This window comes from Pituophis catenifer, unplaced genomic scaffold (assembly GCF_029215685.1).
Source record: "Pituophis catenifer annectens isolate HBS135680 unplaced genomic scaffold, rPitCat1.0.hap2 SCAF_2, whole genome shotgun sequence".
NCBI lineage: Eukaryota > Metazoa > Chordata > Lepidosauria > Squamata > Colubridae > Pituophis > Pituophis catenifer.
Genome location: NW_027256882.1, coordinates 7,962,328 through 8,106,506, shown reverse-complemented (window position 1 = coordinate 8,106,506; position 144,179 = coordinate 7,962,328). Strand labels below are relative to the sequence as shown.

General features: G+C 40.0%; 4 protein-coding genes across 4 annotated transcripts; 3 read left to right on the top strand and 1 right to left on the bottom strand.

The window, feature by feature from the left end:
- Positions 1 to 1,296: 1,296 nt before the first annotated feature.
- On the top strand, positions 1,297 to 8,853 carry LOC139309805 (vomeronasal type-2 receptor 26-like; the record flags this gene model as incomplete). Its single annotated transcript, XM_070934009.1, has 6 exons — positions 1,297 to 1,307; positions 2,825 to 3,116; positions 4,430 to 4,744; positions 5,729 to 5,956; positions 6,768 to 6,894; positions 8,165 to 8,853. Coding segments are annotated over exons 1-6 (1,662 nt in total), but the record flags the coding sequence as incomplete, so codon positions are not given.
- A 47,158-nt stretch (positions 8,854 to 56,011) lies between these two features.
- Positions 56,012 to 135,018, bottom strand: LOC139309804 (vomeronasal type-2 receptor 26-like). Its single transcript, XM_070934008.1, has 6 exons — positions 134,755 to 135,018; positions 129,767 to 130,439; positions 69,461 to 69,579; positions 66,272 to 66,484; positions 59,326 to 59,452; positions 56,012 to 56,916 (listed from the first exon to the last, which is right to left on the bottom strand). Exons 1-6 carry the CDS (start codon positions 135,016 to 135,018, stop codon positions 56,012 to 56,014), a joined length of 2,301 nt encoding a protein of 766 aa, XP_070790109.1.
- Positions 83,361 to 93,979, top strand: LOC139313431 (vomeronasal type-2 receptor 26-like). The gene is made up of 4 exons (XM_070939043.1): positions 83,361 to 84,095; positions 90,429 to 90,641; positions 92,148 to 92,274; positions 93,075 to 93,979. Exons 1-4 carry the CDS (start codon positions 83,361 to 83,363, stop codon positions 93,977 to 93,979), a joined length of 1,980 nt encoding a protein of 659 aa, XP_070795144.1.
- Positions 105,335 to 115,207, top strand: LOC139313430 (vomeronasal type-2 receptor 26-like). The gene is made up of 5 exons (XM_070939042.1): positions 105,335 to 105,537; positions 107,367 to 107,658; positions 110,961 to 111,188; positions 111,680 to 111,806; positions 114,312 to 115,207. Exons 1-5 carry the CDS (start codon positions 105,335 to 105,337, stop codon positions 115,205 to 115,207), a joined length of 1,746 nt encoding a protein of 581 aa, XP_070795143.1.
- Positions 135,019 to 144,179: the final 9,161 nt, after the last annotated feature.

Here is a 144,179-nt window from a genome sequence, read left to right as displayed (position 1 = left end):
GCTGACCAGCGGCCATGATGCTGTAATGCTGTAATGATGATGCAATGGTAGGAATGAGATGTTTGGGAGAAATGATGTTTGGGAGAAAGTTCTGTCTCACTTCTTGTCTCATTTTCAGAGTTTCATTTGTGACTCCTCCCATTGGGCATCTGCTTGTTGACTCACTCAGAGTTTAGAGAGATGATGTCTATTCTTGTTGCCATTATTCAAATCATAGTGATTTATTTATTCTCATGGTGCTAAGTCTCAAAAGACATTTTGGATTGCTTTCAGATATCACACAAACACAGCCATTACATGCTTCCACTTTGATATCATATCAACACCTTGTCGGCTAATCTCTTTGCACTGGAAAATCTTGGGGGCATAAAAGGCCCTGGAGAAATAGAGAACCTTGAAAGCATTTATGACAGGCATGGGATGCACTATGAAGGCTTATACAGACTGTATGGATTAGGAAATCTTTAGAGCTTCTGTCTTGGAAGAGGGCTTTGGTTTCTTCCACCTCTTCCTATCACTGTGTCTTCAAAGCAAGGCTGGGGACTCCATCAGGAACACAAGTCATGTTGCTGCTTCTCCTGCTTCTGCTGCCCCAGGAAGTTCTGGCAAATCTCAGAACCAAATGCATCCTGACTCTGAAGAGGGACAAGGTGCATCCAGAGAACTATTACAAGCCAGGAGAGTTTCTCATTGGTGGCATTGTCTCTGCAACAAGGATGATGCTTTCACCCTTAAGCTTCAACAAATCTCCTTTAACTCAAATTTCTCAGTACGTCAAATTTCATGCACAGACTTAGAGCCTCACTATTCCACCCTAAATTCTAATGTTTCAGCTACCTCTCTTACAAAGAATAATCTCTTTGATCTGCTAGCTCTTCTCTCTTTCTGTCTCATTTCATTCTTGGCTCATCCTTTTCAGCTGATGATCTTGATTTGAAATTCTGAAATAAGTAATGAGTAGAGATCTTCTGTGTTTCTTGTCTTTGAAAAAGAAGCATTTGCTTTTCTTGACATCCTCTTAGCAGAGTTGGACTGTGGATGGATGGAGAAGAGAGGATGGTTCTTCTCTTCTACCACTCTCATGTCCAATAAAATATTCAGAATGGGTAGAAAAATGCAGAAATGTTGACTTTTTCTCTGAAGTAAAAATGAGATAAGCTTGACAATTTCATTCTGTACCACCAATTAAATGAATGGATTGCAGTTTAGAATTGAGTTTTCTTAAATATGTGAATTTCATTTGAGGGGATGCCAGCATCCTAATCATACAATGAGTTATTTGTCAGCTAAGTCTCTATGGTAGACATGTGGGTCCTATAAACACCTCCAGAAATTTAGCACTTACTGCATTTGTTAATAGTCATACTTGCATATTTCATGTTTCATTGTGGGTGTCTAGCATGTTTTCCCCAAAATAAAACCCTGTCTTATATTTTTTGAACTCCGAAATAAACACTTGTCCTTATTTTCAGGTAGGTGTTATTATTTTGGGGCGCGTGAAGCAAGATGGGGCTCCTCTGGGTGTCTTACCTGATTTCCAGCTCTGTGTTTAAATATTTTCAGGGAGGGCTTATTTTTGGGGGAGGCTTATTTTAGCATATGTGCTCCAAAGCCTGATTGGACTTATTATCAGAGGATGTCTTATTTTTGGGGAAACAGGGTATGTCTGAATGTGTCCTTTAATGATTCTATATTACATATGGAATAATAGGTCACATTTCCAATTACTAATTATTGGGAAGATAAATAGGCAAAGATATAGAAAGAAATTGAACACCAGTCTGAAATCTTAATACAACAGCAAGAAAAAGGACAATGTGAAGAATAAGCTAAAACTGAATTAGAAACAGAATTACAGTATGTAGAAATGGTGAACATGTAATAACAAAAATGTATAAAGTTTTAACGATTTGAAACAGAGGGTGAACAAGTTCAATTTGTATGACTGAATTCACTATTAAATTCAGATATTAAATAAAGATGCAGATAATTTGGGTAACTGGTATTCGGTTTATACTCTGTCATAGGTTAAGAGAAATAAATAATTTTTTGAAATAAAATGATGTATTCTTGGAACAGGACATCAGATAAATTACAGTATCAAAGATGTGTAAACATATTTCAACCAACGCAGGAATTGTGAAAAGCGTGGGGAAACATTTTATCATGCAGGGAGGACTTGTGAGAAAACTCAGAAATTTTAGATACAAATTGACACAATGCAAAGAACTTGAAAGACTAAAAATTGCGAAGAAACTAATTTTTTTTTTTTACTGGGACTTCTGAGCAAAGAATTAGATAACGTTCATTGTGTTTATAAATGGTAACTGTGGCAAGATTATTGTATGCTCAATGATGGAAGTATCATGGAATTCTCACAGTGGAGGACTAGATTGTGAAAAATATAGAATTTGCAGAAATGAAAAAAGTATCTGTTGAAAAGAAGGTGGGGAATCAGGGTTTTTTTACAAAAAAATCTTGGACCTTTCCTTCCTTTCTCTATTTTTTCATTCCTTTTTTCTTTTGAGTAATATTTCATTTTCTTAAACAATTCTTTATAAATATCAATTTAAAAAAGAATTAGAGAAAGCTAACAATAACTAGACTAACTCAGAAATAATATGCATTCACTATCCAAAAATAAAAGAAAAATGGAAAGTATCCCAGAGTTCTATTCAATAAGTGAGATTTTTTGGGTGGGGGGGATTTAAAAATGCCTCCAAACCTCTCAGCCTTAGGTGGATTAAAAATACAATTGTTATATTTAACAATTAAATAAAATGTTGCTTCCATTGATTATGTCCTGATACATTCATACTTTCAGGAGACCAGACACAGAGTACTGGAAATTGCTATCCTTTCTTTTTGCAATCCAAGCAATCAACAAGAATCCCAACATTTTGTTCAATGTCACCCTGGGATACAACGTCTATGACAATTATTTCAGAGCACAAATTACCTCGGAGGGTTTGCTGGATCTGCTTTCGGAGGGGGAAGCCAACGTTCCCAACTACAGCTGTGGAAGGCAGAGAAACACAGTGGCTGTTCTCGAAGCAGCTGGTACTGACATCTCCATCCAGATTTCAACCATGTTGGAAACCTACAAAATCCCACAGGTTTGCCTTTCTTATGAAGACCATTTTTAAACATGCAACTTACAGACAGATATCCTCTGTTGTAAAGGAAGAGCAAAGTCATGCAATTGTGTGAATTACATGAAGTAAGGATGAAGGTTCTATCAAATGGAAGAGAAGGATCGAAGCAGAGAATAGCAATAGCACTTAGATTTATATACCGCTTCATAGTGCTTTTACAGTCCTCTCTAAGCAGTTTACCAAGCTACCATATTGCCCCCAACAATCTGGGTCCTCATTTTACCCACCCCAGAAGGCGGGAAGGCTGAGTCAACCTTGATCTGGTGAGATCTGTACTGCTGAACTGCAGCTAGCAGTCAGCTGAAGTAGCCTGCAGTACTGCACTTTAAGCACTGCTCCACCTTGGCTCTCCCTGGCACACTCCTAATGCAGACTGTACATCTCTGCTGGCTATTTGCAATTGACAAATGCTTCACTGAAGAGCTGTGGTGGCTCAGTGGTTAGAATGCAGCATTGCAGGCTATTTCTTCTGACTGCTGCTGACTGCAATTTGGCAGGTCCAATCTCACCAGGCTCAAGGTTGACTTAGCCTTCCATCCTTCCAAGGTGGGTAAAATGTGGACCCAGATTGTTGGGGGCAATAGGCTGACTCTGTAAACCACTTAGAGAGGTTGTGAAGAGGTATATAAGTCTAAGTGTTTTTGCTATTGCTATTGAAGTGAGAAGAGAGTAAACAGAATGACCAGGAGTAGAACAATTCCTCCATTTGGGCTGGATATTGTTTTTATGATCTCTCAAAATAAATAAATAAATAAAATAAAGTTAACTTTTTTTTTCAATTTCAGATCAGTCATGGTTTTGACTCCCAGGTTATGAGTGATGAAAATCCTTTCTTCTACCCAATGCTCTCAGCCGAAGGAGCCCAGTACCCAGGGATGGTTAAACTGGTCCTCCATTTCAGGTGGACCTTGGTGGGTCTCCTTGCTCCAGACACTGAGAACGGACAAAGGTTCATGAGGACGATGACTTCCATGCTGGTCAGGAATGGCATTTGCCCAGTTTTATCACAAACCTTTTCCCCAGCTTCACGGGAAGCGAAGATAGATTGGCATTTATTCCTCAGTTGGAGAAAGATCAATGTCTTTATTTTTGGTGCAGACTTGAATTCAGTCAATACAGGGGTTTTGCTTCTGGATCTAATATTCAAAAGGATTACAGAACCTCCTAGAGGAAAAGTCCTGCTCACCACAATCCGCTGGGACTTCACTGTTTATTTGTCAAAACGAGCTTTTCCTGTTGAATACTTCCACAGCATATTTTCTTTTCCTATGCAGAAAAATCAAATTGGAATGTATGGTAGGCATTTGAACCTTTATTCTTTTATGAGATACTATGTAGAGATCTCCTTCCTGTGTTTTTACACCAATGATGCCTTTTCGGTGAAAGTCTGGATACAGTGCAGGCAGAGAGAAGACCTGGAAGCTCTCAAGGAAGAGGAGATGGATCCAATCCTGACTCGGGACAACTATTTCATTTACAACACCATCTGGGCTGTGGCAAGGGCCTTAAATGCAGCTTATTTATCCAGATCCAGGAACACATTTAAAACTGGCAAAAACGTGAAAACTCCAAAGCTGAAGGCGTGGCAGGTACTTATTTTCTATAGCTCTCCATTGCAGTTGAGAATCTATGTTGCCATTGACAATAATTATAATGTATTCTGAATATAAAAATTACATTAAATTCCAATTTTCCATTGCTCTCTTTTCTGCAATTCATTTCACCCTGCTCATTTCTTTTCCAATTTCTGTTTCCATGCTTCTTTGTAAAAATATTATTCTTCCACCTCTTTCTTCTTTGACGTTTTTTTTTTTACAATCAGGACCATTACCATGTCACACAGAGTCTAAAAAATGCTGTGTATAATTAAGCTGTTTAACATCTCGGATCCTCTCACTTCCTAGGCTGTCTTTCTGCTCCAGGACGGAGCAGAAAGAGTGGGTCTCATTCTTTGGCTAAGAATCCCTTTGATTTTCCTTCTCCGGCTCAAGATGATGAAGGGTTGGGCTGGGAAAAGTCTGGAAGCAACAAGAGTGAAGAATATTCCACAAAATATTCCAAAGATGTTCCGTAAAATTGAAGGAGCTGACCTTAAGTTTTATAAGCACAATCTACTAGTAGAGCAAAGGTCCCACATTCATCCTCAAACTCAGCAAAAAATTTTCTCTTCCTAGCTTCCGATTGAACTGTAAACCAGTTTTTTTATAACATTGTTTCTGTGTAGGGCATCTGATTTCATTTTGGCTTTATTGGCAAAATTCCTTCTGTGTTGTTGAGCACAACTTCCATTTCCTTTAGGGTTTTAATTTTGGACCTCAATACTTCATACTGCATCTATCCTTTGCTTTGATTACTTTCCATTGGTTTTCCAAACTCTGCAGTGACAACTACAAATGGAAGCGATAAAGAACATCCTTCACTCTCCTTATTTTCCATGTCGTTCTTGGTCCTTCTAACAAGATTTTTATTCCATTTTCCTCATACAGATCCTTCAATGCAGCTCAAATGGAGGAGTCTTACCAAAGAGCTTTCTATGTCCTGTGTAACGTTGCTCATTTTCTTTTCCATTCCAGCTTCATTCTTTCCTTCGAACCTCTCAGTTTTATAATAATTCCATCAATGGGGTATATTTGGATGAGAATGGAGAGCTGGTAGCAGACCTGGACATTGGGAACACGGTGGTTTTCCCCAATAGGACTGTTATCATAGTGACACTTGGGAGTCTAGAAAGAGTGGGATCCTTGGATTTCAAGTTCATGATGAACCATGATGCTATTGCAGAGTTGGAGGAGCTAAACAAGGTGGGGAAAAGACTTTATTTGGCTCTTTCTAAAGGTCTTTCCAAGACAATTGCAGAATTGGAGCAGGGACAGACTTGGGATGTCATCTCAGTTCTCCCACAGTGGAAATATACCTTTTGTTCAGGAGTTTATGAGGAAAAAAAAAGTATTCCAGTTAACTGTTCATCAAACTACTACACGGAAGCTGGATTTTCATCATTGGACAAAGTGATTAATTTTGTCAAAGCAGAAATACATTCAACTTTCTTTTCTTTAGTTTAGTTTAGTTTAGTTTAATGCGATTTATATGCCGCCCTATCGCCAATGGGCTCAGGGCGGCTCACAACAATAAAATGCACAATTGCACATTAAAATAATATAAAATTAAAAGTCCAAATTAAAACAATTTAAAATCAATTTAAAATCTATTAAGGAACCCCCCCCTCCCCAATCAGTCCAGGCTGCGAAACAGCCAGGTCTTCAAATCACGGCGGAAGGAGCGAAGGTCAGGGGCCATCCAGAACTCCAAAGGAAGCTGGTTCCAAAGGGTGGGTGCGCCCACAGAGAAAGCTCTCCCCCCAGGGTTCGCCAGCCGACATGAGGTACATTGAGGATTTAATCTAAAATTGTAGTGGGAGAAAAATTAGAAGAGAAGGTAAATAGACAAACAGCAAGCAACCACATCAATTTGAGGACCTCTTAGTTTCTTGTAGTCTTCAAATTTAGCAAAGCTAAACCTTGAATTGGAGATCCCCAAATGTTTCCTTTCATGTATTTTAGGAAATAAAATAATTCATTTAATGGAGGTTATTTTCCCCCTCTTGCTGGCCAGCCCCAGCCTCCTTCCAGGTGTGTGGAAAGCTGTCCTCCTGGATTCATGAAGGTGGCTCAGGAAGGGAAGCCCATCTGCTGCTACAATTGTCGTCTTTGTGCAGAAGGAACCATCTCCACCATGGAAGGTGGGTGACAGCAGGAGAAAGGGAGAGACTTTGGGGAGGATCAGAGATCCTGAGATTTTCCATGAACATGCATTTTGAAATGCTTGGCCAGAGTGGATCCCACCTCTTTGAGTCTAGATCAAGATATACATTTATGTTACAGTGAATTATAAGAAATATCTTGGAGATTAATCTTATATATAGGTGAAGCCAGGAGGGATAGAGATCATGGATAAAGATGCAAGATAAGTGAGGGTTGAGTGTTGTGAAAGAGATGACATCTCTTGCTCTTTATCTTTTACCACACATATTTCATATTTCAAATTACTATTTACTTCATTGTTCTGACTAGTGAGAGTTTCCCAATTCCAGAATATAATGATGGAACTTTGATAGGATCTTTGGAAGAGGATTGACCAAATTCTGGGAAGGGTCCATGTCTGGTGGGCACTTTGGGCAGCCACAGTTTCAGGTGGTAGCTACTTGCCTTTAATAAAAGGATGTATTTCTTTGCTAAAGGATTCCCACAGAGTGTCTTCACTGTGCTCTTCATTCTACTTGCTGGGGAGGGAGGGAGTTGGTAGCCTTATGTCATAATCCTTTGACTGCTCCATCTGTTCAGGTAGTGCCTTTTTTGGTCTGCTTCAGGTGACTCCTGGGTTTATACTTCCTGAGTCTGATATTGCAGAGGTTGTGCTGGAGGCCCTTCTTAAAGTAATTTTCAGAATCATGGCCCATGGAGAAGAGGAGAGAGGAGGGGAGGGGAGGGGAGAGGAGAGGAATCATCAGTTGGGGTTGAGCGAAACTTCCTTCTTCATCTTATTGGAAAATGTTCATCTTTTTGATAATAAAAGAAATGAGGAATGCATTTTGATGTCCTCACTCCATATCCAACTCATCTTCAAGGGCCACTCCACCTAACATTTCATTCTCCATGGCAAAATCAGTGTTTATCCATTTCAGCTAGCTTAAACTACATTAAGCAATCCTTCACATGTACTTAATTCCACTATAAGCTGGATCTCATTGGTCCCTTAAACCATTGACAAAAGGCTGGGCTCCAATTTTCAATTGACTTAGCAGTGAAAAGATAAAATGGTGGAACTGCCTTTCTTCCTTGAATCCTTTCTTTTTCCCTTCTTAAATATTATGATGTTCTAGCTGGAGGGAAATGAAGAAATATATTGACTTCACCTACACACAATCATTCACACAAAAAACAAGTTTACCCAAACAATGCAGTTTATTAAATGATATGTTAAAGGGAGACCCTACTCTTGCTCTTTTTCAGATGCAGACAAATGCACCAAATGTCCAGATGATCAACATCCAAACATCAATCGAGTTCACTGTATCCCCAAGATTAAAAGTTATCTTTCTTATAAGGAAAATCTGGGGATTATCCTGACTTCCATTGTCTTGTTCCTCTCTTTAACCACAGGCTTTGGCTTATGGATCTTCATTAAATTCATGGAAACACCAATTGTCAAAGCCAACAACCGGGACCTCTCCTACATCCTCCTGGTCTCCCTCCTGCTTTCCATTTTGACTTCCTTCCTGTTCATTGGCCAGCCAAGGAAGGTGACCTGTCTTCTCAGACAAACAGCCTTCAGCATTGTCTTCTCAATTGCCATTTCTTCAATCTTGGCCAAAACGATCACAGTGGTGTTAGCCTTCTTGGCCACCAAACCAGGGAATAAAGTGCAGAGATGGTTGGGGAAGAGCTTGGCCAACTCCATTGTCCTTTCTTGCTCTGGCCTTCAAGTTGTCATCTGCAGCATCTGGTTGAGCACTTTACCCCCATTCCCTGACTCTGACATGAACTCCCAACTGAGAGAAATCATCCTACAATGCAATGAAGGCTCTGTCACCATGTTTTATATTGCCCTTGGGTACATGGGCTTCCTGTCTGCTGTCTGCTTCATGGTGGCTTTTCTGGCCAGGAATCTGCCTGGGGCCTTCAATGAAGCCAAGCTGATCTCCTTCAGCATGCTGGTCTATTGCAGTGTCTGGGTGTCCTTTGTGCCTGCCTACCTGAGCACCAAAGGGAAGAACACGGTGGCTGTTCAGGTCTTCTCCATCTTGGCCTCCAGTGCTGGCTTGCTGGGCTGCATCTTCATCCCCAAATGCTACATTATTATTTTTAGGCCAGATCTGAATACCAAAGAACATTTGATGGCAAAATAAAATAGAAAAAAAAAGAGTTTTACAAATCTATTATTTTTCAGAAATGTCAGATTTTGATTTTTTAATGTTTGTTTATTCATTTATTCAACTTAAATGCCACCCATCTTGGCTAGAGAAGAATCTAGGCAGCTTACAATCAAGAAAAGAAAAAAAAAGGAGAGAAGTTAAAGCAATAAATAGTACCTCTAACATAGGCTTAAAATTGACAAATATGGAAAGGAAAGGAGCAAGATGTTATTCCTGTTATTCCTAAACATGGTCCAATTTATATTCCTTTATATTTCTCAAGGAACCAATACTCCAAGTCTTAATTTTAGTCACAATAGTGTGGGTAAATTTAGTTTTTGGATGAATGGGACTTTTTATTAGGCAAATGGAGACATAAGGAATGTGGCCTTGCAGCTCAGGGTGACCTGTGGGAAATTTTATCAGAACATTCCGGTAGCAACCCCTGAATCTGAAGATGCAAATGTTTCTGCTAAGGCCATTTTTCTTTGCAGATAACAGAAAGGCTAATAATCTGAGAGTTTTTATGTAATTATTTGTGTTTGCATGCCCCCTTTTCTCCTCTTGTTTTGCATCATTTCGCTCTCCTTTCTGAAATGTATAAATATTTATATATTCCCATTAAATAAATAAAGTCATAAGGTTGCCATATTTACCCATAGGTGCCACTGGACAGCTTACAACTTTAAAGTTCACAACATAAAAACTCATTAAAATCCCATCCCAATAGAGAATTCTATTCTGTGAGTGGGATGGGAGTGTATCTCCTTGTTTGAAGGAGTTTCTCACTATTTTTTTGGACAAGATCCACTCCCAAGGTGTACTGTGTAAAAAACACTGCAGTGAGCCTTGATTGCTTTTCTTTGGATCTTGTGTTTTGATTCCACGGAAACTGGTGTCAGAAATGGATTCACATTTTTTGAGCTGGGACCATGGACAATAGCAGGGTGCCCTATATGCCCTAAACATATGAAGAACAGTTACAGGAACTGGGCATGGTTAGTCTAGTGAAGAGAAGGACCAGGGGAGACATGATAGCACTGTTCCAATATTTGAGGGGCTGCCAGAGAGCGGAGGGGGTGAAGCTGTTTCCCAAAGCACCTGAAGACCAGACAAGGAATAATGGATAGAAACTGGACAAGGAGAGATTCAACCTACAAATAAGGAGGAATTTTCTGACAGTGAGAAATCAACCAATGGAACAGAAGTTGCTTTTGGAAGTTGTGGGAGCTTCATCACTTGAGACTTTCAAGAAGAGATTGGACTGCCATTTGTCAGAGATGTTGTAGGGTCTCCTGCTTGGGTGGGAGGTTGGACTAGATGACCTACAAGGTCCCTTCCAACTCTGTTAATCTGTAAATATTGTTGGGGTGAATTTGATCCCATGTCCTTTCCTGCTTCCAATTAAGAGCATGATTTAGGAGTGTGTGCCAGGCAATAATATGTGTCTAAAAGGCTATTTTGGTCAGGGACAATTATTAAATATGTGTGGCGCCCTTTTTCATTCAATTGTCAGTTTTCCTGCAGAGAGCTCAATTGAGTAATGACTGGAAGTGTCTGACAGGGGGAATTTGACTTTGGGGGAGTGATTGTGTCCCTTCTGTGTTGAACAGAAATGGGTCCTGAGGCTCTGTTCAAACTCAAAATTTATCCTGCTGTCTCCTTGAATGAAGTTATCTTAGTTGCTACTTGGCAGGTAAGGCAATATAAAGCAAACTCCCTTTGAGGGAGAGAGCATATGAAAATATAAGTGTTCATAAAGAGGTAACCCTCCCAAGTTAAGAACAGTCTATCATGTGAATCCAAGGACCAAATAATACTGCAGAGAAAGAAAAGGAAAAGAAAAGAAAAGGAGGAAGCCGCCAATGAATATCTCCGGATCCTGCATGCAGGAAGCAACTAATAAAATAAAAGTATATTTATGGGAATTTAGAGACTCTGGGAGAAGCACCAGTTTTGACTGGAAATTGTTAAAGACATGGGACAATGGAAACTAATCAATTAATCAAACTAACCCAGGAATCATCTTATAACAACAATAATAACAACAACAAAAAAAAAACAACAACAAAAAAAAACAGAATATCCGAGTTGGAAAGGACCTTGGAAGTCTTCTAGTCCAACCCCCTGTTTAGGCAGGAAACTCTATACCATTTCAGACAAATAGTTGTCCAATCTCTTCTTAAAAACTCCCAGTGTTAGAGCACCCACAACTTCTGGAGGGAAGTTGTTCCACTGATTAATTTTTCTCACTGTCAGGAAATTTATCTTTAGTTCTAGGTTGCTTCTCTCCTTGATTAGCTTAAATTTTTATCTTTTCTCACCCAAATTCTAAAACCAGTTAAAAAGTAGCCAAGTGTTTTGCTAAGGAAGGAATTCCTGCAAGATGTGTGGGATTACTTGACAGTTATCATAACTCTTTAGTTGCACTTATTGCTGCCTAAGGAGATACACCAATTATTGAAGGAATTACTGAAGGTTCAGCTACTTTTGCTACACACAAATTTGTACCTTTGGATTATTTCCATCAATACATAAATGAATAAGTATAATGTTTTTGACTCATTGCTTAATTGTGTTCTCTTCATCTAGTTTTAGCATTTGTCTGGAGAACCAGTCATGTTTTAGGTTACATTTATGTAGAAACACTGAAAGTCCAAAGGATTCAGAAATTTTTAATCACCATATTAGAATAAATCAATCTGAGATGCTCAAACTATCCTATTTGGACACACTCTGTGAAGACGCAGCTTCATAATGTTGGGAAAGATTGAAAGAAAGAGAAGAGGATTACAAAATTCAGTTACAAAAGCATGAATACCCTCCTGAGGGAACAAAATGGCTACGATAAGACAGATGACACTGAAGAAAGTCTATATATTTAGTTGCTGATGGTCATGACACCTAATCAACCAACCAGCAAACATCTCAGGTGTATATTATGTCCTTGGCCTTTAGAATTTTTCTCAGTTCTGATTTAAAGAGTTACTTCCGGGGAGACTTTAATGCAAGGAAAGTGAACTGGTTCTTTGAACCACCACCTACACTTCACAATTTCTCTCCATTAAAACTCAAATCAGTTAAGTTTAAATGGAAGGTCTTTCCACATATCCACAGATGTATGTTGGAGAGATTGGGAGTCGGGATATTTTGGTATGTACCAGGGAGATGGGCATGGTTGGACCTTTCCCCATCTTTCATCCATGTCTTGGTATTATCCTCCATATCCCCTTTCTGTGTGCTGACTAATATTCCAATTCTTCCTAATCTCTGGATAGATTCTGTATTCCTCTCCATGGCTTCTTTATCTGAAAGGATCACCACCATGACCAAATGTCATTCCACATTTCATGTAGCTCACGTGGTTTCAACCTTTTGCAGATTCTCCTACATGGATTAGGAGATCCTCCTTCATAGAGTACAACAAGTGTATTGCAAGCAGAGTCTCAGTTGCCCCTTCCATGCCCATTTGTGTGCTGGATTTCTAATGGAAACAGAGGACAAACATGATAGAAGAACCCAAGGATGATTCTTCAGTTGGCCTCTAGATTGTGGGAATTTGGGGGAATGGGGGTCCATTCTGAGCAAACATTAAAGCATCTGATTTTATAACCATAATAGGAAATCAGCTGATTTAAAGGATATGTGTGAGAGCAATAGGCCAAGCCTTACATCTATATAATGATGACAGACACCATGGATTCTTTGGGTTAGTATGTGGAAAGATAGATTGAAGAGAGAGACATGAGATGAGATGTCTCTTTGACAAATAGTAGAAAAAGTGATAGACAAAGAGGAAATCTTTCACTCTCTCTTTCTCTTTCTATATAGGGCCCATTGCATTGATTCAAGGGCCCAATTGCATTGATGAGCTCCTGAGGTATTGAAAACTCCATGATAAAATATTTCTGATAACAGAAATGTGCATCAAATTATCTCTGATTTAGGCAATTTTGAAAGTATTTAGAGCAGTGGTGGAATTCAATTTTTTTTACTACTAGTTCTGTGGGTGGCACTTGGTGGGCATGGTGTGGCTTGGTGGGCATGGCAGGGGAAGGATACTGCAAAATCTCCATTCCCACCCCATTCCAGGGGAAGGATACTGCAAAATCCTAATTCCCTCCCCACTCCTGGGGGAAGGATATTGCAAAATCTCCATTCCCACCCCACTCTGGGGCCAGCCAGAAGTGGTATTTGCCGGTTCTCCAAATTACTCAAAATTTCCACTACCAGTTCTCCAGAACCTGTCAGAACCTGCTGGATTTCACCCCTGATTTAGAGAGAGAAAAAATGGATCAAACCTTAGAATCTTCTGAGCTGGCCCAAAAAGGAATGTCATCATGAACTCTCTTATCACTGACCTGACACCCCACCACAACAGGGATCAGAATGTTAATCTCCAACCCTTTCCCTTTGATCATATGTGGCAAGGACCATTGGCCTCTAGCCAGCTTCTGGAGAAGATGGTCTCTACTTGCAGCTCCCTAGTTAACTCTCCATAGTTAACTCTGGATAGAGAAGCCTCAGGGATGCCCTCCTGCTATTTTCATCCACATATTATTTTCCCATTTGCATGGCACAATGCTAAAAGCTTCCCTTTTGGGGACCAGAGAACCATGTGGATAAGAGACAAATCTGGTCTCAGGATGTTTTCTTCTTTCTTTCCTAGATCAAGACTGCATAGAAGGTGTTGAACCTCACCGATACTTTTTGGAGTGGGGTGTCTCCTTTTGGGACATGTCCAGAAAGGATGTTGGGAGAGTGATGACTCAACATTGAGGTCATGGAATTCTGGAAGTCCCAACAAGGACTTATGATGTTACCTAACACCAGCAGATAAACTAGAAAATGTCATACAGAGTCCTGTAACTGGGGGTCATCTGAATGTCCTTGAAACCCATATAGCTGAGGACAACATAAAACATTGTGACAGAGCCTGCATTGCACTGAGGGATGATCTCACCAGCTCTATTTCCATCCCTTACTTTAGAGAGTAACTCATAGAGAGAAAGAGGGCATATTTACACAGACTGAGATTTCCATATTCATCCTACCCAAGGCAAAAGACTCCTTCCCCTTCTCTTTAGGGAATCTTGTCTCTTCTCTTCAGCCATCTTATCTTAATACAACTGTCTTATTTCTTATCCTGTCCTTCCCTGGCTACATAACAATTTTAATGATTAATTAATTTACTGTTTGATGATTATGTTGGGTTTTAATTTCATTAATCTTACACTCATATGTTTTCTTTTGTTTGTTTTTAAATTACCTTTATTCTGCAAAAGATGCAAAAGAAACATACAATCCAATAATAACCGCAATGAAAAATGACATGTTATGAGTCTGAGAAACAATTTTATTATCAGCTCCCTATTTTTATCATTAGATGCTCCTTTGTGTTTAGATCTGGCCTCAGAATGATAATGTAGCACTTGGGGAAGAAGATGCAGACCAGCAGACCAGCACTGGAGGCCAAGATGGAGAAGACCTGCACGGCCACCATGAACTTTCCTTTGGTGCTCAAGTAGGTGGGCAGGAAAGAGACCCAGACGCTGCAGAAGACCAACATACTGAAAGTGATCAGCTTGGCTTCGTTGAAGGCCCCAGGCAGGTTCCTGGCCAGGAAAGCCACTATGAAGCAAATAGCAGCAAGGAAGCCCATGTAGCTGAGGACAACATAAAACATGGTGACCAAGCCTTCATTGCACTGAAGGATGATCTCTCCAGGCTGAGAGTGCATGTCAGAGTCAGGGAATGGGGGAGAAACTCCCAGCCACATGGCACAGATGAACATCTGGACACTAGAACAAAAAAGAATGATGGAGTTGGCCAAGCTCTTCCCCAACCATCTCCTCACTCTGTTCCCTGGTTTTGTGGCCAAGAATGCCAATACCACTGTGATTGTTTTGGCCAACACAGAAGACACAGCTACTGAGAAGACTGTGCTAAACATGGTTTGTCGGAGAAGGCAGGTGGCTTTCCTTGGTTGGCCAATAAAGAGAAAAGAAGACAGGAAGCAAAACAGCAGGGAGACCAAGAGGATGTAGGAGAGGTTGCGGTTGTTTGCTTTGACAATAGGAGTCTCTATGTATTTAAGAAATTTGATTAAAATGAGGCCTGTGGTTAGGAACAAAAGCAGGGCAAAGGAGACCAGGATGATGCCCAGATGTTCTTCATACAACAGGAAGGTTATAACTTTGGGGATACATTGGACTTTTTTCTCATTTGGATATTTATCATCTGGACACTTGGTGCATTTTTCCACATCTGAGGAAAATAAATACCAATATTTCTTTAATAATATGTCAATTTAGTTTCCATGGAATACAACTAGGAAATATTTCATAAAACTATAAAAAAAAGTTTGTGAAACCTCAGCATTTGGGCTTGGTCAGAGCATCCATCCTTATTGCAGAACGTGCAGAAATAAAGTCCTGAACTCCAGTTTCCCCTCAGTGGGATTTTTGGTTCAAATTGTGCTAGGCCAAACAGTCCCAGTGTTGGGCTGGACCCACAAACTAACTCCTCTCCCCCTCTATGGTCCTCCCATTTTCTGCTTATCTGGCTCTATGATCTTCAAAAAAACAAAAAACAATGACTGATTGGTTGGTTGATTATTGTACCTTTTGGCCTATAGGGTAACATTTCTTTTGGTGAGGAGGAACCACTGATCTGAAACCATTCTTCAAGGTTCCATGAATTCAGTTGTTCCCAACAAAGGTAATATTTGAAGGACATTCCCAAAGTGACAAGTAAAAGAGAGATTTACTCTGGCAGAAGTAATCTTGATCAATCTACCATGTCTTTCTATCTCTTCCTATCTCACCCTTCAAGATCTTGTTCTTATTCCTCCCATTCTGGAACAAATTGTTGAGAAACAAAGAACAACAATAAAATAGTCAAGTTTAGATCTGTTTCTATTAAAAGCATATTGATTGAAATGCTCTGTCTATATCCGATATCATTTCTTCTGGTGTCACCCACCTTCCTGAGTGGAGATGGTCCCCTCTGGACAAGGAACACAGTCATAGCAGCAAACAGGCTCTCCTTCCCGAGCCCGTTTCACAAATCCAGGATAACAATTTTCCACACATTTGGACTCAGGCAGAGACTAAGAAGATAAACAAGGAATGCCAAAGAAAATGGGTTAGGATGCACCATCCATGGAAAATTGTGGTCAACCTGAATATTAGACAAGGAGTCTCTGAGCTTCACATAGGAAACTATGAAATCTCTAAAAAGTTTTAAACAGTTGCAGGAAATACAACTATTCACCGATTCTTCATTTAGTTCTTCCCTTTTGTTTCTGGCACAATATTTTAAGAAAGGACTTTTCTATTTAATAAATCTTGAAATTGACCTTACAAACTAACTACTTCCTGCAAAGGCTCACGCCCATTTGCTCCTCTTTATGTCTTGTGGGAGGGGCCAATTATCTCCAAGCCTTACTCCCGAGTCGCCCTTTTTTTCTTAATTGTTCTTGCCTTCTGGCAGCTCTGCGCATGCACATACTGGGAACAGGCTCACACTGTTCTTCTGCCTCACTGATATCAGATTCCGGAGGCTCTGGGGGCAGCACATAACTCCCAGATGGCCCTGGCCCCCTCTCTGCCTCTGATGCAGAGCCCTCGTCTGAGCCTTCCCCAGATTCCAGGACTGGCCCACATTCCTCCCCAACCTCCTCACTGTCTGAATCTGCCACCAGCTTCACTGGCCACTGGCAGGCCACAACAATAGGAAGCAATCCATAAGATAAGCAGATTTATGAGAATTTGGAGTTCCTTGGAGAAGCACCAATTTTGACTGGGAATGGTTAAACACATGGAGCACTGGAAACAGTGAAATTCAGTGGTCATCCTATATACAGGGAAGTGGACAAAGTGAAGACTTCTCCTTCAGGCCTGGTGAGAGCGAATGTGGTAGAGTCTGAAGAAGGGAAGCTTTGAGTCTGGGCAACACTAGGACAGGTAGAGGAAGAGAAAAAATCCACCCAGGTGCCTTTCCAGGTGATGCAAAGAGACTTTGCTGAGATGCCCTCATATAAAAAGAAGAAGCATTTATTAGTTTTTTTTTTAAATTTGATTTATATGCCACCCTTCTCCAGAGACTCAGGGCGGCTTACAGTGCATTAAGCAATAGCCTTCATACTTTTGTATATTTTATACAAAGTCAGCTTATTGCCCCCACAAACTGGGTCCTCAATTTACCTACCTTAGAAAGGATGGAAGGCTGAGTCAACCTTGAGCCTGGCAAGATTCGAATTTACTTTAATTGTAGACAGCTGGTGTTAAATTACAGTGCTTAGTCTGCAGAGCTATCCATAAGCACCTCTTTTAATTCAGTGGAGGCAATTTTCTTTCCCAGTTCTCCTCTTTTCTATGTAGGGTTCCTGCTACTTAGTCTGGAGTTTGCCCTTCTGTTTTTCCCCCGGCTTTTACAGTATTTGGACATATAGCCATTTCCCACACAATTGTAACAACTACGGGTCCCTCTGACCTCCCATTGTCTTCCTTTAGTTGGGGAAGCAGGTAAAGTCTTCTTGACTCCTTTGATCTTTCTCACTTCTAACTCCTTAGTTAGTTCTTACATTCTGGGATAGTTCTTATTCTCCACTCTCCTTCTGCATCTTCCTCTCCCACTTTTGTGCTGCTATGAAGTTCTCAGCAATTCAACTTGCACCCCAAACCTCAGTTTGGTAGGGAGTATTTAGAAACTATACCAAAATTACCTAAAACTTCCTATAAGGAGTGACATCCTATTAATATAGGATTAATCTCTTTGACATGAGAGTAATCCACTACTTCTCTGGCTGGAAGAACTACTATAACTTCTCAAGGCCTTTAGCATTAAACATGGGGCAACCCATTCACTCTCAGGTTTTTACAAGAAGTGGAAACTTTTTTGAACATGGTAAAATGAGCTTCTGAGTCTTCTATGCTGAGTGGGAAATTCCAAGCTCAGAACAGGACTCAACAAAGAAAAAGAAAAAAAAACCAGAGGAAATCATCTTTGCAATCTTCTCATTCTTCCATTTCACATTCTCCATTGTTCAGAACTATCCTGACACCATGTAGTGCAAGCTCAGCCTGAGCTGCCTTACAAAGCTGCCTTCAGATGTACTTATTATTTTATTGGACTGCCCAGAACCACTTTCTGTGAGATGTCTGGGCATATAAATTTGATTCCGCCGCTGAATTACTTCTATATTAAATCCTAGTTGCATTTGCTCTTCAGGGTGTTTTTAAAATCAAATTAGAAAAAACTCTCACCAGATTGTAACACTTTCACTCATTCTCTTCTGTTCGGGGCTGTCCTATCTTCAGCAGCTTAATGGCTGCCTCTTCAGTGCTGGAAAAAAGAGCTTCTCCTGGATCAACCAGGGACTTTGTGGTGTCCCTGGGATCAACAGAATGTGCCCTCCTCTATCACTGTCTCAACAGGACAGTGAGATCCAATTTGGATCGTCCCGCGGTGGAGATATCGGCGGTAGTTCCGGAGCCCCAAAAACTTCCCGCCATCTTGTTGCAACGCCAGCCATATTGAATGCAAAAAAATTAATAACTTGCCCCTCTCCATTTTCTGACTGATTCTTTACCTGGACCTAACCAAGGACTGCAGAGTGTCAAATAAAGTAGACAAGTTTTATAGAAGGTAGATTTTATTAAGTTTAGTTGCCAAGAGCAACTCCACAGGTTTCATAGGTTTTACATCTGAAAATAGTACGCTATCTCAAGTTTACCTATTTATTAATTTATCTCTAAAAATGTACATATTTTGCTAGGTACTTTCTATCTCTCTTTTTGTACTGGTCCCTGACCATAATCATCTTCTTATTTCTTTTGTGATTTAGTTCCACCTTTACAAACAATGAACAGCTTTTTTTAAATAAAAAATGGCTACTTTTTTCAAAACTGAAATGCCGCAATAGCAGAATCTGAAGTCAAACCTTTGATGTCTACATTGAATAAAAAATAATTTTGGGGGATTTTGTTCTGGTTTGATACATTATAAGAGAGAAGAAGTAGTCATGTGAACAAGAGCAGCCTCCCATCTTTTAACAAAGGCAACCAAAGTCCACCACAAACAGGATCAACTATGTCCATATTGAGGATTGACATTTCAGATTCATCCCAAAATTCTCTTCGGAGAGTTGAATGAATCAGGAGATTTTCTAAGGGATGTTTGGGAGAAAGTTCTCCCTTCTTGTTCCTTGTCTTATTTTCACATATTCACTCTATTTCTGACTCTACTCATTGGGCACCTGCTTGTTGACTCACTCAGAGTTTAGAGAAATGATGTATTTTCTTGTTGCCATTATCAAAATCATAGATATTTATTTATTCTCTTGGTGTTAAATCTCAAAAGACATTTTGGATTGCTTTCAGATATCACACAGCAATAACAATCATCCACTTTGATATGTCATATCAAAGCCTTGTTGACTGATCTCTTTCCACTGGAAAATCTTGGGGGCATAAATGGCCCTGTAGAAAGAGAGAACCTTGAATGATTTTAAGACATGCAGGGCTGCAGATGTGAAGGCTTGTCTGGACTCTGTCTGGAATAGGAAATCCCTGGAGCTTCTGTCTTGGAAGTGGGCTTTGGTTTCTTCCAACTCTTCATTTAATTGTTTCTTCAAAGCAAGGCTGGAGACCCCATCAGGAACACAAGTCATGTTGCTGCTTCTGCTGCTTCTGCTGTCCCAGGAAGTTCTGGGACGTCTCAGAGCCAAATGTCTCCTGACTCTGAAGAGGGATGAGGTGCATCCACAAAACTATTACAAGCCAGGAGAATTTCTCATTTGTGGCATTGTCTCTGCAACAAGGAAGTTGCTCCTACCAATAAGCTTCAACAAATCTCCTTTGATTCAAATTTATCAGTACGTCAAAGTTCCTGCACAGAATTAGAGCCTCTCCATTCCACCCTATGTTCTAAAGTTCCAGCTGCCTCTCTTCCAATGAATGATCTCTTTGAGCTGCTAGTTTTTCTCTCTTTCTGTCTCATTTCATCCTTGGCTCATCCTTTTCAGCTGATGAGCCTCATTTGAAATTCTGAAATAAGTAATCAGTAAAGATCTTCTGTGTTTCTTGGCTTTGAAGAAGAAGCATCTGCTTTTCTTGAGATCCTCTTAGCAGAGCTGGACTGTGGATGGAGAAGGGAAGATGGTTCTTCTCTTCTACCACTCTCATGTCCAATAAGGTCATCAGCCTCAGTAGAAAAATGCAGAAATGTTGACTTTTCCTCTGAAGTAAAAATGAGATAATTTTATCCTGTAACACCAATTAAATGAATGGATCCCAGATCAGAATTGAATTTCTTAAATGTGTGAATCTCATTTGAGTGGATGGCAACATCCTAATCATACAAAGAATTAAAAGTTAGTTAGGTCTCTATTGTGGATATAAACACCTCCAGAAATTAAGCATTTACTCCATTTGTTAACAGTCATAGTTGCTTATTTTATGTGTCAAAGTGGGTGTCTATGTCTCTATGTGTCGTTTAATGATTGCATATTTCATGTGGAATAATAGGTGACACTTCCAATTATTAATTATTGGAGAAGATAAATAGGCAAAGGGATAGAAAGAGATTGAAAGTCAGTCTGAAATGTTAATACAACAGCAAGAATAAGGACAATGTGAAGAATAAGCTAAACTGAATTTGAATGCATTACGTACAAATTGGGAATGTGTAATAGCAACAATGTATAAAGTTTTAAGGATTTGAAACAGAAGACGAACAGATTAAATTTGAATGACTGAATGCACTATTACATTTGGATATTAAATAGAGACAGAGAATTGGGGTAACTGGTATTCAGTTTACACTGTCATAATTTAAGATATATTTTTTTAAAAAATAAAATGATCTATTCTTGGTATATGACACCAGAGAAATTATCAAAAAGGTGTAAACTTATTTCAAACCAATGCAGGAATTGTGAAAAGCATGGGGAAATATTTTATCATGCAAGGCAGATTTGTGAGGAAACTGAGAAATTTCAGATAGAAATTGACAAATAATGCAAGAATTCGAAAGGCTTTTTTAAAAAATTTTTGGACCTTTTCTTCCTCCCTTTCTTTCTTTCTTTATTCTTCTCATTAATATTTTATTTCTGTAAAAGTTCTTAATAAATATAAATTTAAAAAAGAATTAAAGAAAGCTAAAAATAACTAGATCGACTGAGACATATGCATTCAGTATCCAAAAATAAAAGAAAAATGGAAAGAATCCCAGAGTTCCATTCAGATAGGTGAAATATTTTTTGAACATTTGAAAATGCCTCCAAACCTCTCAGACGTAGGTGGATTAGAAATACAATTGTTGAAAGAACAGTTAAATAAAATGTCACTTCCATTGATTATGTCCTAATATATTCATACTTTTAGGAAAGCATTAACAGAGTACTGGAAAATCCTATCCTTCCTTTTTGCAATCCAGGCAATCAACGAGAATCCCAACATTTTGTTCAATGTCACCCTGGGATACAACATCTATGACCATTATTTCACAGCACAAATGACCTCGGAGGCTTTGATGGACCTGCTTTCGGAGGGGGAGGCCAACGTTCCCAACTACAGCTGTGGAAGGCAGAGAAACATGGTGGCTGTTCTTGAAGGGGCTGATACAGACATCTCCATCCAAATTTCAACCATGTTGGCAACCTACAAAATCCCACAGGTGTGTCTTTGTTGTGAAGACCATTTTTAAACATGCAACTTACAGCCAGACATCCTCTCTTCTAAATGAAGAGCAAAATTCTATTTTGGGAATTGCACGAAGAAAGGATGAAAGTTCTATCAAATGGAAGAGAAGGATCCGAGAAGACAATCCCCTCCCTGGCACACTCGTAATGCAGACTGTGCATCTCTTCTGGCTCTTTACAACAGCCAAGTGCTGCACTGAAGTGAGAAGAGAAAAAATGTAAACAGAATAACCAGAGACTCCCTATAAAAGGTTCTTCATTGTAAGGAGTGGAACAATTCTTCCATTAGGGCTAGGTTTTGTTTCTATGATCTCCCAATAAAACAAAGTTAATCTCTCCCCCCCCCTTTTCAGATCAGTCACGGTTTTGATTCCCAGGTTGTGAGTGATGAAAATCCTTTCTTCCACCCAATGCTGCCTGCTGAAGGAGCCCATTACCCAGGGATGGTGAAGCTAGTCCTCCATTTCAGGTGGACCTTGGTGGGTCTCCTTGCTCCAGACAATGAGAATGGACAAAGGTTCATGAGGACGATGACTTCCCTGTTGAGCAGGAATGGCATTTGCCCAGTTTTATCACAAAAATTTTTGCCGGCTTCTTGGAAAGTGAACATAAACTTTTATTTATACCTTAGTTGGAGAAAGATGAAGGTCTTTATTTATGGTGCAGACTTGACTACATTCAATGCAGGTGTTTCAGTTTTGTTTCAAATATTTGAAATAATTATTGAACCTCCTAGAGGAAAAGTCCTGATCACAACAATCCGCTGGGATTTCACTGTTTATTTGTCAAAAAAACCCTTTCGTATTAATTACATCCATAGCATATTTTCCTTTCCTATGAAGAAAAAGCAAATTGGAAACTATGGTGGACATTTTAAATTTTACTCTCTTATGAGACACTTTGTAGAGAATTCCTTCCTGTGCTCCTACGCCAACGATGCCTTTTCAGTGAAAGGGTGGAGACGGTGCAGGCAGAGAGAAAACATAGAGTTTCTCAAGAAAGAAGAAATAGATCCAATCCTGACTGGGGACAACTATTTCATCTACAACACAATCTGGGCTGTGGCAAGGGCCTTAAATGCTGCTCATATATCCAGATCCAGGAGGACATTTAAATATGGTAAAAACTTGAAAACTCCTATGATGAAGGCATGGCAGGTACTTATTTTCAATTACATAGCTCTCCATAACAGTTGAGAATCAATTTTACAATTTTACAATTGTTTACAATTGTCAGAACTGTGTAACTATTCTGACAATAATTTTACTCTGAAAAAACAAATTAAATTCCAATTTTCCATTGCTCTCTTTTCTATAATTCATTACACCCTGCTCATTTCTTTTCCAATTTCTTTTTACAAGCTTTTTGGTAAAAATATTTGTCCTCCATCTCCTTCTTTTTCTGGCTCTTTTTTGTTTTACAAAGCAGGACCATTAGCACACCACACACCATCTAGAAAAGTATGTTGTGTATATCAAGCTGTCTCTGACCCTCTCACTTCCTGGGATGCTCTTCTGCTCCAGGACAGCCTTTACCCAGAGTGACTCTCATCCTTTGGGTAAGAATCCTTTTGATTTTCCTTCCCCGGCTCTAATCTCTCGGTAGAAACACAGATAATAAAGGATCACATCAAACAGCAGCATATGGAGAAGACTCTTTTGGCCAAGAAGCTAAGTAGGCTAAGGTCAAGTGAGAAGATGAAGGGGATGAGTGAGAAAAAGTCTAGAAGCAGCAGGAATGAAGAATAGTCCATAAAATATTCCATAAATATTCAATAAAGTTAAAGGAAGTGACCTTAACTGGTCCTGGAGATCATCTTTCACAATGAAGATCTGGGGTCTCTTCTCCATGCCAAGGGACCAATCCTCACCTCAATGCAGAGTTTCATAAACACAACCCACTGGTAGAAGAAAGGCTCTCTTACTCATCCTCAAAGTGAGCAAAGATTTTTCTCTTCCTATCTGCCCATTGACCTGTACACCAGGTGTTTAGAGCATTGTTGCTATGTGGAGCATCTGATTTCATTATGGTTTCACTGGCAGAATTCCTTCAGTGTTGTTATGCACAACATCCATTTCCTTTCACGTTTTAACTTTGGATCTCATTAGTTCACACTGGGTGTATCCTTTCCTTCCCATTGGCTTTCCAAATTGTGCAGTGACAATTATGAATGGCAGAGATAAAGGACATCCTTCACCATCTTTGTTTTTCAAGTCATTATTGGTCCTTCTAAGATTTTTATTCTATATTCCTCAGTTCAGATCCTTCATTCCAGCTCAGTTGGAGGAGTCTTGCCAGAGAGGTTTTTGTGTTTATGTACTGTAACATTGCCCATTTTCACTTCCATTCCAGCTTCATCCTTTCCTTCAAACCTCTCAATTTTATAATAATTCCATCAATGGGGTCTATTTGGATGAGAATGGAGAGCTGGTAGCAGACCTGGACATTGTGAACACGGTGATTTCCCACAATATGTCTGTTAGCCAAGTGACAGTTGGAAATCTAGAAAGTGTGGGATCCTCGCATTTCAAGTTCATGATGAACCAAAATGCTATTGCAAATGTGGAAATGTTGAACAAGGTAGAGAAAATACCAGGGGTGGGCTTCAAAAATTTTAGCAAGGGGTTCTCTGCCCAAATGCTGGGTGGGCATGGCCATGGTGGGCATGGCCTAGTGGGCCTCCTGCACTTTGGTGGGGGGCTGTTTTTGCCCTCCCCAGGCTCTGGAGGCTTTCCTCGAGCCTCCGGAAGGGCAAAAACGGCCTTCCCCAGCTCTGAAGGCCCTCTGGAGGCCTTCCCGAACTTCTGGTAGGCCCGTTTTTCACCCTCCCCAAGCCTCCGCACATGGCCTGCACTTACCTGCATCCAAAACGGGTCGCATGGGGACTCAGGGGAGGGAAGGGGAGGAGTGGGCATGGCCAGCCAGAAGTGGGATTTGGGGGTTCTCCGAACTGCTCAGAATCTTAGCTAGTGGTTCTCCCGAACCCCTGTGAACTCCCAGCAGACTACCCCTGGAAAGTAATTTTTTTTTTCAGAGTCTTACCAAGTGGATTGCAGAGTTGGGGAAGGGGCAGGCTTGGGTGTCATCTCAATTTTCCCAGAGGAGAAAATTAACTTTTGGTTGGTTGTTCAGGAGTCTGTGAGAAAAATATTCTTAACTATTCCAGTTAACTGTGTATCAGTCTTCTTCAAGGGAGCTAGAATTAAATCATAGGACAAAATGATTGGTTTTGCCAAACTAGAAATCCATTCATCTTTCTCCTGAGTAGATACATTGAGAACGTAAAATAAAATTGTAGTGTGAGAAAAATTAGAAGAGTGGATAAACAGACCTACATCATGCAGGCAAATCAGTTTGATGGACTCTAAGTTTATTGTAGGCTTTAATATAGCCAAGCTAAGCCTTGAACTGGAAATGTCCAAAGTTCTCCCTTTACTTCCTTAAGGAATACAATAATTCATTCTGTGGGTGTATTTATTTCCTTCTCTCTGGCTAGCCCCTGCCTCCTTCCAGGTGTGTGGAAAGCTGTCCTCCTGGATTCATGAAGGTGGCTCAGGAAGGGAAGCCCATCTGCTGCTACAATTGTCATCCTTGTCCTGAAGGAACCATCTCCACCAAGGAAGGTGGGTGACAGCAGGAGAAATGGGCAGACTTTGGGGAGGACCACAAATCCTGAGATTTTACATGAATGTGAATTTGAAAGGATTGGTAATAATGGGTCCCATCTCTTTGAGTCTTGATCAAATTATATTTGAATGTGAAATATAAGAACCGATCTTGGAGATTAATCCAGTACATAGCACAAGCAAACAGGGATAGAAATCATGCATAAAGATACAGGATAAGTGAGCGTTGAGTATTGTGAGAGAGGTGACATCTCTTGCTCTTTATCCTTTACGACACATCTTCCATGTTTCAAATTACTATTTACTTCATTGCTCTTGTTAGAAATTATGTTTATATATTGCAAGACAGAGCAATCAAGGAAACTCTATTTAGAACAAAGGAGCATAGAGTATATACCATAGATCCAAACTTACAAACACTGTCATCTCCTGTTTGAATATTGCTGTAGTTGTTGTATAAAATACATTCCAACACTGAATTCCAAACCCCCCACTCAACAATTACTCCTTATATTTGTCCCATTTTGGATCTTCGTTCTATAAATCTGCTTCTTATGCTTCTCCTTGTCCTTCTTTTCCTCTTCTTCGAGACATCTTGGGTGTCCGCAGAGCTGGTGTTTCTGCTGTTGTGTCTTTGACCTTGGCTCTCTGAAGAGCTAACACTGGAGCTGCTGGGGCTCTGGCTGGGACCATGGCAGTGGTTGCAGTCTCTTTTGAATTCTCCTTCCCATCTCTGGGGTTTTAATGCTTTGCAAGCAACATCGGATAGACATTTGGCTAGGATGCCTTTACTGCTTCTGTAGTGTTTCCTGATTGAAACCTCTTGTGGCCTAGTTTCTTCTTTTGTAGTATTTGGATAGTCCTTCTCAGTTAAGTTCTTTATTATGTCAGGACTTCTGTGCCCATGTTCTCTGTGCCATGTGTGTATGCAGTCTGAATGTTTTTCCTCCTTGGCAGGATTAACCACCTGAGTGAAGTTAACTGACACAGTTCATCTGTAATTTTAGCCTTTGCAAGTAAGACATCCCTTTTGGGATAATACAACTGCCCCAGTTAACAGTCACTACATTGCCTTGTTTTGTGAGCTTCTTCACCAACAAGATATTTGTTTCAAGAGCGGGGACATACAATACATTTCTGACAATTATCTTTCTGGTGACACTCTGGGAAATAGGACAGTAAAGAAAACAATATCCTATTCCTTCTGATTCCATTATTTGCCCATTAGCTGTGGTGATTTTGTCTGTTTTACTCTGGTCAAGGTGAGTTAAGAAATTTCTGTCATTTGTCATGTGCCTTGTAGATCCTGAATCAACACACCATGTTTGCAAAGATGAGGTGCAACTTTTAGATTTATTTATTTATTTATTTATTTATTTATTTATTTATTTATTTATTTATTTATTTATTTATTTATTTATTTATTTATTGGTTCGATTTATATGCCGCCCTTCTCCGGAGACTCAAGGCGGCTTACAAAGTGTTAAGCAATAGCCTTCATTCTTTTTTATACACCTGCTTAGTAGGACTTTTGCCCCCCCCCCCCAAGCAGTGTTCTTTTTTATACAAAGTCAGCTTATTGCCCCCACAATCCGGGTCCTCATTTTACCTACCTCGAAAGGATGGAAGGCTGAATCAACCTTGAGCCTGGTGAGATTCGAACTTGCAGTAATTGCAGGCAGCTGGTGCTATTTAACAGCACTTTAGTCTGCTGTGCCACCAAGGCGCTTTGTTTTTCAATCTTTAGTTGAAAGATTGAAAAACAAGTTCATTATCCTTTAAGTAATTATCTATTAAGTAATATTGCTGCAACATGAAAATCTTTTATTGCTTCTCGTATACCTCTCAGGAGTTCAACCATTTCCAAAGTTCCAAGCTTAGGTAATAGCAATAGTAATAGCACTTAGACTTACTGTATATATCACTTCACAGCGTTACAGACTCCTCTAAGCAGTTTACAGAGTCAGCCTCTTGCCACAATCTGGATCCTCATTTTACCCACCTCGGAAAGATGGAAGGCTGAGTCAACTTTGAGGTGGTTAGATTTGAACTGCCAAACTGCTGGCAATCATCAGTCAGCAGAAGTAGTCTGCAATACTGCATTTTAATCACTGTACCACCACGCATGTACTTCATTCCACTATAAGCTGATCTCATTGGTGCCTTAATGCATTGAGAAAAGGCTGGGCCCAGTTTTTAACAGGTTCAGCAGTGAAAAGGTAAAAGGGTAGAACTGCCTGCCTTCTTTGAATCTTTTCTTTTTCCCTTCTTCTCTCTCAGTCAATGAAATCAATGAACACCAAAAAAGAAAAGTAACATTAAGCTGTGCTAGCAAAAGGATAATGAAAAAATATATTGGCTTCACCTACACACAGTCATTCACACAAGTTTACCCAAACAATGCATTTGAATAAAGGATCTGTTAAATTGAGGTCCTATTCTTGCTCTTTTTCAGATGCAGACAAATGTACCAAATGTCCAGATGATCAACATCCAAACATCAATCGAGTTCACTGTATCCCCAAGATTAAAAGTTATCTTTCTTATAAGGAAAATCTGGGGATCATCCTGACTTCCATTGCCTTGTTCCTCTCTTTAACCACAGGTGTTGGCCTGTGGATCTTCATTAAATTCATGGAAACACCAATTGTCAAAGCCAACAACCGGGACCTCTCCTACATCCTCCTGGTCTCCCTCCTGCTTTCCATTTTGACTTCCTTCCTGTTCATTGGCCGGCCAAGGAAGGTGACCTGCCTCCTCAGACAAACAGCCTTCAGCATTGTCTTCTCACTTGCCATTTCTTCAATCTTGGCCAAAACCATCACAGTGGTGTTAGCCTTCTTGGCCACAAAACCAGGGAATAAAGTGCAGAGATGGTTGGGGAAGAGCTTGGCCAACTCCATTGTCCTTTCTTGTTCTGGTCTCCAAGCTCTCATCTGCAGCATCTGGTTGATCACTTTCCCCCCATTCCCTGACTCTGACATGAACTCCCAACTGAGAGAAATCATCCTACAGTGCAATGAAGGTTCTGTCGCCATGTTTTATGTTGCCCTTGGGTACATGGGCTTCCTGTCTGCTGTCTGCTTCACGGTGGCTTTCCTGGCCAGGAATCTCCCTGGGGCCTTCAACGAAGCCAAGCTGATTTCCTTCAGCATGCTGGTCTTCTGCAGTGTCTGGGTGTCCTTTGTGCCTGCCTACCTGAGCACCAAAGGGAAGTACACGGTGGCTGTTCAGATCTTCTCCATCTTGGCTTCCAGTGCTGGTCTGTTGGGCTGCATTTTCTTCCCTAAATGCTACATTATTATTTTTAGAGCAGATCTGAATACAAAAGAACATTTGATGTCAAAATAAAATTTAAAAATGACTTTTACAAATCTATTATTTTTCAAAAATGTCATTAATAAATGGCTTTGACTTTAATTGGCTTTAATGTTTGCTTCATGGTTCCAAGTAATGCCTCCAACTGAGTTAGGACTCTAAGGCCTGTGGTCCAGTGGTGGGTTCCTCCTGGTTTGGCCCGGTTCGGCCAAGCCGGTAGTGGTGACAATATGACATCACCGAACCGGTTCTCTTTGTTCGGGAGCTGGGCCCTCCCACCCACCCCCATGTTATTCTTACCTTTTATTTGGCCCCGCACCCAATCTATTCACTGCCTCCCGAGTCCCAGCTGATTGGCTCAAAGGAAAAAACTGTTTAAACTCTTGCTGCGGGGCTTCAAAGGGCCACCCTACAGCTGATCAGTTTTAAAAGACAGTATGGTGGTAGACCAGTGCACTTGAAAAACAAATGGGTAGACCAGTACAGCTCTGCAAGCAGTTAAAAGCCTGGTAGACCAGTACCTCTGCTAAATCCTAAAGAATTGTCACATGACCATCAAACCACACCCACAAAATAAGTCATGCCCACAGAACCGGTAGTAAAAATTGTTAGAACCCACCCCTGCTGTGGTCTGCTCCAAGTTCTTTTTATTGGGTACATCATATCAGCATGTTCAAAAGTGAAACCAACTCTAAACTTTTCCCGCGTGTCAACATAACTAAGAGAATAAAACTCCCCCCCACCCCGCCAAGCATCACAGCTCACATTAACCAACTGGAAAAGTGGTGGGCTTCTCAGTCACTCTCTCCGGCTGCTATGAGGATCCATTGCAATGACCTTGATTCCCACCATCTTTGTTTATGTTGTGTCTGGCACATTGGAGCCCTTTATTGCCCTGCCCCCTGATGTGGAAACTAAGAAACGAAGCAGGAGAAAGTATGGTTCTCCTGCTTTGTTTTGAGAGTTGACAGTCAGCTCCCCTTACAGTGAAAAAAGCATCTGAAAAGTACCAAGCAGAAGCATGTGTTACCCTAACCACCTCTATTGTCACTCCAGCCAAGTCATTTCTAGAGTTGACAGTTTGTTTGTTTATTTCTTTAACCTAAATGCTGCCCATCTAAGCTAGAGATGACTCTAGGCATCTTACAATCAAGAAAAAAGAAGAAGAAAGGGTAAAACAATAGTATAAAAACATTGGTTTAAAATTTATAAAGATGGGAAGGAAGGGAGTAAGATAGACATGGGGAGGAGGTATTCCTCTTATTCCTAAAGCTACTCCTATATAGATTCCTCTATATTTCCTAAAGAGACCAATAGCAAAACACCAAGTCTTATTTTTAGTGTGGGTAAAATCAGTTTCCAGATGAATGAGACTGTTTAGTAGACAAATGAAGAGATAAAGAATATGGCCTTGCAGCTGATAGTGATCTATGGGAAGTTTTATCAGAAAATTCCCACAGAAACCCCTGACTCTGAAGAGGCAAATGTTTCTTCCAACTAAGACCATTTTCCTTTGCACATAAAAGAAGGGCAAGAAGTAACCTGAGATTTATTATGCCATTATTTGTGAATATGGATGGATGGATCACTTTCTCCTTTTTTTGCATCATTTCCCCCTCCTTTCTGAAATATATAAATATTTATATATTTATTTAATAAACAGATGTTTACGGATACCCAATTCACACACAGGGGACTCTGGACGGCTTACAATTTTAAACACAACAAAATAAAAAACTCATAATAACTTATACATTTTTATTAAACAAATGTATAAGTCTGCCAAACTCAGATGACAGGTAGAAGAGAGGAGAGGAATGTCATCATAAAGTCTCCTGATTCTAACCTGTACATGGTGTATGTGTGTGTGTGTGTGTTTGTGTGACTGTGTGAGGGTTTGTATGCATACACATCTGAGGTGTGACGTCTGAGGTGGCTCGGGAGTTCATGGCTTCCATGACGGCTATGGATCTGACCCAGCTAATTCATGGCCCTACGCACATGGGGGGAAACACACTGGACTTGATTTTTGTCTCTGGACAGTGGCTGAGTGATCTCGAGATAGGGGACATAGCCATCGAGCCCTTGTCATGGTCGGATCACTCTCTCCTTCGCCTTGATCTTCGAACCGCTGCTCCCCGCCGCAGGGAGGCGGAACCGATAAGATGGTACCGCCCCAGGTGCCTGATGGAACCTGATAGGTTCCAGACGGAGCTTGGGCCAATGCCTGAGGTCCTGGCTCACGCCTCGACTGGAGACTTAGTGGCCGCCTGGGATAGGGCGGCCGCTGGAGCTCTGGATCGAGTCGTGCCTTTGCGGCCTCTGACTCGGCGCCGATCTCACCTGGCTCCTTGGTTTACCGAGGAGCTGAGGGAGATGAAGCGCCGGAAAAGATGCCTAGAGAGTAGTTGGAGGGCCAGTCGTACTGAATCTGACCGGACACTGGTAAGATCTCATATTAAGAATTACCTAGTGGCGATAAAAGCAGCGAAACGTACTCATCTTGCTGCTCTTATTGTGTCATCAGATAACTGCCCGGCCGCCCTGTTTAGGGTGACCCGCTCCCTGCTCCACCAGGAAGCGAGGGAGGACCCCTTGGAGGGAAGAGCCGAGGACTTTGTTCAGTATCTGTATGACAAAATCACTCAGATTCGGGAAGATCTGGACTCCGACTGGGTAGATCCAGTGGGGATGACGGAGGCAGGTCCTGAGAATGTTATCTGGGATGAGATTGACTCTGTGACCCCTGAGGACGTGGACAGGATTCTGGGTAGACTGAATGTGACCACATGTTTGTTGGACCCGTGCCCCTCCTGGTTAGTGCTGGCTTCCCGGGAGGTGACGCGAGGCTGGCTCCAGGGGATTATAAATGCTTCATTGAGTGAGGGTGTCTTTCCCGCCGCCTTGAAAGAGGCGGTGGTGAGACCTCTCCTCAAGAAGCCTTCCCTGGATCCGGCAATATTGGCTAATTATCGTCCAGTCTCCAACCTTCGCTTTGTTGCGAAGGTTGTTGAGAGTGTGGTGGCGCGACAGTTTCCCCAGTACCTGGATGAAACGACGTATCTAGATCCGTTCCAGTCGGGCTTCAGGCCTGGGTACAGCACGGAAACAGCATTGGTCGCGTTGGTGGATGATCTCTGGAGGGCTCGGGACAGAGGTTGTTCCTCTGTCCTGGTCCTATTAGATCTCTCAGCGGCTTTTGATACCATCGACCATGGTATCATGCTGCACCGGTTGGAAGGGTTGGGGGTGGGAGGCACTGTACTACGGTGGTTCTCCTCCTTTCTCTCTGACCGGTCGCAGTCTGTGTTGACAGGGGGGCAGAGGTCGACCCCGAGGCCCCTTATATGTGGGGTGCCACAAGGATCGGTCCTCTCGCCCCTTTTGTTCAACATTTATGTGAAGCCGCTGGGCGAGATCATCCGTGGTTTTGGGGTGGAGTACCATCAGTACGCTGACGACACCCAGCTGTACATCTCCACCCCAGACCACCCCAACGATGCCCTTGAAGTGATGTCCCGGTGCCTGGAGGCTGTACGGATCTGGATGGGGAGAAACAGGCTCAGACTCAACCCATCCAAGACCGAGTGGCTGTGGTTTCCGACGTCCCGATATAGTCAGCTGGTGCCATCGCTGACTATTGGGGGCGAAGCATTGACCCCCACGGAGAGGGCTCGCAACTTGGGTGTCCTCCTGGATTCACGGCTGTCTTTAGAAGAGCACTTGACGGCCATGACCGGGAGGATTTTTCATCAGGTCCACCTGATCTGCCAGTTGCGTCCCTTTCTGGATCGGGACTCGTTACGCACGGTCACTCATGCCCTCGTCACCTCCCGTCTGGACTACTGTAACGCTCTCTACATGGGGCTCCCCTTGAGGAGCACTCGGAGGCTCCAACTGGTGCAGAGTGCAGCTGCGCGGGTGGTGATGGGAGCGACGTGGCGCTCCCATGTAACGCCCCTCCTGCGCGAACTGCACTGGCTCTCGGTGGTCTTCCGAGTGCGCTTCAAGGTTTTGGTTATCGCCTTTAGAGCGCTCCATGGCTTAGGACCTGGTTATCTACGGGACCGCCTGCTACCACCAATAGCCTCCCACCGACCAGTATGCTCCCATAGAGAGGGGCTCCTCCGGGTGCCGTCGGCCAAACAATGTCGACTGGCGGCCCCCAGGGGGAGAGCCTTCTCTGTGGGGGCACCTACTATCTGGAACGAGCTCCCCCCCGAGATACGGAGGATTCCGGATCTGCGTACCTTCCGTCGCACGCTTAAGACGTTCCTATTCCAGCAAGCCGGCCTGACCTAAACTTCTCCGCTTTTAAATGGGAATTTTAAATTTGGTTTTAAATTATTGGGGTTTTAAATATGGTTCAGCCAAATTTATTTAATTTGTTTTATCTCTATTTTAAATTTTGTATTTCCATGTTTTATTTTTATGGCTGTTCACCGCCCTGAGTCCTTCGGGAGTAGGGCGGTATACAAATTCAATAAATACAAATACAAATACAAATACACATCAGAGATCAGAATGTTATGAAATGGTTCTCCATTCAAGGAATGCCAAAGAAAATGTGTTAGGATGCACCATCCATGGAAAATTGTGGTCAACCTGAATATTAGAGAAGGAGTCTCTGAGCTTCATACAAGAAACTATGAAATCTCTAAAAAGTTTTAAACAGTTGCAGGAAATACAACTATTCATCCAATGAATAGACCGCCCTGGGCATAGAACTCCAATGTCACAAAAAAACCAGTTTGGTCTTGTGCTGGCCTAGGAATCAGGAGACGGTGAGTTCGAGTCCCTCCTTAGGCATGAAAAATCGATTGGGTGACTTTGGCCCAGTCACACTCTGTCGGCCCAACCCACCTTACAGGATTGTTATTGTGAGGAAAACAGAAAGAAGAAGGAGTATTAAGCACGTCCAACACCTTGAGTTATGAAATCCTCTTTGGCCAAGACAACAGCAGGAACATTTAAAAAACTGCCTGGCCAGACTAGGAGAAGTAATTGACTGGAGGTGGATATGAATGAATGAATGAATGAATGAATGAATGAATGAATGAATGAATGAATGAATGAATGGAGGTGGATAGATGTGCTTCCAATAGCACTCTTGCCCATCAGAAGTTCACCTTTAAAGAAACTAAAGATGTCTCCCTATGAGATTGTCTATGGGGGAACCGATGCCTTTAGACTTTGAATTAATTCTAATCCCAGAAGTTGTTCTTCATCCTGACCAATGGCCAAGTTATTTACTGCTATACAATCTTTTCAACGGGAGCAGCTTCTGACCCAAGCAGCTCATCAGGACCAGAATGGGATACCTGGCACTGAGGCCTATGAGCAGCTGCAAGCAGGAGATTGGGAGCATCACAAAGTGCATCAGAGGAAGAAGGTTCTGTCTCCAAGGTGGAAAGGCCCATACCTGGTGCTGTTAGTTGCTCATAGCAGAGCCAGGTTTGAAGGCCTGATTGTTGTGGCCCCGCCCTCTGAGCCTATCCCATCGGAGGAAGAAAGCTCCGAGCATGAGGAAGAGGAGTCAGCCAGGCCTCCCTCTCCAGACCCCTTCCCTCTGGCACTGTCTCAGGAGCCGGCCGAGGGAGAGGAGATTAGCAGGGAAACAGGTGTCTCGGATGAGAGTGAAGGAGAGACGTCATTCCTGGACGCACGCCAACGAAGGCGTGATAAACGATTGCAGCAGCTCAGGAGGCATGCTAGGGATTAGAACTGAGTCACTGGACCACACCCCAGAGACTATATAATAGAGGGTGGTGGCCAGTGATCCCTGTGACGAACAAAAATAAACCTTGGATAGTCACTAGAGCATCGTCTGAAACTGCTGAGAGGAATATTATTTCAGTCGGACTCTTGTATGCTGAGTATATTATCTTTCTGTTTCTGTGGCAATAAAAGCACTTGGCAGACGGTGTGTATATTGCTGCCAAGTTGGAGATAAAGACCTGGGTGCATGCTAAGTGCTTCCTTAACCCCCGGCTGGCTGTGTTTGTGTGTGTGTGTGGACGGGGACAGATCATTGATCTTGAGGGTTCATCTACCTAAGGTGACCTCCAGCTCTAGAAACCGCAGAAGGAAACCCCAGAAGAAAAGCCCAGAAGGAAACCCCAGAAGGAAAGCATTTTTCAAGAGGCAACTGGAATTTCAGGTTCAGCTCTCTTGTGCCATTTCCTCAGGAAGTTGAAATGGTAGATTTTAGTTTTCTTCTCTCCCAGTTCAACTTTGCAATTTGCTTTCCCAGTTCTCCTCTTTTCTATGTAGGGACCCTGCTACTTAGTCTGGAGTTTGCCCTTCTCTTTTCCCCCCTGGCTTTTACAGTATTTGGACATATAGCCCTCTGACCTCTGGATTGTGGTGCACTGCCCAGAACCACTTTCTGTGAGATGTCTGGGCATATAAATTTGATTATCCAATCAATCACTGAAGACACATCAATGTCAACAACTGTAACAGGCCTAGCCTAAACTTGAGACAGTTGGGGCCATCTGGATCTCTAGGGAGGTTCTTCTACAAGGCAGGGGATGTCAGAGTGAAGGATTGATTTCTGGGTCCAACAGGATGATATGGTTTCATAGAGACGTTGCCAAGAATGTCCCTGTGCTAGGCCTGCCATGGGCCATATTGGATGCCAAAAAAATTAATGACTTAACCCACTCCATTTTCTGACTGATTCTTTACATGGACCTAAGCAAGGACTGCAGAGTGTCAAATAAAGTAGACAAGTTTTATAGATGGTGGATTTTATTAGGTTTATTTGCCTAGATCAGTTCAACTCATAGGTTTTAGATCTAAAAATGGTATGCTACCCTCATTTTACCTATTTCTAAGCATGTACATATTTTGCTGTATTTTACACACTGGTCCCTGACCACAATGATCTTCTGGTTTCTTTTATTATTTAGTTCCACATTCACAAACAAATAATGGCTTTTCTCCAATGAAGGAAAATGTCTACTTTTTTTCAAAATTGAAATGTCCTAACAGTAGAACCCAAAGTCAAACTTTTGATGACTATAATGAATAAATTTTCAGGGATTTTGTTCTGGTCTGGGACTGTGTAAGAGAGAAGAATGTCAAATTAACAAAAACAGCCACCCATCTCTTACCAAAGCTGAACCAGAATCAGCTGTATCCATATTGAGGATTGCCATTTCAGACTCATGCCAAAATTCTCTCTTGAGACTAGAATGTATCAAGAGATTTTCTCAGGGAAGTTTGGGACAAAGTTCTCCTGTCTCACACCTTGTCTCATTTTCATTCACCCCATTTGTGTCTCCTCCCATTGGGCACCTGCTTGTTGACTCACTGAGAGTTTATAGAGAGATGATGTTTCTCCTTGTGGCCATTATCCAAATCATAGTGATTTATTTATTCTCTTGGTGCTAAATCTGAAAAGACATTTTTGATTGCTTTCGGATATCACACAAACACAGCCATTACATGCTTCCACTTCATATCATATCAACACCTTGTTGGCTGATCTCTTTGCACTGGAAAATCTTGGGGGCATAAATGGCCCTGGAGAAATAGAGAACCTTGACAGCTTTTATGACAGGCAGGGGATGCAGATCTGAAGGCTTGTACAGACTCTGTCAAGATTAGGAAACTTCTGGAGTTTCTGTCTTGGAAGTGGGCTTTGTTTTCTCCATTTAATTGTTTCTTCAAAGCAAGGCTGGAGACTCCATCAGGACTACAAGTCACGTTGCTGCTTCTGCTTCTGTTGCTTCTGTTACCCCAGGAAGTTCTGGCAAGTCTCAGAGCCAAATGTATCCTGATTCTGAAGAGGGACGAGGTGCATCCACAAAACTATTACAAGCCAGGAGAGTTTCTCATTGGTGGCATTGTCTCTGCCACAAGGATGCAATTTCTACCATTAAGCTTCAACAAATCTCCTTTGACTCAAATTTCTTTGTATGTCAAATTTTCTTGCACAGAATTAGAGCCTCTCCGTTCCACCCTAAGTTCTAAAGTTTTAGTTGCCTCTTTTACAATGAATGATCTCTTTGATCTGCTAGTTTTTCTCTCTTTCTGTCTCATTTCATCCTTGGATCATCCTTTTCAGCTGATGAACCTGATTTGAAATTCTCAAATAAATAATCAGTAGAGATCTTCCATTTTTCTTGACATCGTCTTAGCAGAGTTGGACTGTGGATGGAGAAGGGAAGATGGTTCTTCTCTTCTACCACTCTCATGCCCAATAAAGCCATCAGGATGGGTGCAAAAATGCAGAAATGTTGACTTTTTCTCTGACATAAAAAATGTTTTTACTTTCTCTGAAGTAAAAATGAGATAAGTTTGACAATTTTATTCTGTATTACCAATTAAATGAATGGATCCCAGTTCAGAACTGACTGTTCTTAAATGTGTGAATCTCATTTGAGTGGATGCCAGGACCCTAATCATACAATGAGTTATTTGTCAGCTAAGTGTCTATGATAGACATGTGGGTCATATAACGCCTCTAGAAACTGAGCACTTAGTCCATTTGTTAACAATTTGTTAACAAATTGTTATTCATAGTTGCTCATTTTATGTGTCAGTTTGGGTGTCGTTGTCTCTATGTGTCCTTTAATTATTCTATATTTCATGTGGAATAATAGGTCAAACTTTCAATTATTAATTATTGGAGAAGATATATAGGCAGAGGGACAGAAAGAGATTGAAAGTCAATTTGGAATCTTAATACAACAGCAAGAATAAGGACAATATGAAGAATAAGTCAAAACTGAATTTGAAACTGAATTATGTACAAATGGTGAACATGTAATAACAAAAATGTATAAAGTTTTATGGATTTGAAACAGAAGATGAAGAGGCTCACTTTGCATGACTGAATGCACTATTGAATTTACATATTAAATAGAGATACAGAGAGTTTGGGTAACTGGTATTTGGTTTACATTCTGTTCCATTCAGATAGGTGAGATTTTTTTTTTTTAGATTTGAAAATGCCTTCTAACCTCTCAGCCTTAGGTTAGGTGGATTAAAAATGCAATTGTTAAAGTTAAATAACATGGCACTTCCATTGATTATGTCCTGATATATTCATACTTTTAGGAAACCATCATCAGAGTACTGGAAAATGCTGTCCTTCCTTTTTGCAATCCAGGCAATCAGCCAGAATCTCAACATTTTGTTCAATGTCACCCTGGGATACAACATCCATGACAATTATTTCAGACCACAAATGACCTTGGAGGCTTTGCTGGACCTGCTTTCGGAGGGGGAGGCCAATGTTCCCAACTACAGCTGTGGAAGGCAGAGAAACACGGTGGCTGTTCTCGAAGCAGCTGGTACTGATATCTCCATCCAGATTTCAACCATGTTGGGAACCTACAAAATCCCACAGGTGTGCGTTTGTTGGGAAGATTATTTTTAGACATGTAATTTACAGCTAGATGTCCCCTGTTATAAATGAATAGTTCTATTGTGAGAATTGCATGAAGTAAGGATGAAGATTCTATTAAACGGAAGAGAAGGATCGGAGCATACAATCCCCTCCCTGATACGCTCGTAATGCAGACTGTGCATCTCTTCTGGCTCTTTGCAACAGCCGAATGCTGCACTGAAGTGAGAAGAGAAATGATGTAAGGCAGAATGACCAGAGACGCCTTACAAAAGGTTACTCATTGCAAGGAGTGGAACAATTCCTCCATTAAGGCTAGATTATGTTTTATGGTTTTTATGGGTTTTTTTTTTCTTTTCAGATCAATCACGGTTTTGATTCCCAGGTTGTGAGTGATGAAAATCCTTTCTTCTACCCAATGCTCCCTGCTGAAGGAGGCCAGTACCCAGGGATGGTGAAGCTGGTGCTCCATTTCAGGTGGACCTTGGTGGGTCTCCTTGCTCCAGACAATGAGAACGGACAAAGGTTCATGAGGATGATGACTTCCCTGCTGATCAGGAATGGAATTTGCCCAGTTTTATCACAAATCTTTTCTCCGGCTTCTCGGAAAGCCAACATAGACTGGGATTTATATCTCAGTTGGAGAAAGGTGAATGTCTTTATTTTTGGTGCAGACTTCAGTACAATCAATCTAGGGGTTATGCTTATGCATCAGATATTTAAAAGTCTCATGGAACCTCCTAGAGGAAAAGTCCTGATCACCACAATCCGCTGGGACTTCACTATTTATTTGTCAAAAAAATCATTTCCTGTTCAATACATCCATAGTATATTTTCCTTTCCTATGAAGAAAAGTCAAATGGCAAAGTATGGTAGGCGTTTGAACCTTCATTCTTTTATGAGACACCATGTAGAGACCTCCTTCCTGTGTTCCTACACCAACAATGCCTTTTCCGTGAAAGTCTGGAGACGGTGCAGGCAGAGAGAAGATCTGGAAGCTCTCAGGGAAGAGCAGATGGATCCAATCCTGATTCGGGACAACTATTTCATTTACAATACAGTCTGGGCTGTGGCAAAGGCCTTAAATGCTGCTTATTTATCCAGATCCAGGAACACTGGTAAAAATGTGAAAGCTCCAAAGCTGAAGGCATGGCAGGTACTTATTTTCTATTGCTCAGCTCTTCAAAGCAGCTGAAAATCTATGTTACAATTGTAAGAACCTGACAATAGTTATACTGTATTCTGAATCTAAAATTTAAATTTAAATTCCAATTTTCCATTGCTCTCCTTTCCGCAATTCATTTCACCCTGCTTATTTATTTTCCAATTTATTTTTACAAGCTTCTTTGTAAAAATATTATTCTTCCACCTCTTTCTTCTTTGACTCTTTTTTTTTTAAAGCAGAACCATTACCATGTCACATATAGTCTAAAAAAGTATGCTGTGTATATTAAGCTGTCTAACAGCTCTGATCCTCTCATTTCCTGGGGCTGCACTTCTACTCAAGGACAGCCTTTTCCCAGAGAGGGTATTGGGCTAAGAATCCCTTTGATTTTCCTTCCCTGGCTCAAAACTCCCAGTAGAAGACTCTTTGGGCCAAGAAACTAAGCAGGCTAAGGACAGGTGAGAAGATCAATGTTTGGACTGGGAAAAGTCTGGAAGCAGCAAAAGTGAAAAATATTCCATTAAATATTCCATAGACGTTCCATAAAATTCAAGGAGATTACTTTAACTGGTACAAGAGATCATCATTCCCAGTAAAGATCTGGGATCTCTTCTCTGTGCCAAGTGATCCATCTTCACCTCAATGCAGAGTTTCATAAGCACATATGAACCTACTATATAACCTACTAGTAGAGCAAAGGTCTCCTTACTCGTCCTCAAAGTGAGCAAAGATTTTTCTCTTCCTATCTGTCCATTGACCTGTACACCAGTTGTTTACAGCATTATTGCTATGTGGGGCATCTGATTTCATTTTGGTTCCATTGACAATATTCAATCAGTGTTGCTGTGCACATCCATTTCCTTTCGGGTTTTAACTTTGGTGCTCATGAGTTCATACTAGATGTATTCTTTGTTATACTTCCCTTTGGTTTTCCAAGCTTTGCAGTGACAATTATGAATGGAAAAGATAAAGGACATACTTCACCATCCTTATTTTCCAAGTCATTTTTGGTTCTTCTAAGAAGATTTTTTTATCCTATATTCCTCAGTACAGATCCTTCATGCCAGCTCAAATGGAGGAGTCTTACCAAAGAGCTTCCTGTGTCTATGTAACATTGCCCATTTTCTGTTCCATTCCAGCTTCATTCTTTCCTTCGAACCTCTCAATTTTATAATAATTCCATCAATGGGGTCTATTTGGATGAGAATGGAGAGCTGGTAGCAGACCTGGACTCTGTGAACACGGTGATTTTCCCCAATATGTCTGTTAGCCAAGTGACAGTTGGGAGTTTAGAAAGGGTGGGATCCTTGGATTTCAAGTTCATGGTGGACCAGAATGCTATTGCAAAGATGGAAATGCTGAACAAGGTGGAGAAAAGATTTTTTCTGGTTTTTTTTTAAAGTCTTACCTATAGGATTACAGATTTGGGGTAGGGACAGGCTTGGGATGTCATCTCAGTTCTCCTAGAGTGGAAATTATATATACATACATAATACACACACACACGCACACACACACACACACACACACACACACACACACACACACAATTCTTTAACTATTGCAATGAACTTTTATCAGTATTTGTGTGTATATACACACACACATCAGAAGGTAACAAGGAAACAGGTTCATGAAAAGAATGTGTAGCATCCTAGACAATACTGCAGACCCTATTCAAGCTATGTCCTGGACAGAAAGGAGTGAACTGCCAATAATCATTTCTTCCATCCTCACAACTCTCTGCACTGTATGAAGCAGTAATGCTTCCAAACCAGACAGTAATGTGATACGACAGGATGCTCTTGATTGTCCTTCTATGGAAAGTGGTGAGGACAGAGGAAGGACATTAGAAAAGAAGATAAACAGGCAAGCAGCAAGCAGCCAAATAAGTTTCATGAACTTCAAATTTTCTTGTAGGCTTCAAATTTACCAAATGTAAGCCTTGAACTGGAGTTGCCCAAATTTTTCTTTTTACTTCCTTTAGTATAGACAATAATTCATGTTATGGATGTGATTACTTTCCCTCTCTCTGCCCAGCCCCTGTCCCTTTCCAGGTGTATGGAAAACTGTCCTCCTGGATACATGAAGGTGGCTCAGGAAGGGAAGCCCATCTGCTGCTACAATTGTCGTCCTTGTGCTGAACAATCCATCTCTACCATGGAAGGTGGGTGACAACAAGGGAAATGGGCAGATTTTGTGGAGGATGATAAATCCTGAAATTCTCCATGAGCATGCATTTTGAAAGGCTGGGCCAGAGGGGTTCCACTTCTTTGAATCTTGACCTAGGTATACATTTATGTTATAGTGAACAATAGATATTTGGATATGATAGGGTGCCTTTTTTTGATCAGCCTCAGGTGACTCTTGGGTTCATACTTCCTGAGGCTGACACTGCAGAGGTTCTGCTGGAGGCTCCTCTTGAAGTAATTTTCAGAGGAGGATGGAGATGAGAGGAATCATGAATTGGGATTGAGCCAAACTTCCTTCTTGATCTTATTGGAAGATGGCCTTCTTTCTGTTTATACAAAAATGAGGAATGCATGTTGATGTCCTCACTCCATATCCAACTCATCTTCAAGGGCCACTCCATCTAACATTTCTTTCTCCACGGCAAAAACAGAGTTTATCTACTTCATCTGGCATAAGCTATGTTAAGTGATGCTTGACATGAACTTCATTCCATTGTAGGCTGGTTCTCATTGGTGCCTTAAAGAACTGACAGAAGGCTGGGCTCCAGTTTTCAAGAGGTTCAGCAGTAGAAAGGTAAAATGGTGGAACTGCCTTCCTTTGTAGAATTCTTTCTTCCTCCCTCCTTCTCTCTCAACAAGTTCCTTGATGAAATTGTGCTATCAAAAGAAAAGTATTATTAAACTGTTCTATCTGGAAGGAAAAGAAGAAATATATTGACTTCACCTATATGCAGTCATTCACACACAAAAATATTATTTTTATCCAAACAACGCAGTTTATTAAATGACATGTTAAAGGGAGACCCTACTCTTGCTCTTTTTCAGATGCAGATGAATGTACCAAATGTCCAGATGATCAACATCCAAACATCAATCGAGTTCACTGTATCCCCAAGATTAAAAGTTATCTTTCTTATAAGGAAAATTTGGGGATTATCCTGACTTCTACTGCCTTGTTCCTCTCTTTAACCACATGCTTTGGCTTGGGAATCTTCATTAAATTCATGGAAACACCAATTGTCAAAGCCAACAACCGGGACCTCTCCTACATCCTCCTGGTCTCCCTCCTGCTTTCCATCTTGACCTCCTTCCTGTTCATTGGCCAGCCAAGGAAGGTGACCTGCCTCCTCAGACAAACAGCCTTCAGCATTGTCTTCTCACTTGCCATTTCTTCAATCTTGGCCAAAACCATCACAGTGGTGTTAGCCTTCTTGGCCACCAAACCAGGGAATAAAGTGCAGAGATGGTTGGGGAAGAGCTTGGCCAACTCCATTGTCCTTTCTTGTTCTGGTCTCCAAGTTGTCATCTGCAGCATCTGGTTGGGCACTTTCCCCCCATTCCCTGACTCTGACATGAACTCCCAACCTAGAGAGATCATCCTACAATGCAATGAAGGTTCTGTCACCATGTTTTATGTTGCCCTTGGGTACATGGGCTTCCTGTCTACTGTCTGCTTCACGGTGGCTTTTCTGGCCAGGAATCTCCCTGGGGCCTTCAACGAAGCCAAGCTCATCTCCTTCAGCATGCTGGTCTTCTGCAGTGTTTGGGTGTCCTTTGTGCCTGCCTACCTGAGCACCAAGGGGAAGTACACGGTGGCTGTTCAGGTGTTCTCCATCTTGGCCTCCAGTGCTGGACTGCTGGGCTGCATCTTCTTCCCTAAATGCTACATTATTATTTTTAGGCCAGATCTGAATACCAAAGAACATTTGATGTCAAAATAAAATTTAAAAATGACTTACAAATTTATTATTTTTCAAAAATGTTATTTAGAAAGTTAGATTAAAAGATTTAATGTTTGTTTGTTTCTTTATTTATTAAACCTAAATGCAGCCTATCTTGGCTAGAGATGACTCTAGGCAGCTAACAGAGCTGTGGTGGTGCAGAATGCAGTTGTTGCAGTTGTTGTTGTTGTTTGTTGTTGTTAGTGTCTGACCCATTGCGACTCCATGGACAACATTCCTCCATCCTCCAGAGTCCATTTAAGCTCATGCCGACTACTTCAGTGACTCCATCCAGCCACTTCCTTCTCTGTTGTCCCCTTCTTCTTTTGCCCTCAATCTTTCCCAGCATTAGGCTCTTCTCCAGTGAGTCCTTCCTTCTCATTAGGTGGCCAAAGTATTTGAGTTTCATCTTCAGGATCTGGCCTTCTAAAAAGCAGTCAGGGTTGATCTCCTCTAGGACTGACTCAATTCTTTGACGCTCAGCCTTTCTTATGGTCCAACTTTCACAGCCATACATCGCAACTGGGAAAACCATAGCCTTGACTCTACGCACTTGTGTTGGCAGGGTGATGTCTCTGCTTTTTAGTATGCTATCTAGCTTTGCCATGGCTTTCCTCACCAAGAGCAAGCGCCTTTTAATTTCTTGGCTGTGGTCCCCATCTGCGGTGATCTTGGAGCCCAAGAAAATAAAATCTGTCACTACCTCCATTTCTTCCCCATCTATTTGCTAGGAATTGAGAGGACCGAGTGCCATGATTTTAGTTTTCTTAGTGTTGATTTTCAAGACAGCTTTTGCACTTTCCTCCATCACCTGCATCAAAAGGCTCTTTAGTTCTTCTTCACTTTCTACCATTAGAGTGGTATCATCTGCATATCTGAGGCTGTTGATATTTCTCCCGGCAATCTTAATTCCAACTTGTGATTCATCTAGCCCTGCCTCTCTCAGGATGTGATCTGCATATAAGTTAAATAGGCAGGACAACAGTATACAGCCTTGCCAAACTCCTTTCTCAATTTTGAACCAATCAGTAGTTCCATGTCCAGTTCTCATTGTTGCTTCTTGACCCGCTTATAGGTTTCTCAAGAGACAAGTAAGATGGTCTGGTACTCCCTGTCACAAGTAAATGCCTTATTCTCCATTATGTAAATAATACATGAACAGTGTGTCAGGGGTTAACTTATTCTTCACTTCTTAATGTATTCATACTTTACCACTCCCATACTTAGCTCCACCCATTGTATATATAAGGAGCTGCATACGTTCATTCTGTGCTTCTATCTGTGAATATTCAGTGAATATAGAATGCCTTATGTAAATAAAGAGAGATATATTTGAACTCTTAATTCTTAAATAATTTATTGAGTCTGATCCTGAAAATATCGCAACAATCTGGTAGCAGAGGATGGTTGAATTGACTCAATAAAAACTTAAACATGTCTAAAAGAGATAGGCCCAACACCAGGGCATACAGCAAAGAAATGGAAGTGGATCAAGAAATAATAGATGAGTCCACGAATGCAATTTCGAGAGAATTTGAAGAATACACCACAGAAGACGAAGAAATAATAAATGAAGATGATGACCAAGAAGAAAACGAAATAGAAAACAACGAACTCAGGTCAGAGATACTAAAACTCTTAAAAAGCCAAAAGAGCGATGAAAGTCTTGTCGCGAACCTCCAAGATATACTAAAAAACAACGGAGCAGCGAAAGAGAAGCACATCGCTACTGAAAAACCAAAAGACTCAAAAATAGTAAGTGATATGCTTACAGATAAAAATGCAGCGAAGAAGAAAACCAACAATCCCGCGCAAAATTTCGAATGGCAGCCATCTTGGTTTCAACAGACTCCCAAGATGAGCGAAGCAGAGCCAATCAGAAAGCAGGATTCAAAATGTCTGGCGCGAAAAGCCTTACTCGATACGAAAAATGAAAAAGAAAAAGTATATACCTCAGAAGAATCAGAAACAGAGAACGAAGAAGATTCGATAGACATGCAAGTAAAGTCAGCAATGAAAACGCTTTTTGCCGCATTTGGACCGAAACTGAAGATTACTAAAAAATCAACAAAAAAGCAAGCAAGCGAGCCAACGCCTCAAAATCTACCTGCTCCTATCCAGACGGCGAAAGCACCGACACCTGAACCCAGAGAGCCCTGCAGATACCACCCCACACCGCAGACTGATCCAAGGACCAGCGCCTTCAGCAAAAGAAGATGAGCGCCCACTATCACCAGGACTCCCAAGATCGAGCCGGAGACTGATTCATCGGAAGAAGAACGAAGCGAGGGAGCTGCAGCAGCGAGAACCTCTCACGATGACTCCAGGAACGAAATGAGCAACGCGCATGCGCGGGACTACGCAGACAACCCAGGAAGACATGAGATGCAGAGAGAACCATGCAGACTTGTTGCGAGCATCCCCACGCCGTTTTGCAATTTTCGACATTTGCAAGACCACGGACTACCCCCGGTTGTAAGTAATGGACCCAACAATGTTGGGAATTTACCCAGTGACTTCCCAAAGCTGAGAATAGATGGCATTAATTTGCAAGAATGGTATCAGCAGCTCCAGGTTGTCTTTATGAAAGAAAACTTACTGTTTTTTATTACTAACCCCCCAAAAAGACCTTGGACTCTAAAGTTAGATTGCCTACATCATAGAGCATTCTTCTTATTAATTTCCAGTGTGTCTCCTGCCATGTATCACAGTATTAAGCAAAATCTGACTGTCTCAGAAATTATTCAATGCATGTTTAATTTGTTTCACAGTGAAAGCGTAGCCACTACCACAAGAATGTCTAAAGATTTCTTCTCTTCTAGGATAAAGCCAGGGGTTACCATAAGTGAACATTTAATATCTTTAAACAAGATTAGAGCAGAACTGCATTTAAGGGGGGAGGTGATTTCAGATCAAACGATGAAAAGTGTTATCATCAATTCACTTGACCCATCATGGGATAATTATATGTCACACTTAGACACAATCAATCTAGGATACTTATCCATAGAAAGTCTATCCAATAAGTTAATAGCTGAAGACAATTCAAGGAGAAGTCGTTATAACAACCAAATAGAACACAAACAATATAAAAGAGTAGCATTTCAAGAAAGATATCATGAAACATTTAGGTGCCACAATTGTGGGTCCAAAGAACATAATAGGAGGGATTGTCCCAAAATTCTAAAAGAAAGACATAGGTCAGAATATAGAAATAGGTACAACAACAAACAGTCTTCCATTGATAGACTTAGGTATAGAAGTCCACCCAACTATAGAGAACATAGAAGGGGCAGAGATAATTCAAAAGATAGAAAATCTGGCTCACTGAATGGGCTAAACAAACATGACAACATTAACACACAACAACCAGAGAACAATAATTGGCTTATTGATTCTGGAGCAACTAATCACACTACTAATAATAAAAATATATTATCTTCATTTGTAGAAGATAAATTTGTAATCAAAGTAGCTAACCAAGAAAAAGTTCAAGTTATAGGTAGAGGGAATTTAATCTTACCTGGCCTAGGAAAAATAGAGGGGGTATTACTAATACCTGAAATTCCTCATAACATACTTAGTGCCATAAAACTAAGCAGAGATTCTGACATTAACATTGTGTTCTCAAAAGGAAAAGCAACATTAGAGAAAAACAAAATAAACATAGGTACAGTAATAATCAAAGGAGGTCTACCTTACTTAATGACAAAGGAGGAATGGTTACACAACATTGATTCAAATATGGAAAATGACAATGAAATAGATAATGGAGACAATAGTAACAGTGACAATGAGGAACGTGAGGTAACACATAATCACAAAGATACACACAATGAAAAAAAACCTAAGATAGGTAAACCAATTCATGATGAGTGTGCTCATGTCTTACATAGGAAATTAGGACATGCCAGTTTTCCTGTAGTACAAAAGATGACTGAACATGCAGAAGGTGTTAAAATAAAAAATTGTGAAAACTATTTGGAATGCTCAGTATGTAAATCTACAAAGCTCAAAACTAGTCCCAGACCTAGAAAGTCAACGAGATCAACCAACAAAATTTTTGAATTGGTACATATGGACCTAGTTGGTCCACTAACACCATCAATTACTTATAAAAAACGTTACTTTCTAACAATTGTGGATGATTATAGTCGTTATGGATTTGTTTACACATTAAAACATAAGGATGAAACTTTTCAGAAATTTAAAGAGTTTTACAAACGTATAGAGACACAACACAATATTAAAATAAAACAAATCATGACAGATAGGGGATGTGAATTCATGTCTAAAGAATTCTCCCAATGGCTAAAGGACAAAGGAATGTTACATTACACATCTAGCCCATTTTCTGCATTCCAGAACGGAGTGGTAGAGAGAAAGAACTCAACATTACAAACCATGATTAGATGCACTTTAGAAGATGCTGGCTTAGGTAAACAATTCTGGTCGGAAGCCCTACAATACTCTAATTACACACAAAATAGAACTTGGTCCAGCATTGTAAATAAGACACCATACGAAGTGATGTATAATAGGAAACCAAAATTAGCACACATGCACATATTTGGAGTCACTGCAGACGTACACATACCTAAACAACTAAGGCGCAAAGGTGAGAACGTATCCAGGAGACTTAGATTCATGGGGTACGAGACAGGTACAAAAGGATACAGATTTATCGATAATAATAATAAATTTATAGTTTCCAGAACAGCTGTGTTCCATGAACAGGCCAACTGGTCTAAAATACATCTTAATGAAATATTCCCAAACACCAACCCAGATACCAAACTCCAAGAAAAAAGAATTAGAGAAGAGCACAGTAACAATACACATAAAATTAAAATTAAAACATGGACAAACAGTCAACATAAAATAAAGACAGATTCATTAACTAAAAAAGAAGCAAGGTATTTACATGACAATGATAGTAAACCAGAAAAAAACAATCAGAAGTAGCAGAAATCAAATGCCAAACAAATACAAAGATTATGTAATGTATATGGATGGAGAGTCATCAATACCTAACACATATGAGGAAGTGTTAAAACTTCCTCCTGAAGAAAAGAAAAAATGGGAAGCAGCCATGACTAAAGAGATGGATAGTTTACGAGGGCTAAATGTGTTCACCCCTACAGTTGCACCAAAGGACAAAACTATCATTGGCACTAGGTGGATATATAAAATTAAGAATTTAGAAGGAGGCAATACTCTATACAAAGCTAGATTAGTTGCACAAGGCTATGCACAGAAATATCCCGAGGATTATACAGACACATACTCCCCCACAGTAAGAACAGAGAGTGTCAAAACAGCTCTGGTTATAGCATCAGCACTCAACCTCGATGTGTTTCAATACGACATACAGACTGCGTACTTACACGCAAAATTAGATAAAGAAATATATGTAAGAGCACCCCACAGTCAATACACAAACAAAAATGAGACTTGGTTATTAAATAAAAGTTTATACGGGCTGAAACAATCTGGTAAACAATGGTATGATTGTTTAGTAAAAGTTCTCAAAACTATGAATTTCAATGCCACTACTGCTGACAATTGCTTCTTTGTTAAAAAAGATAATAATTCCCTAGAATTTGTACTAATCTATGTGGATGACATTTTATACATAGGTAAACATAAAGAAAGGAAAGAGGCATTTGTAACAAAACTGAATGAACATTTTTCATTGAAATCTTTGGGTAAAGTAAATAAGTATCTTGGTGTTCAAATCAGTAAAACAAGAAGAGGATTTAAACTCTCTCAAAGGGACAAAATCATAGAGCTCTTGAATAAATGTAATTTAAGTAACGCTAAGCCCTGTGACACTCCCATGCAAACTGATTTTTTGAAGAATACAGAAGAATCATCTCCTGAATTCAAAGATAATACATTTTACAGGTCTGTCATAGGTTCACTTCTTTATAACTCCAATTGGACTAGGCCTGATATTGCTTTGCCTCTCAATTTATTGTCCAGACATGTCAGCAAACCATCACTATACCATTGGGAAGCTGTCAAAAGGATATTAAGGTACTTGAAAAATAGTTTAGACTTCTGTTTATTGTTGGAACCTAATAATGTCAAAGAGCCCATCCTCACATATTACGCCGATGCGGATTGGGCTGGAGATACCTCATGTAGAAAAAGCACATCTGGTTATATATTCTTTCTTAATGACTGTCCAGTTTACTGGTATACTGGCAAACAAGATTTAGTAGCCACCTCAACAACAGAGGCAGAATATGGTTGTCTATCTAAGGCAGCAAATAACCTTGTATGGTTCAATGATTTACTCTCTGACATTTGGAAAAAACCCATTTTGCCTTTTATCATGCATGAAGATAACAAAGCTGCTATCGAAATATCTAGATCTGATGCTATTGGACAAAGGTCCAGACATATAGATATAAAATTTAAACACGTGAGACAGTTGTCTCAGGATGGATTTATCAAAGCAGTTCCTTGCGAAACATCGGAGCAAATAGCTGACATATTAACAAAGCCTTTGCCATCTAAGCAACATAAATACTTGACTTCTAAGTTACATGTCTTATATTGTTCTGAATCTGAATGTAATTGTTGTAATATATCGAATCGGCATTTAGAGGGGGATTTGTCACAAGTAAATGCCTTATTCTCCATTATGTAAATAATACATGAACAGTGTGTCAGGGGTTAACTTATTCTTCACTTCTTAATGTATTCATACTTTACCACTCCCATACTTAGCTCCACCCATTGTATATATAAGGAGCTGCATACGTTCATTCTGTACTTCTATCTGTGAATATTCAGTGAATATAGAATGCCTTATGTAAATAAAGAGAGATATATTTGAACTCTTAATTCTTAAATAATTTATTGAGTCTGATCCTGAAAATATCGCAACACTCCCATCTCTTTAAGAACTTGCCACAATTTGTTGTGATCCACACAATCAAAGGCTTTAGCATAATCAATGAAACAGAAGTAGATGTTTTTCTGGAACTCCCTAGCTTTCTCCATGATCCAGCGTATGTTGGCAATTTGATCTCTAGTTCCTCTGCCTCTTTGAAATTCTGCCTGTACTTTTGGTAGTTCTTGGTCCACATACTCTGGAGCCTAGCTTGTAGGATTTTGAGCATAACTTTACTAGCATGTGAAATCAGTGCAATGGTGTGGTATTTTGAACATTCTTTGTCATTGCCCTTCTTTGGAATTGGAATGTAAACTGATCTTTTCTAATCCTGTGGCCACTGTTGAGTTTTCCAAATTTGCTGGCATATTGAGTGTAGCACTTTTACTGCATCATCTTTTAAGATTTTGAATAGCTCAAATGTAATACTGTCACCTCCACTAGCTTTGTTGTTGCTCAGACTTCCTAAGGCCCATTTTACTTCACATTCCAGGATGTCTGGCTCAAGGTCAGTGGCCACCCCATTGTGATTATCAGTGAAATTAAGCTTGTTCTTGTATAGTTCTTCTGTGTAAGAGGTTTTGCCACCTCTTCTTAATCTCTTCTGCCTCTGTTAGGTCCCTGCCATTTTGGTCCTCTATCATGCCCATCTTTGCATTAAACGTTCCCTTCATATCTCCAATTTTCTTGAAGAGGTCTCTGGTCCTCCCTATTCCATTGTTTTCTTCTATTTCTTTGCACTGTTCATTTAAAAAGGCATTCTTATCTCTTCTAGCTATTCTCTGGAATTCTTCATTCAACTGGGTGTATCTATTTTTTCTCCCTTGCCTTCTACTTCCCTTCTTTCCTCAGCTATTTGCAAAGCTCCCTCAGACGACCATTTTGCTTTCTTGTGTTTCTTTTTCTTTGGGATGGTTTTAGTTGCTACCTCTTGTACAATGTTGTGAAACTCCGTCCATAGTTCTTCAGGCACTCTGTCTATCAGATCTAATTCCTTAAATCTATTTGTCACCTCTACTGTATATTCATCAGGGATATGATTTAGTTCACACCTGAGTGGCTTAGTGCTTTTCCCTACTTTCTTCAATTATAAGATAAGAAAGATAAATATGGAAGGACACATTCAAACTGGCAAATAAAAGAAAGATTTCCTACCCAATCCATAACTTCCTTCTTCCTAACTCATCCTTCAAGATTTTTTTCTTTTCCCTCCCATTAGGTAAGAAATTGGACACCATGAAAATTAAAAACAAAATCATCAAACCTATATGTCTCTTTAAGATGAATATCAATCAAAGTGCTCTGGATGAATTCAGAAGGTTTCCCCATGGTGTCACCCACCTTCCTGAGTGGAGATGGTCCTCTCTGGACAAGGAACGCAGTCATAGCAGCAAACTGGCTCTTGTACAATGTTGCAAACCTCCATCCATAGTTCTTCAGGCACTCTGTCTATCAGATCTAATTCCTTAAATCTATTTGTCACCTCTACTGTATATTCATCAGGGATATGATTTAGTTCACACCTGAGTGGCCTAGTGCTTTTCCCTACTTTCTTCAATTTAAGCCTAAATTTTGCAACGAGAAGCTCATGATCTGAGCCACAGTAGAGCCAGCTACCTGCAATTTGGCAGTTCGAATCTCACCAGGCTCAAGGTTAACTCAGCCTTCCATCCTTCTGAGGTCGGTAAAATGAGGACCCAAATTGTTAGGGGCAATATGCTGATTCTGTAAACCGCTTAGAGAGGGCTGTAAAGCACTGTGAAGTGGTATGTAAGTCTAAGTGCTATTGCTACTACAACCAAGGCAAAAAAAACAAAGGATTAAAATAATACAATGGTAGCACTAACATTGGTTTCAAATTGACAAACATGTGAAGAAAGGGAGCAAGATGCACATGGGGAGGAGGTATCCCTCTTATTACTGAAGGTGCTCGTAATTACTTTCCTCTATATTCCGAAAGAAAGCAATAACAATATAGCAAGTCTCATTTTTAGTCACAATAGTGTGAGTAAAATCACTTTCCAGATGGATGGGATTGTTAAGTAGGCAAATGGAGACACAAGGAATGTGGCCTTGCAGCTCACAGTGACTTGTGGGAAGTTTTATCAGAACATCCCCATGGCAGCCCCTGAATCTGAAGATGCAAATACGTCTTTTAACTAAGACCATTTTTCTTGTTTGATAACAGAAGGGCAAGAAGGCTTACCTACGGGACCGCCTACTACCACCAATAGCCTTCCACCGGCCGGTACGCTCTCATAGAGAGGGGCTCCTCCGGGTGCCGTCAGCCAAACAATGTCGACTGGCGGCCCCTAGGGGGAGAGCCTTCTCTGTGGGGGCACCTACTGTCTGGAATGAGTTCCCCCTGGAGATACGGAGGATCCCGGATCTGCGCACCTTCCGCCGCGCTTTGAAGACCTTTTTATTCCACCAGGCGGGCCTGGCCTAATCTTTTTCCCTCTTTTCTTTTTAAACATGCAAATTTTAATCTGTTTTTAAATGACTGGGGTGTTTTAATTTGTCTGGGCCAAATTGTTTAATTCGATTTTATCCTGTTTTTTAAATTTTGTATTTATGTATTTTACTGTTTGGCTGTTCACCGCCCTGAGTCCTTCGGGAGTAGGGTGTCAGACTTCGATGCTATCTCAAAATAAATGAATTTCCAAACTGCCAATCTTTAAGGAAATATTTTCTTTATTCGAGCACAGCAACTGGATCATGACTCGATGCGGACAAGACTGACCTTTTGCCCCCCAATCCCTCCCTTTCCGATCCCCAATTCTCTGCTTCTCATTGGCTATCTTCCAAGTCCCTCTCCTGACTTCTTGTCTCGTCATTTCACAGGAATGTCTCCCCCCTCCTCATTTCCACAACAACCGAGTTTCAAAGGGATTTAGCAGGCAAAAGTTCAGAGCTTATCTCTCCTCTCTATGCCGGCGCTGAGGCGCTGACATAGGGAGGTATACAAATTTGAAAAATAAATAAATAAAATAAATAAATAAAATAAGAAGTAACCTTAGATTTATTATGCTATCATTTATGAATCTGAATAGATGAATCATTTTCTCCCCTTTTTTGCATCATTTCCCCTTTCTTTCAGAAATGTATCCATGTTTATATATTGATTTAATAAATAAATTTCTATGGACACTCAATTCACATGGAGGTAAGTCTGCATGGCTTACAACTTTTAAACATACTGTAGCAACATAAAAACTCTGGAGGAAGAATTCCTGTGTCTCTATAGCATAAGGAGGGGGGTGTTTTTCACACCGTCAAAGTTCTGACACCAGTATTTTCGTTTTGTGAGTATTGTCTGTTTAGATTTGTTTGTGCATCTGCATAAAACAAAGTTTCAGGTTGAGAACTTGAACTTCTTGAGTTTCAAGAAAAAGGTTATATGTATATATGTCCGTTTAAAAAGCTGAATTTCAATCTGTGGTGAGCGCAGCTGCTGGCCTTTTCCAGATTCACCATTCATTCTGCTATGTGTGCGTTTTGTGTATTTTGTCTGTAGTAGAAGAAACATTTCCATCAAACCTTTTACCATGGGTCCTGTAAGCTGCAAGGCCACATTCCATATGTCTCAATTTGTCTATTAAACAGTCCCATTCAGCTGAAAATTGATTTTTCCATGGAACCCATTTGAATGTTCAATATTTTTGCATGAATAGAATAGAATAGAATAGAATAGAATAGAATAGAATAGAATAGAATAGAATAGAATAGAATAGAATAGAATAGAATAGAATAGAATAGAATAGAATAGAATAACAGAGTTGGAAGGGACCTTGGAGGTCTTCTAGTCCAACCCCCTGCCCAGGCAGGAAACCCTACACCACTTCAGATAAATGGTTATCCAACATCTTCTTAAAATTTTCCATTGTTGGAGCATTCACAACTTCTGCAGGCAAGTTGTTCCACTTATTAATTGTTCTAACTGTCAGGAAATTTCTTCTTAGTTCTAAATTGCTTCTCTCCTTGATTAGTTTCCACCCATTGCTTCTTGACCTACCCTCAGGTGCTTTGGAGCATAGCTTGACTCTTTCTTCTTTGCGGAAGCCCCTGAGATATTGGAACACTTCTATCATGTCTCCCCTAGTCCTTCTTTTCATCAAACTAGACATACCCAGTTCCTGCAACTGTTCTTCATATGTTTTAGCTTCCAGTCCCCGAATCATCTTTGTTGCTCTTCTCTGCACTCTTTCTAGAGTCTCAACATCTTTTTTACATCGTGGCGACCAAAACTGGATGCAGTATTCCAAGTGTGGCTTTACCAAGGCATTATAAGGCGGTATTAACACTTCATATGATCTTGATTCTATCCCTCTGTTTATGCAGCCCAGAACTGTGTTGGCTTTTTTGGCAGCTGCTGGACAATGCTGGCTCATATCTAAATGGTTGTCCACTAGGACTCCAAGATCCCTCTCACAATTATTACTATTGAGCAAGGTACCTGTGCATTTTGTTTTTCTTCCCTAAATGTAGAACCTTGCTTTTTTCACTGTTGAATTTCATTTTGTTAGACAGCACCCAATGTTCAAATCTCTCAAGATCCTTCCGCCAGCTTGGTGAAGTTCTCTGCTTGATTGAATAGCAAAAACTGCCTCCATTAACTGTCGAGATCCGCATTTAAAAATAGTTTAAAATGTGATCTGTTCTCGCCTGAATTCTAAAACCAGATAAAGAGTAGCCAGCTATTTTGCTAGGGGAGGAATGATCTAAAATTTCTCCAAGATGATGTGTGGGATTGGTCAACAGTTATCAGTCATATTTAGTTGAATTTATTGCTGCCTATAGAGAAACAGTAATTATTGAAGAAATTAAGTGCAGAAATTAATGAAGAAATTATTGAAGGTTCGTCTATTTTTCCCACACACAAATTTGTAGCTTTGGAACATTTCCCTCAATACATAAATAAATATGTATAATGTTTTTGACTTATTTTTGACTCATAATGTTTTCAACTTATTGCTTAATTGGGTTTTCTTCATCTAATTTTGGGATTTGTCTGGAGAACCGATCATGTTTTAGGTTACATTTGTGTAGAAACATTGAATATTCCAAATGGTTCAGAAACTTCTAATCACCATGTTAGAATAAATCAATCTGAGATGCTCAAACTATCCTATTTGGACACATTCTGTGAAGACCCAGCTTCCTGGGGAAGTCGATAATTATGGAAGAGGTTGAAGGAAAGAGAAGAAGAGGATGACCACTGCCTAAATAAATCAATTCATTTACAAGAAGCATGAATATCCTCCTGAGGGAACAAAATGGCTACAATAAGACAGATGACACTGAAGAAAGTCTATATATTTAGTTGCTGATGGTCATGACACCTAATCAACCAACCAGCAAACATCTCAGGTGTATATTATGTCCTTGGCCTTTAGAATTTTTCACAGTTCTGATTTAAAGAGTTACTTCCGGGGAGACTTTAATGCAAAGAAAGCAAAATGGTTCCTTGAACCACCATGTACATTTCTCTCCATTAAAGCTCAAATTAGTTAAATTTAAATGGAAGGACTTTCCACATATCCACAGGTGTATGTTGAAGAGATTAGGTATTGGGATATCTTGCTATGCACCAGGGAGATAGGCGTGGTTGGACCTTTCCCCATCTTTCATCCATGTCTTGGTATTATCCTCCATATCCCCTTCCTGTATGCTGACTAATATTCCAATTCTTCCTAATCTCTGGATAGATTCTGTATTCCTCTGCATGGCTTCTTTATCTGAAAGGATCACCACCATGACTGAATGTCATTCCACATTTCATGCAGCTCACATGGTTTCAACCTTTGGCAGATTCTCCTACATGGATTAGGAGATCCTCCTTCATATTTATTTCCTTCAGTTTTAATAAACATAAATTGTCAAACAAATGCAAAGTAAGCATATCAGCCCAATAATAATGGATAACTAAAAGTTATGAGGCTAAGAATTTCATAGTCATTTCACTGCTTTTGTCATTAGATGTTCCTTCGTGTTTAGATCTGGTCTCAGGATGATAATGTAGCACTTGGGGATGAAGATGCAGCCTAATAGTCCAGCACTGGAGGCCAAGATGGAGAAGATCTGCACGGCAACCATGGATTTTCCTTTAGTGCTCAGGTAGGTGGGCAGGAAGGAGACCCAGACACTGCAGAAGACCAGCATGCTGAAGGTGATCAGCTTGGCTTCATTGAAGGCCCCAGGCAGGTTTCTGGCCAGAAAAGCCACAGTGAAGCAGATGGCAGCCAGGAAGCCCATGTAGCCAAGGACAACATAAAACATGATGACAGAGCCTTCGTTGCATTGCAGGATGATCACTCCAGGCTGGGAGTGCAGATCAGAGTCAGGAAATGGGGGAGAAACTCCCAACCACATGGCACAGATGAGAATTTGGACACCAGAACCAGAAAGGATGATGGAGTTGGCCAAGCTTTTCCCCAACCATCTTCTCACCCTGTTTCCTGGTTTTGAGGCCAGGAAGGCCAGCACCACTGTGATTGTTTTGGCCAACACAGAAGACACAGCCACTGAGAAGACAATGCTGAACACCATTTGTCGGAGAAGACAGGTAGCTTTCCTTGGTTGGCCAATGAAGAGAAAGGAGGACAAAAAACAAAGGAGGAGGGAGACCAGGAGGATGAAGGAGAGGTCCCGGTTGTTAGCTTTGACAATGGGAGTTTCTAGGTATTTAAGGAATATGATTAAAACAAGGCCTGTGGTTAGAAACAACAGTAAGGCCATGGAGATGAGGAGGATGCTGAGATATTCTTCGTAGGAGAGGAAGGTTATTCTTTTGGGGATACATTGGACTCGGTTCTTGATTGGATATTGATCATCTGGGCACCTGGTGCATTTTTCAGTATCTGAGAAAACAAAGTAATATTTCTTTTATTCAAATTTCAAATAAAATTTTGGATGAGATTTGATACTGAGAAACAGTAAAGTCTCAGTAAATGGAATATACTTAAACTCAAAAAAAGAAAAAAATCCCCAATACATACAACTATAAGAACAAGAATAAGACCAAAAACAAAATTAAATTAAATTAAAAGAAATATCTGGTGCCACAACCTCTCCAGATTCTTATCTTGCACTGACCTTACCTTATCCCAAAAGTTTGGGAGATGTAGCAAGTCTCCAGAAGTCTAAGAAGGTGGGGGCCTATTGAATTTCAAGAGGGAGTGGGCCCAATGAGGCAGGATCTGCACCAGACAAAGCAGTCATCTGAGGACCTATAAAGTGGGAATCTTTTAGGGAACAGACCTTTTGCATGCCAATTATGTCTGCTCTGTTGGGACAAGGGAAGCCCTGCAGATACCCCAGTTCTGTCTCATGTAGGGTTTTAAAGGTGAATTTAATTGCACTTGGAAAGAAACTGGGATTCTGCGGAGCCTGCATAATAGGGTTGTCCTATGGAATAATACCCGGAAACACAACATTGTGCATTTGCATTCTGGACCATTTGTTAATTACAGCTGGCTTTCAAGAGCAACCCTATGAGTATGGGATAAAAAGATAGAAACAGAAAACTTGCAGCACAAAAAGACATAATCTGTCCTTTGAGTTTTTTGTTTTCTTACTTATTTAATAATTTATTTCATTTTTAAAAAAAATAAATTCAGATGATGGACATATGATTATCCCAAAAATGTTTAAACTCAGTTACTGATGATTGACCCACCAACCATGCTCTCAATAATCTGCTCCAAAAATACTGGAGAAAAATACAGGATCAAAGTTGTCTAACATTGTTGGATCCATGGAGAACCACTTGAGAAGGGTTGCAACCAGGGTTGTAATCTAAAATTTTTCCCTACCGATTCTGTGGATGTGACTTGGTGGGCATGGCAGGGGAAGGATACTGCAAAATCTCCATTCCCACCCCACTCCAGGGGAAGGATATTGCAAAATCTCCATTCCCACCTCATTCTGGGGCCAGCCAGAGGTGGTATTTGCAGGTTCTCCAAACTACTCAAAATTTCCACTACCAGTTCTCCAGAACCTGCTGGATTTCACCCTTGATTGCAACACTGCCTATTTTAGGACAGGTGGTACTGCCCCCTTCAGAATGAATGAATGAATGAATGAATGAGTGAATGAATGACTACCCTGAAATTGAGAGTGTCTCCAAATTATTGGGCCTTCTAGAATTTCCTTAAAATGTGATTCTTTCAACAGTCGTTGGGATTCCCTTGGCCCTGTATGCTGGTTGCATGACAGATAGCACCTTGATGCATTCCTCTCTTGTTTTCCTAGCATTTATACCTCATTGTTTTTATTTTTAATAATTGATTTAATTGCCACCAAGAGTCACTGTGTGTGAAATAGACAGACAAATGAATTTGATAAATATATATATATATATATTAAAAAAAGAGATCTTAAGGAAGATTAGTTCATGAAGGAATTCAAGAAGAGGAACTTAGCCCGTTGTCTGCAAAGTCTTTTTACCCTGTAAACATGAGAAGATGAAGCAATATATTTCCATATTCTCTAGATTTGGCAACAATTTTAAAGAGAGTTAAAATTTTAAAAAATTAAACAATTTTAAATTCAACATTGGTAGCAACCGATATTTAGTAGATTGGTCCTCTATTAGTTCTTTTTCCCTCTCCTTTCTGTTCCTTTTAATCCCAACACTGTATATTACTGTAGTCTTTTTCCCCCTTTCAGAACCACAACTACATTCCTTTTTTTTGTTGGTGTTATAACTGTTTGTATCTCATTATTAACAACAAAGAAAATTGGAAAGATAAGAAAAGGTAGGAAGTAAATATCCACTTGATGTTTTTACGGCGAGTCCTCTGTTTGGTTTTCATTTTCTCCTTCAACTCAACTTCTCTCCCTCCATTGTTCCTCCCAGTTAGATATTTCAATTTATGATGATTTGTGATCTTTATAAACATTGACTGATTAATTGAAGGACTGATTGATGTATCTTTTGGCCTGTAATGTACAGTTGTTTTGGGTGAGCAAAGCACATTGATCTAAAATCATTCCTCAAGTTACAAAAATTCAGATGTTCCTAAAGAAGATAAATATGGAAGGACACATCCAAACTTAAAAATAAAAGAGAGATTTCCTACCCAACCCACAACATCCTTCTTCGTACCTCATCCTTCAGGATCTTTTTCTTTCCCCTCCCATTAGGGAAGAAACTGGACACCACAACAATTAAAAACAAAACCATCAAACCTATATGTCTCTTTAAGTAGTATATTGATCAAAGTGCTCTGGATGAATTCAGTAGGTTTCCTTATGGTGTCACCTACCTTCCTGAGTGGAGATGGTCCCCTCTGGACAAGGAATGCAGTCATAGCAGCAAACTGGCTCTCCTTCTCGAGCCTTCTTGACAAATCCAGGCTGACATTTTTCCACACATTTGGACTGAGGAAGAGACTGAGAAGAAAAACAAGAAATGCCAAGGAAAATATGTTGAGACTCATCATCCATGTAAGATGGAGGTAGATATGAACATTGGCCAAGTAGTCTCTGCCCTTCATGTAGGCAAATATGAAATCTCTGAATACTTCCAAATGGTTAAAGGAGATACAATTGAAGGCAGATGCCTCATTTAGTTCCTCCTTTTTTCTTGAGGCATATCAAATTGCAAACAAAAGTACCTTTCTACATAATAAAATCTGGAGAGATGACATTGAGAGAAGATTTAAGCATCAAGTGACAATTGGTGGGTTCCTCCTCATACTGGAATTAACATGCATTCCTCTATTTTTCAGATAGGCATGATTTTACAATAAGATATCGCGCATACTATTTTTTTTTATTAAAGAGTTTTACAAAAATTTTTAGAAATATTTCCCCCTCTCTTCCTTACCCCCCCCACAACCTCCCCCGAACTTCCCCGAACAAAATACAGGGTATAACAATTAACAATCATATCCTAAACTGAGCTAACTATCTATGGACTCCTATCCCCTCCTTGACACTTTAACTCCCCTTTTACTTCACTAAATATGAATACTCTTAATTTTTTTATTCATTCATAAGCTATTTGATACTTTTTAGTCTGATATTTGTTTTGAATATAATCAATCCATCTTCTCCATTCTGATATATATCTTTCTTGTGAATGATCTTTCAAATATGCTGAAATTTTTGCCATTTCTGCTAAATTCGCTACTTTTAATGTCCAATCTTCAATAGTAGGCAGATCTTCCTTCTTCCAATATTGCGCCACCAAAAGTCTAGCTGCAGATATTAAATTTAAGATCAATTTAGTCTCTATAACCCTACAATCTGTAATTATACCCAACAAAAACAACTGTGGAGTAAACCTTATCTTCTTTTTAAGAATATTTTGGATAATCCACCATATTTTAATCCAAAATGCTTTAACTTTTTTACAAGTCCACCATATATAATAATAGGTAGCATCATCACAATCGCATCTCCAACACTTAGATTGCCACTCATACTAAATTTTAAAGTAAACTTTACTGTAAAAGATTTATTAATTTTTTATTCCATTACATTTATTAGAATAAATATAATGGTTCTGAGTAATGCTCCCAACCTATTCTAGACTCTGAGGCCTTCCTCAAAAATCCTGTTTATTCAGTACATTATATCAGCATGGTCAAATGTGAAACCAACACTGAATAATTCCCACATTTTTTGTATAATTAAAGAATAGATACTGCCCATCTCCTTGTGTCACAGGTCACGTTAGCCAATAAAGCCGGTGATGAACTTCTCATCACTCCCTCCTGCCATTGCTAGGCCATACTGATTTGGCCTTGTTTCTCAAGAGTCTTATTGTTGTTATGTCTGGCACACTGGAGGAAAGTATTCTACATTCCATAAATCCCGCTCCCTCACATATAAGTATGGCAACTAAGAAACGAAGCAAGAAAAGTATGGCTTCAGCTAGAGTTGTTTCAGCTCCCCTTACATGGAAAAGAGCATCTGTAAGATATGAATCACAAACAGTCATTCCCACCCTCATCTATTGATGCTTTGGGTTTTGAGGGTTCTTTTCATGGAATTTCTTTACTAGCCTGTCTGCTCTCATGTTGGTGCTCTTAATCCAGGTGGCCTTTGATAAAGATATCCTGTCCATTGCACTAAATATTGTAACTTCCCCTTGTAAAGCCTTGAATCTAAAATCTACTTTACTTCATAATGGGTCTCCCCTTCCACCACTATGGGCTTTGGTGCCACAGTCTCAATGTAGAGCCAACTACCAGTTTTAACAAGCTACTGTGGAACGCCGGGTGCACCTTCCCCACAAGGCGGGAGAGTTTTAATTCCACAGTAAAGGTCTCTGCTGGGCTTGTTTCTTATCACCCTGCTCTTTGTAGGCTTTTGTTGCTTTTGTCAGTGCTCGCCTTACATTCCTCCAAGTGTTCTGTAACGAGTCAACCCACTCTGTTAGACTAATAGAAGAGGGAGACTCCTGTGGGAATTCTGGCATGGGGACAAAGTCTACCCTGTTGACCACCTTGAAGGGAGTAAGCCCCATACTACTGTGCACTGCATTATTGTATGCCACTTCAGCAAAAGGCAGTATTTCTGCCCAATTAGTCTGCGGGTATTTGACATACCAGCAGACTAATTTGATCTAATTTGATGACATATTTGATCTCCTGTATGGAGAATTAGTGCAGGGAAAGCACCTCAGAGGGAGATCGCAGCTGCGATATAAGGATATCTGCAAGAGGGACCTAAAGGCCCTGGGAATGGACATTAACAACTGGGAAACCTTGACCTCTGATCATTCAGCTTGGAGGCTAAAGACGCAGCATGGCCTTCTCCAATTCAAAGAGACACTTGTTCGGCAGGCTGAGGCAAAGAGGCAGTCCCGGAACCAGCGAAATCTGGGGGCTGGGCAGGGGACAGAATGTATCTGCCCTCTGTGTGGAAGGGATTTGCCACTCTCGAATTGGCCTTTTTAGTCACACTAGATGCTGTTTTAGGACCTCTTTCCAGAGCATGATACCATAGTCTCTTGAGACTGAAGGATGTCAATGGAATTTGACATAGCACTTTAGGTACTGCTCCACCATGGTGTTAGCTCTCTCCACTGCCCCATTTGTACTTAGATGAAAAGCCAAACTAAGCCGTGGGAGGACCCAATGGATTTTAACAACTCCCTCCAGAACGTATCCATGAATTGGCCACACACACACACACACGATCTGAAATAATTCTGCATGGGACCCCATGCAATTGGTAGATATGCCTCAAGGACAACTTTGCCAGTTTGTGGGCAAATGGTAATCCAGGATAGCCGATAAAGTGAGCCTGCTTGGAAAATAGATCAATCACTGTCCAAATCATGGTATTCCCTCCACTTTGCAGCAGCTGAACTATAAAGTCCATCACAATCTCTTCCCAGGGTTGTGTGGGGTTGTGTTGTGGCTCCGTTACCTGAGCCTGTGTTATTGGCAGGAGAGGACTCCGAGAGTGAAGGAGAGGAGTTGGCAAGGCCTCCCTCTCCAGGACCCTCCTCTCTGGCAATGCCTTCGGTGTCCGCCGAAGGTCAAGAGATAGGCCTGGGGCCAAGCACGTCCACGCAGCCACAGGTGGACAGTAATGAGGGAGATGAGTCTTGGCTGGACCCTCAGCAGTGTTGCAGAGATAAGCACATGCAACAGAAGAAGAGGCGTGCCAGGGATTAGGCTGAGTCACTGGACCACACCCCACAGGGTATAAAAGAGGGTGTGGTGGCCGGTTCAGCTCTGTGACAAGCAAAAAACAGATATCGGACGACCTTCTTTTTATTTACTGGACTTTGTTGATTATTGTGTATTGGCTTTGTTCCCGGACGAAGGGAGAAACTCCCCCCTCGTGAGTAAAGAATACCTGGCAGCCAGCCACTGGGTTGCTGCCAATTCTGATACAAGATAAACTGTTGTCGGCTGAGTTCTTTAACTGTTGCCTGTCTGTGGGGGTGCGTGTGTGAGACGGGGACAGAACAGGTTGGCTACATGCTGTAACACCCAAAGTGGGGGAGGGGGCTTCCCTGGTCTCTTCTTCAGAGTTGCACAGGTTGAACAGCTCTTTACATAGCTCTCAATGTCCTTTTTCATCCCTGGCCACCAAAACTGCCTCGTAGCCAGGTGCAAGGTTTTCAAGAATACAAGGTGCCCAACCTGCCCGACGTCATGGCTCTGTCGAAGGACCTGCATCTGGTGATGAACTTCTCAGCATCCCTCCTGTCATTGCTACGGCGTTCTGATTTGGCCTTGGTTCTCAGGAGCCTTATCATTGTTATGTCTGGCACATTGGAGGAAAACATTCTACATTCCATAAATCCCCCTCCCCCCCCCCCCATAAGTATGGTAACTAAGAAATGAAGCAAAAAAAAATATGGCTTCAGCTAAAGTTGTTTCCGGAGTTGACAATAAAACTGTGATGAAAGAAGAAATTTCTGAAATCTCTATCTATCCTATTTATATATTTATTTGTTTAATTTATCTGACTGCCATATTGGTGAATTAAAAGTAAAACTGACTGATTACTTTCTCAAACTATAGTGACGTGAGATGGAGCCAGGGGTGAAATGCTCCCGGTTCGGACCAGATCACTCGATCCGGTAGCAATGGAGGTGGGTGGTTTGGAGAACCGGTAGCAAAAATCCCTGCCCCCGCCCCCATGCCCAGCTGAGTCACACAATCATCAGAGGATTTTTTTTTTACTTTTAAAAGCATTTTTTCTACAACCTCTTTGGTGGAAAAAATGCTTTTAAAAGTTAAAAAAAAAAAAGCCTCTGCCGATCAGGCAACTCATCTTGGATCGTCAGAGGCATTTAAAAAAAGAAAAGGGTTTTTTTCTTTTAAATGCCTCTGACGATCCAAGATGAGTTGCCTGATCGGCAGAGGCTTTTAAAAAAACTCAGCTTGGATCGGCAGAGGCATTTAAAAGAAAAAAACCCTTTTTTTCTTTTAAATGCTCTGATGATCCAAGATGAGTTGCCTGATTGGCAGAGACTTTTTAAAAAAACCTCTGCCGATCAGGCAACTCAGCTGGGATCGTCAGAGCCTTTTGAAAGCATTTTTTTACAACCTCTTCGCTGAAGAGGTTCTAGAAAAAAATGGTTTTAAAAGTTAAAAAGAAATTGGCCATGCCCACCCAGTCACATTACCCCCCTACTAAGCCACGCCCACAGAACCGATAGTAACAAATTTTAGATTTCACCACTGGATGGAGCTGAGAACGTATCCCTGAAAATGGGTGAGTTAGGCATCTTTTGATGCAGCATATGGGTTCCGCTTACCTTTGCTACCGGTTCGGAACTGTGAGCACACACGCTCGCACGGTGCACTTCTGCACATGTGCAGAGCCTTTTGTGCTTGCGCAGAGCATCTATCATGATGTCCGGATAGGTGGGCAGAACCTCCCACTGCCACCACTACCAGTTTGCCTGGTAGTGGCGAACCCGTAGAAACCCATTACTGGTCATGCGTATGAACCCTGTGTGGGAAAGGGATATCCAACACAAGGTATCCAACACAAGGCCCTTTCTATTGAAAGATTACAATTAGATGACACAAACTCACAGGGAAATAGATACCCGCATATTTATTATTCGTTTGATTTGCAGCCTCCCAAAATGTCTTAAATTGCTAACCATCAAGATAAACAGTTGCATTCAAGGGATTTTCAGATGAAGCACACTCTTAAAAGCCAAGGCCCAAATCTAAGTAATATTTCCCTCGAAATTGTTCCTTATTACTTCTGATATCAGGAATTGATTTTCTGTTCATCAAAGTCATGTTTTGGTGCTTAGTGAGATGGGCAGCAAATAAATTTAATGAATAAATAAGCTCACATCAGACCAATTATTATTATTTCATAGGAACTGAAAACCGAATTTTTCTGGACCCCGCCCAAACTGGGGTGAACTGGTAGCAACCCACCACTAGTATGAGCCCAATACAAGTTCCTTTCTGTTGAAAGACTACAATCAAGTAACAAAAACCCACAGAGAAACACACACTCATATTTATTATTAGTTTGATTTGGTCCCCCTCGGTGTGTCCTAAGGTAGCTAACAGTCAAGATAAACAATTGCGTTGAAGGGAATTTCAGATGAAGTACACTTTTACAAGTCAATGCCAAAATCTAAGTAATATTTCCCTCAAAATTGTCCCTTATTGCTTCTCATATCAGGATTATTATTATTTTTTTTTGCATTGAAGTCATGCTTCAGTACTTCAATTTTCAAGCCATTATCATGAGCAGCAAATAAATGTACTGAATCAATGACTAAATAAACTCACAGATTGGACCAGTCATTATAATTTCATGAGAACGGAAAGCCTTGGACCTCCTTCCTCAATTCCACTATCCCAGCGGGGTTAAAGAGAGGCATGTATAACTATGGTCTCAGCTGAATAAAAACCTCACAGACTCTGGACCTGCATTTTTAGGAGATCCTGACACCAACCAAGACAAGATGAAGCTTATTTCCCAATTGGACCAACAGAATCTCCATCCAACTCTCTACACTCTGGATTCCATTTAATCGGATTTACTCCAAACCTGAAGTCAAGAACTGGTCAACAGAATTGCCTTCATCTTTGATCACTAAAGACAAGGAACAAGTGAACTTAAACCACCCACCCCTGGTTGCAATCCTCTCAACAGCTTTATAAAAATACTAAATTGCAGAAGAGATACTAAATGGCAATGATTTGTGCCCTAAATAATAATCACCCAAAAACCTCATTTTAATTATAGCTGAATCAGCTTACAAAAATATTCAGCATTATAGCATCTGAAAGACAACTTGGTCAATAGAACTGAAGCCTCCTTATCTGTCTAAGATAAGGTGCCGAGGTGGCACAGTGGTTAGAGTGCAGTACTGCAGCTACTTCAGCTGACTGCTAGTTCAGCAGATCAGCGGATCAAATCTCACTGGCTTAAGGTTGACTCAGCTTTCCATCCTTCCGAGGTGGGTAAAATGAGGACCCAGATTGTTAGGGGGCAATATGCTATTTAATATACTGTCTTTGGTGTAAGCCGCCCAGAGTCCTCGGAGAGTGGGCGGCATAGAAATATGACAAACAAACAAACAAACAAACAAACAAACAAACAAACAAACAAACAAACAAATAAGAAAATTGTTTTAAAAATTACTCTAGATTCAATTGTCAGTGAAGGTTATCTACATTTTTGACTAGGTTGAGTCCACTTGAAATGGGTCCTAAGGCTTTTGAAAAAAAGAGAAAAGACATCAATATTTTTCCACACCTTGTTGAGCAACTTTAGCTGTGACAAAGCATCTTGATGGATTATAAGTCTCTGTCTTTCAAAACTCCCCAAATGTTTGTTGATGGGATCCTTCTTGGGGAGAACTACCCCACTAATGATATCCAGATCTGCTGCTATGTCTCCATTTTGATCCAAGTACACTTTAAACAGGGAAAGATTGTACAATTCCTTCTTCTTTAGAAATGGATGGAACTAGAATGGAATAGAATTTTAAAAGCAGAAAACTTTGTTTCTTATCTCAAATGGTCATTTGTGGATTTTCTCATATTATTCTATACATAGAATGGTTACTGATTATAATAATGTAATAGTAGTATTTTAATTTTATGAGAATCATTATATTATTCTCATTGGCCGGCTGAAACCTACAAAGGGGGAGTCAAGTTATTCTCCAAAGCACTTGAGCGCAACTTAGAGTTAAGGAGAAATTTCCTGACTGTTAGAACAATTAATCAGTGGAACAGCTTGCCTTCAGAAGTTGTGAATGCTCCAACATTGGAAGTTTTTAAGATGATGTTGGATATCCATTTGTCTGAAATGGTGTAGGGTTTCCTGCCTAAGCAAGGGGTTGGATTAGAAGACCTCCAAGGTCCCTTCCAACTCTGTTATTCTATTCTAAATGGAATACACAGCTAAAGGGGTTTAAGTTATTTAAAAGAAATAGACCAAATAAAAAAAGAGGAGGAGTTGCACTATATATAAGAAATAACTAAATGTCTACAGAAATAGAGCACAACAATGATGAAAACTGCCTGGAATGCATTTGGGTCAATGTAAAAGGGGAGGGGGAATGACATTTCCATAGGTGTATAATTTAGATCACCCAACCAAACAGAGGAAATAGATGAACTTTTTGCTAGTCAGCTAACTAAGGTATGTAGGAAGCACATCACAATAGTAGTGGGGGATTTTAACTACCCTGACGTCAACTGGGAGACAAACTCTGCACCAAGTGGAAGATCCAACACGTTCCTGACAAACCTAGCAGACAACTTTGTCTCCCAAAAAGTAGAAAAGGGAACTAGGGGATCAGCCATATTGGACTTAATTCTCACTAACAGAGATGAAATAATAGAAGTTGTTGAAGCAACAGGAACCTTGGGGTGTGTGTGTGTGTGGGGGGGTGATCATGCAATATTAGAATTCAACATTATGCAAGCACAATCAATAGAACAAAGTCAAACTAGAATCCTAGACTTTAAGAGAGCTAATTTCAATAAACTTAGAGAGACTTTGTGAAGGACTTCATGGATGAGAATTCTCAAGGGGAAAATAACCCAAGAAGCTTGGGAAACTTTGAAAAGTGAGATTATAAAAGCCCAATCTAGCACAATACCAATGAAGAAAAAAAAAAAAGCTCTCAAAAGCTGACTGCTTGGTCCACATCTGCACAGACTATAAGTGCACAATCAACAAGGCCTTGCAGCAGAACGCCTATCCTGTTCCCATCATTCAACATGTTTCTTTGAGTGAGGGTGCCTTTCCCGCTGCCTTGAAAGAGGCGGTGGTGAGGCCCCTCCTCAAGAAGCCATCCCTGGACCCAGCTATTTTAGCTAATTATCATCCGGTTTCCAACCTTTGCTTTGTGGCGAAGGTTGTTGAGAGTACAGGGAATTTGCCTGGATTTCCGGATCAAAAAGATAATCCGGGAGGACCTACTGCCCCCTGCAATGGTACTGGAACCTTCCTTACTCTATACACATACAATGGGGCTATGCTTTCTTGAAAAACACCAGAGATTCCCTTTTTCCTTTTATCACCCTTTTTCACTTTCACTTGGCGTTCGCTCAGCTTTCGTTCCCTTTAAATATAAAGTCCACGTCTGGCAAAACCCCCTCCCCCCCCCCGCTTTCTCTATCCTACAGGTCACGGCTCGGTGGAGGTAGCGATAGGCAGAGATGCAGCTAGAGGTCACTCAAAGAGGTGGAATCAGACTGTTGTCTGGGTGGAATCCCACACACACACTTCCTCCTTCCCTAACAGAAGGTCCTGTGCTATGGCAAATCCCCCATGCTCTCCAGACTGTTGGTCTTTCTGTGGTTAGAAAATGCACAGAGGAAGCAAGATCCAGCTGTGATTGGAAGAAGTGCCCTCTCACTCACACACATGCAGGCATACACACATTTTTCACACTTTCCCATGCTTTAAAATTAAAATTTAGAGGTACTCACCTTCTTTCCAAGCAGCCTTTGAGCTCAACACTCAACACCCCTTTAAAGCCTAGTTCCAAATGGCCAAGGTCCAGGAAAACTTACCCACAGACTCAATGGGTCTGCTGCTAGCAAGGGAGGCTTACCTGGGCCAGGTCCATTGGTTAGGTTAGCTTGGAGTCCCATCTGTGGGGGCCAAATTGTTGGAAGAAATGTCCTCTGGGTTCAGTTCCAAGTGGGGAAAAAGACACTGGAAACATGGAGACTGCTTGGAAAGATGGTTTAATGGTGGACAGGATCACATGGTTTGAGTTCCTGAACAGAAAGGGGATGAGATGCTCAGCATGCCTTGGTTTTATGCACTCTCAGAGTTTTGAACTTCCTGAGGCACAGGAAGACTATCCTGATTGGTTGTCAGACTCCCGGGGGTGGGGGTCTTAGCTAGCCTTGCTGGCTGATGTAATCTTTCCAGGTACCATGTGGTGAGTTTCTGTTGCTAGATGGGTCCTATTGTGTTGCAGATGATGGTCCATTGACAAATTGGGGGGAGGCAGGAAGCTGCTTTATCTTTAAAACATGTTTCTCTATTTCTCATCCAGGGAAATATAATATTCTGCTTTTTTTAATATTTCCTAAAAAATTTCATTCTTCTAGGAGAGGGGTGAGTGCTAACTTCCTACATTATCTAAAGGCTCTGTGTGCTGCGTTTTGCTCCTGGGCTTATCTCATACTACTAGTCACGCTACCTAAACTCTGACAAAAGATCTGCTTTCAGCCTTGAGTAAAGACAACAAGGAGAAGAGCCATGTTGGGTTACAGGAGCTTAAAATTAAACGGAGTCTGGGAACATTTTTCCGAATATACAAAACGTCTTGGTTGTAGAAGGAAGGATGTAGGGTTCTTACGATAAGTACAAGATGTTGTACAGAAGCTTAAGATCTTAATTAACCAAGCTCAGAAAGCACAAAAGACCCTGAAAAGGAATTTAGTTTGATGGATCCTTGTTGGGACCCCATACCTTCCACGGTTGCAGCCTTGGAGCCCCCAACCTCTCTTCTCCCTTCTTCCTTCTCCTCTGTAGTTTGGACACAGCATTTAAGGCATGGGCCAGAATCTTAATGACACTGTAAGTAGTGCCTGGATTTGCAACCAGTATACTATTCCCTTCCCCTTGTTTCTCCAGTGACACTTTCCATAAGCATCTCCTCCGGCCTTTGACAGAAAAGATGTGTTTTGAAACAGAACAATGAAAATACTCATCTTGAAATTCAGGTTTCACAAATAAATATGTTGTATAGTCATCCTCTTGTTGCCAACTTTTTTTCCATTGAAGAGGAAAGCTCCAAATACTATGGACGTACTTTAGACGTGTGTCTTTTTCCATTATATGTAATCCAACCACTGTTATGATCCAGACTTTCCCTTCAATGGGTCCTGGCAAACCTTCAAGTGTTAAATGGAAAGGAAGAATTCTGTCAAAGGGGGACTCAAATTCCATGAAGTGAACAAGGACATTGACTTGTTTCCACTTAGAGAAGGCATTCCTGAGGCGTGCTGGGTGTGCAGTCACTGAGAACTGTTGTGATATAACAACACAAATTCTATTCCTGACAAGCATAGGAGTAAAAGTCCTCATGAAATGCTCCCCCTTCTCTGTGTCTGGAGCAAAGAGACCAATCAGGGTCCATTCAAAATGGAGGAGCAGTTGGACAATTGCTGGATAGTGGAAACCTTCTGTGGGCAGCATTGGATGGAAAAAAGGGAATTGACTTTTATCACTCAGAGCCTCTGAAGCAATTCTCTGACTGATCTGAAAAGGTAATGAAGAATTCTGTGTTATATTTGGGGTTTATCAAGTCCAACGTTTTAGCTTCTAATAAACTCATATTTTTTTCTCATGCACATATTAGAACAGTTTCTTGTTGATTAGTCAGTAGGCCATATCAAGATACAGAATATAAAACATAGAACATTAACAAGATCATATATAAAAATAGAATTTAAAACATTAAGTAGAATAGAATAAGCATGAAGCATAAAAATAGTATTTCTTATCATCCCCAGAATTTACTGCAATCAAATCACATAAGAAGATTTCAGCTGAATTAATTTCCTCCAAAAAAAAAAGATTATATTATATATAATTTCTGAATTCTGACCACATATGAAATATGTTGTTTTAATATTAGGATCCCAACAGGTTGTTTCTCTAAAGTACAGTCCAAGATATTGATCTCCCTTTTTCTTATCGAATTGACATGCAAAATAATAGATACATTATATCTTTTATTTCTGGAGCTCCACAAATATAAGTAGGTTCATTGTAAGGGATTTGGAAGAGTCAACTCAATACTTGTCAATTTGGAATGCATTTCAATGTGCCAACCTTACTGAGAATGGCTATGTCTTCATTTGTTTTGAAAATCTTGGATTTTTTCTGCAGCAATTTTTTTAGTTTTTTTTCCAATTCTATAAAAACAGAGAGATCATAGTTCCTAATATGATTTGTCAGTTGTACAATTCAATAACTTTTTAATTTAAATGTATTTGTTCTAACAGATTTGTTTGGACTGTGTCAGTTTCCATACCATTAATTTTATAAAAAAACAATTCTATGCCTTAATTTTATAAATTGTATAATCCCACAAGATACTTCTCAGATGATGTGATCAAATTTGTTCTAATAGTGGTATAAATTAAATCCCAAAGTTCAGCTCAATATATATGCATGGTTGTAACTTTGGCCTTTTGTACTTTAATAATTCAGGCTAACGAGGCTGCATAACTATGATTTAAAAAAAACCAGATCATTCACTTGTGCCTTTGGTCTAAACAAGATCCTTTAAATGTTGAGGGAGCCAAGATCCAGTCACAGAAAAAAATATCCCAGGTAAGGAAAGGTGTGAACTTGCTCTATTGGCTCCTCACTGAATAGCCCTATATGGCAATAATGTCATTTTCCAAAGACTATAACTTTTGACTTTGACTGATCGATCATCCAATAGTATTTATGAGAGTAGGAACCAAGTACTCTTAACAGCATATGAAACCCATAAAGTTAAATCTGCAGCACCCTTGTCTTGCCCTCTGGTAAGGATCAGTCCTACTTCTCATGGCTCCATTGAGCCCAAATCACACTCTCTAACAAATGAACAAATAACATTGACTAATTGGGATGGAAGGGATCTTGAAGATTTTCTAATCCAGCCTGTTCCATTGATTAATTGTTCTCATTGTCAGTGCTTGTAGAGCGGGTCAACATTCTGAGTTCCATTTTAAGGGCAATCAAGTTTCTTCTATGTTTCTTTATTGTGGCAAATGCTCTAAAAACAGCAAAACATTATTTCCTCTGATTGATATTTTTACAGTTAGATGGTTCAAGACGACACAATTGTCAATACAGGGTCAAATCTGCCTAAAGATTGCTGGTTCTTCTACAAGAAATGCACTTTTCATTATTCAAGTGGAAGCTGATATATATTTTAGTCACAATATCTGTTAGAGATATGGGCCTGGAATTCCTAGGGTGCTTTTTATTCCCTTTTTTAGTTATAGGAATGATGTTCGAGCCAAATATTATTTATATGTGTAAATAAAGTTGCCAGTAAAGGGTCCCACCAATTGGGATGTTTCTTGAATTGTTCAAAAGGTAAAAAATCTTTTCCATGGGCAATGTTGTTTGTCAAACCTTTTCTGATGAATTTGGTCATGAGCATTTTACGGTAAAAAATAATTTATTTATTTATTTATTTGTTTATTTATTTATTTATTTATTTATTTATTGGTTCAATTTATATGCCACCCTTCTCCGGAGACTCAGGGCGGCTTGCAATGCGTTAAGCAATAGCCTTCATACTTTTGTATATACCTGCTTTTGCGCCACCCCCTCTAAGCAGTGTTCTTTTTTTATACAAAGTCAGCTTATTGCCCCCACAATCTGGGTCCTCATTTTTCCTACCTCGGAAGGATGGAAGGCTGAGTCAACCTTGAGCCTGGTGAGATTTGAACTTGCAGTAATTGCAGGCAGCTGGTGTTACTTAACAGCACTTTAGTCTGCTGCACCACCAAGGCTCATGGCTTAACAGGATGGCTAACATATATGTAGTTTTATGTAAAAAAACCATTTTATGTAAAATGGTTAATTAATTAATTAATTTTATTTATTTATTTGTTTCAATTTGTATACCGCCCTTCTCCTAGTGGACTCAGGGCAGTGCACAGCCAGAACTAAAACACATACCAATACAATTAATGTTAGTGGTTCTTACAGGTTCATAATACATAATGTCTTATCAACAGTAGGAAAGATAAGCCAGTAAGGTTCTGTTTATAAATCTGGGATTTGTTCATGCTTGAGAATATCAGTGCTGCACTTTCCTATTGTACAGAAGACCTTTTGATTGAACCCAGAGCCTCTCCTCACCATCACAATTATGCAACAGAAGACTTGTAAGCAATGAGGATGGGGTCATGAGAAGATATATCTCTTTTATCCTTGCTCACCCCTTTCACTTCATATCCCAATCCCTAGTCATGACACTTACACATGCCATGGTGAAAAGCAGTTCTTGAATTCCATAGCGAAGATGTGGTTGGATCTACTGCTCCCTCTTACCAACGCCCCTCTTACTTTCCCAAATAAAGAAATGCAAACACAAACCTGTGGGACTTTGTAGGGTCCTGCTAATGTTGACATTTGGATGGAGATGTTCTCAAGAGCTCCATCAAGAAGAGCCAAAAGATTGTCCTTCCTTCCACAGCTGTAGTTGGGGACATTGGCTTCTCCAGTAGAGAGCACATCCAGCAAGGCATTTGAAGTTCCAAATGTGTTCGAATAGTTGTCATGGATGTTGTAGCCAAGTGTGAGATTGAGCAGGAGCTGGTATTTTATGTTAACCCTTTCAATATTGAAAATCATTCTTTCTTTTTCATAAAGTAAATTTCTGTAAAACCATGCTCATGTTAATATTAGGATCGTCAACAGCAAAAACTAAATACTTTCTCTCTATTTAATCGCCTTTTTCTCCACGAGCTAACTGAGACTTAACCCAATATTGATCCAAAACCAGAGGCAAATTAGAGTCACCCATCACCCTTTAATATTTGTGAGTGTTGAGAAGAGAGATAGTCCTCCAAAAGGATTAAAAATCAAACATACACCATTATTTGTAGAAGTATTAATTTTCATCAGCCCAGTAAAGATGCGGCAGAATAATTCAGTCATTAAAGTAGAACAATCATAAATGGAAGAGAATTTTTGATGAGTGACCCAGAAAAGTTGTTATAAAAACAAGTTATTCTTATAAAATTCAGGCATAGAGTATCAGTGAGAGGTTATAAAAATGTGGAAATGAGCTGGGCAGGGAAAGCTACAACCATCACTACTATCAACAAAACTGAGTATTCAACTCATGAATTTAGGATTGAACAGAGAGTGGAAAATAATGTGGACTTCTTTCAGGCTTTATTTTCCTTATGTTTGGATTTGAGCCTCTCCCAGAAAATAAGACAAAAGAGAGAGGCCATCTTTTGGAGGAAATCAATAGGGTTCAAGAAATTAATCAGGTCCTGCAATATAGAAGTAAATAAATGAGGGAAAAAAAGAGTGTTAGAACTGCAAATGGAGGGAATGAAACTCCATCACAGTGAATGACTTACAACCGAATCTGAATAGAAGGAGCCAAGTTGAAAGGTAATGATGTAGGTTCTATTGCTGATGCAGAGACAAGTATACCAATGAGAAGATCTCCTGGCCTGTAATAGCTCCATGGCTTTCCTCCATCCTGGTTGTCCCAATTCAATGGGCACTTCATTCTCAGCTTCCCAGAGACTGGCTGGGACATCAGCAGCAGCAGAAGCAGGAGGAGGAGGTCCATAATTCATAGGACTGAATCAATCTCCTCCCTGTTTCTAACGAAGAATTGGAGCATCCAATGGCTTTCCTGATTCAAACAGAGACAAACCAAGATTCATCTGGAAGAGAGAGAAAGTACATTCAAGAGGACAGCTCCTGCCTGTCCCATAACTTGAGCCACAAACACCGTAACCTGTGTTATTTATCCTTTCCTAATGCAAGATCCCTTCCATGTTGCTTCAATCTGATGTTTACATCAAAAACAGTCACTGGAGAAGTAAGAGAAGAGATCTCAATGCTGGTATAGTAATAATAACAGTGAGAAGGAACTTCTCCTCTTGGGACCCTGAACTCCTTCCATGTAAGGAAGGGTAGCTGGAGAAAAGCATGTTAGTGAGAAATCACAGATACATCCCTTGGGGCACCCTTCTGTGGTGGCCTTAGTCCTTCCTGCTAACTTTCTACCCTTTAAATCTTGTCCTGAGCAAATGTGTGAAGCAGAGCATCATGCTAAACCAGCGTTTTGTTTATATATTTTGGCATGGTGCATTACGTCAATGTAGCAGTTCTCTTTCCTTGACCTAAGTTAAGGGCATTGTGTGAACTCACCCAGACTTACCATAAACCATCTATGTGATGGCCAATGCAGTATGTTTGCACATAAGACCTCCGGACTTTTCGTCGGGCCCTAAAAACCTATTTTTTTTTTCAGTTAGCCGGGCTGTCCTGATTTTATGGTTGGTTTTAAAATTTGATATGGATTTTAATTGAAATGTTTTAAATTACGGGCCAAACTTATTTAATTATTTTAAACCTATTTTAACTTTTGTGTACAAATGTTTTATCTTGGCTGTTCACCGCCCTGAGTCCGAAAGGAGAAGGGCGGCCTAGAAATCTGAAAAATAAATAAATAAATAAATAAATAAATAAATAAATAAATAAGATTGAAATTTTTTTATGGGATCTGCTTTTGGGTCCATGGCTATCCAGCATGGAAACATTCACAAGACAAGAGATCAGCCTAATGTGTGATCCTCTTTTGTAAAGGAAGGAGAATCTCAGGTTTTGCCCCCAAATTCCTCTTTTCCCAGCCACTGCCTTGTTTTATGGATTATGTCTGGGGTTTCACTTGAACAAGCATTCTTGACTTTTTTTTTTGCTTTCATGAGCATTCTTTTTTTAAAAAAAAAATTGATTTATATGCCGCCCTTCTCCGGAGACTCAGGGCGGCTTACAATGCGCTAAGCAATAGCCTTCATACTTTTGTATATTTATACAAAGTCAGCTTATTGCCCCCACAATCCGGGTCCTCATTTTACCTACCTTAGAAAGGATGGAAGGCTGAGTCGACCTTGAGCCTGGTGAGATTCGAACTTACAGTAATTGCAGGCAGCTGATGTTAATAACAGTGCTTTAGTCTGCTGCGCTACCAGGGCTCCTTGACCATTCTTGCACTCTAGCAGATTATTAGGGATCAAGGCCTGTTTCCTTTCAGATTTGAATTTCTTAATACAAAGATATTAGGGACTGGGGATTTCAGTCTTTCCTTCAATGGCAGACCACTTCCTAAAAACCTTGCCAAGGTCTCTGGCTCAGCTCCTCCTGTGGTCTTTCTGCCAACCTTCACACAATTGGCTGAGGCTGCGAGCCTTGCTGTGCCTAGCTTTGTTCTTACGAGCCCAGCCGTGTGGCTTCCAACTTGCTAAAATTGGGCTGATTTTTACAGCTGGTTGTGTTGCAGAGAGGTGACAAGAAACTCCCAATCTTGACTAGGAAGGATGGGTTTCAAGTCCTCATGGGGTAAACAATTCCACTTCAGCTGCAGCCGTCAGAGCTGAATTGGGACATTTCTCACTGTACACCTATACAATCACTAGGGCGGTAGCCTACTGGCTAAAAATGACCCAGATGGATGCCAGCAGACTCCCTAAAATATGTCTAGAGGAACAGCAGATTTCAAATCCTCCAACCCGGCTGTCAGAAATATTGAACCGATATGGCGTAGGGTTCCCGTTGTGTGACACACTGAACCAAGTTAAACAACAGATTAAAGATATACATGGGCAAATGGACATGGCAACCCTTTCAACGAATCATTCCCTTAAACTGCTGACAGCAGTTAAAACAACTTTCACTCTGGAAAAGTATTTACATTTAGAAATGCCATCAGTGGAGAGACAGTTATTTGTTAAGTTTAGATTCGAACTTCTAGATACCAACGTTAAATTCGGCCGCTATCGGAAAATCCCGTATGACAAAAGAATATGCATATGTGGGGTAAACGACGTGGAGGACACGGCGCATATAATATTCGAATGTAGTCTCTATCAAGAAGTAAGAAAACAATATCTGTCCCCAATTATAAATAAATTTCCCCACTGGAATATAAGCCAAAAATTAGCATTTCTGTTGAGGGCTGACTCTCCTCCCCTGGTAAGAGCAATCACTCGATACCTTAAAAGAATGACGGCAATACGAGCCAGTTATATCAAAAAACATTTTATCGATTGTAAGGAAGATGAGCTCAGTTAGAGAGGAGCTAGCCTATTTGAGTTATCTAGTCTTGGCAACGTAGCTATTGAAATTTGATATTGTAAAATTTTAATGTCATCTATCATATATTTTTAGATTGCTATTTTTGTAACTGTTTTATCTTTTTCCCTTTTTCTTTTCTGTTTTGTTTGAAAAGGCCTTCGGGCTATTCAATAAACTATACTATACTAAAAAAAAAAAAAAGTCCTCATGAAGGTAACTGGGGGAGGGGAATGAATCACAGGCTGGCAAGGCCAGCAAGGATGCTTTGGAAGAGAGGAAGGCAGGCAGAGACACCAACCCAATCCAGTCAGGGCAGCCTTAGGTGTGGTCTGAAACTTCTCTTCTGAGGGAGGGTCCCTCCTCACATGCAGTGGAGCAGTTGAACTGCACTAACCTCAAAGTCAGCACCGTCAATATGTAGCAAAACAAATTCTTTGCTGATTTCCTTGCTTTTCTCTACTCTTCGACTCTATGAAGTCAAAGTTAGTAACTTACAGATTTTGAACCAACCTAGGACTAAGGAGAAATTTCCTGACGGTGAGAACAATTGAACAGTGGAATGACTTGCCTCCAGGAGTTATGGCTCCTTCAACATTAGAGGTTTTTGAGAAGAGATTGGGCAGCCATTTGTCTGAAATGGTAAATGGTAGGGTTTCCTGCTTGAGTAGGGGATAGACTAGAAGACCTCCAAGGTCCCTTTTAACTCTGTTATTCTGTTTCAGGCATGCAGTATATTTAGCAAATTGTTAAAGAAGATAGAGCAGTGATGGCTAACCTTTTTGCCATCACATGCCAGGAGGGGGGGGCGGGGGAGGGTCGCGCACACATGTGCCCATGCGCATGCGTGCACAACCCCCTCCCCCCCCGCTCCTGGCACATGATGGCCTGGTAGGCCCGTTTTTCTTTCTTACCTGGTTCCAGTTCCTCTCTGTGTATCTGGGAAGGGCGAAAACATCCTTTCTCACTCCCTTGGAGGACCTACGGAGGCTGAAAGGGCCCATTTCCCAACTCTCGGTGGGACAGGAAGTGACATTTTTTGCTGTCCCCAGCCTCCAGAACCTCTCTAGGAGTCTCTAGGAGCCTCTCTAGGAGTCTCTGGAGGCTGGGGATAGGAAAAAACGTCACTTCCTGTCCCACCGGGAGTCGGGAAATGGGCCCTTTCAGCCTCTGTAGGGCCTCCAAGGGAGTGGGAAAGGCTGTTTTCTCCCTTCCCAGATACACAGAGAGGATCTGGAGCCAGGTAAGAAAGAAAAACGGGCCTTCCCCACCCCGCCCCCAGGCACTCCAGAGGCAGGAAACAGCCTGTTTCCCTACTTCTGGTGGGCCCAGAAGGCCCGAAAATCAGCTGGCCGGTGTGCGCATGCGCCCCAGAGCTGAGCTGGCATGCCCACTAATATGGCTCCGCGTGCCACCTGTGGCACGCGTGCCATAGGTTCGCCATCATAGAGGTTTGAGGGCAGAGTGAGGAGTTTAGTTTTAGCCTTTTCATGAACTCACTGGGAAACTCACGTTACTGGAATGTGTGTACTATCGATAAGGAAAGATTCTGAATGTGTGTATGTGTGATATATTGTTGGTGATACCAGGTAGAACATTATTTATTTATTTATTTATTTATTTATTTATTTATTTATTTATTTATTTATTTATGTAATTTATTACATAAGTGGGCATAAGGAATGGAGTGGATTCCTGGAACAGGGAGTAGGAATGTGAAGTTCCTGACAAGACCCAGAGCAATATGTACCATATCCACGGATGCAGAGTAAACATGGGGGGAAAAGAGAAGACTGTCATGAACCCAGACCCCCGAAGTTCAAGATGACTCTTGTTGGAGCAGGACACACCCTGAGTCTACTTCCCAGCCTACTCTAACACACCCTGATCACCTGTGTTGAGAGTATAAGTGGGTATTGTGTGAATGAAGCCTAGATGGGCAGCAATACTTACAGCAACCTGAGTAGCTATGTTGGGCACAAGTGATTTGAATAGCCTTGTAGGACATAGTAACCTAGTCACTACACCGAACTGGTCTGGTTCATATCAGCAGAATCCCCCTAGCATGGTCACTTCACCAACGGCTGCATTCACGTGTGTAACTTTTAACCAGGGTTTGTTTTCTGAAGTCGAATCTGTTGACTGACAGGTCAATGAATTACTGGAACCCTGAAGTAGAATAACAGAGTTGGAACGGACCTTGGAAGTCTTCTAGTCCAAACGCTGCTTAGGCGTGACACCCACTTCAGAAAAATGGGGGGGGGTTTGTCAGCACATATTTATTTATTTGTTTGTTTGTTTTTGTTTGTTTGTTTGTTTCATCAAGTATGTATTAGATAGCAGGTATAAGTATAGGCATACATGAATTCGATACAAATTAAAGGGAACATTAGGACAGGGACGGTAGGCACGCTGGTGTGCTTATGCACGCCCCTTACAGACCTCTTAGGAATGGGGTGAGGTCAACAGCAGACAGTCTAAGGTTAAAATTTTGGGGGTTTGGGGAAGAAACCATAGAGTCTGGTAGTGCATTGCAGGCATTGACCACTCTGTTGCTGAAGTCATATTTCCTGCAATCGAGTTTGGAGCAATTTACCTTATGTTTGTATCTATTGTTTGCTCATGTATTGTTGTGGTTGAAGCTAAAGTAGTCATTGACAGGTAGGATAGCATAGCAGATAATTTTATGTACTATGCTTAGATCAGAACGAAGGCGGCATAGTTCTAAATTGTCTAAACCCAAAATTTCAAGCCTGGTGGCATAAGGTATTCTATTGTGGGTAGAGGAATGGAGGCCTCTTCTCGTGAAATATCTCGGAACTCTCTCGATTGTATTAATGTCCGATATGCAGTGCGGGTTCCAGACATATGAGCTGTATTTGAGAATTGGTCTAGCAAATGTTTTGTATGCTCTAGTTAGTAGTACAATATTATCAGAGAAGAAGCTACGCAAGATTAGATGAATAATTTTTAATGCCTTTTTGGCAATGCTGTTACAGTGAGCTCTGGCATTTAGATTGTTTGAGATGAGTAATCCAAGGTCCTTCTTAAAAACAAAGTCTCTTCTTAAAAACTTGCAGTGTTGGAGCATTCACAACCTCTGGAGGCAATTTGTTCCACTGATTAATTGTTTTAACTGTCAGGAAATTTTTCCTTAGTTCTAAGTTGCTTCTCTGCTTCTCTGATTAGTTTCCACCCATTGCTTCTTGTCCTACCCTCAGGTGCTTTGGAGCATAGCTTGACTCCCTCTTCTTTGTGGCAGCCCCTGAGATATTGGAACACTGCTATCATGTCTCCCCTAGTCCTTCTTTTCGCTAAACTAGACATACCCAGTTGCTGCAATGGTTCTTCATATGTTTTAGCCTCCTGTCCCCTAATCATCTTTGTTGCTCTTCTCTGCACACTTTCCAAAGTCTAAACATCTTTTTTACATCGTGGCAACCAAAACTGATTGTAGCATTCCAAGTGTGGCTTTACCAAGGCATTATAAAGTGGTATTAACACTTCACCTGAACTTGATTCTATCCCTCTGTTAATGCAGCCCAGAACTGTGTTGGCTTTTTTGGCAGCTACTGCACAATGCTGGCTCATATCTAAATGACCCTGGGTATTGAAGCATCTTCCTCCAGCATCACTTTCTGGACATGTCCTGACAGGAAGGATAACAACCATTGTAGAAGAATGTCTCCAGGGGTGTATCTGCAACATTTCACAAAAATCCTTTTCTCCAGCTGCCCCTCAGTACGTGGAGCCCTGGAAGAGAACAAATTATCACTCACAGTAATTATCACAATCCCAGACTTTGAGACATCTACTGCTCCTTTTCTAGTGTCTACCTTTGATATAACTTCAGACTGAAGCAACTTGGAATGGATCTTGCATCAGAAAAAGATATAAGCCTCTACTCATGCTGAATGGCTTGCACAAGATTTAGGACACAGGCAGGGGCTGTGCTGCTGAATGTACCCTTCTCTCTTTTCTAGATAAAGCTCAATTTGTTTCTGTTTCAATAAGAAAAGTCACTCGACATTCCATTTTCTGAGAGTGCTTTGAAATCATCTAACTCTTCTTTGGAAACAGGCAATTGATTCAGCTCCATGAATTATGGACCTCTTGCTTCTGCTTTCAATGCTACTGGTGTCCCAGAGAGTCTCTGGGAAGCTTAGAATGAAGTGCCCACTGAATTTGGTGCACTTGGATAGAGAAAGACCATGGAGCTACTACAGGTCAGGAGACCATCTCATTGGTATAGTCACCAGTGCAGTAACACTAAACCAGAAAATGTTGTTTTTCAACCAGCTTCCTTATAATCAGTCTTACTTGTAAGTTATTCAATGTGATGAAATTGTATTTATTCCATCTGCAGTTCTAACACTCTCATTCTTTTCTCCTTATTCTGCTTACTATACTATGTTTCAGGAACAGATTAATTTTGTTGATTGATCAGATTTCCATGGGTTTCCTCTTTTGTCTTATTTAGTGGAAGAGACACAAATACAAAGATGGAGCAGAAAAAAAAATACCCGAAAGATTATTTCCCACATTATTTTCCATTTCATTTCCAATCTAGAATGTATGACTTGAATACTGACTTTTGTTTAAAGTAGTGTTTGTTATAGTTAACCTTGACCAGCTCACTTAAATATTTTTATAACTGCTCATTGAAATTCAATGCCTGATCCTTATAGGAATAGAGGATGACTTGATTTTAGAACAGCTTTCTGGGTCACTTATGAAATATCCTCTTCATTTAAGGATAGTTGTACTTTAAAAAAGGAATTATTTTGAGACTGGGTACTGTGCTGATGAAAATCACTGTTGCTATAAATAATAGACTATTTGTGATTCTTATATGCTTCCCATTTTCTCAACATTTACAAATATTAAATGTTGAATGGGTGACTATCATTTGCCTCTGGTTTTCGATGAATATTAGCTTCAGACTCAATGGTCATGTGTTGATAAAGAGGATAAAATTGGAAAAAAAGGTATTTTATTACTGTTTTTGATAATGCTTGTATTAAGCAAAGCATTTTTTTTCACTAGTGCACCTTATGCTTCCAAAGGAATAGAACGCTTTATTTTCACCATTCAAGAGATCAACAAGAATATTCAGCTCCTATGCAATCTCACACTTGGCTACAATATACATGACAACTATTTGAACACACTTGGCACTTCAGATGTCTTGCTGGACATGCTCTCTACTGGAAAAGCCAATGTTCCCAACTACAGCTGTGGAAGGAAGGACAACATTTTGGCTCTTCTTGATGCAGCTGACAGGGAAATTTCCATCCAGATGTCAACATTAGTAAGCCCCTACAAAGTCCCACAGGTTTGTGTGTGTTTCTCTATATAATAATGTGAGTGGGGTGGTAGTGGGTGCATGATAGATCTATCCATATCTTCTCTATGGAATTCAAGAGCTGCTTTTCACTGTCCATTGTAGGTGTCATGGCTGAAAACTGGGATATACATTAGGCATGTATCAAAACAGTCATATCCTCTCATGATAGTATCTCTATTGTTTGGGGAAGAAATTGCAAAGTATGGAACATGGACTCAAGATTCATAAGGATCTTGAAAGACGTAAGCACTGGGCCCTATCCAATGAAATGCAATTCAGTGGTGAGAAAAGTAAGGTCCTATTCCTAGACAAGAAATACTAAATGCTCAGTTATAGAATACTTGATACCTGGCTGAGGAGTAGCAACTGTGAGACAAATCTAGGTGTCCTACTGGACCATGATTTAAATATGGGACACCAGTATGCTGTAGCTGCAAAAAACAAAACAAAAAAAAAACCCTAACTCTAATAAAAGTAAACTCAAATACTTTGGCCACCTAATGAGAAGGAAGGACTCACTGAAGAAAAGCCTAATGCTGGGAAAGATTGAGGGCAAAAGAAGAATAGGACAACAGAGAACGAGGTGGCTGGATGGAGTCATGGAAGCAGTAGCCGTGAGCTTAAACGGACTCTGGAGGATGGTAGAGGACAGGAAGGCCTGGAGGAATGTTGCCCATGGGGTTGTGATGGGTCAGATATAACTTTGCAACTAACAACAACAACAATAGTAGTAACTGTGAAAAGGATCTTGGAGTTTTAGTGGACAACCAATTAAATGTGAGCAAGCAGTGTGCGGTGGCAGCCAAAAAAGCCAATGCAATCCTAAATTGCATTAACAGAGGGATACAATCAAGAACAAGCGAGGTACTAATACCACTCTATAAAGCCTTAGTAAGACTACACCTAGAATACTGCATCCAGTTTTGGTCACCACACTATAAAAAAGATGTTGAGACTAGAAAAAGTGCAGAGAAGAGAAAGCAAAATGATTAGGAGACTGGAGATTAGGTGTAATCAAGTAATAAGATTTGTGTTTTGATTCTTATTCTTTTTTACTTAATTTGTTTCTCGTCTTCCCTTTTTACCCAAAATATAACACAGCATTCTTCATTGCTTTTCCAGATCAGTCATAGAATTGTTTCAGAGACTCTGAGTGATAAAAGTAAATTTCCTTTTTTTCATCGGATGCTCCTCAAAGAAGGGTTTCAGTATTCAGCAATTGTCCGAGTGCTCCTGCACTTCAGATGGACTTTGATTGGCCTCCTTGCTCCAGACACAGAGGAGGGAGATAATTTCCTGAGGACTTTTCCTCCTTTGCTTCTCAGGAATGGAATTTGTGTCGTTATATCAAAAGAATTCACAATGACTAGATATCCAGCACCCTTCAGGGATTCCAGTTTTTCTCAATGGAAACAAGTCAATGTCTTTGTTCACTTCACAGAACACATTATCGTTTCAAGCACTTTTCATACTTTTCATCTAACACTTGACATTTTGTCAGGACCCATCAGAGAGAAAATCTGGATCACCACAACTTTAGGACACTGTATAATGCATCATCTTGGATATCACAAATACATCCATAGTATTTGGAGCTTTGAATTTCTGCAAAAAACAAGCCCAAAATATGGTGCTTTTGAACCCTTTTCCTTTGTAGACTCCCAGTATGAAGACAAGAATTTTCAGTGTTCTTTTTCAAAGCATGTTTTTTCTGTCAAGGGCCGGAAAAGATGCATCCAAAAAACTCCAGTGGAGACAGAAGATGATTTGAACGGGATGATGATTGAAAACAGTGATTCTGTTTACTTTATCTTTATGACTCTGGCCCACGTCTTGAAGGCTGCATATTCATCCAGATCCTGGAGGAGAAGGAAGGAGACCCAAGAGACACTGGAGGCTCCAAGGCTGCAGCTGTGGCAGGTATGGGGTCCCAACAAGGATCCAACTAAACTAAATTCATCTGGAGAAGGAATTCATTAGAGAAAGAGGGAAATCATATCGACCTCCTTGTGCTACAAAAGGCCAACAGATTTGGCCAATCTAGTTGCTGGGGAGTATAATTTACCAAGGAGCTGGTAGCAGATATATATTTGATATTAAACACTTCTAATTTTAAAGGTGTGATTGCACCTTTAACAATATTCCTCTATTCATAACACCCAGCTCTCATTTAACTTGGTTCCTAATCATCACATAACAAAATCATTTGCTAGTACATAGTCCTCAACCTATGACCACAATTGAGCCCAAAATTCCTGTTGCTAAGTGAAACAATTTTCCCTATGTTATGGCCTCTCTTGCCACAGTTGTTAAGTGAATCACTGCAGTTGTTAAGTTAGTAGCTGGGTTGTTAAGTGAGTCTGGCTTCCCCATTTACTTTGCTTGTCAGGAGACCACAAAAGGGACCCTGGGACACAGCAACTGTCATAAATATGAACCAGTTTCCCCTCATCCAAATTTTGATCACGTGACCCTGGGGATGCTGCAATGGTTGCAAGTGTCAAAACTTGTCATAAATTACTTTTTTTTCAGTGATGTTGTAACTTTGAATGGTCACTAAATGAACTGTTGTAAATACTTATGTTTTGCTAAAATCAAGTTATATCACCATCCATTAATCCTTGTCTGGCCTTCAGATGCCTTGGAAAATAGCTTGACCCCTTCCTCTCTGTGGCAGCTCCTCAAATATTGGGAGACCGCATGTCTACCCTGGTCCTTCTCTTCATTAAACTAGCCATGCCCAGTTCCTGCAACCATTCTTCATATGTTTTAGTCTCCAGTCCCCTAATCATCCTGGTTGCTCTCCTCTGCACTTTTTCAAGAGTTTCAACATCTTTTTTATAGTGTGGTGACCAAAACTGGATGCAGCACTCTAGGTGTGGTCTTACTAGGGCTTTATAGCAATAGCAATAGCGCTTGGATTTATATACCGCTTCATAGTGCTTTACACCCCTGTCTAAGCAGTTTACAGAGTCAGCATATTGCCCCCAACAATCTGGGTCCTCATAGAGTGGTATTAGTACTTCACTTGATTGTATCCCTCTGTTAATGCAATTTAGGATTGCATTGGCTTTTTTGGTTGCTGCTGCACACTGCTAGCTCATATTTAGCTGGTTGTCTACTAAGACTCCAAGATCCCTCTCACAGTTGCTGCTATTAAGCCTGGTTTCACCCAATTTATATGTGTAGTTTTGGTTTTTCTTGCCTAAGGACTTTACTTTTCTCTACATTGAATTTCATTTTCTTAGATAGGGCCCAGTATCCAAGCCACGCTATTGATGATACAAGAGGCAATGACTAAAACACAGGAAGCAATAGCAAATAATCACGAAGAGACAAAAAAGAATAATGAAGAACTCAAATGTGATATGGGAGAAATGAAAGGAGATATTAAAAGAATGGATGACAAAATAGGAAATATCCAGCAAAATATCCAAAAAAATGAACAGAGAATTAAAACAGTGGAGACAAAAATGGAGCAAGTAGACAAAAAAATGGAAAGAATGGAACAGAATTATATGATTGCCAATAGAGACTTAGAAGAATCAATAGTGTTTTTGGAGATGGAGAAAGTGTCCTTCTTTCTAAGATTTCAAAATATTATGGAAAATAAAGAGAAAGACTTAGGGGAGACCATGTCAGAAATATTAGTGGAGGCACTACAGAAAGACAAACAGGACATGAGGAGGGATATCGATGAGGTATACAGAGTTCATACGAATTATGCACGTAGGCACAAATTGCTGAAAGAAGTTCATGTAATATTTACAAAAAAGGCGGTAAAGCATGAAGTATATAAAAGAATGAAGGAGGAATCAATATTATATAAAGGAAAGGAAATAACAACACTAAAACAAATTCCACGATGAGTGAGAGATCAAAGAAGAAATGGTCAATTCCTAACTTCACAATTAAACAAATACAGTGTGATGTTCCTATGGCTGGTACCAGAAGGTATCCTGATTTCCTGGCAGGAGAAAAAATTCAAAATAGATACGTTGGACAAAGCATAAGAATTTTTCGAACACCACTTTGCAATAGAAGAAGAGCAAGAGAGTAGAGAAGAAGTTGAGAGTAGGAGCCAGGAAGAATGCCAAATAGAGGAGAATGAGGGGAAACAAGAAGAAAAGAGAAAACAGGACAAAGAACAGATAGAGACAGAAGGTGCAAGATGAAAAATACAAAGAGAAACAAGAAATACAAGGAGATTAAGAACGACAAATAAATAAGTAAGAAATGGAGGAGAAAATTAAAATGGTCTCAATAAACATAAATGGACTAAATTCATCAGCTAAAAGAACTCAGACACTTACAAAATTACAAAGATTAGATATAGATATTATAAATTTACAGCAAGTACATATTAAGAAACAGCACAGTAAGCTACTAGAATACCCAAGAATAGGTAAACTCTACGTATCATTAGCACACAAAAAAAGAGGAATTGCAGTATATATCAAAGAAAGATTAAAATCAAAACAAATATACACAGACAAGGAGGGAAGTATTCTAATGATTGAGATAGGAACAGAACAAAAACGAATATTATTGGCTTCAACATAAGCATCAAACGATAACCAAAGTAAATTTTACAGAAAGATACATAATAAAATAAGGGAATTAGAATATGAAAATATATGTTTAATTGGAGATTTCAACGCAATTATGGATATTAAAAAAAGATTATAAAAGCAATAAGAAAAATAAGATGAAGAAAAGAACTCTTCCAGATACATTCCATGAAATGCCGCAAGAACTATGTTTACAGGATGCATGGAAAGAAATAAATATGGAAAAGAAACAATACACATTCTATTCAAATCCACATCACTCATGGTCAAGGATTGATATGGTATGGATGACACCAGGGCTCAGAAAAGAAACGGAAGAGATAGAAATAATGACAAACACCTGGGCGGACCACAATCCATTAAGGGTGATATGGAAAGGGTAGAAGAAGAAGAAAGAGATGGATGATGAATAAAGAAATATTAAAAGAGAAAGATTATACACAAATGATTGAAAAGGAAATGAAAATATTTTTAGTATAAATACAAAGGAAGAAACATCGCTCCAAAATTTATGGAATACCGCAAAAGCGTACATACGAGGGCTCACAATTGCATATATGGCAAAAAGAAATAGTTAAAAAAAAAAACAAGAACAAGATAATTTGCAAGAAGAACTTAAAAGACCAGAATTAAATCTACAGAAGGAGCCCCAAAATAATATAATTAAAGAAAAAAGAGACTTAATAAAACATAAGTTAAATTTGGTCACACAAGTTGATATGGCACAAAAAATTAAATTGGCAAAGCAAAATTGCTTCGAACATGCAAACAAATCGGGGCGATGGTTAGCATACAAATTAAAAAAGAGAGAGAGAGAGAGAAAAGAATAATACACCAGCTACAAGATGAGGCGGGAGAGATACATCACAGAAGAGAAAAAAAAAATATAGCATAATTTTTTTTTTACAAAATTTATATTCCCAAGAAAATATACCGGAAGATGATATTAAACAATATCTAGATAGAATGAACTTAGCCAAATTAGAGGAGATACAAAGAGAGACACTAAATGGGACAATTACTATGACGGAACTAATGGAGGCGAGAAAGAAGTAGAAAAACAATAAAACACCAGGCCCAGATGGACTTCTGGTAGAGTTATACAAGGCAATTCAGGAACCACTAGACCAGTGATGGCTAACCTTTTTGCAATTGCATGCCAGGAGTGGGTGGGAGGGGTCGCGTGCATGCGTGCCCACACCCATAATTCTATGCGCCCTGCCCCCGCACATGCACACATGACCACCACCCCCGCTTCCCCCCCACTCCTGGCACACGATGGTATGGTTTCCTCTCTCCCCAGGTTCGAGAGCCTTTCTAGGAGCTTGGGGAGGGTGAAAACGGCCTTCTCCACCACCCCCAGAGGCCCTCTGGAGGCCGGAAATGGCCCGTTTGCCAACTTCTGATCCCACCAGATTGGGGGGTGGGGAAGGTCATTTTTGCCCTCCCCAAACTCCTAGAAAGGCTCTGGAGCCTGGGGAGAGAGAAAAACAGGCCTTCCCCACCACCACCACCCTGAGGCTCTCCGGAGGCAGGAAACAGCCTATTTCTTACTTCCAGTGGGCCCAGAAGGCCCGAAATCAGGTGGCTGAGATCGCATGCCCATCGATATGGCTATGCGTGCCACTTGTGGCACGCATGCCATCAGTTCGCCATCATGGCACTAGACAATGTATTGTTGGAAATTTTCAATGAAGCACTCATGGAAGCAAGAATACCCAACTCTTGGACAGAAGCCCTTATCACCCTCATTCCAAAAGAAGATTCAGACCAACAACAAATTAAAAATTACAGACCTATCTCACTATTGAACGCAGATTATAAAATATTCACATCAATAATTTTGGAAAGATTCAAAAAAGCGATAAATGAGTACATTCACCCAGACCAAAACGGATTTTTACTAAAGAGGTAAATAAAAAACAATATGAGAAGAATAATAGATATATTAGAATATTACGAAGCACATCCACATTAATATTTCTGGATGCCCAAAAAGCTTTTGACAATTTAAATTGGAGATTTATTATTTTACAATTGGAAAACATGAAATTTGGAGAGAAATTTGTAAGGATGGTAGAAGAAATATATTCAATGCAAACGGCAAAATAATAATAAATGGAAACACTACTGAAAAATTTAATATAGCAAAGGGAGTGAGACAAGGGTGCCTCTTATCACCTTTATTATTTATACTAACATTAGAGGTACTGTTAATTAAAATTAGAGATGAACATGAAATAAAAGGCTTGAAAATAAAAAAAAGAAGAGTATAAAGTCCAAACGTTTGCAGATGATTTAGTATTTATTTTAGAGCAACTGATACAAACAGGACCCAAACTAATACAAAAAAATAAAATAAAATACGGTAGAGTAGTGGGACTCAAAATCAATAAATTCAAAACAAAAAACCTCACTAAAAACAGGAAAATGAACTGGAAGATAAAATGGGCATTAAAACAACCAAAAAAGTAAAATATTTAGGAATTTGGCTATCAACTAAATGCTCGTCTATTAAAGACCATAACTATAACAAACTAATATCACAGATAAAGAAAGATTTGGAAATTTGGAAAAAAAAATACAACTCTCATAGGAAGAATAGCATTGATCAAAATGAACATTGTACCACAAATATTGTTTCTTTTCCAAGTAGCGCTCATAAAACTAGGGAAGAATTTCTTCAAAGATTTAAACAAATTAATAGCGAATTACATCTGGCAAGGGAAAAAACTGAGAATTAAAATAAAATCTTTGCAGGACAGTAGAGAAAGAGGAGGCTTCGGGCTCCCAGACTGGGAGACATACTACCAGGTAACAACTTTGGGAACAGATTATCTTGGGAACTTTCATCTTGAAAAATCCATGCTTTTGTGTAATCAACCTTTATTTTCAAGGAGTTTATGAATAATCTCTTTTTTGCTGCTGTTCAATTAATTGGTACCTGCTATAGAATGTTCCTGTCAGATCCCTCCCGTGATGCTGCCATTCTTCAGGGGAAGGGAGGACGCTGGATATATTATTTAGTTTATTACTTTCTTCCGGATACCTTTCACAGCCTGTACACTATTGATTTATAACCTTTATCCTGGCGCCTAGGTGCCCTGAGATTTTCTCACCTTTTGGGGAATGTAAGGGGAGGGAGGGCCATGTGGGTTGTATTGCGTGAAAGCTGGCAGAGGATGACCCTGAGAAAGCATCCTTTTCAAGTTCTCAGGACAGCCGTTACAATAACATCTCCACTCCTGCAAATTGACTGAATCCACATCAGACTGAAAGGAGGGGTTTCTAATTCCTTTATCCTAACTGTATTGCATGAGGGAATTCAGAGTCTGCTTTTCTTTCATCTTGCTATCACTCCAGTTCAATAAAAGGTTCCTTTTGAAATGCTAAAGCTTCAAGAGTTTTTACTTTCTTGGATGAGGAGGAGTTACAGTTCCCTATAATTGATCAAATGTGTTTATTATATTCTCTCAATACTTATTTTTTTCAATATATGATTGACAAATTTTGCTGAACCTTTCTCGTTCACTTATGAACTTAGTGGTAACACTTGTCCTAATTTTTTAAAAATGTTTACATTAAAAAAAAACTGTAGAAGAAAAATTCATACATGAAAATAGCAGGTGGGATAAGAAACCAAGTTTTCTGCTTTTAAGATTCCGGGATGTTTCCATTCTAGTTCCATCCCTTTCTGGAGAAGAATGAGTTCTACAATCTTTCCCACTGGAATCTTTACATGGACCATAATGGAGAAATAGCTGCAGACATGGACATTGAGTTCTTGGTGATTTCGCCTGAGGGGGATTTGATCAAAAGGAAACTGGGGAGTATTGAAAGGCAGAGAATTATTATTAACAAATTTGCTCTTTCATGGATAAATCTGCTCAACAAGGTGGGTCAAATATTGCTGTGTTTTCTCCTTTTTTCTAAAGATTATGACCCATTTCAAGTGGGTTAACTTTAGTCACCGTAGCTGATGACCCTCACTGAGAGTTGAATGTACAGAAGAGAAAATTTAATATTTTGTTAAGTTTTAAACGGATTCAGTCATGTCCAATATTGGATGCTGGGTGATTATTCTTTAGGATGGAGACCATGGATCAAGCAGGTGACAAATATTCAAATGCAGGCATTTGTGTTCCTAATAGCCTCAGGTTCTTTTAATCAATGTCTGCATTAAGGTTTGGACTGAATCAGATGAAATATAGTCATGGCTGGTTAGAGGTTCTGTTGATCCATGTGAGAAATAAGCCTCACCTTGTCCAGGTGGAGGAATGTCTCTCTTGAAAGGTCACTGAAGTTCTATAATCTTTTCAAGCAGCCCAAACCTGGCCAGAGTTACCCATATCTCTCTTTCACCAGGATAAGCAATAGGCCTTCTGCTCCTCTGAAGAAGCTCCAAAGAAGTTCATGTTTCACATGAAACCTTGTAGGCTGTTTTGATGTGAGATAATGCCCATAACCCGGAAAACTGAAGTATCGAAACAAGACTTTGATTCAAAGAAAAGCCCTCCCTCATTTTGGAAATAACATGGGAGAATTTGAAAGGAAATGCTACTTAGATTTGGGTTTTGGCTTGTAAGAGGGTAATTCATCTGAAAAACCTAGAATGCATTTTTTGCTAGCTAAGTTCCTCTGAGCCAAAAGGAGGATCCAAATTTAACTAATAAGAAATGCAGACTTCTCTTCTTTCCATGCAAGTTGGTGTCCTCTAATTGTAGTAGAAAAAGACCCAGATACAGAGCTGGACACAAGTCTCCTACTCTTCTCCCGCTTGCTGAAGATGAAAAGATCCCTTCTTGAGGGACAAGTTCTCATGACCTCTCCTGCATCTCATCTCACCCCAGTTCTAGAAACTAGGCAGTCAGTTTTAGTCTTGGTTGAGAGCCCTGTGAATTGAGGAAAGAAACACACAAATAAAGAAAGCCCTAATTTTTAAGGATTTCTTTTGCTTTGCATCTTAATTGGGAGATGGTTTAATAAATTAATAAATCTTTTACAATAATCTATTTTCCAAAATTTCATATAAGATCATCAGATTGTACTTTAAAATCACAGTTATGTGAAGAATGGAGAAATGTATGTTAACAAGGCTAAGAGAAGAAACCAAACTGGTTGTCACTTAAGGCTGAAATATTTTCAATTCCATCCCTCCAATCTTTCTCAAGTAAAAAAATCCTTTATTTCAATGTTAGAGGCCAAAAGCAAAGGGGAGTGAATAAATAAACTATCTGTTAGTGTTTATCTCTCTCCTAAATCTGTTTGGAATGTGTCAAAGATTTCACATTTATCTAAGTGAAGCCCAGGAACTATTTGGCTAATGTTAATCTTTTCATCCATTTTTATGCATGCTTCATCCCAATATATTTTCTTTGCTGTTTCTTCTTCTTCTGCTTAGTCTCTGCCTCAGTCCCAATGTGTGGAAAGTTGTCATCCTGGGTTTGTCAAGAGGAAGCGGGAAGGAGAGCCTGCTTGCTGCTACGACTGTATTCTTTGTCCGGAGGGGACCATCTCCATCCATGAAGGTGGGGGACACCAAGGAAAAGGGCAGGACTTCTTGAAGTGGATTCACCAGAAACACTTTCATACAAATACAAGTTAAAAGATAGATTGAAGCTCAATTGTTTTTTGTTTTTGCCAACAGTTTGTCAGTTCAATTCTCACTGGCTGAAGGTTGACTCAGTCTTCCATCCTTCAGAGATCAGTAAAAGGAGGACCCAGATTGTTGGGGGCAACAGGCTGACTCTGTAAACCACTTAGACAGGGCTGTAAAGCACATAAAGTGGTATATAAGTCTATGCGATATTGCTATTATCTTCAAATTGTACAATTCCTTATCTAGAGGAATAACAGAAAACCTTGAGGGAAGGCCTAGGAAGAGATAGGAGGGTGTAGCAGATTAGACAAGCTTTTCTACAGCCAGGAAAAAAAATCTTTTCTGCTTTTTAGTTTGGATTCCAGAATATTCGCAGAACTAATTTTGTTTCCCTAGCTAATTCAATTTCAGAAGATAGGCATCCAGCGTCAAGTATATTAAGAAGTGCCATCTGGAAGGATCGAGGAAATGAATCTAGAAAGATTACTTGACTTTTAATATTGTAGGTTCTGCAAATTACACAAGAAATCATTCAGGTTCCAGGACCTGTTCTATTTTCATAAAATATAAAAATATAGCTTTTTTTGAAAATGATATTCTTCTTACCTTCTCTCTGTAGAGATTTTAAGAAAATGCTGCTGGTAACAATTTTTTGTCCCAGGAAAGTATTTCTTGAAAGGTGAAAGTACAGAATATTTTTTTAAAAGGTTGCTTTTTTGTTTTATTCAGATACAGAAAAATGCACCAAGTGTCCAGATGAAAAATATCCAAATGAGGAGAGAATCCAATGTATCCCCAAATTTATAACCTTCCTTTCTTATGAGGAACTTCTGGGAATCATTCTGGTCTCTTTTGCCCTATTCTTGTTCTTAGCCACAGGTCTTGTTTTAATTGTATTCATTAAACATCTAGAAACTCCCATTGTGAAAGCCAACAACCGAGACCTCTCTTACATCCTCCTGGTCTCCCTCCTGCTTTGCTTCCTGTGTCCTTTCCTCTTCATTGGTCAACCAAGGAAAGCCACCTGCCTTCTCCGACAAACAGTTTTCAGCATCACCTTCTCAGTTGCTGTTTCTTCTCTCTTGGCCAAAACCATCACAGTGGTGCTGGCTTTCCTGGCCACAAAACCAGGAAACCGAGTGAAGAGATGGTTGGGGAAGAGCTTGGCCAACTCCATCATCCTTTCTTGTTCTAGTGTCCAAATTGCGATCTGCTCCGTCTGGTTGGGAATTTCTCCTCCATTCTGTGACTCAGACTTTCACTCCCAGCCTGGAGAGATCATCCTGCAATGCAATGAAGGCTCTGTTTTCATGTTCTACATCATCCTCAGCTACATGGGCTTCCTGGCTGCCATTTGCTTCACGGTGGCTTTCCTGGCCAGGAATCTCCCTGGGGCCTTCAATGAAGCCAAGCTGATCACCTTCAGCATGCTGGTCTTCTGCAATGTCTGGGTCTCCTTCCTGCCCACCTACCTGAGCACCAAAGGGAAATATATGGTGGCTGTGCAGGTCTTCTCCATCTTGGCCTCCAGTGCTGGTCTGCTGGGCTGCATCTTCATCCCCAAGTGCTACATTATCATTCTGAGGCCAGACTTGAATACAAAGGAACATCTTACGACCAGAAGAAATGTATGAATGTGAGTTAGGGGAATTTCCACTCTCAACACATTCAAACAGGTCTGGGGCAACAATTTTGAGCTGTAATGATCAAAGGCAATTGGAAGATAGTGTCCTCCATCCTTATCCAGTATAATTGCAAGATGTGGATAATCTGGGTTATCCATCTGGTCAAATTATGTAGAAATAAAATAAAAGGGGAGCTGAAATATAATCGTATAAGAGTTTTACAAAACAATTCCTAAAGAATTGAGAGTATCTATATTTAAGTATTCCATAAATGTGGAGTAAGGGAGGGAGGCGGGATTGGGCATAAAAACTCCTTACTAAATTGCAACAATTCATCCATCTCATTCTTCTGATGACATTCCAGAGTTATTTGGAACATTCCAGAGTTATTTGGAAGGGATTTTGGAGGTCTTCTAGTCCAACCCCTTGATCAGACAGTAAACTATACCATTTCAGACAAATGGCTGTCCAATCTCTTTTTAAAAACCTCCTCCCACAACTTCTGGAGGCAAGTTGTTCCATTGATTATTATTCTATCAGGAAATTTCTCCATAGTTCTAGGTTGCTTCTCTTCTTGATTAGTTTCCATCTGTTGCTTCTTGTCCTGCCTTCTGGTGCTTTGGAGAATGGATTGACTCCCTCTTCTTTGGGGCAGCCCCTGAGCTATTGGAACACTGCTATCATGTCACCCCTGGTCCTTCTTTTCATCAAACTAGACATATCCAATTCCAGCAACCATTCTTTATATGTTTTAGCCTCCAGTCCCCTAATCATCATTGTTTGTTTATTTATTTATTTATTTATTTATTTATTTATTTATTTATTTATTTATTTAGAATTTGTATACCGCCCTTCTCCCTGAGGACTCAGGGCGGTGAACAGCCAAGTAAAAACATCAAATACAGATATTAAAATACAATTAAAAATATATATAAATTTGGCCCCATTAATTAAAAACAATAAACAAAACAATTAAAACACTTAAAAAATTAGGCCAGCCCGGCTTGCTGGAAAAGGAAGGTTTTAAGGGCTCGGCGGAAGGCACTGAGGTCTTGGATTCTCCTTATCTCTGGGGGCAATTGATTCCAGAGGGTAGGTGCCCCCACAGAGAAGGCCCTCCCCCTGGGGGTCACCAGCCTGCACTGTTTGGCTGATGGCACCCCGAGGAGGCCCTCTCTGCGGGAGCGCACGGGTTGATGGGAGGTCGTCGGTGGCAGCAGGCGGTCTCGAAGATAGCTAGGCCCTATGCCATGGAGCGCTTTAAAGGTGATAACCAACACCTTGAAGCGCACCCGGAAGACCACCGGGAGCCAGTGCAGCTCACGCAGGAGCGGTGTTACATGGGAGTGCCATGCTGCTCCCGTCACTACCCGCGCTGCTGCGTTCTGGACCAGTTGGAGCCTCCGGGTGCTCTTCAAGGGGAGCCCCATTTAGAGAGCGTTGCAGTAGTCAAGGCGAGAGGTGACGAGGGCATGAGTGACTGTGCACAGGGAATCCTGATCAAGAAAGGGCCGCAACTGGCGAATCAGGCGAACCTGACAAAAGGTCCCCCTGGTTACAGCCGTCAGATGTTTCTCCAAGGACAGCTGCATATCCAGGAGGACTCCCAGATTGCGAGCCCTCTCTGTGGGGGCCAACGACTCGCCCCCAATAGTCAGTGATGGAGTCAACTGACTATATCGGGATGCCGGGAGCCACAGCCACTCAGTCTTGGAAGGGTTGAGCTTGAGCCTGTTCCTCCCCATCCAGATCTGCACAGCCTCCAGGCACTGGGACATCACTTCAAGGGCATCGTTGGGGTGGCCTGGGGTGGAGATGTACAGCTGGGTGTCATCAGCGTACTGGTGGTATCTCACCCCAAAGCCACGGATGATCTCACCCAGCGGCTTCACATAAATGTTGAACAGGAGGGGCGAGAGGACCGACCCCTGAGGCACTCCACATATAAGAGGCCTCGAGGTCGACCTCTGCCCCCCTGCCAACACGAACTGTGACCGGTCGGAGAGAAAGGAGGAGAACCACCGTAACACGGTGCCCCCCATCCCCAACTCTTCCAACCGGTGCAGCATGATACCATGGTCGATGGTATCAAAAGTCGCTGAGAGATCTAACAGGACCAGAACAGAGGAGCAGCCCCTGTCTTGAGCCCTCCAGAGATCATCAACCAACGCGACCAATGCCGTTTCCATGCTGTGCCCGGGCCTGAAACCCGACTGGAACAGATCTAGATAAGATGTTTCCTCAAGGAATTGCAGAAACTGTCACGCGACCACACTCTCAACAACCTTCGCCAAGAAGCGAAGGTTGGAGACAGGATGGTAGTTGGCCAATATTGCCGGATCCAGGGACGGCTTCTTGAGGAGAGGCCTCACCACCGCCTCTTTCAAAGCGGTTGTTGCTCTTCTCTGCCTTTTTTCTAGAGTCTCAACATTTTTTTTACATCATGGTGACCAAAACTGGATGCAGAATTCCAGGTGTGGTCTTACCAAGGCACTGAGAGATAGAGATGGATCCTGACCTGATTCAGAAGACCTTTCCTTAATTTTTGGAAATGGATCTTTGTAAGGAAATCCCATTCAAAGAAGGAATTCCTCCTGAAATTATCACATAGTTTCTCAAATTTAGCAGAAATATGTTTGGTTGGGTGGATTTCCCTTCATGGCTTTATCATGGTTGTATCTTTCTTGCAGCCAAAAAGTTCCAGCCTTCCTCATCCCTTCTTGGACCTGGATAAAGATGTAACATTAAAGGACTGGGTCACAATCTGCACTTTTAACCAATGTGGAGAAAGCCAGACTTTGCTGATGCATCTGCAGAAACACATAGTAATATGGTGAAGATTTTTACAGTGTCTTGTGTTATTCTGTTGTTTTGGAGAGAAACATGTATATGTCAACCATATTCATGTGCCGATTTTCTTCAAACCATGTATGTGATTAACTAGTTTTCAAAGATTGATGTTAAATGCCTTTTTCTTATTTTTTTAACTGTAATTGTTTATTTTTAAATTTGTTTTTCTTCTCTGTGTTCTCCTTTGAATGATGTATTTTGTTGACAGCTTGTTGTGGCTCGTCAGCGGCCTGTGCAGCTAGTAGCTGATTCCGACAGTGAGGAGGCTGGTGTGGTGTTGCGCCAGCAGCCTGTGCAGCTGGCACTCGAGTCAGACAATGAGGAGGCTGGAGAAGATGTGGTGCCAGAGGCGGGGATTCAGCCAGGGCCTTCAGAACTTCCAGAAACTCCCATAAGTGAAGAGGAAGAAGAGGAAGAGCCTCTTCTTGATGCACGAGCACGCAGAGCTGTTAAAAGGCAGGAGTGGCTCCTCAGGAGGAGGTCTCCTTGAGAGTAAGGCTTGGGGCTAATTGGCCACTCCCTTAGCCTATTTAAGGAAGAACGCCGACTGAAGCAATTTGCAGGGAACAACTTTGTTCACATACCTTCGTGTCTTGTCTTGCCTTGCTTATCTTATCAGCTTCCTGCAAATTGCTTCTGGGCATTCTGCCAACTACAATAAGCTTTCAGTTATTATTCTTTGTGGCTGTTAATGTAGTTAATTAACAGCCATTATTGAAAAAGACTGATTTAATTTAGTAAACTAAGGTTTGAACAGACTTTGTGTGTGCTGTGTTCTTTGGGGTCCGTAGCTGGGGCAGAACACAGCTGGTCTAAGTGTAAATATAGCTGAGCTAATCTTTAATTTACAACCTTGGATGGAACAGTGGATTGAATTCAATTCCTGCATGTCTCTTTCACATCTGTGGCTCTAGAAATAATAATATTTTTTGCTTTATTGTATCCCTGGACTTTTTCTTACTTAAGCAGCATACCAATTTTGAGTGCATGGATTGACAAATGTTTACAAAAAATAGGAGAGGAAAAAGCAATAATATTTAGGAAATGTTAAGTAGTCTAAACTGTCAAAAAAAGATATCAATAAATACCTCCCAATATTCTTCACAGCTGTTATAAATACAATTATATTTTAATGTCTCTCTTCCTAAGGTTACATTGTGACTCTTTTTATCTATACTTTCCTCCATATGAAAACTGTAAATCACAACTTCATTTTTACACAAAAAATCCATAATGGGTTTCCAGTCACCAATACATATAGATGTTGCCCTTTCTCTGTTCAAAGTAGGCAGTTTGTCCAGCTCAGAAATTTCTGTCAATTTCACAAGCCCTTCATCCCTGGTGGGTAGTTCTATTGTGGTAATTCTCACCATAATAATCACATATTAAAACAATATTCCTTGGCATTTTCCTAACTGATCATCCATCAATCCTCAAATAAAATATTGAATATTTCTTTAAAATCATCTGTATTTGAAAACATTTTTACCCATTTTTCTTCTCTCAAGGTCTTGAATTTTTCCTTCATTTTTAAAATATATTTTTAAAAATATTATTTTATTTTTCCCTACTCTGGGCTACATCTGAGCAGAGTTTCCTAAAGAGAGAAGATTCTGCCTTCAACTCCTCCAGTTCTGAGGGAAGGCAAAAGCCATGCCCCTCTCTCTCCTCAGTGGCTGCCTCTCATCCTGGCCGGTCCCTGTCATCATGGCATCCAGCAGTAGCCAATCAAACAAGAGGGGAAGAGACAATGGTTGCCTGGGAACTCAGCCACCAATCAGCCCCATGAAGAAGAGGTTGAACAAAGAAAGGGAAAAGAAGGAGAGTTTCAAAAAAGGATACAATTAAAAAGCTTTCAGTGTGAAGAGAAAGAGGCAAAAACTCCCAGAACTGCAGAGGGAGGGGAGGCTGAAGTCCTGAAAGGGTTTTCCCTTCCCCACCTAGAAATAGCTGCCCTCAGCGGTGAATTCTACTTACCTTTACTACTGGTTCGCAACGCATGTGCAGATCGCTTCTGATGACGTCAGGGTCAGTGGGCGGAGCCTCCCGCCGGTTTTACTACTGGTTCTATAGAACTGGTCCAAACTGGGGGCAACCCACCATTGGCTGCCCAGGAGAGCCCAGCCGGAGGGTCTTCAGGGGCCATGAGGGATCCCCAGGATTCCCCTTCCTCAGAGCCCCTGAGGGTCCCTCCAGGTAGACCCCCCATTGCCTTCTCCTCCTGAGCAATGCCGGATTCCCCTGGCAAAGGCCCTGCGTGGCTTCCCCCAGACAGGAGCCTTTCCTGGAAACACACAACGACAAACCAGAGCTTCAGAAGGACTTTCAATTTTCCTTCCCACTAAAGATCATGGCTGCCTGTCTTCCTTCACATCAAAGTGTGCCACCCTGGGGAAAATAAGAGCTGAATGCAAATGGAGCCATGTTTTTACCTACTGGGGTCACCCACCATCAAAGAGAGCCCCTCCTTTTTCCATATCCTTTCCCCAAATGTGAGCTCTTTCTTCAGGGGGTGGAGGCCCCTCCTTGTCTCTTTTGTCCCATCACCAAGCCCCTCTTTATGGTATAGAAGTGTTGGGGGGGAGGGTTTTCCTGTGTCCTTCCAGATGTGGTTTGGTAACATCTTCCCCTCTGGCTGGAAACCTCTCCTCCTTCCATAATGGCCCAAATGGACCCTGCAGTGCCTGGGCCTGATCCCCATTGCCTCCTGGAAGTGGCCACCATTTTCAATATCCTGACAAGTCCTTGTAGAAATGGCAGCTGCTTTTGAAGCTTTCAACCCTGACCATCAGGCTGTTGGGAGACTGCAACCCCCCCCCCCCCAAAAAAAACCCACATTTCTTCAATAAAGAACACACAAAAAAAACCTGGGGGAGATAAATTTGTTCATCTTCAAATTTGTACCCCACCCCCCAAATTTAGATGCTAAAACTAAATTCCCTACCTCTGCCCTCCAATCTCTATCCTTTTTAACAATTTGGTACATATATTGCATGCTAGAAACAGAATAACAATAGCAGAGTTGAAGGGACCTTTGAGGTCTTCTAGTCTAACCCCCTGCTCAAGCAGGAAACCCTACCATTTACCATTTCAGACAAATTTGTTGTCCAGTCTCTTAAAAACTTCCAGTATTGGGACATCCACAACTTCTGGAGACAAGTCGTTCTACTGATTAATTCTTCTAAGTGCCAGGAAATTTCTCCTTAGTTCTAGGCTGGATCAAAATCTGTAAGTTATTTTGACTGCGAAGACTCAAAGAATAGAGAAAAGCAAGGGAGCAAGTGTTGGAAGAAATGTCCATCTGGGTTCAGTTCCAAGTGGGGAGAGAGAGGCACTGGAAACATGGGGGCTGCCTGGAAGGATGGTTTAATGGTGAAATGGACCACATGGGTTTGAAGTCCTGGGTAGCTGACCACATGGAGTGGAGAGTGAGAGTTATTTATACCCTCTCTTGGGCTTTGAACTTGAGCTTCCTGTTCCTGTGGCAAGGGCATGTATCAGTTGATTGCTGTAGGGGTCATGTGCAACTCCTAGGAGTTTGTCTGAGATAAGTTTGGTTGAACCTTGCTGGGTGATGTAATGACAGGGCTTGGCAGTGCCATGTGGTGAGCTCTGCTGATAGATAATCCTATCATGTCCTGGAGGGTCATGTCTTAAACCCATCACCCTGGAGTTGGAGGCCTTTTGTTTTGTAGATTAAGACTGGCCCAGTCTTAAAGTGCACCAAATATCTGCTGGGGGCAGGGAGGGCTCTTTGCCTTTAAAAACCTGTTTCTCCTTTTCTCATACAGGGAAATATAATATTCTGCCTTTTCAATATTTCCTAAAATATTTCATTCTTCTAAGAGGGGTGGGTGCTAACTTTCTCCACAAAAAAAGAAAAAGTTTCTTCTGTGTCAACAATGCTGACTTTGAGGTCAGTACAGTTCAACTGCCCCACTGCATGTGAGGAGGGTCCCTCCCTCCAAAGAGAAGTTTCAGACCACACCCAAGCCTTCCCCAACTGGATTGTCTGCCTTCCTCTCTTCCAGTGTGGCCTCCTTGCCCTTGTCAGGAAGGCCCACAGACCTCCTGTAGCCTCCCTGTTACTCCTGGCTCTCCAGGAACGTTGCTTCATTGTTCCCACACCCCAGTTACCTTCATAAGGGCTTGAAACCCATTCTTCTAGTCAGGATTGGGAGTTTTGTTTCACCTCTCTGCACCACAAGTAGTTGCAACAATCAGCCCAATTTTAGCAAGTTGGAGGCCACATGGCTGGGCTTGCAAGAATGAAGTCAGGCACAGCAAGGTTCATAGCCTCAGCCAACTGTGCGAAGGTATTCAGAAAAGCCACAAGTGGAGCTGAGCCAGAGACCTTGGCAAGATTTTTAGGAAGTGGTTTGCCATTGAAGGAACGGCTGAAAGCCCCGTTTTCTTAATATATTATTAAGAAACTGCAATCTTAAAGCAGACAGGCCTTGACCCTTAGTAAGCTGTTAGCATACAAGAATGGTCAAGAATACTTAAGAAAGCAAAAATGTCGGCTGGCGACCCCTAGGGGGAGAGCCTTCTCTGTGGGGGCACCTACCGTCTGGAATGAGCTCCCCCCAGAGATACGGAGGATCCCGGATCTGCGCACCTTCCGCCGCGCTGTGAAGACTCTTTTATTCCATCAAGCAGGCTTGGCCTAATCTCCTCCCTCTTTTAATATATAAATTTTAAATCTGTTCTTAAATTATTGGGGTTTTTTAATTTGTCTGGGCCAATAATGATTTAATTTGATTTTAACTGGTTTTTTAAATTTTTGTATTTATGTATTTTATTGCTTGGCTGTTCACCACCCTGAGTCCTTCGGGAGTAGGGCGGTATACAAATCAAACAAAACAAAACAAAACAAACAAACAAAAATAATCAAGAATTCTTGTTCAAATAAAACCCTAGACATAATACATAAGACAAGGCAATAGCTGGAAAAGATGAACCTGAGATGCTCCTTCCTTTGGAAAGACGGATCACAAATTAGACTGATCTCTTGCCTTGTGAATGTTGCCATGCTGGACAGCCAAAAGCATCTTATGTGCAAACATGCTGCATTGGCCATCATACAGATGGTTTTGGTAAATCTGGGTGAGTTCACACAACACCCTTGACGTCTGAGTGAATTTATACAATACCCTTCACTTAGGTTAACGAAACAGAACTGCTATTTTGGAATAATTTACCATGCCAAAATATATAAATGCCTATGGAGATTCTCAGTCATCCAGATCATGGTTGTCCCAAAGGTGATTTTTTTTAAGCTGAAGAACCTTCTTGGATGAGAAGCAAAATGTTTTCAAGGAAAAAAACAGAAAGTCCAGTTGCCTCTTGAAAAAAAGCACCTTTGGGTCTTCCGGTTGACTTTGTGGCAAAAACGGCTGGAAAATAGAGGAGCTCCTCTGGACTCTGTGAAAAGCAGCTGGCAACTGCTTCCTGGGAAACCCTATGGGGTTAAACCACCCTGGAGGGGTGGTGAAGAAAGCAGATGTGCTTTGTCAATCGTGAGGAAACAGCAATTTACTCACTGATCTGAAGAAAGCTCTCCTGAATGGCAGCAGGGATGATGGCCATTTTCTTGGTCTGTCACAAGCTGGGACAACTGGGACACTAAGATTTTGTGTTGGAGCAGTATTTGGACAGAGCAATGAAACTGGGTGAGATAATTTCCAACTGTTTACTTAGAAGACTAACCTAAGTAAAGAGTTCCAAAAAAATTATCTCCAAATCTTAAGAAAGCGGCAGTTGGATTTATGGAGAAAGTTTAAAGATTAAAAATTAAAGAGGAAGATCAAGGATTAAAGACATAGAAGTAAAAGAAAGACCTAAAGCATGATTTAAAACAAAGAAAGCCAGGAAAAAAAAGCTGAATAACAGTGTGAAAAGTGATTATTGGGAGAAATTGCTTTTCTGAAATTTAACCTCTAGCCCCTCTGGCTGGATGCAAATAAACTGTTTTCAATTTTCTTCACTCTGTTGAATACTGGATTTGGGAGCAGGGGAGCCATCTACTGGACAAAGAAGATAACTGCAACATGTAAAATCCAAAGGAAAGTGAAAAGAGAGAAAGTGAACAACATCTGGGAAGCTACTTGACCTTGACTTTATCTTAGTAGGCAATTTGGATGCTGGGAAACATCTACTGAGCTTTTTGAAGCTTTACAAGGCAAATCAAATTAAACATTAAAACTTTATTGGAACTCTACACTGAAAAGCAGAAAAAAGGAGAAGAAGAAAAGATAAATAAGACTTTAAAATCTGGACAATAGGGGAAGGGAAGGGTTAAATTGGAAATTATAAAGACTGAAAAATGCAAATTTTAATTTAATTTTTATGCATTTAAAGATCAGAAATTTAGGAGACTTGGAGGAATAATTTTAGCATTGACTAATTTTTATTAACAATTGATTTTTTTGGAGTTTCTAGATATTGGGATACTGGAATATTAGAGGTATATTAATTGGTTACAAAATTACCCAGCAGAAGATAATAAAGTTCTATGAAGAAATGTTAGAAATGACAACAAAGAATATAAGAAGTTGATGGGAATATTTAAAGATAAAGATCTGAAGTAGAAGGCTCTCAACAAATGGTGGGAAAAGATGAATATAACAGACAGAAGACAGTTGAGAAATTAGATGGAGTGGTGAAGGAGACAAAGCCAAATAAACTACAAGAAGATAAAAATAAATTAAAAGCATATAAAAACACTGAAAAGACAATAATAATAAATACTAAAAATCAAATAGATAATCTTTTAAGAGCCTACAACAGAATAGAGAAAAAAGGGAAGATTTTTCAAAATAATGAAACAGTGATGGATGGATATACAAAAGATGCAGCAGAAGGAGATAAAGGGTAAGGCAGAGGGAACAATTAGTCTGTGCAAAAATGCTAGAAAGACATGTAGGATTCCAAAAGAGAAACGTAAAAGAATTACCAAAAAATCAATAAATGATGAAATTCTAAAAAGGCTGAGAGATGATGGATAGAGATATAATACTCTCCAATAATTATATTGAAAACCAATAAAAATAAGTAGAAAGTTTAAATTGGGTAAATAATAGCACAATAATAATAATAGAAATTTATTATAACCATAAATGTATTAAGATGTAAAATGTATTAAGATGTAAAATGTATTTACGGGACCGCCTGCTACCACCAATAGCCTCCCACCGGCCAGTACGCTCCCATAGAGAGAGGCTCCTCCGGGTGCCGTCGGCCAAACAATGTCGGCTGTCGGCCCCTAGGGGGAGAGCCTTCTCTGTGGGGGCACCTACGATTTGGAACGAGCTCCCCCCGGAGATACGTAGGATCCCGGATCTGCGCACCTTCCGCCGCGCGCTTAAGACTTTTCTATTTTATCAAGCTGGCCTGGCCTAAATCTTCCCCCTTTTTAAATGTGGAAATTTTAAATTTTTAAATTTTAAATTCGTCTTTTTATAGGGGTATGGGTAAGGCATTTTAAATTGGGGAGCCATTTTAGATTTAATTCTGTTTTAAACGTATTTTAATTGTTTATATTGTATGTTTTTAACTTTGGCTGTTCACCGCCCCGAGTCCTTCGGGAGAGGGGGCGGTATAAAAATCTAATAAATAAATAAAATAAATAAATAAAGATTAGGAGATGGAAGATTAGGACTAGTTATATCTAAATGTATTATTATGATCAACAGGATGCAAAAAAATATATTGGAAAATATAATTTTCAAGGATTATAAATTCAGTGGATTTAGATATATAATCTTGGAACCGATTAAATCTTATTGACAACTGGTTTTATTGATGTTTATAGAAAACTGAGATATTGAAAATGTGGTGGAACCCTGAGTGATATTTATAATATTAAAATATTAGTGACTTAACCAGGGTTAATAAGTATGTTATATGAAGAAATGTTATTGATGTTTACATACATTTTTGGAGGAAGTGATAAAAAATCATAAAGAGAGAAGAGTATTGTTTAAAGATAATGAGGTGAATAAAGAAGAACCCCAACAAATGGGAAAAATAAAGAAATAAGTATAAATTGGGAAAATAGTAGAATATATATTGATACATAAAAGTATATATTATAATTATAATGAGCACGTTAAGGTTAGAAGTTGAAAGATTCCATATATCTAATTGTATTATTACTTCAGGGAAATACTTTAAAAGCTGACCACCTGCCATGATGCTGTAATGATGGTGCAATGATAGGAATGAGATGTTATTCAGCCATAACATGCTTCCACTTTGATATCATATCAACATCTTGTTGACTGATCTCTTTGCACTGGAAAATCTTGGGGGCATAAAAGGCCCTGGAGAAATAGAGAACCTTGAAAGCTTTTATGACAGGCAGGGGATGCAGATATGAAGGCTTTTATAGACTCTGTCAGGATTAGGAAACCTTTGGAGCTTCTGTCTTGGAAGAGGGCTTTAGTTTCTTCCACCTCTTCCTATCACTGTGTCTTCAAAGCAAGGCTGGAGACTCCATCAGGAACACAAGTCATGTTGATGCTTCTGCTGCTTCTGCTGCCCCAGGAAGTTCTGGCAAGTTTCAGAGCCAAATGTCTCCTGACTCTGAAGAGGGACGAGGTGCATCCAGAGAACTATTACAAGCCAGGAGAGTTTCTCATTGGTGGCATTGTCTCTGCAACGAGGATGAAATTTCTAACATTAAGCTTCAAAAAGTCTCCTTTGACTCATTCTTGGTATGCCAAATTTTATGCACAGACTTAGAGCCTCTCCGTTCCACCCTAAGTTCTAAAGTTTCAGCTGCCTCTTTTATAATGAATGACCTCTTTGATCTGCTAGTTCTTCTCTCTTTCTGTCTCAGTTCATCCTTGGCTCATTCTTTTCAGCTGATGATCCTGATTTGAAATTCTCAAATAAGTAATCAGTAGAGATCTTCTGTGTTTCTTGGCTTTGAAAAAGAAGCATCTGCTTTTCTTGAGATTCTCTTAGCAGAGCTGGACTGTGGATGGAGAAGAGAGGATGATTCTTCTCTTCTACCACTCTCATGCTCAATAAGGTCATCAGAATGGGTAGCAAAATGCAGAAATGTTGACTTTTTCTCTGAAGTAAAAAGGAGATAAGCTTGACAATTTCATTCTATACCACCAATTAAATGAATGGGTCCCAGTTTAGAATTGACTTTTCTTAAATACGTGAATTTCATTTGAGAGGATGCCAGCATCACAATCATACAATGAGTTATTTGTCAGCTAAGTCTCTATGGTAGACATGTGAGTCCTATAAACACCTCCAGAAATTTAGCACTTACTGCATTTGTTAACAGTCATAGTTGCTCATTTTATGTGTCATTGCGGGTGTCTGAGTCTGTATGTGTCCTTTAATTATTATATATTTCATGTGGAATAACAGGTGACACTTCCAATGATTAATTATTGGGAAGATGAATAGGCAATAGTTTAACAGATGGATCGTTAGAGATGAAGTCATTGGTATACAGAGAGAAGAGAAGTGGGGAGAGCACCCAGCCTTGAGGGGGGGGTATGCTAATTGTACAGGTATCTGATATGATTCTCTTAGCTTCACCTGTTGCTTCCTGTTTGTTAGGAATTATGTAGAAATGGTGAACATGTAATAACAAAAATGTATAAAATTTTAAAGATCTGAAACAGACGATGAACAGGTTCAATTTGTATGACTGAATTCACTATTAAATTCAGATATTAAATAAAGATGCAGAGAATTTGGGTAACTGGTTTTCGCTTTACACTCTGTCTTGGGTTAAGATAATATTTTTGACATAGGATGTTGTATTCTTAGTATAGGAAATTAGAGAAATATTAAAGAATGGGTAAACATATTTCAAACCAATGTAAGATTTATGAAAAGAATGGGGAAACATTTTTTCAGGCAGGATGGATTTGTGAGAAAGCTCAGAAATTTTAGATATAAATTGACACAACAATACAAAAAACTTGAAAGGCTAAAAATTGTGAAGAAACCAGAATTCTTTTTTACTGGGACTTCTGAGCAAAAAATTAGATAACATTCATAATGTTTATATATGTTGCCTGTCGCAACATTATTGTATCCTCAATGGTGGAAGTATCATGGAATTCTCATAGTGGAGGACTAGATGGTGAAAAATGTAGAATTTGCAGAAATGAAAAAAATATCTGTTGAAAAAAAGGTGGGAAATCAGGTTTTTTTTAAAAAAAAAATCCTTGGACCCTTCCTTCCTTTATTTTTTCGTTCCTTTTTTCTTTTGATTAATATTTCATTTTCTTAAACAATTCTTTACAAATATAAATTTTAAAAAGAATGAGAGAAAGCTAACAATTACTAAACTAACTCAGAAATAATATGCATTCAGTATCCAAAAATAAAAGAAAAATGGAAAGTATCCCAGAGTTCTAATCGATAGGTGAGATTTTTTTTGGGTGGATGGGATTTAAAAATGCCTCCAAACTTCTCAACCTTAGGTGGATTAAAAATACAATTGTTAAATTTAACAGTTCAATAAAATGTTGCTTCAATTGATTATGTCCTGATATGTTCATGCTTTTAGGAAATCAAGAACAGAGTATTGGAAATTGCTATCCTTCCTTTTTGCAATCCAAGCAATCAACCAGAATCCCAACATTTTGTTCAATGTCACCCTGGGATACAACATCTATGAAAATTATTTCACAGCACAAATGACCTCGGAGGCTTTGCTGGACCTGCTTTCGGAGGGGGAGGCCAATGTTCCCAACTACAGCTGTGGAAGGCAGAGAAACACCATGGCTGTTCTCGAAGCGGCTGGTACTGACATCTCCATCCAGATTTCAACCATGTTGGGAACCTATAAAATCCCACAGGTGTGTCTTTGTTGTGAAGACCATTTTTAGACATGCAGCTTACAGCCAGACATCCTCTCTTCTAAATGAAGAGCAAAGTTCTATTATAGGAATTGTATGAAGTAAGGATGAAGGTTCTATCAAATGGTAGAGAAGGATCAAAGCAGACAATCCTCTCTCTGCTACAGTCCTAATGCAGACTGTGCATCTCTGCTGGTGATTTGCAATAGCCAAATGCTTCACTGAAGAGCTGCGGTGGCTCAGTGGTTAGAATGCAGTACTGCAGGCTATTTTTGCTGACTGCTGCTGACTGCAATTTGGCAGTTCGAATCTCACCAGTCTCAAGGTTGACTCAGCCTTCCATCCTTCCAAGGTGGGTAAAATAAGGACCCAGATTGTTGGGGGCAATAGGCTGACTCTGTAAACCACTTAGATAGGGTTGTAAAAGCACTTTGAAGCGGTATATAAGTCTAAGTGCTTTTGCTGTTGTTATTGAAGTGAGAAGAGAGGCACTGTAAACAGAATGACTAGGAGTGGAACAATTCCTCCATTAGGAGTGGATATTGTTTTTATGATCTCTCAAAAAAAAAAAAGTTATTTTTTTTTCCTTTTCAGATTAGTCACGGTTTTGACTCCCAGGTTGTGAGTGATGAAAATCCTTTCTTCTACCCAATGCTCCCAGCTGAAGGAGCCCAGTACCCAGGGATGGTGAAGCTGGTCCTCCATTTCAGATGGACCTTGGTGGGTCTCCTTGCTCCAGACACTGAGAATGGACAAAGATTCATCAGGATGTTGGCTTCTCTGTTGAGCAGGAATGGCATTTGCCCAGTTTTATCACAAATCTTTTCCCCAGCTTCACGGGAAGCGAAGATAGAGTGGCATTTATACCGCAGTTGGAGAAAGATGAATGTCTTTATTTTTGGTGCAGACTTGAATTCATTCAATTCAGGGGTTTTGCTTTTGGATCTAATATTTGAAAAGATTACAGAACCTCCTAGAGGAAAAGTCCTGCTCTCCACAATCCGCTGGGACTTCACTATTTATTTGAAAAAAGAATCTTTTCCTGTCGAATACTTCCATAGCATATTTTCCTTTCCTATGCAGAAAAATCAATTTGCAAAGTATGGTAGGCAGTTGAACCTTTATTATTTTATGAGATATTATGTAGAGACCTCTTTCCTGTGTTCCTCCACCAACGATGCCTTTTCAGTGGAAGTCTGGATACAGTGCAGGCAGAGAGAAGATCTGGAAGCTCTCAAGGAAGCGGAGATGAATCCAATCCTGACCCGGGACAATTATTTAATTTACAACACAATCTGGGCTGTGGCAAGGGCCTTAAATGCAGCTTATTTATCCAGATCCAGGAACACATTTAAAACTGGTAAAAAAGTGAAAACTCCAAAGCTGAAGGCATGGCAGGTACTTATTTTCTATTGCAAAGCTCTCCACCGCATCTGAGAATCTATGTTACAATTCTAAGGACCTGACAATAATTATACTGTATTCTGAATATAAAGATTACATTAAATTCCAATTTTCCACCGCTCTCATTTCTGCAATTCATTTCACCCTGCTCATTTCTTTTCCAATTTCTTTTTACAAAATTCTTGGTAAAAATATTATTCTTCCACCTCTTTTTTCTTTGACTCTTTTTTTTTTTTACAAGCAGGACCATTAACATGTCACACACTAAAAAGTGTGTTGTGTTTTTTAAGCTATTTAACTTCTCTGATCCTCTCACTCTATGGGCTGCCCTTATGCTCCAGGACATTCTTTAATCAGAGTGGGTCTCATTCTCTGGCTAAGAATCCCTATGATTTTCCTTCCCTGGCTCAAAGCTCCCAGTCGAAGCCTCTTTGGGCTAAGAAGCTAAGCAGGCTAAGGTCAGGTGAGAAGATGAAGGGTTGGGCTGGGAAAAGTCTGGAAGCAACAAGAGTGAAAACTATTCCACAAAATATTCCATAGATGTTCCATAAAATTAAAGGAGGTGACCTTAACTGGTACCAGAGATGATCTTTCACCATGAAGTTATTGGGGTCTCTGCTCCATGGCAAATTGCCCACCTGTCACCTCAATGCAGAGTTTCATAACCACAACTTACTAGTAGAGCAAAGGTCCCACATTCATCCTCAAACTCAGCAAAAAAATTTCTCTTTCTAGCTGCCAATTGACCTATAAACCCGTTTTTTTATAACATTGTTTCTGTGTGGGGCATCTGATTTCATTTTGGCCTTATTGGCAAAATTCCTTCAGTGTTGTTGAGCACAACTTCCATTTCCTTTAGGGTTTTAATTTTGGACCTCAATACTTCATACTGCATCTATCCTTTACTTTGGTTACTTCCCATTGGTTTTCCAAACTCTGCAGTGACAACTACAAATGGAAGCGATAAAGATCATCCTTCACTCTCCTTATTTTCCATGTCGTTCTTGGTCCTTCTAACAAGATTTTTATTCCATTTTCCTCATATAGATCTGTGAGATTTAAAAAAACAGCAAACCTCATAAAAAGTAAAACGGTGACCATGAACAAGTAAAAAGTAATTTTATTATAAATACACACACACACACACACACACACACACACATATATATACCAAATTTATATTTTGCTTATAAAGAAATAAAGGGAGACTAGTATAGATCTATTACAAGCTTTTTAGCTTTCATCAGCTAGCCATATCCTTATTTGTATTCGAACTTGGGCTTCCTGCATGTTAGGCAGTTGAATTAACCTTCTGAGCCACAAGTTCTCCTCCCTTCATCAGCTGGTACCAGAGATCATCTTTCCTCAACATCATCTTGATATTGGGGTCAAGTTGCCCACCTGCCACCTCAATAAGCACAACCTATTAGTAGAGAGTAAAGCAAAGGTCCCACAATCATCCTCAAAGTGAGCAAAGATTTGTTTCTTCCTATTTGCCAACTGACCTGTAAACCAGTTTTTTTATAACATTGTTATAAAACTTATATAAAACTATAACTGTGTGGGGCATCTGATTTCATTTTGCCTTTAATGGCAAAATTCGCTCAGTGTTGTTGTGCACAACTTCCATTTCCTTTATGGTTTTAATTTTGGACCTCAATAGTTCATACTGGATATATCCTTTGCTTTGGTTACTTCCCATTGGTTTTCCAGACTCTGCAGTGACAATTATGAATGGAAAAGATAAAGAATATCCTTCACCATCCTCATTTTCCATGTCATTGTTTCTTCTAACAAGATTTTTATTCTAAATTCCTCATGCAAGCTCAAATAGAGGCATCGTACCCAAGAGTTTTATATGTCCTGTGTAACATTACCCATTTTCTCTTCCATTCCAGTTTCATTCTTTCCTTCAAACTGCTGAGTTTTACAATAATTCCATCAATGGGGTATATTTGGATGAGAATGGAAAGCTGGTAGCAGACCTCGACATTGGGAACATGGTGGTTTTCCCCAATTATTCTGCCATCACAGTGACACTTGGGAGGCTAGAAAGAGTGGGATCCTTGGATTTCAAGTTCATGATGAACCAGAATGCTATTGCAAAGATGGAGATGCTGAACAAGGTGGGGAAAATACTTTATTCTGTTCTTTTTGAATGTCTTTCCAATACGATTGCAGAATTGGAGCAGGGACAGACTTGGGATGTCATCTCAGTTCTCCCAGAAAGGAAACATCTTCCCGTTAGATGTTCACGTGTCTATGAGAAAAATATCCTTAACTATTTCAGTTATCTGTTCATCAAATTTCTGCAAAGATGCTGGATTTATATCATGGGACAAAGTGATTAATTTTGTCAAAGCAGAAATCCATTCAACTTTCTTTTCAGTAGATACATTGAGAACTTAATCTAAAATTGTAGTAGGAGAAAAATTGGAAGAGAAGATAAATAGATGAACAGCAAGCAACCACATCAGTTTGAGGAGCTGTAAATTTCTTGTAGTCTTCAAATTTAGCAATGAATTGAATTGGAGATCCCCAAACTTTTCCTTTTACATATTTTAGGAAATAAAATAATCCATGTTGTGGATGTTATTTTCCCCCTCTCTCTGGCCAGCCCTTCCCTCCTTCCAGGTGTGTTGAAAGCTGTCCTCCAGGATTCATGAAGGTGGCTCAGGAAGGGAAGCCCATCTGTTGCTACAATTGCCGTCCTTGTGCAGAAGGAACCATCTCCACCATGGAAGGTGGGTGACAGAAGGAGAAAGGGAGAGACTTTGGGGAGGATCAGAAATCCTGAGATTCTCCATGAACATGCATTTTGGAAGGCATGGTGGGAGTGGATCCCACCTCTTCGAATCTTGATCAAGATATACATTTTTGTCATAGTGAATTATAAGAAATATCTTGGAGATTAATCTTATATATATATAGGTGAAGCCAAGAGGGATAGAGATCACGGATAAAGATACAGGATAAGTGAGGGTTGAGTGTTGTGAGAGAGATGACATCTCTTGCTCTTTTTTTAATATATATATATATATATATATATATATATATATATATATATATATATATATATATATATATATATATATATATATATTTCTTTTTCGTAGGCTTTTATGTGCATATTCTTTCTAGCCAGGTTTTACCTACGTAAACGTAGTTGTTCTACAGCCCTAGGTTCTGTGAAATCTCATTCACAAGTTTCTGGGCCTTTTTTCTGCTGACAAACTGCTGTCTCCCAGAGAGCAACACAGAGTTGCAGTTTGTCAGCAGAAAAAAGGCCCAGAAACTTTCGGGTTTCTTCCCGTGTAATTGTGGATATATCCCTAAAAGGGTAGACGTTTCGGCAGAATCCCATCTGCCATCATCAGGCTTATGCCAGTAGTCATTTTGCACTAACTTATATATATATAAGTTTTTATTGGTTAAAAATTATGAATAAACATAGATACAACAATACAACATACAAAACAAGTAAACATAAATCAAGTCTTATGACTTCCTTTTTAAAATTATCACCTCTGTAGACTGTCTTTATATCCTTATCTATATATCTATTTATTTACATATAAAGCAATATGATAAACTCCATATTTAATTTCTTATGTTCCTTAGTTGGTACTCAATTTTTGTCTCTATAGTTTGACCCTTCTTTTGTGTCCCTATTTTTATATTTCTTCCTTTTTCTCCAACCAGTTATACCATTTTTGCCATACTAAATAATAGTCTGTTTCATCTTTTTCTTGTAATTCTTTTGTAAGTCTATCCATTTCTGCACATTCCATAATTTTGGTGATTATTTTGTTTTCCATTGGTATGTCTTCATGTTTCCAGTTTTGAGCTTACCACACATATTCCATATTTCAAATTACTATTTACTTCATTGCTCTGAACAGTGAGAGTTTCCAGATTCCAGAATATAATGATGGAACTTTAATTGGATTTTTATAAGAGGATTGATCAGATTCTTGCAAGTGTCCATGTCTCATGGCTATTTTGGGCAGCCACAGATTCACACTGTAGCTACTTGCCTGTAATCAAAGGATGCATTTCTTTGCTAAAGGAATTGTCAGGATTCCAAGTAATACACCCATAGCAAGCAAAACTCTGAGGAGGGTAGATTCCTCAAAGAATAGCTTTATTGGATAAATAAATCTGGTGAAAACCAGCTGAAGGTTCCCATAGTTTTCATCTAATTAAAAATAAAAGGTATCCCTCAAACCCCAAACAATCAGTCACTTGGTCCAATCAAGGCACTGTCTGGTTGCCTGGTGACATCACTCCTCCTTCCTCTGGCCAGGTGGTAGAATGTCCTTGGTTCCCAAGAGAAAGGATTTTATTTTGGCTACAAAACCCCAGCTATCACTCATCCCCCCTCCCTATCCCTCAGCTCCAGTGTGGCAGCACTGAGGCTCCAAGACGGCTCCGGTCAGGTCAGCTTCAGGGTTGACAAAAGTCTCACAGAGTGTCTTTGATGGGCTCTTCATTCTACTTGCTGGCAGGGGGGAGTTGGTAGCCTTATGTCATAATCCTTTGACTGCTCCATATATTCAGGTGGTGCCTTTTTGGGTCTGCTTCTGGTGACTTCTGGGTTTATACTACCTGAGTCTGACACTGCAGAATTTCTGCTGGAGACTCCTCTTAAAACAACTTTCAAAGTCATGGTCCATGAAGAGGAGAGGAGGGGAGGGGAGGGGAGGAGAGGAATCATGAGTTGAGGTTGAGCCAAACTTCCTTCTTGATCTTATTGGAAGATGTTCCTCTTTCTGACAATAAAAAAATGAGGAATGCATTTTGATGTCCTCACTCCATATCCAACTCATCTTCAAGGGCCACTCAAACTGACGTTTCTTTCTCCATGGCAAAATCAGTGTTTATCCATTTCAGATGGCATAAGCAACATTAAGAGATCCTTCACATGTACTTAATTTCACTATAATCTGGATTCCATTGGTGCCTTAAAGCATTGACAAAAGGCTGGGCTCCAATTTTCAAGAAATTTAGCAGTGAAAAGATAAAATGGTGGAACTGCCTTCTTCCCTTCTTCTCTCTCAACAAGTTCATTGATGAAATGGTAACAGTAAAAAAGAAAAGTAACATTAAGATGTTCTAGATGTAGGGAAATGAAGAAACATATTGAATCCATCTACACACAGTCATTCATATCAACAATTATTTTACCCAAGCAATGCATTTTATTAAAGGACATGTTAAAGGGAGACTCTACTCTTGCTCTTTTTCAGATGCAGACAAATGTACCAAATGTCCAGAAGATCAACATCCAAACACCTATCGAGTTCACTGTATCCCCAAGATTAAAAGTTATCTTTCTTATAAGGAAAATCTGGGGATTATCCTGACTTCCATTGCCTTGTTCCTCTCTTTAACCACTGGCTTTGGCTTGGGGATCTTCATTAAATTCATGGAAACACCAATTGTCAAAGCCAACAACCGGGACCTCTCCTACATCCTCCTGGTCTCCCTCCTGCTTTCCATTTTGACTTCCTTCCTGTTCATTGGCTGGCCAAGGAAGGTGACCTGTCTCCTCAGACAAACAGCCTTCAGCATTGTCTTCTCACTTGCCATTTCTTCAGTCTTGGCCAAAACCATCACAGTGGTGTTAGCCTTCTTGGCCACCAAACCAGGGAATAAAGTGCAGAGATGGTTGGGGAAGAGTTTGGCCAACTCCATTGTCCTTTCTTGTTCTGGTCTCCAAGCTCTCATCTGCAACATCTGGTTGAGCACTTTCCCCCCATTCCCTGACTCTGACATGAACTCCCAACTTAGAGAAATCATCCTACAATGCAATGAAGGTTCTGTCGCCATGTTTTATGTTGCCCTTGGGTACATGGGCTTCCTGTCTGCTGTCTGCTTCACGGTGGCTTTCCTGGCCAGGAATCTCCCTGGGGCCTTCAACGAAGCCAAGCTGATCTCTTTCAGCATGCTGGTCTTCTGCAGTGTCTGGGTGTCCTTTGTGCCTGCCTACCTGAGCACCAAAGGGAAGTACACGGTGGCTGTTCAGGTCTTCTCCATCTTGGCCTCCAGTGCTGGACTGCTGGGCTGCATATTCTTCCCTAAATGCTACATTATTATTTTTAGGCCAGATCTGAATACTAAAGAATATTTGATGTCAAAATAATAATAATAAAAAAAGACTTTCAGAAATCTATTATTTTTCAATAATTTCATTTAGTAAGCTTGATTAATGGGTTTTGATAATTTAATGTTTTCTTGTTTGCTTGTTTAATCTACATGCTGCCCATCCTGACTAGGGATGATGCTATTATATATATATAAATCTCAGTTATAGCTTCTTATATTATTCTTATTGTTAACTATATTGAATATGAAAGAAAACAGTATCTTAAATATGAGGATCTCTCACTATATAAATTATTAATTGACAAATAGGTGTTTGATATTAATTAATTCATTTGATTATATTTAAGTCAATACAAAGTTTGAAGACAGTAGAATCAGTATGTTTCTATCAACTGTTAAAGTTTGGGGCTTGTAATTCCATGTAAATATTTCAGTAATAAGTCTCTTTGGGATTTATCTAAGTATTTAAAGTATACAATAAAAATCTAGGGTGATCACAATATACAACTGTTTAAAAGTAGGTCTCCTTCAAAGTCATTTAAATTATCACAGTTCTTTGTTTTTGGTCTCTCTGCTCACTCCGCAGCTTCCTTGTCCTCTGCTTTCTGAATGGCAGCTACCTTCAATTTGCACTGTCACTGTCACTGTCACTCTCTTTTTGTTCACTTCCTTTACTTTCTTCCACTTCTATCACCACTGTCTCAGAAAGGTAACTTTTTCTTTCTTCCTGCCACGTTCCTCCCCAGAATTTTGTCTCTCAAAATACTGTTTCCGATATATCAATTGTTGAATCCACACTTGCAATCACTTTCTCTCCTCCCCAACCTACAACGATTCAGTCTTCTTCCTTCTCCACTCCCACCGCTAAGGCGCCACCACCTCCACCTCAGAGACTCACTTTTATTCAGTAGTTTTTGTAAATCCCATCCACCAGAGAGATAGTTTGGTGATCTGTGTTTTTTCTTTTTCCTATCTGCCGATACTTCTGCCGCTTCTCACTTTCTGCTTCCTCTCATATCTTTGTCGGGACTTTCTGGGACAGTGGTGATAGAAGTGGAAGAAAGTAAAGAAAGTGATCAAAAAGACAGTGACAATGACTTATTGTTATTATGATAAGGAAGCTTTATAGTGAAAAAGGTGACAATTGATGGTATTGTGGAATATTTCTTTCAAAAATTTAAAAATGTCAAATACATCCACAGTAACTAAAGTGGCAAAAAAACAAAACAAAGCACAATGTCAATGACACCTTCTCCAGCAGGGCAACAGTTAATTACAGATATGGTGTGCAGTGAAAAACCAGGGCCGACACCAACCCTGCAAAGTTTACAATCTTCATTAAATATGATTCAGGAGTTCATGATAAAAATGCAGGAATCAATAACCAACAATCATGAGAAAATGAAGGGTGAATTAGGAGAGGTAAAAGAAGACATAAAGAAATTGGACAATGGAATGGGAAAAATTCAAGATACAATAGCGAAAAACGAACAGAAAATAAAAGAGATAGAAGTAAAAACAGAACAAACCAAAAAGAAAATAGAAGAAACTGAAGAGAGATTGATAGCGGCAAACAGAGACTTGGAAGAGGCAATTACCCATTTGGAATTAGAGAGATCTGCCTTCTACAGGAGGTTTCAAAATATCACAGAGACAAGAGAAGAAGATTTATACAAATTAATGACAGATATTCTAGGTGACCCACTATGAATGGATAAAAGTGAATTAAGAAACAGCATTGATGAAGTCTACAGGATGCAAACAAATTACACTAGGAGTCACAGATTACCATGGGAGATACATATAACATTTGCAAAAAGAGCAGTCAGGGATGAAGTTTATAGAAGAACAAGGGATGACCAGTTGACTTACAAAGGAAGAGAAGTCACAACCCTCAAACAGATACCAAAGAGAATTAGAGAGAAATGAAGAGATTATCATTTCCTTACCACACAATTAATAATAAAGAAAATGTTTTGCTGGCTGATACCAGAAAGACTGCTAATAATATGGCAGGATAAGAAAATAAAGATAGATACAATAAAAAAAGCCCAGGAATTCTATACACGATATATAGAGGAAGAATCGGACAGTAGAGAAGAACTGGAAACCCAAAGTCAAGCATTGGGCCTGGTGGCTCAGCAGACTGATAGCATTGTGATTAACACCAGCTGTCTGCAATTACTGTAAATTCGAATCTCACCAGGCTCAAGGTTGACTCAGCCTCCCATCCTTTCTAAGGTAGGTAAATTGAGGACCCAGTTTGTGGGGGCAATAAGCTGACTTTGTATAAATATACAAAAGTATGAAGGCTATTGCTTAATGCATTGTAAGCCGCCCTGAGTCTCTGGAGAAGGGCGGCATATAAATCAAATAAAAAAAAAAAAAAAATAAGAGGAACAACAGCTAGAGAAAAGGGAACTGGAACAAGATACGAGAGAGAGAAGTGATATTGAGATTCAGGAAAAAGAAGGAACGAGAACAAGAAAACAAAAGGAAACGAGACAAAGAAGTAAGGGTGACAAATAAATTGTGGAATGGAGGAAGAAATGACATTACTTTTGGTCAACATAAATGGATTAAATTCACCGATAAAAAGAAGACAAGTAATTGCTAAACTCCAAAAACAAAACACAGACATTATATGTTTACAGGAGGTCCATATGAAAAAAGGGGAAGGTAATCTTCTGGAAGCCCCCAGATCAGGTAAATTATTTCTGGCCCTATCTGAAGTAAGAAAAAGAGGAATCGCAGTTTATATAAAAGACTGGTTAAAACCCAAACAAATACATGCGGACAAAGAGGAAAGAACGTTATTGATTGAGGTATTAATAAGACACAAAAGAACATTAATTGCGGTCATATATGCACCAAACACTCAACAGAAAGAATATTATAGCAAATTACATAAACAAATTGTAGAATTGGAAATAGATAATGTATGCTTATTAGGAGATTTCAACATGGTGGTTGATCCAAAAAAAGACTAAAAAACAGGAAGTAAAAAAAAAATATGAAAGGAGAACATTACCAAAGACTTTCTTTGAAATGACTTAAGAGCTAAGTTTGAAAGATATTTTGAGAGAAATTAACCCACAAAAAAAAATCAATATACATATTTTTCCAACCCACACAGCTCATGGTCCTGGATAGACATGGTCTGGATGGATCCAGAAACAGGAAAAAATGTAGAGGAAATAGAAATAAAAGCAAATACTTGGGCAGATCATAATCTGATAATAGTTAAAAGGAAAGGGGAAGAAAAAAAAAAGAGATGGACCATGAATCGAAGGATAATGAAAGAAAAAAATTATGTTCAATACATAGAAAAAGAATTAGTATTTTTCCTACAGGAAAATTGGAATGAACAGACAACTATTCAAAACCTGTGGGACACAACTAAAGCTTACGCCCGGGGCCTTACAATGGCATACACTATACGAAGAAATAAAAACAAAAATAAACAATATATATATTTCTCTTGTAATTACAAGAGAAATTGGGAAAATTAGAAGACAAAATGCAGAAATAACCCCACAACCAGGAAATTAGAGACGAAAAAGAGATAATTAAACATAGACTTAATCACACAAGAACAAATAGCACAAAAAATTAGAGCAACCAAACAAAACTACTTTGAAAATGCAAACAAACCGGGGAGATGGTTGGCCTATAAATTAAAAATAGAAAAAGAAAAGTAATACAACAACTAGAAGAATTAAAAAGAGATAGCACACCATCAGAAGGAAAAAAAAGAAAATATAGCAGTAAGATACTACCAACATTTATATAGTCAGGAGAACATAGAGGAGGATGACATTAAAAGATATCTACAGCAGAGAAACCTCCCAACCTTACCAGAAACCGCAAAAGAAACATTAGATAGAAAAATAACGATGTTAGAATTATAAAGAGCAATTCAAAAACAAAAAAACAATAAAACACCAGGTCTAGATGGAATTCCAGTGAAATTTTACAAAGAATTACAAAAACCACTGGAGAATTTACTATTACAAACATACAATGAAGTACTAGAGCGAGCAATGATACCAAACTCTTGGATGGCGGCACTGATAACCTTAATTCCCAAAAATAATGTGGAAAGGAAAAAAAATCCAAAAATATAGGCCAGTCTTGCTGCTGAATGCTGACTATAAGATATTTGTGACAATAATGGCAGAAAGGATGAAACAGATATTAAATGAAATCATACAACCAGATCAGAATGGATTTTTTCCCACCAGACACATAAAAAATAATATAAGAACAATAATGAATACATTAGAATATTACGAAACACATCCAGAGAAAGAAGCAGCTTTGATATTCCTCGATGCGCAAAAAACATTTTAGATTTTAGATTTAGATTTTATTACACTTCTATACCGCCCTTCTCCCAAAGGACTCAGGGCAGTGTACAGCCATCTTAAAACACATATACACTTACAAAATTTAAAAACAATTTAAAAACTAATATATAAATTTGGCCCACAAAATTAAAAGCTAAAGCTAACACACACCCAATTTAAAATTCCTATTAGGCCAGCCTGGCTTGTTGGAATAAGAGAGTTCATATGGACACCCCACGCATGTGAGTTTGGATGGCTTATAATTTATTAATTTATATTTATCAAAATTCTTAACCACCCATCTCCTTTGTAGGGGGGCTCTTCCCTGAATTATCCCAAGCCCCCACCCCACTTTGGAGGTTGACAAAGTGACTGATGATCTTCCCTGGATTATGTGGGTTCATTTTTCATTCCTATCCTGGTTTTTGTTATCCTTGCCATTTTTTTCTTTATAATCTCTTACCCCACTTTTCTTGTGGCTAATGTTGGAATCTGTGAAGCCTGCAGAGTCTTTGGGACATGGGCACCATCTACATTGAAATATATAAATAAATCTAAAAGCACATGAGCTTTTTTTGTTGAAACATGTGGAGGTTTAGGTTCATTTTGGACTGAAGACACAGATTTGCTTCTAAAATAAATTTCTGGGGAAATTTTCCTTTTAACTGTATAAAATGTAAACATTTGGGATTCTAGTTCTAAGGCAGTGACTGATGGGCAAAAATGTGATGCTTGCAGATGATATGGGTGAAAATATAGCTGGGAGGATTGAGAATTGAGAGAGAAAGGGAAGGCAAGGGATATGGGTCCAGGCAAGGAGTGGGGTAGTGAGGAGAAGCTGATCTTTTAAAGATCTAGCCAGCCTTATGGGCTCCATAAGAGTCAACTTACTAGAAAGCCAATAATGGAAAACAAGGTGGAAAGACTTCGTGGATCTTTTGAGAGACTTTGAAATACTGAATAAGGGGATGAAGCTGGGAAAGATGAAAACTGAGTTCTTTCACTGTGGCTAGGATTGTTTATATTTATTTATTTATTTATTTATTTATTTATTTATTTATTTATTTATTTATTTATTTATTTATTTATTTATTGAGTACGTATTATATAATATACACTGCTCAGAAAAATAAAGGGAACACAAGCAGAAGACATCCGAGATCTGAATGAATGAAATAGCTTTATTAAATACTTTGTTACATACAGTAGTTCTGTGTTCCCTTTAGTTGTTTGAGCAGTGTACAAACTACTGTATGTAAAGAACAAAGCATTTAATAAGGCTATTTCATTCATTCAGATCTCGGATGTCTTCTGCTTGTGTTCCCTTTATTTTTTTGAGCAGTATATATAAGTATAAGCATGAATTGAATACATAAAATGACTACAAATAAAGGGAACATTAGGACAGGGACGGTAGGCACGCTGGTATGCTTATGCACGCCCCTTACAGACCTCTTAGGAATGGGGTGAGGTCAACAGTAGACAGTTTTAGGTTAAAGTTTTGGGGGTTTTGAGATGAAACCACAGAGTCAGGTAGTGCATTTCAGGCATTGACCACTCTGTTGCTGAAGTCATATTTTCTGCAATCGAGTTTGGAGCGGTTCACTTTAAGTTTGTATCTATTGTGTGCTCGTGTATTGTTATAATTGAAGCTGAAATAGTCATTAACAGTAGGATATTGTAGCAGATGATTTTATGAGCTATGTTTAGGTCATACCGAAGGTGGCGTAGTTCTAAATTTTCTAAGCCCAGAATTTCAAGTCTAGTGGCATAAGGTATTTTGTTGCAAGCAGAGGAGTAGAGGACTCTTCTTGTAAATTTTTTTCTGGACACATTCAATTGTATTAATGTCCGATATGCAGAGTGGGTTCCAGACAGATGGGCTGTATTCGAGAATTGGTCTAGCAAATGTTTTGTATGCTTTGGTTAGTAATATTACTGGAGAAGAAGCTATGCAAGATTAGGTTTACAACCATTAATGCCTTTTTGGTGATATGTTTAACCTAATTGTGTTAGGTTTTGGGGGTTTTTAAAATCTTTTTTAACCATGCTCCCTTTGTCAAACCTTATCTTCTTTCAACACCTTTAGTAAAGTTGATTTTCAATTAAATCCGGGAGTTGACCCATGGCCATCTTGTACCTGCCTCAGCTTGGCGAAGCTACTGACTCCCCAAATGAGACTAGGATGAATTTTATCTTCAATCCTCTTCAGTCAGATTGACTTGAATACCAATATGCCGAACCTGCCAGGAAGTTACAGGCTATAAATAAATGTCTTCTATTGGAAATTCCTCACTAGAAGTCAGAAAGTCTGTTCAACACCTCAGCCCAGAGAAGCTGGAACTGGAGGCTATGAGAGAGTAAGCCATGAAGAAGATAGAACTTGATCTGGAGCTTACATTTATTTATTTTATTTTATTTATTTATTTATTATTGCGATTTATATGCCACCTTTCTCCCGAGGGACTCAAGGCGGCTTACAAAATGACAATTTCCAATACAAATCACAACAAAATAAAATTAAAATCAACACCCCAATTAAAACAGTTTAAAATTATAACAGTGTACACCCAAATGGATCAGTTGAGTTGACTGAAGAGCCACGTCTTCAGCTCACGATGGAAGGAAAGGAGGTCGGGGGCTATCCTGAGCTCGGTGGGCAATCCATTCCAGAGGGTCGGGGCTCCCACAGAGAACACTCTCCTCCTGGGGGCCGTCAGCCAACATTGTTTGGCCAACGGCACCCTGAGGAGGCCCACTCTGTGAGAGCGGCAGGAGATGGTCCTGCAAGTACCCTGGGCCTAAGCCATGAAGGGCTTTATAGGTAAGCACCAGCACCTTAAAACAAATCCGGAACGCCACCGGCAGCCAGTGCAGCTCACGCAGGAGATGTGTTACACGGGAGTATCAAGAAGCCCCCGTAATTACCCACGTGGCTGCATTCTGGGCTAGCTGTAGCCTCCGGACGCATCCCAAGGGCAGCCCCATGTAGATGGTGTTACAGTAGTCCAACCTAGAGGTAATGAGGGCGTGGGTGACCATGGCGAGGGCATCCCGGTCTAGAAAAGGGCGCAACTGGCACACAAGATGCATCTGTGCGAAGGTCCCCCTGGTTACGGCCATCAGATGATCATCCAAGGACAGCCGAGAATCCAGGAGGACACAAATGGAGATTGCTGAGAAAGAGCACATCAGGAGAAAGAGAAGGAGCACCAACACCAGTGAAAGGTGTTGAGGTTGCAACAAACACCAAGTCATCTTCGCTAACTCTCTTCTCCCCAGTAGAACCCATAACTTGAAGGAATAGAAATACCAATTCATAAAGAAGCATGAAAGAGATGAGATTGAGCTCTCACTGATTAACTTCAAAGATACCTGCCAAGTTTACAGCACTATAAAGGCCAAGAGATGACTCATATGTCTCTTCTCTTGAAGAGTTGCTTAAGCCAAATATTGGTTGACATGCGTGCTGAGGAAAAGTAGGACTACCAACAGTTGACAAAACATAATATGTATGTATGTATGTATGTATGTATGTATGTATGTATGTATGTATGTGTTTATTTATTTGATGATTATCTTGAATTTTCATTTCATAAACAAACCTCACATATTTATTTCCTTCAGTTTTAATAAACATAAGTTGTCAAATAAATGCAAAGGAAGCATAAAAACCCAATAATAATGGATAACTAACAGTTATGAGGCTAAGAAACAATTTAACAGTCATTCCTTTGCTTTTATCATTAGATGTTCCTTAGTGTTTAGATCTGGTCTCAGGATGATAATGTAGCACTTGGGGAAGAAGATGCAGCTCAACAGTCCAGCACTGGAGGCCAAAATGGAGAAGACCTGTACGGCAACCATAGATTTTCCTTTAGTGCTCAGGTAGGTGGGCAGGAAGGAGATCCAGACACTGCAGAAGACCAGCATGCTGAAGGTGATCAGCTTGGCTTCATTGAAGGCTCCAGGCAGGTTCCTGGCCAGGAAAGCCACTATGAAGCAAATAGCAGCAAGGAAGCCCATGTAACTGAGGACAACATAAAACATGGTGACCGAGCCTTCATTGCACTGAAGGATGATCTCTCCAGGCTGGGAGTGCATGTCAGAGTCAGGGAATGGGGGAGAAACTCCCAGCCACATGGCACAGATGAACATCTGGACAGCAGAACAAAAAAGAATGATGGAGTTGGCCAAGCTCTTCCCCAACCATCTCCTCACTCTGTTCCCTGGTTTTGTGGCCAAGAATGCCAGGACCACTGTGATTGTTTTGGCCAACACAGAAGACACAGCTACTGAGAAGACTATGCTGAACATGGTTTGTCGGAGAAGACAGGTGGCTTTCCTTGGCTGTCCAATGAAGAGAAAGGAGGACAAAAAACAAAGCAGGAGGGTGACCAGGAGTATGTAGGAGAGGTCCCGGTTGTTGGCTTTGACAATGGGAGTTTCTAGGAATTTAAGGAATATGATTAAAACAAGGCCTGTGGTTAGGAACAAGAGTAGGGCAAAGGAGATGAGGATGATACTGAGATATTCTTCATAGGAGAGGAAGATTATTCTTTTGGAGATACATTGGACTCGGTTCTTGGTTGGATATTGATCCTCTGGGCACCTGGTGCATTTATCAGTATCTGCGAAAACAAAGTAATATTTCTTTTTTCCCCCCAATATTTTATTAAGTTTGAAGATATTGAATTGACACCTGAAATATTTCTCCTGGGAATAGTAAAGAGGAATTATGGAAAGAAAAAGATCCACCTAATAATACATATCATTACAGCTGCTAGACTGGCATACGCACAACACTGGAAAGAGAAAGATCTGACAACAGAGGAACACATTTAGGAAAGTATTGGAGTGCGCAGAGATGAGCAAGCTAACCCATGAAATAAATGAGGATGAAAATTCAGATTACTATACTGTTTGGGGAAGGTGGTATGAATGGATGAATGATAAAATAAAAGAAGGAGAAAAAGGTGTGCCTAATAAAAGGAATAAGTAGCTTAAGAAACACCAGGTATAAAGCTTGTATATATGTATAAACACTGCACATCCGATGTAAATAGAAATGATATTTAATGTATTTTCATAAACAAAGTAATATTTCTTATAGTCTTTCAAATTTCCAGAAAGGCTTTGGAAGAGGTGATACCGAAAGACAGGGAAGTCTCAGTAAATGGAATATACTTACACTCCAGCAAACAAACAAACAAACAAACAAACAAACAAACAAACAAACAAACACCAATACATAAACCATAAAAACAAGAACAACAACAAAATAAAATTAAAGGAAGAATATCTAGTGCCACGAGCTCCCTTCTCTGAGGTAAACTACTAGATTTTTACCTTGCACTGACCTTACGTTATCCCAAATGGTTTACCTTTACCTTATTCTAATGGTTGGGAGAAGTAGCAAGTCTCCATAGGTTTAAATGGATGGAGGCCTATTGGATTTCAAGGGGAAGTGGGTGTAATGGGGCAGAAGTTGCACCAGACTAAGCAGGTATCTAAGGACCCATAAAGTTGGACTCTTTTAGGGAACAGACCTTTTGTTTCCAATTATATCTTCTCTGTTGGGGCCAAGCCAGTGGTGGGTTGCCCTCGGTTCGCACCAGTTCTATAGAACAGGTAGTAAAACTGGTGGGAGGCTCCACCCACTGACCCTGATGTCAGGAAAACACTTCTGCACATGTGCAGAAGAGCGCGCGCCCAGCCCTGTTGCGAACCGGTAGTAAAGGTGAGTAGAACCCACCCCTGGGTCAAGCAGATATCTTCAAGAAGAGGAAGCCCTGCAGATACCCCTGTTGTCAGGCTTCGATGCTATCTCAAAATAAATGAACTTCCAAACTGCCAATCTTTAAGGAAATTTTCTCTTTATTCGAGTACAGTAACTGGATCCTGGCTCTTCACGGTCAATACTGACCTTTGCCCCCCAATCCCTCCCTTTCCGATCCCCAATTCTCTGATTCTCATTGGCTATCTTCCAAGTCACTCTCCTGATTCCTTTTCCCGTCAGTTCACTGGAATGCTTCCCCCCCTCCTCTTCTCCAAGGAGACTGAATCTTCAAAGGGATTTAGCAGGCAAAAGTTCAAGCTTCATCCTCCCTTTTCTATGTCAGCGCTGAGACGCTGATACCTGTTCTGTCTCATGGAAGGTTTTAGAGATGAGTTTAATTGTACTTGGGAAGAAACTGGGATTCTGTGGAGTCTGCACAATGTGTTGTCCTATGGAACAACACATGGAAACACAACGCTGTGCATGCCTTTGCATTCTGCACCATTTATAAATGCCAGGTGATTTTCAAGAGCAGCAGATTGAGTATGGGATAAAAAGATAGAAACAGAAACCTGACAGCAGATAAAGACCCAGTGTTCCATCGAGTCTGCCCTTTGAGGTTTTTTTTGTTTTGTTTTGTTTTCTTATTTATTTAATATTTTATTTTTATTTTTTTTCAGATGATGGACATATGTTTATCCCAAAAATGGTTAAATGCAGTTATTGATGACTGACCCACCAACCATGCTCTCAATAAACTGCTCCAAAAATACTGGACACATGATAAAATTTGTATGACATGGTTGAATCCATGAAGAACCACTTGGGAAGTCTGCAACAGTGCCTATTTCAGGACAGGTTGTACAACCCCCTTCACAATAAATAAATAAGTAAATCACTGACTTTGAGAGTGTTTCCAAACTATGAAACCTTCTAGAAACTCCTTAAATGTGATTTTTTTTTCAACAGTCCTGGCGATGCCCTGATTACAGGGCCCTGTGTGTGCTAGTTGCATAGTAGGTAGCATCTTGTATTCCTCTCTTGCTTTCTTAGCATTTACATCTCATTGTTTTTATTTTTAATTATCGGTTTAATTTTATGCCAACAAGACAGCCATATAAATAGTGAGACATATAAATTTGATAAATAAATTTGAAAACCAAAAGATCTTAAGGAAGATTAATTCCTTTTAATGCATTTGATTAATTAATTAATTTAATTAGTTAATTCCTAATTAACGCATTGTAAGCCGCCCTGAGTCTCTGGAGAAGGGCGGCATATAAATCAAATTAAAAAAAAAAATTGTGAAGGACTTCAAAAACATGAACTGAGTCTGTTATCTGCAAAGTCTTTTTACCCTGTAGAAATGAGAATATGAAGCAATATATTTCCATACTCTCTAAATATGTCAACAATTTTAAAGAAAGAATGAATTCAACATTGGTATAAAAGGATATTAAGTAGATTGGTCTTTTATTAGTTATCCTTTCCCCTCTCCTTTCTCTTCCTTTTAACTCCAATATTGTATGTTAAACTTTTTTTTTTCCTTTCAGAATCATGACTATATTCTTTTTGGGTTGGTGTCATAACTGTTTGTATCTTACTATTTAAGAACAAAGAAAATTGAAAAGATAAGAAAAGAAAAGAAAAAGAGAAGGGAAGGTAAGAGAAGAGAAGGAAATATCTACTTGGTTTTATGGTGAGTCCTCTGTTTTGTTTTCATTTGTTCCTTTCAACCCAACTTCTCTCCCTCCATTGTTCCTTCCAATTAGATAGTTCAGCTTATAAAGATTTAATATCTTCATAAAGATTGACTGATTAATTGAAGGATTGATTGGTATGTCTTTTGGTCTGTAATGTAAAGTTGGTTTGCATAAGCAAAACCCATTGATCTAAAATCATTCCTCAAGTTATAAAGAATTCAGATGCTAGTAAGAAACATAAACATGGAAGAACACATCCAAACTGGCAAATAAAAGAGAGATTTCTTACCCAATTTCATCCTCCCATTATGGAAGAAATGGGACACCATTAAAATTAAAAACTAGACAATCAAACTTACATGTGTCTTTAACCTGCATATTGAGCAGAGTTTCCCTATGGTGTCACCCACCTTCCTGAGTGGAGATGGTCCCCTCTGGACAAGGAACACAATCATAGCAGCAAACTGGTTCTCCTTTTTGAGCCTTCTTGACAAATCCAGGTTGGCATTTTTCCACACATTTGGACTGAGGAAAAGACTAAGCAGAAAAAGAAGAAATGCCAAAGAAACTACGTTAGGGCTCATCATCCTTGTAAGATTGAGGTAGACATGAATATTAGCCAAATAGTCTCTGGGCTTCACTTGAAATGGGTCCTTTGGGGGGAAAAGGAAAGACGTCATTATTTTCCACACCTTGTTGAGCAACTGTAGCTGTGACAAAGCCTTTTTGTTGATTGAAAGAATCTGTCTTTCAAAAATCCCCAACAATTTGTCGATGACATCCTCCTTGGGGAGAATCACCTTACTAATAATCCACATATCTGCTCCTATGACTCCATTTTGATCCATGTACACTTCCAGAAGGGAAACATTGAACAATTCACTCTTCTCCAGAAAAGGATGGAGCTAGAATGAAAACATTCAGGAATTTTAAAAGCAGAAATCTTGGGGGGTTTATCTCACATGGTCTTTTTACATTTGAATCTTTTTTTCTCTGGTTTTTTAACTTGCAAATATTGTGAGTTGAGAGAACAAGTGTTACCACTGTCTTCAAAACTCAAGTACAAAGATTCAGCCATAGTTCTCAATCATGCAGTAGAGTGACAGAATGTATATTGACAAAAATTGTCAAATTTATAGGACACAAATCACAAGGTCACAAATCAAATAATCAAAATACCCAAATAACTAGAGTATTCACAAACTCCTTGAAAACAACAGAAAGCAAGGATTGGTTAAGAAGAAAGTTGTAAGGCTAATCTTCATTCAGGTAGACCAGACAGGATAAATGACCAGATGAACTAATTCTGTTTTATTGTAAGATTATATTAACAAAATCTAAAAACTAAATTTTTCACTAAATTAGGGAATTTCTTTCTCTGCCTGTTATGCAGCTGCAAGTCCCCACCCCCACCCACCGCGCTAAACCATCTTATGTGAGCCTTGCCTGCATCTCTGTCTCTCGTCCTCCAAAAAAAATCAAAACAAAAAATACAAATTAGATGGACATGACCTTGTAGATGACCCCCACTCTTTCAAGAACCTTGGAGTTCTCATTTCTAAAGATCTAAGTGCCCGAGCTCACTATAACAACATTGCCAAAAAGGCATTAAGGGTTGTTAACCTAATCTTGCATAGCTTCTTCTCTGGTACTATTGTACTACTAACTAGAGCATACAAAACATTTGCTAGACCAATTTTCGAATACAGCTCATCTGTCTGGAACCCACACTGCATATCGGACATAAATATGATTGAGAGAGTCCAGAGATACTTTATGAGAATTCCTCTAACCTCAATAAAATACCTTATGCCACCAGACTCCAAATTTTGTGTTTAGACAACTTAGAACTACGCCAACTTCAGTCTGACCTAAGCATAGTACATAAAATTATCTGCCACAATGTCCTACCTGTCAATGACTACTTCAGCTTCAATCACAACAATACATGAGCAAATAATATATTATTATTATTTTATTATTATTTATTTTATTTATATACCGCCCTCCTCCCGAAGGACTCGGGGCGGTGTACAGCCAAAATTAAAAACATAAATATACAATATCATAGTTAAAATTAATTAAAATCATTAAATAGTTTTGGCTGAATTTTAAAACCCAAAGTTAAAAACCAATTTAAAATCATTCAATTAGACAGAGATACAAACTCAAGGTAAACCGCTCCAAACTCGATTGCAGAAAAAATATGACTTCAATAACAAAGTGGTGAAAACCTCGAGGTGAAACAGGTAAGGTGAAGGGTTCAAGCTGAAAATTCCTAGACCCATTAATGTTGCAGTTGAATCATACCAGGTCCTCTTCTAGGAAACACACTTGGAGAAGACATCAACTTTAGTCAAGAACAAAGAAGACAACGAAGAGATCAAAGGAGCTGCTTTTAGACTTGAGGAAAGACAAACTGGAGAAGAACCAGTTTGTCTTTCAAGGGCTTAAAAACAGAAGGAATCTTCTGAGAACATTTTTTCAAAGATATAAAACATCTTGGTTGCAGAAGAGAGGATGCAGCACTCCTCCAATAAGTACGAGATGTACAGAAGCTTAAGATCTTAAACAAACAAGCTCAGAGAGCCTCAAAGACCCTGAAAAGGAATTTAGTTTGATGGATCCTTGATGGGACCCCATACCTTCCATGGCTGCAGCCTTGGAGCTCCCAACCTCTCTTCTCCCTTCTCCCTTCTCTTCTGGGATTTGGATGCAGAATTTAAGGCATGGGCCAGAATCTTAAGGACACTGTAAGTAGTTGCCTGTATTTGGGATCCGCATCCTATTCTTTTCTTCTTGCATCTCCAGTGGTGCTTTCTGGGTGCATCTTCTCCGGTCTTTGACAGAAAAAATGTGTTTTGAAACAGAACAGTGAAAATACTCAACTTGAAATTCATGTTCCACAAAGAAAGGATGTTTATAGGCATCATCTTTTTGCCAACTTTTTTTCCACCCAAAAGAAAAGCTCCAAATACTATGGACGTACTTGAGAAGCCTGTCCTTTTTGATGAAATATTGTCCAACTGCTGTCATGATCCAGACTTTCCCTTCAATGGGTCCTGGCAAATCTTCAAGTGTTGAATGGAAGGGAAGAATTCTGTCCCAAATGGAATCATATTCTATGAAGTGAACAAAGACATTGACTTGTTTCCACTTAGAGAGGGCATTCCTGAGGGGTGCTGTGTGCCCAGTCGCTGAGAATTGTTGTGATATAACAACACAAATTCTATTCCTGACAAGCATAGGGGTAAAAGTCCTTATGAAATTCTCTCCCTTCTCTGTGTCTGAACTAAAAAGACCGATCAGGGTCCATCTAAAATGGAGGAGCAGTTTGACAATGGATGGGTAGTAGAAGCCCTCTGTGGGTAGCAGCGGATGGAAAAAAGGGAATTGACTTTTATCACTAACAGCCTCTGAAGCAATTCTGTCACTGACCTGAAAAAATCAACAAAGAGTGCGCTGTTATATTTGGGGTCCTACCAAGTCCCAATTTTTAGCTTTAAAGGAATCCAACGTTTTGCTCTGGTACATATTAGAACAGTTTCTTCTTTATTAGTCATTAGGCCATATCAAGATACAGAATATAACAGGTAGGACAATAATAAGACTGCATGCAAAAGTAGATTTTTAAAAAATGTTCAATAGAATAAGCATAAAGAATGAAAATAGCATTTAATAATAATAATAATTTTATTTATTTATTTTATTTTTATAATAATATATATTTGTTTATAATAATAATATATATTTCTAATATATATATATTCTCTATAGAGAATTTACCACAATCAAACTTCATATGAAAATCTCAACGGAACAGCATTTTTAAAAGCTTTTTCTCCAGGTGTAAAAAAGACATATGGCAATGATGTCATTTTTCCAAAGACCATAACTTTTGACTTTGATTTATCCATAATCAGATAATTATTATGAGAAAGGGAGCCAAGTCCTCTTAATAGCATCTGCAATCCAAATGTCATATCGGCAGTGGTGGGTTTCAAAATTTTTTACTACTGGTTCTGTGAGTATGGCTTGGTGGGTGTGGCATAGCTTGGTGGGCGTGGCTTGTTGGGCATGGTATGGGAAGGATACTTACTTACGAGACTGCCTTCTGCCTCCGATAGCCTCCCACTGACCAGTACGCTCCCACAGAGAGGGTCTCCTCAGGGTGCTGTCGGTTAAACAGTGTCGACTGGTGACCCCCAGGGGGAGAGCCTTCTCTGTGGGGGCATCTACCCTCTGGAACGAGCTGCCCCTGGAGATTTGTCGGATTCCCGACCTTCGTACCTTTCGCCGCACCTTTAAAACACTATTATTCCATCAAGGAGGGCTGGCCTAAAATATGATTTTTAATGGGTTATTTTATGTTACTTTAGATTATGGGCCAAACTATTTAATAAATTGTTTTTTAACTTTTATACTGTTGGTTTTTTATCTTGGCTGTACACCGCCCTGAGTCCTTCGGGAGAAGGGCGGTATATAAATTTAATAAAACTAAACTAAACTAAACTAAACTGTAAAATCTCTATTCCCTCCCCACTCCAGGGGAACGTTACTGCAAAATCCCCATTTCCTCCCAATCAGCTGGGACTTGGGAGGCAGAGAATAGTTGGGGACGAAGCCAGTCAAAATTTTTACTACCAGTTCTCTGAACTACTCAAAATTTTCACTACCAGTTCTCCAGAACTGGTCAGAACCTGCTGAAACCCACTTCTGCATATCGGCAACACTTTTGTCTTATCTTTTGGTAAATATCAGTCCTATTTCTCATGGCTACATTGAGCCCCAACTCTCAAACAGATGAACAAAAATAATTGGGAGGGAAGGGATCTGGGAGGTCTTCTAGTCCCACCCCCTGCTCATTGCAGGAGATCCTACACCAATCCAGACAAAATGAATGTCTAGTCTTTCTTTGAAAGCCTCCATTAATAGAGAACCCACAACTTCATGTGGGTTTCACAACTTCCATTAATTATTTTTTTCTCATTTTGAATGGGATCAGTATTCCGAGTTCCATTTTAATGGCAATCAATTTCTTCTATAATATTTGTTTGCTGTGTCAAATGCTATAAAGGTAGCAAACCATTATTTCCTCTGGCTGATATTTTTATAGTTAGCTGGTTCAAGACAACACAATTCTCAATACTGAATCAAATCTATGACTTTTTTATTTCAATCAGCTCCGGCGAAGCTAGACAAAAGGTTTTTTAAAGGTCTGGATCGAGTCGTGCTGAAATTTATTTGGCAGGGGAAGAGGCCAAGGGTGAAGCTCAAAATATTACAAGAGCATAGAGAGAGGGGGGGCTTTGGTATCCCCTGCTGGGAATTATATTATTGAGCTTCACTGCTAGCCTGGATGAAGGATTGGGTGTTATTGAAGAGGAGGTCTTTATTAGATTTAGAAAGACACGACCTACAACACAGCTGGCATGCACTGCTATGGAGAGAGAAAGGTGAACAGTATAAGTATTTCAAGAGACATTATCTAAGGCGAATATTGCTGGAAACCTGGGACATATTTAGAGGAAAATTTTATACCAAGATGCCAACCTGGTTCTCAGCAATAGAAGCAATGACATATCCAACAACTCTTAAACAGGATAATATTTTATTAATGAGCCGAGGTGGCGCAGTAGTTAGGGTGCAGTACTGCAGCTACTTCAGCTGATTGCTAGTTCAGCAGATCAGCGGATCAAATCTCACCGGCTCAAGGTTGACTCAGCCTTCCATCCTTCCGAGGTGGGTAAAATGAGGACCCAGATTGTTGGGGGCAATATGCTATTTAGTATACTGTCTTTGGTGTAAGCTGCCCAGAGTCCTCAGAGAGTGGGCAGCATAGAAATATGAATAATAAAATAAATAAATAAAATAAATAAATTTTTAGATATAAAGATCTTGTGGATGCCCAAGAGAAATTAAGGTCTAAGGAAGATTTGGTTGATAAAGGAATTAGGCTAGATTGGTGGACCTATGTTACAGTTCAATCTCGTTACAGGAGAGATAGAGATAATTATGGGATATATGTGATGGAACAGAGTTTGGATAAAATATTATTGGGAGAGGACCATAAATACATAACCAAAATGTATGTACAATTGCTTGAGCGAATGATAGGAGAGGAAGTTGTAAAAGACACTATGATTGCCTGGGGGAAGAATTTTGGGTACTTGATCCCCCTAGAAAAATGGCAACAAATGTGGGGGGGATATTAAAATGACTACGGCAACATCTTTCAAGGAAAATGCATATCAAATGTTGTATAGGTGGCATCTCCCACCAGCAAGAATTGCCAAAATGTTTCTGCATCAGAGTTATGTTGGAAATGTGGGAAAACCAGAGGTACGTATTTCCACCAATGGTGGACTTGTATAATGGCAAAGAAGTATTGGAGAAGGATTAAGAATTGGATTAAGGAAATTACAAATGTGGACCTCCTGTGGAAACCTGAGATACATTTACTAGGTATTCGCCCAGAGGGGCTGAGTAAGAAAAAATGGTATCTCACTCTACATATTTTAGCCGCAGCTAGAATAGTGTTCGCCCAACAGTGGAAAGAAAAAGAGAAAACCAGCCAGTCCCCAAATTATAAACAAAGTATTGGAGTGTGCTGAGGCGGATAGACCGACGTAGATGTTGAAAGAAAAAGAGGATTCTGAATTTTTTCAAAGTTGGGACAGTTGGTATTGGTGGTTGAATAAAAGAATTGAGACGAAGTGAGGGCCTATGTTAATACGAAGAGAGATACACTTATTTAGATTGAGAGATAATTGTATGAAAATCACATTTGGGGATTACTTACCTTATTCTGTGTTGTGGGCATAATTATTTACTAATGAGGGCAGGAATATTATCTGCCGGGATAGACGTGTTGAATGGGGGAGGGAGGGAGGGGAATGTATGGTTTTTGTTTGTATGTATAAACAATGTTTTTGTCTTGTGTTGATTTTAACTTGAAAAAAATTAATAAAATTTATTTTTTAAAAAATAGTGAATCAAATCTGCCTAAAGATTGCTGGTTCTTCTACAAGGAATGCACTTTTCATCCACCTACTTCCAACTCTTTCAAAGTGGAAGTTTGCATATATTTTAGTCACAATAGCTGTTAGACAAATGGGCCTGTCATTGCTAGGGTCTGTTTCATTTCCTTTTTATAAATACTGTATACAAGAACTACAATTGTCATATTAAACCAAAATGGGTACAGCAGGTATCATTTATAATTATAAATTGTCCTGTTAATAGAGGATCCCACAAGTTGGGGTATTTCTTGAATTGTTCAGCTGGTAGACAATCCTCTCTGGAGGATTGTTCTTCAATATTGTTCTTCAAATTTTTTATTATGAATTTGATCACAAGCAATTAAGGGCAAAAAATAGTTAATATGCTGGATGATATATTTGTAAGGGGTTTTTTAATATATTAAATGGTTAATTAATGTTAGTGCTCTCTACAGATTTATAACACATATATGTTTCATCAACAGTAGGAAAGTTAATCCAGTGGAACTCTGTTTATAAATCTGGGATTTGTCCATGATTGAGGACATCATTATTTTGACTAAGATCATATACAAAATGTGAGCATTCCATCATTGCTACACTTACCTCTTGTACAGAAATTCATTTGGTTTGACACATAGTCTCTCCTCACCTTCACAAGCCTGCAGCAGAAGCCCTCAAAGAAAAGAGGATGTTATCATGAGTAGATGTCTCTGTTTCACTTTGCCAGATAGGGGAACACAAACACAAACCTGTGGGACTTTGTAGGTGCCTGCTAATGTTAACACCTGGATGGAGATGTCCTGATCAGCTCCATCAACAAGGGCCAAAGTGTTGTCCTTCCTTCCACAACTGTAATTGGGAACGTTGGCTTCTCCAGTAGAGAGTATGTCCAGCAAAGCTTCTGAGGTGCCGAGGGTGTTATCATAGTTGTCATAGACGTTGTAGCCAAGTGTGAGATTTTGCCGGTGCCGGTGATTTTTATTAAAAACTTCAATATTGAAAATCATTTGCATTATTCTTTCATTTCGACCAGGTAAACTAGTGTAAAACCATGCTCATGTTAATATTAGCATCACAAACAGCAACAACAAAATACTTTTTTCTCTATTTAATCCTCTTTTTGTCCACAAGCTGAGACTTAAACCAATATTGATCCAAAACCAGAGGCAAACGATAGTCACCCATCACCCTTTAATATTTGTGAGTGTGGAGAAAATAGGATGGAGATACGCCTCTAAAGGGATTAAAAATCACAAATATACCCTTATTTCTAGGTGTATTAATTTTCATCAGCCCAATAAAAGGGTTGCAGAATAATCCAGGCATTAAAGTAGAAAAGCAGAGGATTTTCAATAAGTGACTCAGAAAAGCTGTTCTGAAAAAAAAAGACCTCCTCTATTCCTATAATAATCAGGCATAGAATATCAATCAGCGGGTATAAAAATATGGAAATGACCTGGGAAGGGAAAACTAAAACAATCACTACTTTCAACAAAACTCAGGACTCAAGTCATGAGTTTAGGATTGAACAGGGGAAAGAAAAGCATGTGGACTTCTTTCAGGTTTTATTTGCCTCGTATTTGGATTTGAGCCTCTCCCAGAAAATAAGACAAAAGAGAGAGGCCATGGAAATCAATAGGGTTCAAGAAATTAGTCAGGTCCTGCAATAAAAAAATAAGTAAAATAAGAAGAAAAGAAAGAAGAGTGTTTGAACTGCAAATGGAGGGAAAGAAACTCCATCACAGTGAATGACTTACAACCGAATCTGATTAGAAGGAGCCAGGCTGAAAGGTAATGATGTAGGTTCTATTGTTGATGCAGAGACAACTATACCTATGAGAAGATCTCCTGGCCTGTAATAGCTCCATGGCTTTCCTCCATCCTGGTTGTCCCAATTCAGTGGGCACCTCATTCTCAGTTTCCCAGAGACTGGCTGGGACATCAGCAGCACCAGAAGCACAAGCAGGAGGTCCATAATTCATGGGGATGAATCAATCTCCTCCCTTTTCTAAGAAAGAATTAGAAAAAGAATTAGAAGCACTCTCCCAGGATGGAATATCCAGTAGCTTTCCTGATTCAATCAGGGAAACCAAGATTCACCTGGAAGAGAAAGAAAGTACATTCAAGAGGACAGCTCTTGCCTATCCTGTAAATTGAGGCACAAAGAGGCATAAATACCTGTGGTATTTATCCTTTCCTAATGCAAGATCCCTTCCATGTTACTTCAGTCTGATGTTTACATCAAAGGCAATCACTGGAGAAGTAGGAGAAGAGATCTCAAGGTAATAATAGTAATAGTAACAGTGAGAAGGAACTTCTCCTCTTGGGACCCTGAACTTCTTCCATGTAAGAAGGGTAATTGGAGAAAAGCATGTTAGTCAAAAATCACAGATAGACCACTTGGGGCACTGTTCTGTAGTGATGTAATCCTTCCTGTTGGAACATGTTCAGAAAGTAATGCTGGATGAAGATAGTTCAACAGCCAGAAAAAATGACTTCTGCTGTCCTTCAATGGGGTCTCTTGCCTCCAGAGACAGCTAGAAAAGGTCACCCAGAACTACGGAGTTTGGCATCACTCTACGTTGGTGGCACTTAACTCTAGTGCTCCCTGTGCTTTATCTCCATGGAAGCACTCAATCTCCCTGTTGGTTTAACATTTTTTAAAATTGATTTACAGTATAAAATATTATAAGATACAAACTATAAAAGTAAATAGGAAAACAGTGGGGGAGGAAGAGGGGGAAGAGAAGTGAGGAAGGATAAGAAAAAGAAAAAGAAGCATTGCCTTCTGACTCTCTCTGTTGCAGTAAAATAAGGCATTAACATCAAATCACATTTTTTTTTGCTTTTTCCTAATAATATGAACAAGCCTTTCTATAAAGATCTATCAATCTACTCAGTAAAACCCAAAATCAAAGTTTCATTCTTTTCCACTTCAAGCACGGAGTTCAGAAGCTGTCTCCATGTAGAAGCAAAAATACTTATTTTCTTTTCTTTAATCAAAGTAGTCAATTTTGCCATTTAAATTTACTCCATCAGCTTCTGCAACCATTCGTCCATAGTAGGAATTGAAGTGTCTTTCCATTTTTGTTCTTGCTGCTGTCAACAAATATAGTAACAAAGTTCAACAAAAATCAGAACACAAAATACAGGCTGGGCGGATATGACCTCATAGATGACCCTCACTCTGTCAAGAACCTTGGAGTACTCATCTCAAACAATCTAAGTGCCAGAGCTCACTATAACAACTTTGCCAAAAAGGTATTAAGAATACTAGGGCATACAAAACCTTTGCCAGACCAATCCTTGAATACAGCTTGTCTGCCTGGAATCCACACTGTATATCAGACATACCAGATTGAGCAGGTCCAGAGGTATTTCATGAGAAGAGTACTCCACTCCTCTACTCCCAATAGAATCCATTATGCCACCAAGCTTGAAATTTTGGGCTCGGACAATCTGGAACTATGCCGCCTGCAGTCTGATCTAAGCATAGTACACAAAATTGTCTGCTACAACATCCTACCTGTCAACGACTACTTCAGCTTCAACTGCAATAATATATGGGCAAACAATAGATACAAACTCAAGGTAAACTGCTCCAAACTCAATAGCAGAAAATATGACTTCAGCAATAGAGTGGTCAATGCCTGGAATGCTCTACCTGACAATATTGTTACTTCCTCAAACCCCCATAGCTTCAACCTTAAACTGTCTACCGTGGACCTCACCCCATTCCTAAGATGTCTGTAAGGGGGTGTGGATAAATGCACCAGCATGCCTACCGTCCCTGTCCTACTGTCCCCATTGATTTGTACTCATTTCATGTGCTCATGTTCAAGTTTATACTTATACCTGTTATCTCATACGTTTGACAAACTAAATAAAATAATAAAATAAAGTAAGAAAAGCCTGTTAGTCAAACAAAGGAATCAAAGTGTCCTTCCATTTTCGCACATATGATAGTCGTGCTGCTGTCAATATATATAGCCATGTTGGCGAACCTATGGCACACGTGCCACAGGTGGCACGCGGAGCCATATCTGTGGGCACATGAGCATTGCCTTAGCTCAGCTCCAGCATGCATGCGCGTGGTGGCCAGCTGATTTTTGGGCCTTCTGGGCCCACCAGAAGTCGGGAAGCGGGCTGTTTCGGGCCTCCCGAGAGCCTCGGGGGGGGGGCAGGGAAGGCCGTTTTCACCCTCTCCAGGCTCCTAGAAAGCTCTGGAGCCTGGGGAGGGCAAAAACAGGCCTACTGGGCCCACCGGGCCATCACATGCCAAAAGCAAGGGTAGTGTGGAGGGGTAACACATGTGCAGGGTGCGGGGCGCATTGAATTATGGGTGTAGGCACACGCGCGCAGAAACCCCCCCGCTCTTCACCCCCCCCCGCTTTTAGCACGCGACGGCAAAAAGGTTAGCCATCACTGATATATAGTAACAAAGTTTCAATTTTTTTCTCCAGTTTTTTTCCATTAGGCCCAAAAGAAAAAGTTCTGGTTTCATTCTTATTGCCATTTTCAAAATTTTCTGTATTAAAATATGAATCATATTCCAATTTTTTTTTCTTTATCAAATATCCACCATGGATGACAAAAAATTCCTTCTTTACTTTTACACTCCCAGCATTCATTTGACATACCTGTCAACTCTGACAATACCGTTATACATTTTAGATAACTTATCTAGTGTTAAAAACCAATGATACATCATCTTTTATAAATTTTCTTTTAGATGGTAATGTAAATTTTAAACCCTTCATCCATATATTTTCCCATTGTTCAAGCATCATGTTATATCCAAAATTCCTTGCCCACTGAATCGTACAACGTTTTACACGTTCATTTTCCAAATTCAATTTCAGTAACATTTATATGGTGGGCATGGCTTGGTGGACATGGCAGGGGAAGGTTACTGCAAAATCCCCATTTCCTCGCTATCAGCTGGGACTCGGGAGACAGCGAATAGTTGGGGGTGGGGCCAGTCAGAGGCGGTATTTACTGGTTCTCCAAACTACTCAAAATTTCTGCTACCGGTTCTCCAGAACTGGTCAGAACCTGCTGAATACCGCCTCTGGGCCCTCCTCACATGCAGTGGGACAGTTGAGCCACACTGACCTCAAAGTCAGCATTGTCAACACAGAGCAAAAAAATTCTTTGCTTCCTTCCTTCCTTTTCTATGTTCTTTGACTCTCTGCAGTCAACATAAGTAACTTACAGATTTTGAACTAACCTACAACTATGGAGAAATTTCCTGAAAATGTAATCAGTGAAACAACTTTCCTCTAGAAGTTATGGGTGCTCCAACAATGGAGGTTTTTAAGAAGAGATTGGACAATGATCTGTCTGAAATGGTAAATGGTAGGGCTTCCTGTCTGAGCAGAGGGTTAGACTAGAAGACCTCCAAAGTCCCCTTCAACTCTGTTATTCTCTTATTCTCCTTCAGGCATGCAATATCTTTAGCAAATTAAACTATTATTTATTTTATTTATTTATTTATTTAGACTTCTATACCGCTTCGTAGGGCTTTACAGCCCTCTCTAAGCAGTTTACAAAGTTAGCATATAGCATATTGCATATTAGCATATTGCATTAGCATTAGCATATTGCCCCCAACAATCTGGGTCCTCATTTTACCCACCTCGGAAGGATGGAAGGCTGAGTCAACCTTGAGCCTGGTGAGATTTGATCTGCTGATCTGCTGAACTAGCAGTCAGCTGAAGTAGCTGCAGTACTGCACTCTAACCGCTGCAGCACCTCGGAGGTACAGATTTGAGGGCAGAGACGGGGAGTTTAGTTTAATTTTAGCTCTTAATTTTTCTGGTTGGGGGTAAAAGATTAACAAATTTGTCTCTCCCAACTTTTTGTCTACTTTATTGAAGAAATTTGGGTTTGGGGGGAGGAAGGGGAGCCAAGAAGGAAGAGAAAGTTTTTAGGAAACTCGTCCTGAACCTGCCACCTTGGCATGCAGTGTCTGTTTTCCCAAGCCTAGCAAGAGCCAGGAGAGGTTTGCAATCTCCCAACAGCCTGATGATCAGGGTGGAAAGCTTCAAAAGCAGTCGCCATTTCTACAAGGACTTGTCAGAATATTGAAAATGGTGGCCACTTCCAGCAGGCAATGAGGATCAGGCCCAAGGAAGGAAAGATCCCACTGGGCCAAGATCGAAGGAGAGGAGGCTTTCAGCCAGAGGGGAAGATGTCACCAAACCACATCTGGAAAGCTGCAGAACTTCTGTACCATAAAGAGGGCTTGGTGAGGGCAGAAGGAGAAGTTTGCATCACCTGAAGAAAGAGCTCACATTTGGGGAAAGGAAATGGCAAAGGGGGCTCTCTTGGTGGTGGTGGTGGGGTGATCCCTGCAGGCAGAAACATGGTTGCATTTGCATTTGACTCTTATTTTCCCCAGGGTGAAACAGTTTGACATAAAGGAAGACAGACAGCCCTGGTGTCAGGTTTCGATGTCGCCTCAAATAAATTGCATTTCCAAACAAAATAGTCTTTGATGAAATCTTTCATTTATTAAGCACGACAATCTGTCCCCGATTATGTCGAAGCCAACACTGACTTCCTGACCCCAAACCTTCCCTTTCCATTCCCCAATTCTCTGCATCTCATTGGCCATCTTCCAAATCACTCTCCCCATGTCTACTACTTCAGCTCCCAGGAATGTCCCCCCTCCCAACCCATCTCCTAGGGGATATTATCTTCAGGGAAAATAAGTAGGTGAAAAGTCAAGCTGCCCCCCTCTTCTCCTTATGTCAGCACTGGAATGAATGTAGTTTGAAGGAAAAGTCCTCTTGCCAGCTGCCCCCCTCTTCTCCTCCTTATGTCAGCACTGGAATGAATGTAGTTTGAAGGAAAAGTCCTCTTGCCAGCTGCCCCCCTCTTCTCCTCCTTATGTCAGCACTGGAACAAATGTAGTTTGAAGTGCTGACACCTGGTTTTTAGTGGGGAGGGAAGTTCAAAGTCTGAAATCATCCAGTGACACTTTTTGCCTAAAGTCAAATTCTCCATCAGGAAAGATTTCCATTTAGGCCCTTCTAGGCCAGTGTGAGAAGTGAACTGCAGCTGACTCCATCTGTCTCTGCCCAAAGTCTCCCCTGGAGGATTCAGCCAAAGAGCAGAGATGAAAGTTTGAGAATAATTCTCCATTGTCAGGACAGATCCCTGATTAATTCAACTAGTTTTTAGATTGTTTGGTATTTTTCTGGAGAGAAAAGGGAGGGAAATAATCCCCACATGGGTCAAAATGATAGGGTAGAGATAGAATTAAATTTGTCACCAAGAACCAAAAGGTTTGAAAGTTTCATCCTTGAAATTGGCCCCAGAAGAATACACAGCACCTGTGGCTGAAGAGAGAGAGAGAGAGAGAGAGAACATCTGTTGACATTGTGTTTAAAGAGAAAACCCCAGGGATTACTTAATGCCTGAACATGTCACAGAACTGAAATTGCTTCCTATTGAGTTAAAGCTAAAATTTATTTTGAAAGTTAATGCTGAAGGACACCAACACAAAAGGGCTGATTTATTTAGCGTATGGTTGGTCACACGCAGTATTAAAACACTTCATTTTTACAGGTTAAAAACAATTAAAGCAATAAAAAAACAGTAAGAAAACCTAAAAGGAAAACAGAAATAACATTTCAAAGTTTAATGTTGAGTTTGGAGATCCAGTCAGTAGCTGCCGTTGTTATGCAGAGGAAGTCCCTAGGGAGGCAAAGTTACTCGCGTCCGTGGCAATCCTTAAGTCACACGTGCCTCCTGGGTGGTGCTAAATGAGTAACAGACGGACTGGTAGCCAGACATCTGCGAGGATCTCCTGGCTTCACACACAACCCCACGGTCCTTTTAAGGACCTTTTAAGTTCCAAAAGGGCTGATAAAATAGTGTGACCAGTCTCCAAGAGAAAATGCTGTAGTCAAAAACTTGTCATCGGGACTTTGCATAGCTAAAAATAAAAAAAAAATCACACCCCTGCATAGAGAAAGAGAGAGAGAGAAATTAGAGAAATAAAGAATGTCTTTTACCCCATGTAAGGAAGAAAGGGAGGGACCCATGTTCCACTGCCTCTCTCTTCCCCATATAGGGCACTGAGGGGTAAAAGCAAAGTCCAGACTTGTCATGTTACCCATAGAAAAGGCCCAAGAAGGAGGAGGGGATCTGGGGGAACCCTTTACCCTCACCATTATGGGAAGAGACTAACATGGTTTATGGGCTTTGGAGTTGCATTTTAAGGAGAGGAAGCCAATGTGGGTTTGTGAAGCTTTGGTTTGTCTTTCTGTGTTTCCAGGAAAGGCTCCTGTTTGAGGGAAGCCATGCAGGGCCTTTGTCTCCAAAGGGGATCCGGTATTGCTCAGAGAGGAAGGTGAGGGGGGTCTCCCCGGAGGGACCCTCTGGGGCTCCGAGGAAGGGGCATTCTGGGGGTCCATCATGGCCCCTGAATACCCTCCGGAAGGGCTCTCCTGGGCAGCCACTGCTCCCACTTGCCCAAGAGCCTCCACTGGAGGAGATCTCTCCAGGGCAGCCATTTCTACATGAGGAAGGGGCCATTCCAGGACTTCAGCCTCCCCTCCCTCTGAGATTCTGGGAGTTTTTGTCTATTTCCATTTACTCTAAAACCTTTTAATTTTATCCTTATTTGATATCTTCCTGCCCCCCCCCCATCTTTATCTTTGTTCAACAACTTCCCCAGGAGGCTGATTGGTGGCTGAGTTCCCAGGCAACCATTGTCTTTTCCCTCCTGCTTGATTGGCTGCTGCTGGGTTGCCATGACAACAGGGGCAGGCCAGGAATAAAGGCAGCCACTAGGGAGAGAGAGAGTGGGGGACAGGTCTTTTGTCTTCCCTCAGAACTGGAGGAACTCTTCTTTCTATTAGGAAATTGATCAGATGCAGCCCAGAGCAGAGAAAAATGAAAGGACATTTTAAAATATTATATATTTTAAAAAGGAAGGAAAAATCCAAGACTTTGACAGAAGGAAAATAGGAAACAGAAAGTAAAAACAGATGAAAAGGAGGAAGATGCAATGCAGTTGGACATTAGAGGAAACAGTGTGGATAAAGAGCTGATAGAAACTAGAGAGCTGAAACAGAAAACAGTTTCATCTATTCAGATGTTTCTCAAACTTGACAAATGTAGGATGTGTGGACCTACTCCCAGAATTCTTCAGCTAGCATGGAATTGAACTCCACACCTCTTAAAATTCCTCAGAGTGAAAAACCCTGCTCTAACCTAGCAGTTAGGTCTCCCACCTAGCAGTTAGAGCTTGCTAGGTGTTAGAAAGGAAAAAAGCCCAGAACCGAGTAGATGTGATTCTACTGAGCTGGAGCTACAAAAAAAAAAAAAAAAAAAACCTTGGCTACGTAGGGAAAACCTGGCTAGAAGAAAAACACACACACACACACACACACACACACACACACACACACACACACATATATATATATATACACATATACATACATACATATATATATATATATATATATATATATATATATATATATATATATACACAGTATATATATATTGGAATGGAAGGAAGAAAGAATCAGAATTTAAACTGTTTCCCTCTAAAGCTCAATTCCTTTGCACCACCAGAAAATCTTCAGAGCTGCCTGTGCGTAGTGCCAGATGCACTCAGCTTGTGAAAACCACTACAGAAATGCTTGGAAACACCTGGATACCATCAACATTAGCTGTGAACATGGCTGATTAAGATAGTTTATGAGTCTACGCAGCCCAGGAAAGAGGATTCCTTTCCAATTCAGATTAAGGAAAAGACACACATTATGGTTAACAGAGTTTGGCTCACTTGGCTTAATTCTACTGGGCAACCAGAACCGTCAAACATCTGGTGGGACATTCAAAGGATGCCCTTACATGGGGCCTTGCAAATGGGGCTGAGGAGGTCCCACAAATACTGGGCTTGACTGACGTTAGTCAAATTGTTTATTGGTTCAATTTATATGCCGCCCTTCTCCGGAGACTCAGGGCGGCTTACAATGCATTAAGCCTTCATACTTTTGTATATACCTGCTTAGTAGGGCTTTCGCCCCCCCCCCAAAGCGGTGTTCTTTTTTTATACAAAGTCAGCTTATTGCCCCCACAATCCGGGTCCTCATTTTACCTGCCTCGAAAGGATGGAAGGCTGAGTCAAACTTGAGCCTGGTGAGAT

Coding starts and splice junctions, on each gene's coding strand:
- LOC139309804 (XM_070934008.1), bottom strand. CDS start 135,018: ATGCAAATGATTTTCAATATTGAAGTTTTTAATAAAAATCACCGGCAC. Junction 69,580..129,766: donor GATGCGGATCCCAAATACAG/GCAACTACTTAC, acceptor TTGCAAATCCAG/GCACTACTTACAGTGTCATT. Junction 66,485..69,460: donor CAAGGCTGCAACCGTGGAAG/GTATGGGGTCCC, acceptor ATTCCATTCTAG/TTCCATCCATTTCTAAAGAA.
- LOC139313431 (XM_070939043.1), top strand. CDS start 83,361: ATGCTCCTCAAAGAAGGGTTTCAGTATTCAGCAATTGTCCGAGTGCTC. Junction 90,642..92,147: donor GGATAAATCTGCTCAACAAG/GTGGGTCAAATA, acceptor TCTTCTGCTTAG/TCTCTGCCTCAGTCCCAATG. Junction 92,275..93,074: donor GACCATCTCCATCCATGAAG/GTGGGGGACACC, acceptor TGTTTTATTCAG/ATACAGAAAAATGCACCAAG.
- LOC139313430 (XM_070939042.1), top strand. CDS start 105,335: ATGTTGATGCTTCTGCTGCTTCTGCTGCCCCAGGAAGTTCTGGCAAGT. Junction 105,538..107,366: donor TCTCCTTTGACTCATTCTTG/GTATGCCAAATT, acceptor TCATGCTTTTAG/GAAATCAAGAACAGAGTATT. Junction 111,807..114,311: donor AACCATCTCCACCATGGAAG/GTGGGTGACAGA, acceptor GCTCTTTTTCAG/ATGCAGACAAATGTACCAAA.